The 110,399-nt window shown below is 40.9% G+C and overlaps 1 protein-coding gene across 1 annotated transcript; it reads left to right on the forward strand.

Moving 5' to 3' along the window:
- Positions 1-3,134: 3,134 nt before the first annotated feature.
- Positions 3,135-84,302, forward strand: LOC115047262 (protein shisa-8). The gene is made up of 4 exons (XM_029508070.1): positions 3,135-3,700; positions 39,515-39,630; positions 75,149-75,265; positions 83,806-84,302. The coding sequence occupies exons 1-4, from the start codon at positions 3,135-3,137 to the stop codon at positions 84,300-84,302; spliced, it is 1,296 nt and encodes a 431-aa protein (XP_029363930.1).
- The last annotated feature ends 26,097 nt before the right edge of the window (positions 84,303-110,399 follow it).

Consider the following 110,399-nt stretch of genomic DNA (forward strand, 5'->3'; position numbering starts at 1 on the left):
AATTACGCACACACGCACACACACACACACACAGACAGACACACGCAGATACACATACAAACATGCATCGCACGTTCATTCCTGTTTAGTATTACAACCTGCTGTTCTGTTAGCAGCTCTGAAGTTCTTATTTGCAGGCATCTTGGGGAAGGGAAAGTGGCACAGAAGCGCCAGGGTCAGGAATGAAAAGAGAGGGAATAAGAGCTCAAAAATAATGGTGAAAAGAAGGTACAGAGCAGGGGAGGCAGTCAAAGCAAAGTGAAAAGGTTGGGCAGACAGGAAGTAAATGGAGATGAGGAAAGAGGATAGGGATGAAGGGGACGTGACAGTAAAAGGACAGGGAGAGATAGTCAAGAGCCAAAAAGAAAAGTGAGAGCGTGAGTGAGGAAGGACGGAGGAGGAGAGTGAAAGAAGGAGTCTGCAGGCGCTCATTTGCCCACAAAAGACGAGTATGGGCGAGCGTGTGTGAGAAAGAGAGGGGTGGAGTGAGCAAGAGAGGGAGGAGTGAGTTGGGGGAGGGAGGAGTGAGAGAAAAATAGAGCGAGAGAGAGTGCGTGTGTGAGACGTTGTCATCCAGTCCTGCCGGGGAACGGCAACAACAGCAGCGCAAGCATCACCGGCGGACGGGATCCAGACGCACTGAGCGGACAGAAGCAGCTGGGAAATAAGGGAATACACACTGATGAAGAGGCAGCAACAACAAATGGGAAAGATGGAATAATAATAATAAAAAAGCATTTTGTTGCTTTTCCTTGCTCTTCCCACCAGTGAAAACACATACATATGATATATATATAAAACTCCTATACATATATATCAAATTATGCCTGTTTTCAAAGAAGCTGCAGCCGGACAAGGACCCAATTGACAACAAAGTGCATCCAAATTGGGAGAAAATATGCAGCATTTGCTTCTAAACTGTTCCATATCCATGCTTTGAGATTTTTTTGTCCTTTTTTTTTTTTTGCTGACTAGGAGGAAAAAAAAAAGACAAAAAAATACATTGATGCCCACGGAAAAATTGGGAAAAAACTGGCAACTGAGTTGTTGAGGCAACAACGCTATCAACAACAACAAAGAGCTGCTGCTGCTGCTGCTGCTGCAGACAGTCCAATATTTCCAAAGGGGGCTTCTTTTGAAAACAGGATATTTTTTGGTCTGCCCTCGGTGCCACACTGCTCTTTGGCTGTCGCGTCTCCACTTGTCTGTTCGCCGAGTGGGCTTGGGGAGTTTTATTCCAGCGCCGCTGAAAGTGCAGAGGGGAGTCCACAGGCTCTTTGACCCCCAGGCTGATATTTCCTCAGGGCTTGAGAGGAGAGGGCAAGGTAAGTTGTGGAAGAGAGAGAAAGAGGCAGAAGTATCAAGGAAGAGGAAAGATTGAGATTAAGATCAGTGTAAACAGAAAAGACATAATCATCAAGGCAGAGAAAAACCGCCAAAGAACACTTCGTTATTTGGGACACTCCACAAGTAATTCCAGCACTTTTCTCTCTGTCTCTCTCTGTTGTTGTTGTTTTTTTGTTTTTTTTTTTTGGCAGCACCTATTGGATGTATCCGCATTAAGACATTAAAAATCAGAGATTCAATATCACAACATCAGCCCTCCCCCCTCTCTCTCTCTCTCTCCCTCCTCCTCTTTCCTCTGCTCTTTAGTCTTAGCACTTGTAGGGCAGGACTGAGCAGGCTGATAGACAGAGTACCCAGCTGTTGTCCTGGGTCTGTTAGGGATCCCAGCATCCACAGGGAAAGGAGGGGGGTTCAGTGAGTTCTCACGGAACAGCAGCAACAGGAGCCCGGCACACGGCGAGCACAGAAAGCCATTGGACTCCTTGTGCCAGAGTGACACTGTCACCAGGGGGATGAGCTGCCGTGTGTGTGTGTGAGAGAGACAGACCTGTGTGCGTGTGTTTGTGCATGTGTGCGACAGAGAAAACACACCACAGGTGCGAGAGGGACGCTTCTGGACAAGAGACAAGAGCCTGGAGTAATGTTTTAAAGTACTGAGCAGCTGCTTTTACCTGCTGGGTCTTTGGCTGGAAATAGGAAGGAACTATCCTACATAATCTTTACAAAATAAAAGCTGAACATTTTAATATCACTCATAAAGACAGCAGGGACTGAAAGACTGGAGCTTCACTTCTCAAGGAGGGAGTAACATTGACCAAAGTGGACCAGGGTGGCATTGAAAAGATGCCCACGACAAAAATAAAAAAAACTTCCTTTGAACGGTGACACTGAGAGTAGGAGGATGATAGATGCGAGTTAAAAGGGACAAGTGGACTGTGGTTAGAGATTTTTTTTTTTTTTTTTCTGGACATCAAAACTGATTCAACTCCAGACTTGAGCATTAGAGTTGTTATCCACTCGGGAATATGTGTCCGTCTGTGGAGTGAGAAGCCTTTCATGCGGGAGCCTGTGACTATCTGTGAGTTTGAGAGGAATCTGCTGTCTTTTTCTGCTAGCACCATCAGGAACCCAGTCTTCTCACTTTTGACGGATTATTCATCCACTCTGCAGGGGGGGCTTATTGCTAGAAATGCCAGTGGCAAATTCAGTCATAGGTAATACGCCCTCCTAAACTGGATTTGCTCCAAGCCACCAGATTTGGATTTGTCTACAACCGCCTCTGCTGTCTGCTCATGACATATGGCTTTGTGAAAGGTGACATTTTCATGAATTTTAGAATATTTATTCTCTTTGATAAGCACACACTCACACCTACACTCATACAGTAGACGGCCAGGGACAGTGACGTGTCTGTGCATGGGAGCGCCTGCTCACATGGGACTCATTCACCCCTGTTAGGACCATGTTGAGATGGGAGATTGATTTCTTTCTGTTCCGCTGCCCTTTGATGACAATTAAGTCCCAAAATACTAATTAAATGCTGTTTTATTTTACTTCCAGGCATGAATATAGGCTGAACTCCCTCTAGATGCCTTATCAGTTTTATCAATGTTTTATTTCTTCTATTGTGTTAGCTTAGAGGTTTATTCACTGCAATTTAAAGCTTGTGACAAATTTAACTTCCTATTTCTTTCTTGTTTTTTAAACCCAGGAGCTTTAATTTGGGCCTCTCATTAACAATTACACATCAGCACTGAGCCATCAAAAGACACTGGATTAAGTTCAAAATGGCCACCTCCATGTATCCACTCTTGATAAGCTTCTCGCTGGCCTTTCTTCTGGGTTTGACCCCTCTGGGTGGACTGAACTCACGGCCCTCGGGTCAGGCTTTGGCCCAGGTCTCCTCCAGCAACCAGACAACAGAACCATCTAGGTTGCCGGAGGCTTCCCTGGCTACGCCCACACCGGATACCGAAGACCAAACAGCTCCAAGTGGCGGTAACCGATGCTGGGGTTACTATGATGTCATGGGCCAGTGGGACCCTCCTTTCAACTGCAATGCAGGAATCTACTTGTTCTGTTGCGGTTCCTGCTTCTACCGCTTCTGCTGCCAGTTCAAAATTCACAGTTTGGACCAGACTTCCTGTTCCAACTATGACACACCTGTGTGGGCCAATACTGGGAGACCAGCGGCACCTGTCACGGAGGTCCAGGAGGAGCCAGACCGCGATCGAACCCACATGATCGTGTATATTATCTGTGGAGTGGTGGCCATCATGGTGTTGGTCGGGATTTTCACCAAGTTGGGGCTGGAGAAGAGTCAGGGAGGACAGACTGACATGAGCAACTCCAGGTAAGAAATGAGAGAGAAGAATTGTTGAGTGTGATTGTCACTAATCAAGAATGGCTGTGAGTAAATATACTGTATTTATATATATGATAAAGACGTAAGCATCAGTTAATATTATGCTGACAGATTTCTTTGCTTTTATAAGATTAATTTCCAGAATGTGGATAGAATGTGAAGATGTCTGGATGTATAAGTATCATCTGATCTTTTTAAGTTAAAGTTGCACTTCAATGCTTTGGAAAGCTTTGAGATTTGGATGAGAAGTACTTGTGAAGCTGCGGCCAACAGCCGGTTAGCTTAGCACAAAATAAAGACTATTTTGGAAGCCATTATGGAATAAAAAAAAATGAATGAAAAAATAAACAAATAATAATAAAATCAATAAATAAAAACAAATATTTCAAGTATGTTTAGTTCTACACTTCATGTTTTGGACAAATTTTGATATGACATGATCAGTAGAGTTGGACAGAACCACATCTATCCTACTGATATGAAAGTGAGTTCAGTCTTCTCATTTATATTTCAGACTTACTGAGCAAGTTAACTATTCAGTTGCTTGTGACAAACTGTAATTAGATTACTTCAACAATTATTCAACAGAGTAAATAGTCTGTTCATATCAGCTGGGCCAGCTCCATCTAGAGCGCTTTTAAAGGAGATCTTTGTAAGTTTTGCTATTGCTACATACGCAATGTCAAACATATTTTCCTTATTGCTGTTTCAAGCACTGGAGAACAGGGACAGTTTTCACTGCTTTCTTCCACTGAACTGACATCCTGACATGCTGGCCCCACCCTGTCTTGGTTCGCTGTAGCCTCCAAACTGCCTCAAAAACATTGTGCTGCTCAGAGGGCAGATTATAACCTCTGCTCTTGTAAACACAATGATGGACAAACCGTCCAAAGTCATGAGAAGAAGAAGAATATGAATCTCTATGATTTAACAACCCATGTTTTCACTAAATGATCAACCGCAAGTAAATTAATGTTTGCCCATCTGAGATAAGGTCTGCATTTGTGTCTTTGAGTGTGTAGATGATTAAATGCACTTTTGTTTATCAGTATATGTGTGAGCAAGTCACCAACTGGGTATTAAATCTAGTGTCTGAGTGAGGTGATAATGGATGTGATGTCTGTTCGAAACCATGAGGGAGAGATGGATGTAGTGACAGAGTGGAGGAGAGAGAGCGAGCACCGGATGGAGCTTCTGACAGGGGGATTGAGATTCAAAAGGACAGATGTCAGGTGATAGTAAGGGAGGAGTTTAGGGGCAGAGGGTTTTGCATTGGGGTTGTGTTGTGTTTTGTCCGTATTTGTATAGCCGTTTCACATTGATGGGTGATTGATTGCTGTGACACAACTATGACTGTGGCAATGTATGGCCTCCAGTGAACAATGAGAAGGGTGGTTTTTGGAAGGGTGGGCTATTGAGCGGATGTGACTGGCGTGCAGCCAACAGTTGATTCTAGTACAGCGAGTACAGTGCGTGTGTGTGTGTATGCATGTGCGTGCTCGTGTTTGTGTGAATGGTGAGTCTCCAGTATTAGGAGTTAGGGTTAGAGATGGGCCAATGGGGCTCCTCTAAAATCCTGTCATTACCAGATATCCTCTCAAGCTTCCAAGGCATGGTGAGAAGAGGAAGAGGAGGATGGCAGTGGACATCAGCGCTCATTAATGTTACACTGCACTGAGACTCCACAGCACAATAGAAGCTCTCGACACATTTTCATCCCCTGAACTAAGTGAAAATGTGAATATTTAATACCTGAATCAAGGGATTGCTTCAGAGACATTTCTGACTTAATGTTGGCTATCTTCACAGGTCGGTCATATGCAGGTCATACTGTCAAAAAAATGTTTGTCTTGACGTTTCCAGGAGGTGACATGTGTCTGCCTCCCATTAGCAGGACAGATGTTGGCAAGCATCTGTCCCGCTGAAGTGTCCTGGAGCAAGACACTAAAACTATATTTGTACGACTGCTTGCTTTGACCTTCATGGGTGGAAACTTTTAGCAAAATGTATTATTTAGATCATTATTCTCAGGCAATTAAAATCATACATACAAATCCAAGCCATAGTCCATCAAGTCCTACTTTCTGCTTATTATGAGGTTTAATAATTGCACAAAACTATTGCTCTGTATTTATTTGAAAAACATTGCCATTAGTTGCTTTAAAGGGCAAAATTTTAAATCCAAAAAACATGATCAACTCCGAAAGTATGAGCTGAGTATGAGTACAGTATGAACTCCCAACATCTCTGCTTGTTTGGATTATGTTGTTGAGAGGCAACGCAAGATTTAAGTGTTGCTTGCACGTGGTAATCTATCAGTAATATTATTTATAGTATTTATAAAGATAAATTGTACTCCTGGAAAAGTGCTGAATAATGGCAAGTCACATTTTTTAGGTAATAATAATCTGCTCTTCCAGACAGTTGAAGTGATTTGCTCTGGCTGATTAGACCTCCTTAAAGGGCAGAGGGCTCTTGTCAGGGTGGACTACATAGTGGCATTCTTACTTTTACTCAAAGGATTATCAATGCATGTGGAAATAGGATTTCTTGCAGAGATTGGCATGTTCTGACAGACGGAATTTGTTCAGTCTTCATGACTGAGCATATGGGTTAAAAAAAATCATATGTTTCCTTAGATTTTCTGAATCTGCTTCAAAACACACAGAGAAAAGAGGAACCCCAGGGGAGTAATTTTCTTTTCTTTTTTTAATCTTACTAACAGGATGGGAATTAAAAGTCAGAGAAAAGAAGAAAAGAATTGACTGTGAGGAACACAGAGAAAGGGGACAGAGATGGCTAAATTGGGGAAAGTGACTACTTAGATACTGTCAGATTCATTTTACTTGACATTGGAGCTAAACACTGTGATGTGACCACAGCTCAGTGATAACAGAGGCTGTGGAAGGACAGTCTGCTGGAGCATGAAGTTGTGAGATATGAGGATGAAGGGGGGGAAGTTACATGAGAGAGTAAGAGTTGACGATGAATGAAGGGCTCTGCTGATTGGCCATAAAAAGCTGCGTGGATGGCTGGTTACCTCCGTGAGCGTGGATAATGATGGCCCGAAAAAGTCTTAGGAAAGGTGTTAGCGTCATACCCCAGGGTTTGTGTCAAACTGATGAAACACATGCTGTTGTTACCAACCGGCTGCAACTACAGCCACAAAATGGCTGTACTAGCCTATGTGAATGTCTAAAATTCCAATAAATATATATCTGAGCAAAAAAGCTAATAGGCAATGTTGGACAGAGTTACCTGTGGAATAAAAAAGGCAATTTTGTGTCTCTCTAGATTAGCTGTGGTGAAATTTGTTTATCATATTCATGTGTAGGCATCACATTTTAAAATTCATTTGACAGCAAGACACTTTCACCCCGCTGTGAGTCGATGTCCATGAATGTGTGTTTGTGTGTTTGTGTGCTGTGTGTGTGTGTGTGTGCACTCAACAAATAATTCCAGCCATAAAGCTGTTGAGGTGGTAATGCACAGAAACCTTCAGGTCAGGCAATCGCAACAGGCAGCAGCACAATGAAACACTGTGCAATACACACACAGGCCTCTCATTTTAACTGCATGTGTCCCCTCCATTACGCTGCTCCTCACCTCCCTAGCGACTCTGTGTTTTTGTTTTGCTCTCAGTCTGTCTGCTGCTGCGTCTGTTGTGTGGAAACTGCTGCAAAGCTAAATTAAAAATGAATAGTGTCCTTTGATATATGATTCAGCCTGTGGAATCAATGTACAGGACTGATCAATTAATGACAACACAAAAGGGCCTTTCATGTATAGTGCAATAAACAGGATTATATTACCACAGCAGTTAAAAGCTAAGAGTTTTCAACAATGAGGCAGCAGAAAGTGCAGAAATGACCATACGAAACATATACACGGTTTCAACGTGGCCCTGCGACGCCCTGTTGTCAGACCACTGCGCACATTGCAGTTGTAATAATCACTGCCAGAGATATTAAACCATTGGCCGACAAATCACCTGAAAGTAAACCATCGTGAAATACATCTATAAAAATATAGCTGTGGAGCATAACTGAATACACAGCAATTTAAGGACAATAAAATGATGCTTAGCAGCCAATAGCGTAAACTATCTAAATGTTGGGATGTGAATTAATGACAGTGTTAGCAGGATGAGGATCATGCTAGCACAGAATCAACAAACAGGTAATGCTTACTTTTGTCTGCATTAAAAAAAAGAAAAAATTTGTATATTCTTCCGCACGACTAAATAACTGTTAATATATTGTATTAAAAACATCCAGCACATGCTATGACAACATACAAAACAAAAAAAATCCAGAAATGAGTTTGTCATGAAGATCTTTGATGATGGAAAATAAAGGAAAGTCATGCACTAACAAAGAGGGAGCTGACGCCTCAGCAGTGACCTTCATTAACGCTGCTGATGATGTTTGGAGAATCTGTTCTGCTGAAACATCAGGCAGCTCACATGCTTTTGTGAACGCTTCATACCTAAACCTATCAGTAGTCCCTCTAACACGCACACAACACGGCGCCCACCGTTCCCCTCAACAGCATTGTTCCACTTATCATAAGTTATTCTCCTGAAGAACTGCATGCTCAAGGGCACGGGCGATTGAACGACCCACCGGGGATCTAAACAGCCATTTCCATTGGCCATTCTATTGGTTTACTCCATTGTGTTTCATCAACAGCGCTCTCTATTTCCGTTATTGTTCAGCCACAGCGGCGCTTTTCATCATTGCCCGTGACAAGTGTTTAGAGCCAAGAGATAAACATGCGTGCACCACTTTGCATTTTCTCAAAACGTTTACAGCCGTGGCCAGATGAACATTTCATAGTCAGTTGTGCGGTCCAAATTGTGCTGATGTTTTATGTGCGGGTGTTTCCAGGGTGTCATAACACAACAATGGGAACTGAGCGTCTCCACCTAGAACAAAAGTTATTTCACAGTGCAGAGACACGCTGATTAAAGCTATCAAAGACAAAGTGAAGAGAAAGAGTTCCAAAAAAAAAACAAAACAAAAAAAAAAAAAAAAACCAACAGATCAAACATTTCCTTAAATTGACTCACAAAGAGGCTCGTCAGTGATGAAAACTGTGTCTTCAGCCTTCAGCACTGTTTTCACCTCTATTGGTTGAGCTGTTGCTATTCTCACCTTTAATTAACAAGTGCCTGTGTATTTCAGTCAGGCTCATTTGCCTTGTTAAGTTAACTTCCTCCCTCCATGCTTGATCCAAACCCAAAATAAACTCTTTGATGCTGCAGCAGAATGAAAAAAAAAACAAAAAAACAAAAAACAAAACTAAACTAAAAAAAACTAAACAAAACCCACACACACACTCAGAAGTGTGCAAAGTTAATTTAGAATAGAAAAGAACTAACACATAATACATAAATATATAGTTTTTTCCCATTACTTACCATGCACATTTAGGGAGAGGGTGGTAATTGTGAATATTTTGAAACTGGGACTTATTTTTGTCCCATCACAATGTGTTGAACATTTAATCACTGACTTTACTCTGCCAATAAAAAAGCACTGCAAGGCCGAAGTGATCTCGGGAACCTGGACTTCAAAGAACAGATAATCTGCTCTAAAAAAACATGCATGGTGTAGATAGTTAGCTGAGTGTTACTGAAAGTTTTCTTTCACGCGCTTTACTTGAACACACTTCAAAATGAAAGGTTTAAGAGATTTTAACTAGCACAGCTGCGGAAAGCCCCTCTGAGAAGCTATAAGGTGTCAGATCAGTGTGTTTTATTCTTTCATCTCGTCCAGGCAAAGCAGCTCTAATCTAATCGCAGTTTTATGATGTTCATGTGTGGCGCTGTGGCAGAAGAATGACTGATCATCTTCAAACACGACTGAAACCACGCCGTTTTATGTTTCCGGCGGTATGACAATGAAAAATAATAAGGGAAGACGAGATCAGAAAAAAGTTTATATTCCATTTTCTCGACAACCTCACAACATAATAAGTATCTACGAAATAGAATAGGCTAGAAATGATTGTTATGTACCTATTTCTCCTGGCAAGTGGGACCTTGAGTCTCCGACCAGATCGATATGCTGAGTTGATAAGTGAAGAGCATGGACAGGGCCATTGTGGACCAACTCTTTTGGTGTTGCGATTACAACTATCTGTTCTTGCTGATCTTGCTGGTGACCTGTCACGGTTTCTCTCCCTAAAACTCACTTAGTGGCCTGAATTATTTGTGGATACGTTTAATATACCATGACATCTCCAAATAATGATGTGATGAGTTCTAATGAGTTTGTAGTGCTTGCAAATGAATAGGTTTTACTTGCAACAGTTTGGTTTTACGGTGTAGCTGTATCTACTTCATTCGAATTCATCCAGTACTTCTTCCATCACCAGAAGTGCAGTGGTGTTCAGGCGTCTTTATTTTTATGTACATGTCTCACAGAGGCAGCTGTATCTGGTACAATTGTAACGCCACACCACACCTCAGTGCAGCAGAGCTCGGCGAGAGAGATTGCTGCAGAGCGCTGAAGTTCCTCAGCTCAACTGTTGCTGCAGTGGCTCCACACCAGATCAGCTCATCTCCATATTTTTTTCCTTTCTTCGCCATGTTCCCATGCACCCTATTTATTCCTCCCTTTATCTTTGTCGGTCATTGTCATATTTCTTATTAATTCCTCTCCTGTTTCTTAGCCTCGCCCTATTTCTGTTTCCACTGCCTGTCTCTTTGAATGTGCCAAAAGAAATCAGGCTGAAAAATCTGCATGACAGATGGTCAGATTTAAGAACAAAATGGCTTGATATTTTTCATGTTTATAGCATTTGCAGGGTCCCTTTGGGCACTTTATGCATATTATTAAAGTGGTATGAATTGGCTGGAAAAAAATATGAAATTGCAGTCATTCATTAAAATTATCATCAAAATAATGTCACTACAGAAAGCAGCATAAATGCACTTTATCATGAGTGAATTGCACTCACTTAACCATGCTGCCTTGTGTGAGAAAAAGGTGATTTTTAAGATTAGAATGTCAGTTTTGAAATTCTCAGTTTCTGTATTCTGGTTCCCAGAAAGGTGAAACTCATTTCTACTGTTAAAAGGAAGTGTATTGTATTCTCTAACATTGCCCATGTCTTCTTTTTCTTTCCAGCTTGGATAAAAGTCAGAAATGCAACAGCCCATCTTGTGGTTGCAGTTTCATTTCATCTCCTCTCTTTGACTCTGATTTAATTTCATGCCAAACCAAAGTCATGCCTCCTCGTCATTTTACCGTTTTTGTTTTGAAGGATGTTTGCACTCATGCGCCTAAATTGGTTGGTGTTTACTGCATGTCTGGCAAAGGACAAATGGCCACGCCACCATTTCTCAAGAAGGGGAATTATAGATAAGTGTGATTACTTCATAAAAAGGGGTTTGTTTTGGAGCAGAGCTGTGGGCTGTCAACAGGGATCTGTGTCTTTTTAGACTTTGCAAATTAGACACACTGCAGGAGCTTTGTGGGAGGCACTGTTGTTGTGTACATAAATTGCCATGCCTATAGTCAGTCTAACAAAGCTTTGGAAACTCTGCAGAGCTGGGTAAAGTCTGGTCTAAGTGTTACAGTGTGTGTGTTTGGGTCGCACTCTTGGCTCTGTGTGTATATACAGTCTATATGAAGTTTGGGAACAACGTGGGCTCTTTTCACTCCAGTGATCCTGGTAATGGTCTTGTCCCTTGTAGATTGACGTTGCCTCCAAGTTGCCCTGACAGAAAATCAACTGCTTGCATGTAGCTGTGTGCTGGAGCACACACAGTGGCAAACATCACCACTGTCTGTGTACTGTAGCCCCTATCTATCAAATCTGAAATTATCTAGTCTGCTAATCTAATCATCCCCATCTCACTCTTCTCAGCAATTATGTATCAAATTTCTATTTTATTTTTTTTTGCTACTGCTCTTCAAACTCCTGGTTCCTTTTTATCTTTTCACCTTTCAGGTTTTCAGTCAGTTGAATGAAGAATAGTAAAATATTTCAGCTGGAAGCAAGTACTAAAGTAACCAGCGTTGACAAATGTATGTGTCCATCTCTGTTTTTTCATTGTTAATGTTGTGTTTACTGGTTTCAAATAATTGTTTTTAATTCTTTAAGTAATTCATTTAGTTTTCTATTTTTATTTTAGCAAGCTCATTTACAAGGTGGCTAACAGGACAGTATGTTGTAGCGCTTGTTCAAAACGTACATTTTTACCATTGAGTTCTGCCTCAAATCTTCAACCCAATTTCTGTGGAGCTAAACATGAGCGACAAAAAAAAAAAAGAAAAAAAAAAAGAAGAAGAAACACCAGCAACAACTGTGTCTGGATTCTCTCTCTTCTCACGAATCTCTCCACACTGTGCAGCATCCACAGCATTTATCTCTATATTTTATAAATGTGATGATTACCCCGGTGCGCTGTCAAAAATGATGCATGATAATGATGATGATGACGATTAGTTTCTGAAATCTTAATTTCCTGCTCGCTACTGATAAAGTGCAGAATTAAGGGGCGGCAGGGGCGTGGTGGATGGAGGATGCTGCAGGGTCCTCGTCCAGTTCCAACCGGTGTCACTTGCCATGTCATTCCCAACTCTCTCCCTATCCTATTTCCTTCTGTCTCTTTCCAGTCTCTCTCCCAAAAAATCTATTGAGTTGACTGAGCAGTAAATGTGTAAAAGATGGAGTGATGTTACAGCATGAACATATTAAGAAGACTTGATTCTGGATAGTTCACTCCCAACTTTTTATTACAACCCCAATTTTTATTCCATGGGGATTTTAGAATTATTTCCCTGAGACTCAAAAAGGGAATTTTATTTCTGTGATGCTATCCCTGGTGATTCTGGTATCCAGCTGTTATAACACACCCATGTTTTAGACACAGCCCTATGTTAGCTACCTGCATCAGAGATGGAGAGTGAAGATCAGCCCTGTCTGCACAGATATTAGTCAACAGATGTCAAAAGAAAAATTCTAACCTGAGAATAAATCTGTTCATTTTCTGAATCCATTAGAATGAACAGATTTAGATTTATTTATTAACTGGCGTGACTGCGCTTTGGAACTGATTATTATCAGTTGTGTCAATAAAGCAAGATCTCTCCAAAAATGCACATACACACTGAGGCTGAAAAGTGACTTTAATGCTTTCAGCATTCAATCTACTGACCATAAGTGGACTGACCATCACTGGTTGTGAAAAAATTATTGAGGACTGTATTGAAGGGTATGCGAAAAAGGCCCTGCTATGTATTAGGTCAGTAAAGATTTCCCCAGTCTTGACTGTATGGCCTCAGTCTCTCCTTTCAAGTTCTTTTCAGTACAACATGGTATTCATTTTTAAATGATGGTTCAGTTTAAGGGAAAATACAAGACAAAGAACAATATGATATGAGGCCTGGCTACTCTGATTGACTGTACCACACACGGCAAACAACCAAAGAGTACACACCAGGTGCGCTCCACCCTCACTCCTCTTCAGTTCCACCTTCTCCTCTAAATACACTATCCTCTTGCTCCAAGAAACAGCATGGCGGAAGCCAATTTACAACCTCAAGGCTTCAAAGCTACTTGCCACAGGCCAGGGCGGACAACATCGCTGTGGATTGCCATTCAGTCTCTGCAAGTTAACACTTTTTATCACAGTTGTCATCAGTATATCTGCGCTCTGTTCCAAAAGGAAGTACAGTCCTTACTCATCACAATCATTTCTAATTTAGTGTTGATAACACAAAGTAATTGTTTTTTTTTTCTCCTCACTTTTGTGTTTTACTTTGCAAGGCCAAAACCAAAATGTCGTGTTGCATGTGGATGCAAGGCTGTTTCTGACTGTTGCTCTCACTTGCTTCCCTTCCCATCTTATTTCCTCCCCTTTCTGTTTGCCACATCTGAAAGCCTACAAGTAAATTAAACAAAAGAAGAGACTTTTCTTTGTCTTTCTCTCTTTTTTTGTCTATTCAAACAAATAATTACCAGCTCACTCATATTGCCCCAACCGTTGTGCATATTCAGCATTGTGCAGGAACACAGATGAAAACAGAAGTGTGTTGATAGGAAGAAACTCAGAAGGGAAAACAGGGTGGCACAGTGAGGAGTGAATTCACTTCTTTACACTGTTCTCGACTTTTATCCTTGTTCTTCTCCTGCTTGCTTTTCAGATTTGTATTCTTATGCTTGTCTCATTCCTCATTGGTCTTTTCCTTTGTCTCTGTCTCCCTGCTCGCCCTTTCCTGTCTTTCTTCTCTCTCTCCCGCTCTCTTTTCCCAAACTTTTTGTGGCACAATATGCAGAACATCTAAGTGTGATGCCACACTCTGTCTGCAAAAACTGATCTGCTCTGTCCTGCATTTGAGAGCAACTCCCTATTATTATTTGTTTTTTCAATACTTACCTTTCGTATTGGTTTTCTACAGTGTCCCTGCATGGTCTCTGCATTTTACTGACTGACACACACACACACACACACACACACACACACACACATAAGAAAGTTAGTGTTGGTTAAAAAAATAACAAACAAAATGAAAAATATCATGTTTTTCTGGCTGATTCTCATCCTGTAGTCATGAAAACCACCTAATGTTTACTGCATCACAAACACGTGCGTGTGTGTGCGTGTGCATGTTGTGTGCCTGGCATTACACTGGAATTGAAATACTCTCCAGAAGCTACAACAAGCAGCACTACTTGGCTGTTTGTGATCTTATAGCAGGGTGAGGCACATGTCAGAACAAAAGTAATATATGCTTCTTCGCCAAACTATATAATAAGCGTGGGAATAGATTATAGTTTTTTAATTTACTTAATGATTTCTGAGCAGATTCCCGTGTGAGTAAAACACAATTATCATTACTTCCTGAGATGTGTGCCCATTAAATGTCTACTGTGTTCAGTTAATCAACATTTTACATTTGATAGACCAAGACAAGCTCTGCCCCTCAGTTGAAGAAGCAGACTTGCCATTAGCCCAGCTATTCATCAACATCAAACTTCTCTTTTGCAATCAGGAGGATTGTTCTCCATCATTCTCTCATCAAAGTTGCAGCCAGTAACAACCGCCTTAGTACCAACAGGATTCAAGGTCCTTTAGTATGTGGTGCCCTACACAACTTTCAGACCAACAATTAGGAGGCTGGGTGTTTCACAGCTAACAGTGGGCTGGTTTGCAGTGATTACACTTACACAAAGAAATTTAAAAAAGGTTCCTCATCAATAACTTAATCAGCACCATGATAGTAAATCAAATCAGAGTGCCAAATCATAACAACGTTACATCCAGGCACTTTACACACAGAACAAACTCTTCATGGAGTTGTCAAAGAGACCCAACATATACAGTACAAGCACGTACTGACAGTGGCAAGGAGAAGGCAGAAAGCTCTGCAGAACTGGGCTCAGGGGAGGGCGGCCATCTGCCTCGACTGGTTGGACTGAGAGAGGGAGAAATGGGGGGGCAGCAAGAGAAGCAGAGGCAGAGAGACACAGTGAGAACGAGCCTGAAGGAGAGGAGGGGGGACTTGGCAGAGAGATGGAGGTTACAACGGAAGTGAGTAGCAGTGAGTAATGACAACTAAAGGTAACTACTGCAGCAGCAGCTACTGAGCAGGGCCATGAAGAGGGGACGACTCAGCACCTGTAGGACGGGGACAGGAACAGAGAGGACAGGAGGGACAGTTGCCAAAAAAAATGTTCACCACTGAAAAATCTGCACCATTTCTATGGACAGATTTAGGGCTGCACGACGCATCGTCATCGCGATAGCCATCGCAGGACGTGCGATTTTTTTGAACATGTCAACTTTTGTTTTGCTTCAGAAATGTCGACTGTTCCTTTACGGTGACGCTACTTCCGGTGTACCTGGATGATAATGGATGATTTCTGCCGGTCAGAGGCTAGGCTAGGCTAACAAGCTAATTAGCGTTAGCGCATCCCCCCTCCGGCAGCACGAAGAAGTTACTCAAGTTACTCAAAGGTTACTCGCCAAAATTCGACAGTACAAACCCCGAAGACCAAAGTGCCCAAGGGTGAAGGATGGCTTCAGGACTAGAAATAAAGCCGGAGGAAACCACTGATTTAGAAGATGGATGACGAGTGTGACGAGGCTGGGGGACGTCATTGACGGCCAGTGAGGAAGACGCTGGAAAACAGATAAGAAATGTGAGTTTTGAATGTACGAAGAGAGTAACAGGTTTATAGAAACCAGTATTTCACCGTAGTCTACCAGCTGTAATGCTCTGCACAGTGAAATAATAAGAGACAGACTTGTTCAACATCTCAGTATACATAGAACAGCAACAATATCACAATGCCATTTTTTTTTCCGACCCGGAAACGGAAAAGCGGTCGAAGATGGATGGATGGATGCATATCCGGTAATATTGACAGTAACGTTAAACACAGCTTAACACAGGCTGGACAACTCTTTCCACGTGAAACTATACAGAACTACAGTAGCGTTAAGTCCATTACGTATATTATTTTAGTCAAAGTAAATATATTTATATATTAAATGCATGAAGTGCGGCCACCAGCAGTCTAGGCTCATAGCAGCACAACTAGATATCTCTCGGAGATATGCTGGAGCTTGATCATTAAGAGCTTTGTAGGTTAGGAGAAGGATTTTAAGAAAAGTGGTAGAAGATGGATGGAATAGCAGAAACTATTTTTCAGCAAGAGCCCTCACTGGTTGATTACACATACATGGCATTTTAGACCATTTTTGCTTCATTTGATAGTGACCGAAGGCATAGAAAAAAAGAAGCTTATTAACCAACTTCAGTTTGCTAAATAAAAGACATTAACATTAAATGATGATTTTTTTTTTTTGGTTTTGTTTAAACAGTATGATATTTGTATTCCATGGCACCTAAAGAGGGTTATATGAATAAGCCAGTGGGAGTGCAGTGCCCACAGTCAAAAATATAAACTCACAATAAGAGTTTTTTCCCCAAATCCCTTACCGTTCTCCATGCACACACACGCTCACTCATCCTCACAGAATCCTCAAAACAGCATAAACAGTAACACCAACACAGAGCTGTGCATGCGATTCTCACATTTACAATGCCAAAATAGGAGTTTTCTGTTTTTACAAAAGACTGCCATTAGTTCAAACCAGATTTGCAGGGCTTAGGGTGTTTTCAGGGAGCAGATTTTTTGTGAAATAACAAACATGAGTAATGTACACCCATGCTCTCTCACTTTCCTGTGCATCCACCAAACAACGGGAAACAGCCTTAAAAATTTATTTGTTTGTGTTGGGTTTTCTTTTCGACACAACAAGAATACGCGTGTCCACCAGTTAACTCTGTTACACTTGTCCAGAAACACAACCCAACAACTGGAAGTATGTAATTAACTGTGTTGCTGTTTTCAGTGCCACACTCTGAACTTGTCCTAGTCCTGTACATTGGATTTCATTATGGGATGGGTTGAAACACAATATGTTTACCCTCAGATACCAGCTGATTGCGAAAAACTGATCAGCTTTAGAAAGCATGGCTTTTTTTATACGTTATCATATGAAATCACTATTAGTGCTTATATTTCATGTATTTTGTATATGAAAAGTATTCCTATTTGATTAAATAGGCCACAACTAAGACACGTGGACCGCATGCACACGGTTAAGTTGCAGCTGGTTTCATTGTGTTTGGGATATGACAACAAAAGACAAAACTCCGGCTCAGTAATGCCATGAGTGTAGCAGACTATAATCATCATGATATTAATCTACAGGTGAAGGAAGAGGTTGTATTTGTAATTACTTCATTTACTGAGCTGAAATTAGCAATTGCAAGCATTCAGTCACTGGAGAAGCTGCAGCGTAGGTCGGGGTCAAACTCAGCAATGAAAATGTAGCTAAGCTATCTTTCATTTACAGCAGCTGTCCAAGTGTAACAGGCTGACTTTGTCATGTTTCTGCGTGAATGCATCGCAAATAAAGAACCTGTCAGAGAAGCAAATGATGAAGGAAAGGATGTTTTCTGTTTTTAAGGTGGAATGATTTCTTGCCCTCAATGCCTGACACACGTCAATAGATAACAAAGATCATTTAATTAGTTTTTAATTAGCTGTCTTGCACAACAAGTCCTGTAGAAATTGTATATATATATAAATTAGTACTTTACATGGGTTTGATTGAGCTCCTTCTTGCTCTCAAGGATATAAAATCCAAATTTTACCATAAAATATGCCTTCAGAGAACATGAGGCAGGTTGAACTACTTCTTCCTTTACGTTTACATTTTCCATTGCTTCAGCTACACAGGGGTTGGAGTGCTAAACTCATGGTTCAGAAAATATTATAATCACGCACTGAAAAATATGAATCCTTTCATCTTTAAAATTTCATTTTGAATTTCTAAATAAAATTATATAAACATCAGAAAAAAGAGATGTGATTCCAATCTTTTTTCACACCTATAGACAACACAAAAAAGAATGAAAATAAATAAAAAGACACAAAGGAGCAACAGCGTAAACTGTATCTCTGCTATCTCTTCGGAACCGGACAGTATTTGTTCTTTGCACTCAGGATTAATAACACAGTGTTTGAACTATAGTGAAAATCAATCAGGATTCAGCCCTGCAGTTATGTTGACACTATCATAGTACAGAGGAGCCACTGTGTTGCGGCTGCGCCGTTCGTTGAGCCAACAGCATGTACTACATTCAGTATTTTACCTGAATCATGACTGGGGCAAATTAAGGGTTTTTACTGAAGTGACTGAAATTCAATTTAAAAAGTCAACATACTCAAAATTTTTGCAACAAGATCATGGTCGACACTTGCCCTGAGTCTGAATTTGAATTGTGCTACACAGATGCACACATCAAACATGGGCACACTCACATTTGGCAGCAGTGAAGTAGTCGATATATGTGTTTTAATTATACCGATGCTGTTTCAACATTTCAATGTCAGCATGAAGAAAGAAAGATGGACAAGGAAGTGAGCGACAAATGAGAGAGGAGAAGAGATTTTGATATCTTGCCCTTGAGCTGCAGTGAAAACAATATAAAACTCCCCATGGGTTGCCGTGAAATAACACAGAGCCAATGGAAATTGACGGGGTGAACTGATATTTCTCATCTCTACATGACAGCCATGATGGTCAAAATACAACTCTTCTTATGCATTCCCTCCTACCTCTTTCCAGTCATCTGTTTTTCAATCAATCACCTTGATCCCCATTGTACTCTTCTTCCATGCTCCCCTTTCCTCCTCTCGTTCCCTCCTCCATTACTTTGTCTCCAAACTGGTGTCTGACCACCCATATATATATATATACATATATATATATATATATATATATATGTATATATATATAGACCATCTTGTGCACTTATTTCTTCATCTACAATGCTGCTTGTCCAAAATGAAACTCACAAAGCCGCTATATGCAGCCAATTAAACTGATAACTCAGCTAATTTGAGACACGACTCTTCTAACTGATCATCAGCAGACCTTTGCTTTCGACAGGCTGCTCTAAGGGCTGCAAACAGAGATATTAAATGTGCTGATGCTGCAGGCCTAGGCCTGAAAATATCCAAAAGGCCAACTCTGGAGGACTGAATGGCTGTACAGGGAACATAATCTAAAAAACGCATACATGGAACACAGACTGCACTGTGGTCAGCCATTTCAATTAAATGGAAAATGGAAAGGGAAATGCTCTTCTGAATGGAAAAGATGTTTCTGAAATCATGTGCATGATGGAGCACCATGGAAATGAAACTTGGTAATAACAACATGACCAACGTTGTTGAAGGGTCATTTTTCTGTTTTGCAGCTAGCCTGGATGTTTTTGAACATCAGATGCAAATAGTTGTGCCTTAAAAGCCTCTATGAGGCTTGTGTTATACCCGGTACTGCTGAAGCAACAGCTGTTTGTGTTGGTACGATGAAGCATATAATGATCACCTCCCTGATAGTCCCGACTGTGAAAAACTTGGCAGTGGTAACTGCACTGAGGATATCCGCCCAGGTGTGAGAAACTGTAATATTTAGACTGCTTACCTTTTACTGGGTTGATTTGAGAAAAAAAAAAAAAAAAGCAGTCTGGGTTCAGCTATTACTGCAGGGAACAAAGTCACTTCATGAATACTGTTCATTCTCATCTTCCTACCTTTCACATTGATGGAGTGAGGCCACTGGTTACCACCAATCCTCATTACCAATAGACCCAGCCCTGTTTCCCAGTATTCAGCTGTGTTCAGAGTTCTTACACTCCTTATGAATGTGGAGCACAAAGGCACATGGTTGCATAATGCAGGACAAGGGAAGAGTGAGTGAGAGTGAGCGAGTTTGGGGAAAATCAGTAACAGAGCTCCTCTTTGGGAAGACAGAGGGCACAGAGATAAAGCAAAGAGATGGGTGAGAAGAAAATGTGACAAAGAGTTGGTTAGTGTAAGTGACAGAGAGATAAGCTGAGACACAAAAGGAAAAGAGCAGGAGCTGAACAGGGACAAGAGACAGACTGATAGGTCCATATAAGCAAAGACGCAGGAGATGTTTTTATTTCCAGGCTTTTTCATTATGCATGAAGTTAGAGATAAAGATAGTCCATGCCTTCATTTAGATTCAAGGCAGGAAGTGGTGATGCTGGCTAAAACAGTTTTGCTTTGTTTGCCTGCTAATTTTTAAAAGTAAATCTATTTTTAAATAGGTTGCGATTAACTTAATTTTATTGTTAGAAAAAGTAATTGGACTGAAAATCCATGAGTGCAAATTAATCTGGCATGATGATGAAGAAAAAAAAAACATGCACATGAATTAAAAGATAACAAGAATATTTAATTTACTTATTTATTGCGCTTACATGTATAAATGAAATGCCAAATGCCAAAAAAATGCTATACAAATCATTTAATTATAAAGTTGAAATACAGATACATATTTTTCAATGTAGAATGAAAAAAAGGACAGATGAATGAGAAGATTAATAATGCAATTAGCTCTTAATGCAAAGAGCATCAATGAAATTACTGTACCCATCTTCATCTTCCCAGACAGTAAATAGATCTCGAAATGATGACTGGATTTACGTCTTTGTCTTATTCCTGTCTAAGTCCTTACTCTCATTTCCTCCTGTTTTCTAACTTCTGTTGTTCCTTGTCTGTTCATTCAGTTGTTTTTTCATCAGTGTTCTCCTCTCTCCACCATTTAGTGTGTTTATTGGTGTATAAAGTGTATAAAGACATTTGCATTCCAGCCATGTACTTCCTCCTCCTACTTTTGCACAAACCAGTGTGATAAATCTAAAAAGAGTGGTTGGAGCGCTGTATGTGCTGCATGCATATTGTGGTAGGAAAACACAGTATGACAAAATAGGTGTTACGCAGTTTCTGGAACAGCTGAAATTGTCACCTCACGCACACATTGCATGAAGGTATTAATATTCTGTCAAGACACTACAAGAATAGAAACCTAATATTTAAAAGCCTAATGACAGTGTAGGTTCTTTTCACTCGTGTCTCTTGGCTGGTTTGCTGTTGTTTGCATTGGACTGTTTGGCCTTGGTGGAGATATGCACTCTCCAACGTTATTCGTGTTCATCGTTTGGCAACTGACAGTGAAAAGTGACACAAATGGAGGAAAAAGGGGGGAATGATGTGACAACGAAGGATCAAAGACAGATTTGATCTTTTCTTGAGGTGTGGAAATCAGATGCAAGTAGGTCTTCATGCATTGCCCATGTGTTTTCCTTCTTACGAAACATTTCTTAGTGTTACATTTCGGGGTCAGTCCATTTTTGCCATGCCAGAAGCATGCTTATATAATTGATTGCCAAGACTTTTTTTTCCCAACATTTGTGTTCCCCAGAGGATGAAACTTATTGACTTCTGCTCTATTGTACTAACAGCAGATACACATTTGGGTTAGAAATAAAATATCTGTGAATATATAAAGATGTTAGCATGCTGAAGGTGTCCAGGAATAAATCCCAAATGAAAGGTGTCAGCCCTAGTATATGATAATATGTGTGACATTGTCAGTTAATGCAAAACCAAACTTGGGGCGAGCTTATTAAAAGGCCTCAAGAGAAGAATAACAGACAGGCAGGCAGATATAGCTGCTTCTTTTTAGTCAATAGTAATCATATTTGGAAAATAAGCCAAGAGATATGATGATGTTTTGTCGTGTTTATATGAAAAAGTTTTGGTTAAACCTGTACCTGTTGAGAAATGGAAATATGCAAACTCTTGTTTAGTTGCTGTCTGTATGATGCATAGAAACCTAGCTAAGACTTACTCTGAATGTATTTTCTTCCTGTCCAAAGAATTACCCCCCCTAAAAATTAGTTAGAAATTGATAAAATTAAGTTTCTTTCCACAAAATATAAAATTTGGAAGTGGAAATTAAACTGTAAAAAAACCAAACCAAAACATAAACATCACTTATCAGTATTGTATGTTATTGGTAAAATGCCTTGAAAATGTTCTAGATGTAATAATATAACTGTCATTTCACAAAGCAAATATTTGCATTTAAATATTAAAGCAATAAAATTGCCACCAGTACATCTGTTTCATAGATGAGGACAAGGAACCACTTTTGGCCACTCCTGACGCCCCAAATATATTAATGTCTTCCAGAGCATAGACCGTGTCCCTGTACCCATCACCTGTCCAGCATGTTGCTGTTCAACTGGAAGCACAACAGTGACGCTGGGTTCAGGTCCGACAGTGACAGAAGGAGCCGCAGCCCTGAAATAGGTTTTAAGAACATGCAATCACAGACTGAAGCGACATGGAGGCCTCCACTCTCTCTGCCCTGCCATCTTTATGCCATCGCTTTACTTCCATTTTAAAAAGAGATTTGCTTATACCCACTGACTTTGGTGTGAAAGCACTGAGAGGCTGTGGAGGAGTTCCGTCACTGCCTTCGCCATGTTTTGACTGACACACAGCAAACTCACATCGCTTACCGACATGCGTCTGGGAGACAGTTGCTGGTTGGTGTCATACAGATCCTGATGAGAGTCAAATTAACCAAAGTAATTAACCACACCAATCGAGCAAAGTTAAAGTGATTAGTGATAAGTGATTAAAGTTTAAATGGTAATACTGTCTGACATTTCGACCGTGACATAGCATTTAAAGTGTTTCATCTTTATTTGTAAAAATGCCAAAGTGTGTATGTCCAAAGGGAATAGGCTGTTTACATATCTGACATTATCCAAGAGGAAGATTAGTGTGCACGTAAACATACTGAATAAAAGTGAAACTGCCTCTCCAGCCTCTCTTCCCATCACTCTTCTTTCTTCTATCTATGGGAATGGAAGATATTTTAAAAAAAGAAAGCGAGAGAGAGTTTAAAAGGCATTTCTGCCCTTTTGACAGCCCCCCAACACTTCTGAGAGATAAGAAAGTAAACAAACAGCTAGCATTCTCCATCACACACACACGCACACACACACACACACGCACACTTCAGTGTCAGCAGGAACAAGCTTTTATGGAATGATGGACTGGGAATATATAGTTTTTACCCTGTAATTTAAAGCATAGTGACAAGCTGCTGCTTCCTGGTGCTGTCCCAACCCTCAACTTTGTCATCTCTGTCCTGTGCATGCAGCATGTCCGCGTGTGTAGATGAGAGGTTTTGCATGTTGTATTCAAACTCAACCAAAATCAAAGTTATTGTTTGGTAATACATTACAGTAGATCCATATAGCAGCCAGTTCATTGTGAGAAATAGCAGACAGGCAGTCCTTGATCTACAAAATAGTCTTAATTTCACATGTCTGAGCATTAATCTGTATTATATCATAAACATACAGTGGGCATGGAAAGTATTCAGACCCCGTCACATTTTTATATTGCAGTCATTTGCTAAAATAGTACATTTTTTTCCTCATTAATGTACGCAGAACTCCATATTGACAAAAAAATAAAAATAAAAAACCTCACACAATTGTAGACATTTTTGCAAATTTATTAACAAACAAAAACTGAAACATTGCATGGCCATAAGTATTCATACCCTTGCTCAGTATTGAGTAGGAGCACCCTTTTGACCTAATACAGCTATTCTTCTGGGGAATAATGCAGCAAGTTTTTCACGCCTGGATTTGGGGATCCTCTCCAGTTCTGTCAGGTTGGATGGCAATTGTTGTTGGACAGCCATTTCAAGAACAGACATGGAGTCGTTTTGAAGCCACTCCTTTTTTATTTTAGCTGTGTGCTCAGAGTCGTTGTCCTGTTGGAAGGTGAGCCCAGTGTGAGTTCCTGAGAAAAGGTTTTTGTCCAGGATATGTCTGTACTTGGCTGCATTCATCTCTCCTTCAGTTTCAACCACTGGTCCTGTCCCTGCAGCTGAAAAACACTCCCACAGGATGATGCTGCCACCACCATGCGTCACTGTTGGGACTGTATTGGGCAGGTGATGAGCAGTGCCTGCTTTTCTTCACACACCGCACAGAATTAAGCCCAAAAATTCTCATTAGCACAGAGAATCTTATTTCTCATAGTCTGGGAGTCCTTCATGTGTTATTTGGCAAACTCTATGCAGGGTTTCATGTATCTTGCACTAAGGAGAGGCTTCCATTGGGCCTTCTCCCCTCACTGCAGCTCTTCAGGCAGTTCCTTTGACCTCATGATCCTGATTTGCTCTGACGTGCACTGTGAGCTGTAAGGCCTCATATAGATAGGTGTGTGATGTGATAAACACAGCTGGACTCCAATGAAGGTGTAGAACCATCTCAAGGATGATCCGAAAAAACGGACAGCACCAGTGTCACAGCAAAGCGTCTGAATACTTCGCTCTTTAATAAATTGGCAAAAAGAAGAATTTAAGGGGGTCTGAATACTTTCCGTACCCACTGTATAACAATGCACTGAGCCTGTGGTTTATGTCCCCACTGCCTGTGTGTATATTCCCCTCCATCCATCTCTTAAGTGATGAGCATCCCAGCGGCTTAGCTCATGCTAATATCTCCAGTCATTAAGTGGATTTATGGGCCGTCTTTTCTCCCAGAGCTATAGGAACCTTTCACAGACCACCAATCAATGCTCATTCTCCCTACATACGTCTGCCTGACCTGTTTTGCTGAGAGGGTGGGGGAGAACAACATGTGGTTGAGCGAGCACAGCACAGAAGTGTATCATGGGAATTTGATATCCAAGGAAAAAAAAAAAAGAAATCAGCCAAATGGGAGTGTACTTGTCCAGGAGAACACAAGCAACCTCCGCATCCATGTGTAGTCCTGGCTTTTCATGAAGGGTTCTGCTGTTAAGAGTGTTCACATTATGGGTTGCTCTTCAGAACATGCAGGTGATAAATAATTGCGAACCTTGAAAAGCAACCAATATGACACGATGGAAGAAGTGGGTAGTAGCCAGTAGTGTCTGCAGTCTTCCAACTTCCTCTTGTACTTTTTCACTGAAATCTGTGACACATCACTGCATGTTTGCCGTGCAAAAGAAATGATGCAACTGAACGGGGACATGGCCTGTGACTGTGATAAAAGAAATAATTTCTCTATGTTTGAAAATCATGGGGTCAACTTGGGATAATGAGTTGCATACCATAATTTAAATATGTGCTAACTGTTGGTTTTTGTCAGTCACTCACCAGCAGATCAGTATGTTCTAGTAGGTTGTGCTTATTGCACTTCTATTAATGAGACTTTCAAGGAACGTGTTTTCATCTTATCATAGAAGGTAAAGTGTGAAAAATAAATAGCTTTTCACATTCACATTCTTTTAATTTCAGTCCCTTCCATTCCTAACCAAGAATCCAAAATGATTAGCCACATATCATTTGTTATACCTGGCTTTCAACCATAGATCTGTTGCATGGTATCTCTACAGTCCGCTGTCATTTGCCTTATATTCACTGACTTGATCAAGCCGACACAATGGTGTTTGTTTTCACATCTAATACTGATATGCTGAGCAGGAGGCCATGAACTAGAAACCCAGTATATTCCTCGTATATTCCTTGGAAATGTTTATACAAAGACAAGCCTGTAGGTGACTGCAAGCTACAGCTGTGCCTGTGCATCAACACAAAGCAATAAGCTCTGTGAGCGTAAGTGTGTGGGGGGGGCTGCTACAAGTGTGTGTGTGTGTGTGTGTGTGTGTGTGTAAGTGAATCAGAGGGCAGTTTGTCATGTTGCTGCTCCAGAGCCCTGATCTGAGCTGACAGGTGAAGCTAAGTGCAGCTAAACAGCACACGTAACAGGGAGGATGAGAGAGGGAGAGAGGCAGTCAGTCAGGAGGCAGCAGAGATAAGGAGAGACCAATAGACTAAAAAAAAAATAGAGAATGGGAGATGAAGACAGAATGATGGAGATGAAGTAAGGGTGAGAAATGGAGGGATGGGAAGATAGTTGTCAGAGTTAGAGCCATTAAAAGAGAAACAGGCTGACTAGAGAGTAAAACAGGCAGGATGGAAAGAGAGAAAGAGTGAATTTGAGCAAAAAGGAAAGCTTGTAATTCTGATTAACCGGTGAAAGAGATTTTATCAAAAGAGAGACCTGAGCAAGTTAATTTTTCATACCACTACTCCATTAACCTATCCTTCCGTTTCTTATGTCTCTGATGTTTCCTCCCCACTTCCCTGTTCTTTGTTCATACATGCCAATGTGCTTATGTGTGGGAACTGACTGAATGTTGGATCAGGTGGATTTTTTAAGCAAGAAAGCTAAAGAAGGGAGGCAGATGTTTTAATGCCAGAAACACCGAAGTAAATTTATCAAATAGAAGAAAGGCAATGGCAAAGAAAGCTCTTACATTAAAGTGAAAGTTCATTAAATCGTTTCATGAAATGGGAGAAAAAGAGACTGAGGAAAACCCCCAAGTGTGAAGAAAGATGATGAGGAAGGATACACAGTTTGAAAGACTGAAGAGGTTGCAAGTACAGAGACAGAGGGAAAGGGAAAGGTGCGTGTGTGTGAGTGGAATTAGCAGTAGTCAAGGCAGACAGGTTGATAGATTAGAGTCATTGACGTGACCCACCCTTTAGGTGCCCACTCAGTCAAGTGAGGGGAAAAGATAAAAGCTCAGCCTTTCTATCCATGCGCTTGTGTGTTAGTGTGCGTGCATGTTTGATTTTCATGAAATAAGCAGAACTGTGACTCATTTAATATTATACTGGTAGTCAGTGTCCTCGCGCTCTCTGTAGAGGTGTGTGTGTAAACCCTGTGACACACTACATATTGCACACAGCTTTGATGTCTGTGTTTGTGCTGCACTTTGAGTTGAATGTGGTGTGAATGGAATATCTCTGCATGTATGAATGTGTCATGAGCTAAACACAGGGTGACTCCTGTCCCCACTTCTGTTGCACTGCATTGCAAAAATTGTTGCGTTGTTGCTCTCTGTTCTGTTAGATTGCATTGCATCAAATTCATTGTACTGCGTCAAGAGGTGTTTTGTGAGCAATACAGCAGCCGTGTAAGACGTTTGCTGAATCTTTGGTATTCAGTGAATGCCTCTAGGGGTGTATGTGGTACCTAGTCCAAAACACAATGTTAACTCCACACTGCTGCTACAGCAGCCTCTAGGATAAGCACTTAGGACAGACAACACCAATGTTCTACTCTCTCTATACAAGGGTCTGTTGACTTTTTTGTCTTTGGTTACTCATCAATTTCTTATGGCCACGCAGCCACTATGCTACAAGTGTACATTGTTTTTAATGTTGAGGAGCATTTAGATAAAGCAATGACTGATCCTGATTCAACTCTGTAACAGTGTTATATTCTGTGTTATATCAAGACTCACTTAAATCCGCCTCATCCTCCAACATGTCCATCACTGTGAGCCTCGGCTCGTTGATCAGGAACTGGTTCGCTTAAATCCTTATCTGAATCTGGATGGGAGCACATTGTGACTGCAAAACATTTTGTGGTTATTGGTGTTGCCAGATTGGGCTTCTTTTGATTAAGTAGGCTCAGGGGAACAGCATTGGGTTGGGGCAGATTGAAACTGGGCTGCTTTTGAATACATATGGCAGATTTTGAAAATATTGTGAGAGCAGTTTTACTAAACAAGCTGTTTAGCAGTATAATCAAAAGATCATGGTCAAAATAAACAAATGTTTGACTGACATGAGTTCTATCCAGTGTTGTTAGTGATAAGAGAGGGCTTGACATGGCTGGTTTCACCATTGGTTAAATCACTTTGATGGCCTGCTTCTGCATGTGATGCTATTGTAGAATGACGCTACAAACAAACTCAAGTGACAGTGTGTGAAAAGTTCAAATCAAAGAGAAGAGGATTTTGCGTAAATGTAAAGGAATTTCCATACAGCCTGTTTGCACTGTGACTGATTTATTTAACTGTGGTCAGTTAACTTTATGCTTGACAACTATTAGGATTAAGAATAAAAGTTTAATGACTGAAATTATTAATACATTTTTGAATAATAATTTCAATTTATTGAGTCATGTCATTTTTTATTCATTTTCATTTGTGGCACTTTCGCAGGTACATTATCCCATTCTTTATGAGTAGGATTGATTGGTGCGTTGTATACTCTGTTATTGATGCAGTTAAAAAGCTTTGTAGGCTAAAGGGTTATTTCTTGTTATGTATTTTATGGTTTTACCAGGTTTCTCACCAGACCACAGACCAGCAGTGTGGTGTGAGCTTAAGATTCATTGCTTATTTTTCACTTGTGGAGACCTGCTGGTGCTGACAGTTACTAAAACATAATTTCAGTTCAATGTGTCAGCTGCATCTATATATATATATATATATGTATAATGAAACTTTGAGAACTTAGAGATTATATATATTAATAACCTTCATACGTAGAGAGTGAAAGGGAGAGCTGGCAGTCACACCGACACAGCCGTTGGGTACAGTGTTAGCTCTAGAGCCTTGATAATTGTTTTTGCTTTATACAGAATCCAACAGGGCAACATCAGAACCTTGAATGAGTGGTGTGGTGGATGACGTGTGGTTTGAATATGAATAGATATTTACAGGTGTGGGCTAAAACTTGTTTTGATGACAGCTCTGTAAATGTCCCTGAGGCTACTGATAATGAGGAATCCAGTGTCTGCATATGAGATGATGATGAATGTGAATGGCACGACAGTCAAAACAGAATAACTGGAGGTCATTAGAAGCATACTGGAGATGAGCCTATCCTTCCCAAGAGTAATGTAAAATGTAGAATTCTTGCTGCCACCATGAGCTAATATCCCAAACTGTCCCGACACTGACCAGATGATCTGTTATCCAACAATGACTTTATAATGGCACCTGCTCACCCACATCTGCAATGTTAATATTCACCTTTCTACCCTTGTTTGCTCAGCATCTCCTGCATTTGTAGTCCAATTACTCTCACTCAATTCACTTTTCAGCAATCCCTGAGTTGCTGAGTGGCCATCTCCTTTCAGCAAGTGTGTCACACACAGTAACAGATTTTGGATAATGTGAAAAGAGTCCATTGTGTATATTCTGTCCATCAAGTCTAAAGTATGGATGGTCCAATAGATTACAAGGGTTATTATGTAAACTCAATAATCAGGCAGTATGCAACAAACCTCTGACAATAACAAGTTCAGAGTTCAATGTTGGAGAGGACCCTTACAGCAAAGGAACAACATCTCAAAAACTTTGAACAAGTACCTTAAAAAGTAAAATATAAAATGTAAAAACCTCTCAAAGAGTTTTTCAAGAGGATTGAACATATAAACGACAGTGCACCTTCGCACAGGGGAAAATGATGAAACGTGGCTGTGAAAGGTGAATTTATCTGGACTTAAAAAAGACTGAATGAATATAAAAGTGGCCCAGGAATCATAGACTTTGGGACTTTATGGATGTGCTGTGGTTGAGACTATTTAGTTTACATGTATCGCATTAAATCACTGGCCAAACGGCCATTCCCATGTGGCTGTGACATCCGAAGAAATATGTCAAATTAAGTATATTGGTTGCATCCTCATCTCTCACTCCCACATCTTCAATATCCATTGAAAAGAAATTGAAAATGATCGGAGTGGAATTTTATAATTGCATTCTTGAAAATATTTGAAGTTCAAGTGGGGCATCTCATAGCATGCCCATTGAGGGATGACACTGCTGGCTGACCAGCTGCATCCCCTCAACCACAAATAGCACCCATCTGGGAGATGCAGAGCTGCCACATCCTGGTGTGCATACAAACTGCATCAAGAATGCGCACGGTTTGAAATTTGTCACTCATCCTGTCATGATCTTTGAATTGTGTGCTCTTGAATAGAAACTGCTCCCTGGGTGAATGACAATCACACCAGTACCATGTTGCGGTGCCTGCAGTAGTAATCCAAGGTCACTTCATTTTTTAGTCCATTGCCCGTTAACATTTAGTAGAGCCTGTCATGGTGCACAGATGATTGAATACTTGTATTCAATGAATCATTAATGTCTTGACTAGATTTACACCTATACAGGAAAGGTATTGCAATGCCCTGCTGTTAAAATGATACTGTGTTTCATTTCATTAGCAGCTGTACTGTAAAAGTGGCAGTGTTTTGATTTAAAAGTTCCATTGAGTTGCGGTGATTCAGCACTGTGCAGTTTGTGTGTGTTGTGCCCTGTTTAAACTCTATGCAGCCCAAGTACACAAGCAAACTCTTTGTTTGTTTTTGTGGGGTTTTTTGTCATATGCAAGCTTTAGCTTTTATATTGACAAAAAGAGAGGTGTGGCTACAAATGTGAGCAGTCCTACTGACAGTAACCATGTCAACAAGGCAGCCACACAAAAGAAATGGTATTATTTCACTTAGCTATCAGTCTGAACAGGCTTTAATTAAGCTTTGTCCTATACCAGTGTCCAGACATTTTTTAATTATTTGAATAATGGTATTATGTTATTTGATGTGTGCTGCACAACAAGCTGAAGCAATGAAAGAGGGCTCACTTATTTATTCAGCATAATTCATTTAAAAATATTTAAAAATAAGTATTTTGAGTGTCCTAAAAGCCTGAGGTTTTTGTGTGGTATCAGTCTCCATCAGTAAGCAGACAGTTGGGCAGATATTCTATGTGACTAATTATTATAGATTATCCCATCCATCCATCTTCTACCGCTTTTCCATTTCCGGGTTGTGGGGTGCTGTAGCCAATCCCAGCCAACGTTCCAGGCGAGAGGCGGCCAACACACAAAGACACACACAGACCTACAACCACTCACGCTCGCATTCAGACCTACGGACTAGTTAGAGTCACCAGTTAACCTACACATGCATGTCTTTGGACAGTGGGAGGAAACTGGAGGAAACGTACGCAGACAACAGGGAGAAGAACTCCGCACAGAAACGACCCAGGCCAGGATCCGAACCCGACCTTCTTATTGTGGGGTGACAGCGCTAGCTACTACACCACCGTGCTGCCCCTATTATAGATTATTTTATACATTATTATAAAGCACACTTCCTGACCATAGTGCAAATTTAATTTCATGTCCAAACATGCATATGAAGACAAAGAAGAGCTATCAAAGTCATAATTTTGGTAGCGTGAGGACAAGACCCATATTATAAAGACCTCCCCTACAGACTGTCCCAATAAGTGGCTCATGCACTTTGGACCATAATAAACATCTGATTAAATGGATCAATAACTTCTCATTAATCTCAGTGTAATGATGGATGATGGTTCTGACTACCTTTATGTCATTGATAATGTCAGAATGTGGTCAGGTTGATAGATATCCTGTTGACAAATGTGTGTGAATGTGTGTGCAGGTGTATTCATGCATGGATTATATGTGCGTCACACTGATGAACGTTTGAGAACAAATCCCTTGAGGAGAATGAATCTCTCTGTGCATGTCTGTGTATGTCTGTGTGTGTGTGTGTCTGTTTTGTTGTTTCTAAAATAGAGACGGCCCAAAATAATGAGTGCAGGCAGTGACTCAGAGGTTGACATATGGTATTTTTCTGTGACATCATCCTTAGCAGAGCTACAGCTTCAGTACTGAAATCCTGCCAGGAACTGGTTCAAGCCTCTTCCAGCATTCTAGCCTAGATTTTTTTTTTTTTTTTCATTTAGTTGCCTTATTAGGGCTTTATCCATGTTTTTGTTTTTTATTATTATTATTCTTTTTACATTGCATAATAGCTGAAAGGATACATACAGCAATAGTAAAATAATCAGAAACTTTGATGACTGGGAAATCATATCAGCCTCAGTAGCTGGTTCCCTGCCACCTCTCAGATGTTAGATTGTGAGGGTCTCTGTCCAACTGCCTCTGTAACTTATGATCCAGCTCTGTGCTGGTCTCAAATTAATCAGTGTTTTTCATTTTTTGACACTTGACATTCATTCTTTTTTCATTGAAACAACAAAGTGCAACATACAAATGACTTCCACAGACTGTATTATTATATCCCATTATCCTCATATTTACAATATTATATCTTACCCCAGCTGCCTTTCTATAATCCCTTCAAGCGTAGCCCTTTGAAAGAATTCATTTCCAACATAGTTGGACAGCAGAATATACATACCATCTCAGGAGCATAAAAACCTGGGTTCAAACCTAATATTTCACAAATACAACAGGTCTCAGATAATTTATAAGCATAGGAAGAACACTATTTTAACTGTTGCAAGAGATATTCAAATTCTTTCTAAAATACGTACTTTTCCCAATCAGACATTTTAAACATTATTGTTTAAGTACAAAAATATTACATTGTTGTATTGTTGAATATCTTCAAATTGCATCGCGCACTATTGCATCAATCTGCTGTTGTCTACCGCTTTTATCTACAGTTGACTCAGAATGCTAGAAATACCTTTTGACCCATCTTCACCCAGCAGCTAAAGTCTCTTCCTAGTATTGTTGTTATTCCTAGTATTATATGTGCTTTGCAGCCAAGGTGGAATGATGTGACCTCCTCTGCAAGAAAAATTGACTTTTGCTAAGCCATTTGAACCATTTCAGTGATGTTGTCTGTGACCTTGGTATATTTACTTACCAAAATTAAGACACTATTATGTTCCAAATGATATAAAATCTTTTGGAATTCTTTTTTTCCACTGTGAGTTTATACACATAGAATCACACACAATTTGACTCTATGCATGAAAAAAAAAAAACTGGCCCTGGCATGCCAGGCAGTCAGCCATGCCAAGGGACATTATTTGGCAGCTGTCAGCTCTAATAGGAGCATGGCAGGGTGGGAGACAGATCCAGGCTCTGTACCAAGCCTACAAGGGTGCACTATCTGGCAGCTACAGCATATCTGCATGTCTGCTGTGTGTGTGTGTATGTGCATGTGTTGATGTGTCAGAGGGACTGGTGTATCAGACCCCCTCTGAGACAATACATGCCATCACTTGTGCCTCTACAGTGTCCATTTAGCCTGCTATCAATGTGTGGTGATCTGGCCGTGTGTGTGTGTGTGCGTGTGTGTGTGGCCTCCTTCTGACAGTAGTGGTGGGATGAAATGCAGTGAGTCACTGATCAAGGGAGACTTCCAAATGTTGGCTCTGTCATATCATAGCACCACAAGACAAACAGAAGGAGGGCTAGAAAGATAAATAAACAGACACACACACACACACACACACGCACACACACACAGACACACACATCTCTATCTTCTCTTCTTTACAATGGCTCAAAAAGCTCAGTAGGAGGCAACAGTTCTGAAAAAAACAATAACTGTGAACTTCATCGTAATTTGATTGACACAATGAGCACACACCTCCCAAAAGCTGCTGAACTGCTCATTGCAACCAGCGGGGCTCTTTGGTCATATTTTATTGCTGTTTTTTGTTCTCTTCAATTAATAGCAAAATACGTAGAAAAAAGGGAATGAGAGAAAACAGCCCTTGCATGGTCATAAACTCTCTTACAACCTCCATTCTGCCTTGCTCAGTCTCTCATTTTGTAGTTCACCTCCCCTAACCCATTGTATTTTTTCACTGATCGCAGCACACATACCCCAGCAGTTCCCCACCCACTGTAACCTCTGTAAATTACCACCCATGAGAATAAAAGGGTGAGTCACATCTGCCAGGTATCAATTAATCCCCTCCGGGCACAGCTGTAGGTAGGGGGTCTGGCAGCTGTGTGTGTCGGCCTGAGCAAGATGCTTCGGTAGGATCTGTATTTTTGTGTTGATGTGGGTTGGTCAGGTGGCACAACTGTAGGTGGCAAACCGCAGCACGGACGCATGAATACGCAATCAAGGCTTGAAAACACCAAGGTTGTATGCTCAGGTCCATGCTAAGTTACAGGCCCCGAGAAGCATCTGTGGGGTGCCTTGTAATGTAAACTAACCTGCTGTGACAGCAAAGAGTGATTCAGCTCCAAAATACTGTTATAGACCCAGGGGAGTAAATGTGTTGGCGTATTTGTTCATGTGTGTGTGAATAACAATACTGAATGTCTTATTGCATGACCGTTGGGTGTTTTTCTCGCTCTATTTTTAGCTTGAAACAGTCTTTGACAATTGAAAACAAAAGTGCAGATTTAGTCATACAAGCAGGGCTGCATCACTGCAAGGTTGCGCTACATAAACAAATGCAAACTATGGATGGAGCTGTTTGGTTTCCGTATTTTAAGGCCAAAGTGTCAAATTTTGCCGTTTTGGCCAGGTCTTGCTCGTAAAAGAGATCATCTGATCTCAAGCAACCTGCCTGGCTAAATAAAAGTTAAAGAAAAATAAATAAATAAAAATCTGACACAATCCACTTCCTCAATTAGCATTTCGAAAACTAACTTTCATGTAGAAGACTGAATGCACAAACAAGTTGGCAACTAGCTATGGCAGCAGACATTTTAATTGCTCTCATGATTTTTCCATGTTGTCATGGATAGCAGCTATTTTAGGACAGCTAAATGTTAATGTGTTGGATGTGTTATTTCAGGAACATCTGCAGTTTATCAAACAAATAAAAACCAGTTTCTAATCCAATTATTTCACTTGTTATTTCATCTGGCCATGTTCACAATGACAGAGTACATTAGGAAGAGATGAACTACACAGTAAAGCTAAATTATCAATGAAAAACATACAATAATGACATCATTTACAATTGTGGTTGCTGTGCCGTGATTGGTCAGACATAATCCCAAGTATTAAACACAGAAAACTGTGCTGCACAAATTCCAGGCTCCATTAGCTCAAACTAAATCCGTCAGAGATACAAACTTTCAACTTAGTCTATGCACCTTATCTTCCTGATGGTTTTGCAAAGGACAGTCAGCGAGCATACAAGCAATTCATAAATACACATAAATGTGAGTATATTTATATATTATATGCAACTTTCCCTTCTGCTTTAGTCTGTTTTTATTATTAGAGGGGAAAATAAAGATGAATCCCCCAGATTTTGGGGATACAACAAGTGGCTTGTAGTGTTTTTAGTTTTTCTGGTCTGCAGTGTTTCGCAAGTCTCCTTTGGGATGAAATTGAACATGTGTTACCTTAAGCCTTAAAACTGCCCAGAGATACTTTGTTGAAGTTTTTGAGTCTTCCACCAATCCTCACAGGAATAAAACCCCTTTGTGGTGGATATTTACTGCCTTCAGCTAAGTAGTTTTTGTTTGAGAGCACGGGCTGAACATTAGCTTTTATTCACATCCTGCCTTGCATTACAGGGGATATCCATCTTTTAGTGATCTAACTAGAAATGAGGATTGTCCAATGACCTTATGTGAATGCAAAAGTGAGAGACCAACAGAAGATTTAATAGTGAGGGATTTTCCTGATTTGTCATATTGACAAAGCAAAATGAAATTGTCAGCCAGTAAACAGCACGCCAATAAGTGGCTTGGGCAGCACACTGGAATCATTGTCATACTGGGGTGATGCGATGCAACCAAGTTTGCATTGTGAAGCGGTTGAGGTGGATTAATGGGTCAACACAATCCAGGATTATCATATCACAACATTCTTTCTGGTATAATTTTTTTGTTTCAAAACTGATGAGTCACACTGCTAACCACCAGGGTAACAAACTCCCTCTTCATCATCAGTTTATTTTCTCTGCCTTAATGAAGCTCATCTGAAGACACAATCTTTTCAAAAATGAGCTCTAATTAAAGAGCATATTTTGCGCATATAGACCACGCCATGTGTGTACCATTTCTAGATTTAGATATGACAACATCTGAACCTGATCGCTGATAGACTGTAGTAGGTATCATCACATGTATCGTATCTCTTCTAGTGTCATGCACTTGCTGTCCTCATCCTCTGTTCTGATGTCTTTGCGATTGTGTGTTGTTTGAAGTTCTGCATGCCAACACTCACTGCCTTATCATGAAAGGGCCAGTTATTCCTCAGCATTTAGATGCTATTTTGATCGTGGGTTTACACAGTATTTGAATTTCTCTGCAACTTAAAGTTGTATTTTTTTCATACACGTTAGGCATTGAGCTGTGCCTTCGCTCATGCAGCTCAGTGTGACGGTAGAATATGTTTGATCTACAGCTCTGCAGCAATAATGACAGTTGACCCCAGAAGAATCAGGTGAAAAGCTGGTGAAAGTAATATAGTGTTTGAAATGTATGCCAAAACTACTTTCTCATTTACTTTGTGTGTCAGTGTTTGAATATGTGTTTCTCATCATATGATATCTGTGACATTTTGAGTGCTAATATTGCAATTTGGAATAGTTTTTGTGACAGTTTCCTGACGGAGAGAAAGAAAGAAAGAAAATATTTGGGACAAAGCGTGATAGACTGAGAGACAGACCAGACAAAACGATGGAAGTGCAAGAGAGGCAGAATTACAGGGATGAGAGGAGAAGAGAGTCAGAGTAGCAGGGTTGAAGAGGCGATACAAGCAAAGATAAAAGGCTCATGGCAACGAAAGTGATGCATGGGGGAGAGATAACAGGAGGGGGCATGAGAGGGCGGTGGGGGTCAAGTCAGATGCAGAAAGTTGAGAAGATAAGACAGAGGAGATGAGAAAAGGAAAGAAAGAAAGAAAAATAAATATTTCCAGGAAGATGGAGGTTGCAGAGCACAACAGGTGCTCAATAATAGCATTCATAAGAATTTGAGTGGTGGTTAACAGAAAGAGGCTCAGAGCGGGTGGGAATGAGGCGAGAGAGTGACAGAGATACAGCCTTAGCTTACTTTATTACCATCAGGTGGATGACAAATGAAGAGGTGGGATGGAAATGGACAGATATTAATGAGGTGAAAGAGAGAAAATGGATTGGCTGGCAAGTAGAAAATGCAAAGGTCCATTAAGATACATGCGCAGGTACAGTTTATGTGTTTCTATAGTACATACTGTCCCTGTTATTCAGTTTATGGAAACACTTTAATGCTTATAGTTTCTTCGTGTCCCATTAAAAATGTCATTGCCCTAATTTCCCAGTGGAAATTGTAAAAGTTTCATTTAGTCTGTCAGATCTTTTTGATTTTGCAGTTTTTTGCCAAGAGGGAATGGTTAATCCCAGCAGGAGTCCATATCGAATTAACTTTTTCCCAACATTAATTTATCCAGGAGAGGTTTTGCTGAGCTGAGAGTTTTTCAGCGACACCCAGCTTCACAATCACACCAGGGAGCAGCCTGGTACAACCACAGACAACCGGCATGTGGCTGTGCAGCTCCACTGGAGCAGCTGAAGACTGCCTAATGGCACATTTGCAGTGATACGCATTTCAGGGGATAGGAAAGAAATACCAGTTTCATTTGTCCTCACTGATGCTTTTGACTTCATGCAGTACTGTTCACTCACACAAAAGACTGCTTCATCCCTGATGAATACCCCCATCTTTTAAATTTCACACCTCCAGACTTTAGCTCATTGATTTGACAAAGCTGCTCCAGAGTCACAGAAGACATCATAACAGCTGTTTCAATAATGTAGTTGTAGCCTCCGAGATCAGTAGACTGATTTTGATATGTACAACCTGCGCCCCTTTAAGTAATTGCTTGTTATGCTGTGAGTTATAGGCATTCTAAGGATGAAGTCATAGGCACGAGGCCAAGAGTGAAAAGTCATCATGGCAACGTCAATGATATGCCATTTCCCATTTAGAGCTCATGCTATGCTGCATAAAAAACAAAAATCAAAAACAAAACGTTTACAACACTCACCAAGGTTCAAAATACTTTGTGCCTATTGCAGTGCTACACTGTTGGATTGTATTACATCGTGCTGGCATTCATGCTTTTATGCTTACTGCACTCATGACGACAGGCAATCATTTCACAGCAGGCTAATAAAAAGACAAGTGCTCTGTTGCTTTGTGGAGCCAAGGTTTCAACAGTGAGACTAACAGTGAGTAAATATTCATGGGTCTCTTGATGGCGGCCTTCATGGTCACAGCTGATTTGTTGACGATGTTGCTATAATTTTCACACCAATGGTGACACATAGTGGATAGTGAGCCTATTTTTGTCCTTGTAAATACATTCAGACACAGGAAATGTTACAAAACCAATTAGACACTTGGCAGTGGAAATGAGAGGACGCTTTTAATGAACTTCAGTATACAGAATGTGTTGCTATTTTAGCTTCGGAATTTTATTTTTCTTATTTGGCTTACCTTTATTAAAAAGAAATAGAGGAATGGGGATTTAGTAGCCGACACTCTTAAAGGGCAAATGATATTTACGGGTCACTATCAGTGATATTTACTGGACCAATTAAACTGCCATCGGTCACAGCAGTGATGCAGCTTTGTACAAGACAAATTACATTAACATGGCGGAAAGTACCGCTTAAATGAAAGCCACCTTTGCTTTCTACCACCCTGTAGGTAAGATAAGAGACTTCAACTGAAATATCAACTTAACAGTCTCTGAAAATAAAAGGTCAAACCTGACAATTTCAGTAATGAATGGTACACCACTGAACCACAGAGTCTGAGATGGCACACAAAAAATGAATAAAACAAACCAAAAAAATGTTGGACTCCAGAGTATCAAGTGACAGTCTCAGCCATAGTCCTATCAGTGCCCCATCCTCGTGAATACTGTGACATCTATGGGCCATTACTGTTTGCGTTTTGAAGCTAACAACTTCAGCTGTTTGCCTTTATCTGCGTTATCAGTTATCTTTTAACTGTGTATCCATTACTTTTAGCAAACAGTTTCTCAAATATCTTTAGCTGTAATTTAGCCATTTATCCAACAGCTTTAGTTGACTTTTTTAAATAATGTCTTTTGTTTAACCATGTAGCACTCTCTGCTTGTTTGATAGTTTCAATGACCTTGTACTTTGGCGTTAACCAACTCCAACCACACTGGGCTAAATGTTTTAAAACATTCAAGTAGAATAAAACCGGTTTGGTTACAGCTGCAGGTTTGTAATTCTGAAGAGTTAAATCTACATGCTAAGGGCCATATCCTGCCTGTGTTCCAGTTTTGAAGAGGAATCAGAAGTTGTTCAAAGACATCAAACAATAAGAGATGTGAAAAAGGAGAAGCTGTTTTATTTTTTATAAATGACTGACGTGCCCGGTTCGCAAACACCCAGAGACTCATACCTTTCATCAGGGAGTTTTCAGTCTTGGTTTGTGTTGATAGACAGGAACCGTCTTGTTTTTATGCTCAGGTAAAACTTTTAAGAGGAATTCTGGATATTTTTTAATAATGGTTTTTTCAAATTATACTCACATGAATATGTGCGTCTTTTATCATCTTTCTCACTCTGTCGTCAACTCATCACAACATTTCTAACACTCTCCCTTCAGTCCTCCGTCTTTGAGTTGTTCCTTCTGTCCTTCTGCCTGACACTGCACTCTTCTTCTCATGTGTAGATTCACATGGCTACACTTGTGAGAGCCCTCAGGATTTGAAGTCTTGTCTTTGTCGCAGTTTCTATGCAGGATACTGTAAATATCTTTTTTTCTCCCCCCTCTAGGACTCTGACAGAGCTTTTGAAGCAGCCAGGGGAGGCAGTAGTGGTCGACGGAGCTGGAGTTCATCATCCTATAGGGACAAACGGCATCTCTGCCAGGGCCCTGCGCTCCAACAATGGTCAGTCTGCAGCATGTGTGTCTGTGTGTCGCCAAGCATTGGTTTAAACAAACTAAGGCGGTGTGAAATGGCACAAACATTTGCATTTGCAGTCGTGCCACAAATCAGGAAAAGAGTCATGGTTGCTACAAACATCAAGGTCAAAATGAAAACGCCAAACTTTTTCTACTTTTAAATACTGTATAGTTGCTGTGGTTCAATATATGAAGAGTTAAGGTTAGTGGTGGTTCTAGTTTCAGACGACACAACGTGCTCGAACCATTCTTCCATTTTGTATTATTATTGTTCAATTGTATCTCAGATTGGTCAAACTTTTAATTTGAAGCAAACTCTATTTCAACTGCTTTATTTGCTCATTTTAGGTGAATTAATACTCTTAGCTAATTATATTACAACTGCTAATCTGTTCCTTTGACACAACTGTTTCCGCTATGTGCTCATTATTTACTTATCAATTAGCTTTAGATAACTGTATTTCAACTGTTTATCTGTTCATTTTACCAATTAATCATTTATTCACCACTGCAAGCTTCCCTGCTTGATAACTAGTTTTCCCTTTTCGTTTAATTTTTTTTTTTTGTTTGTTTGTTTTTCAAACATTTTCACAGTTTTTTCCCATGCGCTTGTTCGAGTCACCATCTTGACAGTCTTAACTTTCCAATGCAGAGCTATTTAGACATTAGGATGGTGATTAACTGAAAGGATCAGATAATCCTGCAAACGTATACAGTACGAGCATATAGCTCAAGGAAAAGTGAGGTTTGACCTGCATCCAAAGATATTTTTCATTTATACACCATGCACAGGATACTTTTAATTCACTCCTTGGTGTTGGTATCAAACCATGAAGCCCAAAGTTTCTATACCAGTGCCTTTCCCCTTTCTCTTCTTCTTCCTCTCATTCACACTTTCACTGACACAACTCACAGACTCTCACATGTGTCATCCATGGACGAGGAGGTGAGGGGAGAGACAGGTCATATTTAATTAAGCTGTAATTAGCTGTGTTCCAGCTCCAAATCCACAGGGGGAACACTGAGTGACCCATCTGTCTCCTTTTTTTTCTGAACACACATACATGAACACACAGAAAAAATGACCTTGTGCTTCTGTTGTGGTTTGAGAATGAAATTCATTGACATTTTTCTTGAGGGCTAATTTGTTACACGAGTAATGATGTGTTTTGAAGATTAAAGGTCCCTGTCGCCTTGCAATTTTGTCCTTGTCACAGATGAAAAGATATGTAGACAGGTACACATATTACTGTGTGCTAGATAAATGTCATTATTGTAGACCAACCGGATCTACAACCGCAGATATCCCGTAAGCTGTGTAGCATCAGTTACCATCAAAATATACCAACAGAGATATCACATCTGCACATATAGTTCAGAAATAAATTATTCAGCTGTTGAAGTTTGTCAAACACTACCTCTTGCTCTCTCTCTCAGACACACTCAAACACACAAAATTACATATGCTACATTTATCCACACATTGAGTGGCTAATTGCACTACCCCCCTCAGCCCCTCAGCTTTTTCACATTGCTTTATCTAGGTATTCTCACTGTTACACTTCATTATCTAATCAGCCTTTCTGCAGTGTATAGTTATTATATGCGAGATGATCCTCCTTGAGCTCTAAATCAACAAGAAACATGAACATAACTGCAAACTTGAATTAAAAAAAAAGCAAGACAAGCAAGGAAATAACAGAAGGACCATTGAGAGAGAATAAACAAGGCAGCCATAAAGAGGAGAAAGTGTGTGCGTGTGTTGATCAACAGAAAAAAAGATAGGAATAGATTCTGTATTGTTACAGTTTCAAGCTGCAGTAGAGTGAAGTGGTCTGACTGTGTGGCTGGTAAATTGCTTTGATTAGCCCTAACTCTTGGATGGAAATTTTACAAACACTCAGGTTTTGGAGATTCGTGACTGTTCCTCTTTTGCCACCATGAGATGAATTTTTTTCTTTGGAGTAAAACAGTAATTACTGTGTTGATTGGCATGAAAATTAGTAGGAATATTCATGGTGCTCAGATGTTGAATCCAAAGGACTTCGGTGATTCCTAAAAATTTCAGCTAGCTACACCAGCTGGAGAAAGGTTTAACCTGCTTTGTAATATCTTCACATCCCTTTTGATGGATTTGTTCAAAACTTGATGACGACATTCATAGTTCATTGTGGAAGACACCAGATCACTGTTGTGTTCCCCTGACTCCTATATATATATATATATATATATATATATATATATATAATCTAGGTGCACTGTGACTTGCAATAAGCTGTAGCTGCAAAAGAAGAGGAGCTGTGAGAGGCATGACAGCAGCTGATTAGGACAAAAATACACTGAAAAAATTCTGAACTCTTTCCCTAATGAAGGCAGCAGTCAAATCCTCATGTTGCCTCTCTGAAAAGGGAATGATCAGCCTTAATCTCTTCTTCTTTTCTCCCCTGCCCTTATAAGACATATTATAAATACCATGTAAGAGATGAACTAAGGACTGAAATTGATAAGGTGTAAATCCTGAGACTAGAATATTTGACAGAAAGGCAGAAGAGACTGAAAGAAAAGGGGAAGTAAGGAGGTCATACCACGGTTACAATGGCTTAAACAGTGACAAGGGAAGACAAGAGTTCATTGTGGTTAAAAGAGACAGCTGATACTCTGGAGAGAAAAAAAGAGGAAGAGGGTTTGGCATAGAGCTCTTAAGGAACTACGTCAAAGAACAAGGCGAATGGTGAGCAGAGAGGGAAGAAAATTAAATTGAGATGTGGTTAAAAGAGCCATACCTTTTCAGCAACATTCTGAAAGTGTGGGAGATCGTGAAGGTAGAGATAGAAAAAATCAAAATAGATTGAAAGGTGAAAATGACTATGAGTGGTGGGTGGGTCCTTGCCAAACGAAGCGTGACGGAGCAGAGTAAGGGGGGAGCGGCCGGTGAACAGTGAGGAAAAGAGGGAGAAAGAGAGAGAACAATGTGTGAGAGAGCTGCTGTGTAAGCGAGGGATTGAGCGGGAGAATAAAAGAGTGAGAGGAAGCCGGAGGAAAGGAAAGAAGACAGGACAACATGCTGCTAGCTGCGAGGGGGACAGCTGGTCAGATGCAGCTCCGCTCTGTTCTGGTGTGGAGAGCTGCCCTGAGGACAGTCACCCTGCACCACACACACACACACACACACACACACATATTCACTGGTTACCTACATACTTAGAAAGGGACCAGTCACATGCAAACAACAAAGACAACAAAACAACAAAAAGTGATGAGCATTTGAGAGAAAATGGCTTTAGTGAAGAAGTGGAGGCGATGGTGAGGTAGTAAAGGAAAGATGTGAAAAACAATGGAAGAAATGAAGGGAAAAAAGAAGAGTGGGGAAAAAAATCTCAGAAAAATATAAGGTGCATGTAAGTGAGACAATGAGCAGTTATCAGGAGAGATGGCTGAGAAACAAGCAGATGGTGGTGAAGAAGAGCAGGAGAGAGGGAAGAAGGCTGGAAAGCTGGGAATACACTCCCAGATCACTTATAGTTGAAATCAGCCATGCAAAGGCTGCGTCTAATTGTAACACTGACTGCAGCACAGAGCAGCATTTTCTCTGTTTTGTTAAATTACTGTCAGGTAATCTCAGCAGCACTGAAAGCAGCAGGGGCTCTGGGGCTGGCTTTTCCCTCAGTCAGCTTCACAAGGGTTTTCTTGCAATTAATTACACAAAAAAATGTAATTAATTAAAGGAAAACTTCTCAGGGGAAGCTTGAATTAACAAAAGTGATCATTAAGATTGGAGTAATCAGATGAAAGCTGGTCACAAGAAACATTTTTATGTGTCACAGTGGGGAAGGTGCATTGGAGGGGCTGCTGAAGACTAAGCAGGTCTTCGCCTTCACCAACTATGATGATCGCCTTAGCAAGCCAGGCTCTCAAGTACGCAGAGACTTTGGTTGTGGGCAAAATATAGAGACAAACACCTGTGCTCGCATTCAGGCCTAATTTAGAGTCAGCGATTAACCCAAAGCTGGATTTCCTTGGACTGTGGGAGCAAGCAGGAGCACCAAGAGGAAACCCACCCAGACGCAGGGAGAACATGCAAAATAACCACCACACTTGCCATTTTTTGTGCTGCTGCCTAATAAACACCTCTGCCATATCACAACCTAAATTTAAAACACCTTGAATAATGAGGCCTGGGACTGTCTTGCACATCAAGCAACACCTTGAAGCAAACCATGCTCTCGGTTACACAAGGAAAAGGATCGTGGGGATGGAAAAGGGCGGTTATATCTGTGCTGGGTGGACTCCACTGGCGGTCTCCTCTGATATAGGAAAGGATTTGCATTTGTGGGGCATCATTTGCATGTTGCTGGCCTGCAAGAGAGGGAAAAGAGGGACAAATAAAAACATCTGAGCGAGAGGGGGAGAAAGGGAAGCTGAGAAGAGCAGGAGGAGAAGGAGAGAGGGATGCAGAGAGATGGAATGAATGGGCATTTGATGCAGAGAGGGGAGGAGAGAGAGAGATAGGATCAGTGTGACATTGAAATCAAAACAAGGAAATGAGTATCATGGGAGCCTGCAGGACGGGTGTTAAGTGAAAAGACGTACTATAGGCAGGGGGAGGGGGAGAAATGGAGAGAGATTGAGAGAGGGAGGGGGAGAGAGAGAGAGAGAGAGAGAGAGAGAGAGGGTTTGTTTACATCTGTGTGCCCTTGATTTCTGTGGATCGTCGCTACAGTGCCACATGGGGCCGGTGCCAATTATATCCGCATTGAGCTTGTCAGCGACACTCCACCGGAGACGGAGGGAGGGAGGGAGGGAGAAAGAGAGAGAGAGAGAGAGAGAGAGAGAGAAAGCGCACAGATATCTTAAGTATATGTTTGTACGTGCGTTGGTATGAGTGTATGTTCATACGAGCGCGAAAACAAGCACTCAACCATGAATGTACAGTATAGTCTGTACATCAGGTGGCCAACTTGTCTCATAATCTGGCAGCATCTTCACCTTCAAGCATGGATGACCCTGGATCAGGTCCCTACCAGTTTGAATGTTGCGTTATGGGAGTTTCCATTGAAATTAGCAACAGACAAGATGTGTATGGGAACCAGAAGGGACCCGATCCTGACCTTGTGGATATTGTAGCCTCTGACTGACCCTCACCAGATTTAATGTCGCAGAGTAACACATTTCATGGGATCACAGTAATGTGTTGAACCAGACTAGGCAGCTGCAATACATCAATGCAGATGCCAGCATGTGATACGACACCAGCGTGCATATGTAGTAACCACCCACAAGGAGTGTTGCAGAGGAGCAAACACTATAGCTGCTAAATACACATTCAGAGGCATCTGTTTGTTTGGAAAACTATGCCGTTTATTGCCTGAAGAAATCTTTGTATGAGCCATGTCCTGCACTTAACTTTTTATTCCTCGTAATCGCCACAACTTTGGCCCATTTTCTTTTCATAGTCTACTTCCTCAACTCAACTACCAGTGTATATTCCGTAAAGAGATAAGATAATATATAATTTTTAGTGTTGAAGGTTTGTGTTCTGACCTGTTTTGGTTTTTTTTGTGCTTGACTTGGGATTTTCCTCTCAGTCTGTGTTTCTCTCCTGTGACCTTCATTAATCTATTATTGTCTGACATCAAGAGGAGATATGTGAATCTGCAGTTTCCTCTTCTACATACACCTCACAATTTCTCTTTCTGGCGTACAAAACTCAACATCCAAAACGCCCAGAAGAAAGCAGCTTGTTGTATCTCCGGTAAGCATTTAGAGCATATACTCTCCTAAATTCCTTCTAATGATTTCACGTCGCTGAAAAGTCTCTTTCACTGGCATTAGCTCTCCAATTTGTAGCAGGATGTTTCGAAAAGAAATATTTTTCTGGCTCTGACTCCTCTCGGGTGGTAACGTTTGAATTTCACCCACACCACCATGTCCCAGATGTACCAGATGTTCAGATATCCCCTCATATTTTTTTGGGCGGCTAAATCAGGTGTAAATCTAGTGTAAAATCTCAAAGTGCACCGTCATCTTTCCCATCTTAGTCTTCCCCTTTTCAGTTCTGGCTCATTAACCAACAATCTTCTCTCATCATCTGCACTGTCTTCACTTTGCAACCCCTTTTCCCTTGAGGTCTCTCTCGCCATCACCCTCTGCACTTGTTTTCTATCATTTCTTTCTCCTCTTCTTTCAATCTTCCCTCCCTCCTTTGTCTTTCTTTGGCTCTTTAATTCATAGCATGTGAGTGTCTGTGGTCTGAGTTGCCTGATCCCTCATTTTCTAGCTGAACTCTAAAATCACCCTGAAATGATCGCAGAACCACAGTAAATAGGCCTGATGTTTCTTTTGGTGCTGTTAGGAGTAGAAAAGTTGGGCTGAGCGAAATTGAAAGCTTTTGGGGTGATAGAGAAAATCCAGAAGGCACCCTGAGAGAAGTAAAGTTATGGAAACAAAAGAACATCCATCTTCTACCACTTTTTCTGTTTCCTGGTTGCGGGGGGTGCTGGAGCCAATCCCAGCCAACGTTCCGGACGAGGGCGGGGTCACAGGTTGCCAGTCCATTACAAGGCCAACACACAGAGGCAGACAGAGACCAACAACCACTCGCACTCACACTGAGACCTACAGACAGTTTAGAGTCATCAGTTAACCCAAACATCATGTCTTTGAACGGTGGGAGGAAACTGGAGTACTTGGAAGAAACGCTCACAGACACAAAGAGAACATGCAAACTCCACACAGAAAGGCCCCAGGCCAGGAACTGAACCCGCAACCCTCCTAACATGTGAACACAAAAGGAAAATTAGCTAGAGGAAATAAGCTAAAGTTTGACACCATTTCATATTCCAGACAAAATGGAAACTGAGACAATTCATAGAAGCAATCAATCACATTTTATGTCAGCGCAAAAAAATGTAAAATAAAATAAATATGAACCTTTAAATAAAGGACACCACAGAATTTGAAGAGAGTTCAGAGAGTCCCTCTCTGTTCATCCCAGCTCTGTGAGGATCTCCACTGCTGAATAACAACCAACTCACAAAGGGAAAGTATCCAGAAGAGGTTTATTAATAAGCCAGGGCAACAGCAGATTACAGCTTTAGCCAGCCACCAAAACAATGATAGAGAACAGGACAACACAGTGTGCTGATGGACATGTTGACTGTAGAACCACACCAGAAACAGGAGGCATGAGCACACTGTGTCAATAAGAATGCCATACCCTACTCAAAGAAGTTAAGCTCTTGTTTTTACCCATACTTATTTCACTCTTTCACTTTTTAAACACTAAATACTTTTACTCCATATCCTCATCATTGGGAGTTTTATGAGTTCACTTTGCTCCAAACTTGACAACACCAGGCTCTACAAAAACACAGGCTTTGAGCTAAATGCTGATTTCCTAAAGCTGGCCTGATGTTTGGAAGAAGTCTCTTTTTTTAGCGCCATGTCCAAGCTTCCAGTGGCTTGGGGAGTGTTTGAATCAGCTACCTCAGAATTTTTCATGCTCTAGACTTCTCTTCTATATCTAACCCTGCAAAGCATCCAGAAAGCCCAGGCTTTTTCAGTATCAGTGAAAGTTCCAATCCTGTGAAACAAAATCTGGCAACATTGGTTGATTAAAAGAAAAAGTGTCCATGAACAGGATTAGACAGACTTTCCAACAATTGATCGTATTTCTACTAATGAATGCAAACAGTGTCCAGAATGATCTCCTCTTAATCTCTTTGCTTTTGTCGAGGTGAAATCAATACCTGTACACTGCAGCTGGTGCAGAGGACCTGCGTGTACAGATGTATACAGCACCCATAAGGAGAGCATAGTGTCTTCAGACACATAAATGCTGCGTTTGAGTGTGTCTGCGTGTGGGTGCATTGATCCACTGCGATGCCAGGGATACTTTCTCTCAGTCATTTGAAGGACACCACACCCCACGCTGCAGCCCCAAGCACCAAACCATCTCACATACACACACACATGCGCTCCAACAACCGCTGTGGATAGCTTAGACAGACGATTCATAAATTGCTGCTCAATAGAGACAAATGATGGTGCACATTGGCAAGACATTGTCATTGTGTACTGTCTTAATGTGTGGGAATAGTGTAGTAAACAACAGTGTGCGTGCATGTGTGTGTGTGTGTGCTGGTGATGTCAAGGCAGGCGGTTTGTCACTGCCTCCACCTGCAGCCGTCCTGAGGGTCAACCATAATGGATTAAATCATTTTTACTCATTCAACCTTAAAGATACAACTGTGTGAGTGACTGAGCAGAAATGTGTGCTCCCTCTGACTAAACTGGGTTTTAATGAATAATTTCCTGAGAGTGCTGGTGTTATTTTTCTTCTGTCGTTTCAACTTCCCTTTTGGGCATTTTAACATACCCCAAAACTCATGAGATTTGGACAGTATGTCAGGACTGTGAGAAATTTCGATATTTCATTGGTTGTAGAAATGTACATCGATCGACATAAATGAAAACTGGTAGACATATGTGCCATGACGAGCTGAACAAAAAGTGTGAAGGACCTATACCTTAACTCTGACAGAAAGTCAGCCATTTTTAGATTTTTGACCGATTTCCCTGCCTCGTACTTTAACAAACTCCTCCCACAGTTTTCATCCAAATGTCTTCATATTCATACAGTATCATCTCAAGAGCAGGAAGATGCAAAACTATCAAACTCTTTATGAGTCCCCGCCCAGAACACCTCTATACGTCAATACTGAATGCCACCTTCTAGACCCGGGATATCAGCTTAATACACGACGCAATTTACACAAAATATTATGACACAACATGACGTCAGATAGACGGATGTTCTCTAGCGCCACACTCAAAACAAAAAGTCTGTAAAACTCCGGCATACGTTGCCCAATCCACACATGATAAGACTCCTACCCTGAACACAGAGCACCAGCCCCTGGACACAGGAGGTGTCTCATTGCGCAAACATTGTCTAATTTGTATGATATTTCCTGGACGTGTTCGCCACATTGTATTCTTTCATATGACGTAAAACTGATGGGTGCCTTCTTGTGCCACAGGGTGGACATGCATATGACTCTCCCAACAAAACGTTTCAAATTGTACATGTCTGCGCAGGGGCGAGTCCAGGGGCCTCCCAGTTGCACGGTGTGCGAGGGCCCGTTCATCTCCGCTTGCAGCTTTAATTTTACTTTGTGTCTGTATCGCAGAGATACAGATGAACAAGGCTTTTTATGATTAATGTTAAGGTTTTGGAAGAATATTTAAACCTTAAAGTTAAAGAGATGGCAGGAATGATGTGTTTGAGGGTGCATGCTTGAAAAGGCACTTTGCACTACTTAATACACAAGCAGAGGGTGGCATTTTCATGTGTGTGGAGAAATGAGCAGGGAGGAAGTTCAAAGGGAGAAAGTGGATTTCCATGGATGTGAGAAGTGCGTGGACATGTGTGTATATGTGAGCATTTTCCACGTGTCTGTTGGACGATGATATGAGCCTCGCTGAGCCCCTGAGCGAGGTGCAGTCTGCGGCTATACATTAAATGGCCCAGATTAGCCCCGACCGCTGCAGGCTCACTGATAGTATTACTGTTATGGAGCAACTGGGAGGGGTCGGGCTCCATTTTGGCTCTGTTATTCTGTCATAATGAGGCATAACCCCTCTCACAGAGGACTCAGAGGTTTCCCAGTTAATGCATCAGGCGAAGGGTAGCACTTGTGCTGACTGCCAGGGAGGGAGATGACAGAGGGTGGAGGAGAGAGCGTGTGTGTCTGTGTGTAAAGTACATTTACAGCGAGCAAATGGACTGTTCCTCAATGGGAAAATCCATGTTCAACAACATCTGAGTTTTACTGCCTGCTAAAATCAAATTAATATAATCCAAAATCATTTCAATAGCTTTAACAGACTGCGCTGACACTTAAATCAATGGACCACAAATGAATCTATATGAAGCACAAATACACATGGATAGAAAGGCATCCAAGATGTGCTGGGATCGTGATGTGTTTATCAAGTTACTGTTGGGTTATGAAATGTGGCCATTTTGCCCTAGAGTTAGACACAAGTCCACGTTTTGTCATTAAGGTGCTCCCTGGACTTCCCTGGTAAACTATAAATCTGAGTTTTCTCACCTAATACCGCTGTGTGTATGCTTGTGGTCTAAGAAAGGCGTATTTAAAATCCAATTTTGTTTACATGTTAGTTACATGCAGTTGTCTTCCTCTCTGTCTTTGTTGCCACATTAGATGAATAGCATAGATGTTAACAATCAATTGGACTCCTTTCATAATGTATGGAAAATATTTTACTATTTCAGCTGCCAAAACCATTATTTCATTGTAGCTCCAATTGATTTGTTTGGACTGCAAAATAGCTTGGTAGCTTTAATAGAGTGCAAGGATGCTGTGCTCTCTCTCTCTGTCTGTCTTTGTTGCGCTATTGCACAGCCACTTTATCTACAGACCAGTCTGTCATTGTCAAACAGGCCAAAAAAAAAAAAAAAAAAAAAAAAAAAAAACAAGTCTTTGCAAACAGAAATGATGTCCAAAAGTCTGGTCCCACTTTCTTATTCAAAAATACATATTGAAGTGTATAGAGAGAGGGGAAGTCAGTTCAGACACATTCAGAGATGCATGTTAATGCATTGTGTTACCTGACTGATGGAATTAGAGCTGCCAGATTGCAATCAGATAAGCTGAAATGCATTTTAATAACAGGTCAAAAAAATCTCATTCTTCATGACTGTGACTGCTACTTACTTGCTTGTGAAACCATTTTTTTTTTTTAAACAAAGGAAAGAAGGTGGAGCTGAGGATGAGTGAGGGTGGATATGACCTGCTCTGCACTCTCTGCTCAGGTTTCTGTGTCTGGTATAGGCTGTCAATCAGCCAGTCGAATGCCCTGCATTACAGTCGATTTTGGTCTTGATGGGATCATCACTTAAAAAAAAAAAGGACATTGTTCTTTGTATTGAATAGGGCTTGAAACTAGTGATTGACTATAAAATGATTAGGAAAACCTTTGCTGAGCTAATAAATCAAGTGAGAATTTGGGACATTTTCAAATAGACTTTAGTAAAGTCAAGTTCTTTGGACAGCAAATGGTATGGCCTCCTCATGGTCAGTGGATAAAATGCAGATGGCTTAATTTTCAGCCATAGTGTCCATTTTTCCATTTTTTACAGTCTGTGATTGTTCCTTAGCTTTCTTAAGTATCCTAGAGTATTTATCTTTGTTCTTGCTCGCATTGTAATAGTATGTGACCTCATGAGATATGTGGTAAACGTGTAATATATACAATATAAACAACATATTAATAATAATAACTTTATTCGTATAGCACTTTTCATACAAAAGGAAATGTAGCACCAAGTGCTTTACAATCAAAGATAAAGAAAATAAAGACACCTCCCCCGCCCCCCAACTCTGCCCCGTCCACACACACATACACAAGATCACACAAACTCACAAACTCAACACTCATGTTACATCATGATGAACTAAGTACTGAGGAAACACCATCTTGAGTTAAAAAGAAATACAATTACAAGGTTAAAGATAGTATCCAACTGCCTAACAGAACACAGATTGTTTTCATTTTCTCAAGTTTGGGAAAACACACCATACGCATTTCAGATTAGTCCTGTAGCTGGGAAGCATTTCACCAATGGTGGGAAAGTAACGGAAAGATGAAAGATGCCACGGTTTCACAGGACAGGGCCGATTCATTAGCACAGCTTCAAAATGGAAACCAGTATGAATTAACAGAGGAGGGTGTGCCTTTGATAACGATGTCATCCTCTCACTGCAAAGGTTGCTCCTGCTGTGAGCTGAAATTGATGGTAGTTATCACCAAAGAAACAGTGGCCTAGCTGAGCTCGGCATGGCAGCTGCACGTGTGTGTGCACGCATGTGTATGTGTGTGTCTCTAAGCTAAGCCAAAAGATGGTGTAACATATCTGATTGAAATCAGTCTCACAACGGACAGCCAGAACTCTTGGAAAGCAGCATGGAAGTCCTTGGCAATCCCAAGTAATCACACACACAGATCCAAGGACACACACAAACACACACACACACGTATATACATATATATAAACAAAGAAGAACAAGAAACCGCAATGAGAAGCACACATGAGAGTCACAGACACAGACTCTTGCCATGTGGGCACGGCACATGAAAACGACAACGGACGTAGGTGACGCACATGCACTTCTCTCTCTCTCACTCTTTTCACTCTATTTACCTCTCTATCCAGCACACAAACACATCACATACGCACAAACACACAATGCCACATCACATCAAATCATTTCAGAGAGCGTGTTTAACCTAATCACACTCATCCATGCGTGAGCCTCAGAGGGGGAGTCAGGTCTGTTATGACAGTCGATGTGCCGTGTGACGACCACGGGGGTTTAGAGAGCACCGACCAGCAGTCTGCTCCCAACACACACACACACACACACACATGCTCGCAAACACTCACTGCAGCTTCAAGCACACATGACAGAGCCCTGTGCAGGATGAGAGGAGAGGCGGACATGTGGAGAGACAGGAAGGAAGCCAAAACGACAAGACTGCAAGGCAGATCGGGTGACTAATTGTATGGTTCATTTCCATACTGCTAACCTGTGAGCAGACACACATCAGAGCTACAGCTCCTATGTCCATTCAGATTTGTCCGATTGAACCTCACAGGGGAAATGTTGTGTTTATATGTGTTGCAGTGGTTTCGGTGATTCAGTGTTTACCTGTGGGGAGATGACAGAAGTGAGACGGGAGCCTGCATGAGTGGGCATCACATATTTAACATTTTGAGACTCATATTTAACATTATGAAAAGGGATGCAAGCATTTCTGCAAATATCAAAAAGCAAAATCTGACAGAAAGTCTGGCATCGAACACCACACAAAGCTTATGTTTTCCACATTGTCCACCAGAATTACCCAGAGATTATTGATTACCCTGTACTTTATCCGTTTCCTGAATTTACTGAAATTAAATTCAGTTATGCCATTACTTATTAGTCATTATTATCCAACTGTACACTTGAGTAGGACTCCATAGAGAGTCTGGTCTAGACCTGCTCTATATGTAGAGTCCCTTGATGTAACTCTGTTATAATTTGGCACAGCATAAATAAATTTGATTTGATTTGATTTGACTGTGGCTAAATCTTAATAATAGATAGGACCCACATTTTGCTAAAAGTGAACTAGGCTAGATGTTGCAGTGACTGCCATGTTAGGTTACCTTCATTGACCTTTGTTGGATTTATCCAATTTGATGCAGTTAAACTGCACTCTAAAGTGAAATCTTATCATTTTTTTCATTAAGTAAATAGTCTCAAATCAATCGCTCAAGAACAACAAAGTTTATAACATTATATCAGATTGCTTAATGTGTGTTAAGGTCTTAATAATTAATAAACATTTATCAGATTAAAAAAGTAAAAAAAAAAATGGTGAATTCAGGTCCACTCTCTTTTAGTTCTGTTTTTGGCATCTTCCTGTGAGAATTATGAGACGCTTCAGCAGCTAAATACACCATGTTCAGCAGGTATTTAAAATGTGTTTGTCTGGGTGCTGGCAGTTTAGAGTGGGGTTTGGTGAGAGTCACATACTCAAATGTATTTCATCAAAGATAAATGTACAAAGAAGATGAATGAATGAAAGAAAGGGGCAGCATGGTGGCACAGTGCTGTTGCCAAAAAGGTTGTGGGTTCGGTTCCCAGCCTGGGGCCTTTCTGTGCAGTTTGCGTGTTCTCCCCGTGCCTGTCTGGGTTTCCTCCCACCGTCCAAAGACATCATGTTTGGGTGAATTGCTCACTCTAAATTGTCTGTAGGTCTGAGTGTGAGTGGTTGTTGGTCTCTGTCTGTCTCTGTGTGTTGGCCCTGTGATGGACTGGTGACCTGTCCATCACAGGGCCAACACACAGAGTGAGCTGGGATTGGCTCCAGCACCCCCCGCGACCTGGAAATGGATAAGCGGTTAAAGATGAAAGAATGAATAAAGGTCTTAAATAACATAAAGAAACATGAAGCAGTGAGAAGGCATTTTTTTCTATTTCCCATGCAGATTTTTGCTTCCCCAATCCAAAACTGAAACAGCGTCCGCATTTATTTTTTTAGGTTTTTATTTAAGGTCTGTGGCAATGATCAATATGATGTATTAAAAGGTATAAATTAAGCTTTTAGAAGTCATATATCTACTATACAGTTTTGCCAAGACCCCGTTTCTCTATTTTTCTGCCTTTATAAATCAATATTGAGTTAGGTTCAGTGGAGTCATAGATAGTATACTAGTTACATCAATCACTGCAGCGAACGGAAACAGACCTTCACAGTATGTATGTGTGTGAGAGAGAGACAGAGAGAAGGACAAGTGAAGATTGTCATACAACAAAGTGAAGCCATATACCACTGCCAGTATGCTGCCGTGTACGTGACAGATGTCATTTATCTAACAGCAGCAGAAGAAGGGAAGTGCTTTCCCTCTCTCTGTCACTGTCACACACACACACACACACACACACACACACACAAACACAAATGCATGCACAATGTTATATTTTTTTCAGTATACAAACCAATTTGTCTCTTGAATGAATCACTAATCCACAGACATTAAAATAACCCCACGCTGGATGCCATTCAGACAGGCCCCCTGCCACTGACTGTCATTTTTTTTTTTTTTATGGCTGCTCATCCTCATCTCAAGACTCTCGCCATATGTTGAAACACAATGCTGCGCTCCCACCCTGCCAATTACAGAACAGCAACACAAGGACGAATCCATGCATCAGTCAAATCACACATTAAACCCATCTGCATCTGAGTGCTTTGTGGCTAATTTGAAATTTGAACGTGCGGAAATAATACAAGTCTTGTAATGACATAATTTTTTATAAACACTGTTTATGAAACGAGTAGGGTAAGCGGAAAGTGACTCACTATGACCTGACTTGTTCATGATGAATTCACTTTTCTCCTCACTCATTGCCTCTTTTGAATCTGCTCTGATACACTGTAAACACACAAACTGCTGTCAATCATGAGGCTTCTCTGCCCGCTGGGAGAAGAACTGCTGCATTGTCCTGTGAGTACAGGCAAGATGTTTCCATCTGTGTTAATGACATTTCATAAAACATGCTTTAGAGTTAACCATAAACACACAGAGCACCACGAGTAGCCCCAAAAAGTGTTTAATTTTGAGAAGTTGATTAAAATCAGCAGCAAGGAGGGTTATCTGAATCGTCAGCATTGTTGAACTATTCTTATCATTTATTTTGCGCTGTTTCCCCACAATAAGAAGGTCGTGGGCTCGGTTCCCGGCCTGGGGCCTTTCTGTGCGGAGTTTGCATGTTCTCCCCTTGTCTGCGTGGGTTTCCTCCCACCGCCCAAAGACATGCATGTATAGGTTAACTGGCAACGTTAAATTGACCATAGGTGTAAATGAAGTGTGAGTGGTTGTTCGTCTCTGTTTGTCTTTGTGTGTTGGTCCTGCAATGGACTGGCGACCTGTGCAGGGTGTACCCTGCCCCTCACCTAATGTTAGCTGGGATTGGCTCCAGCAGCCCCGTGACCCGGAAACGGATAAAGCGGACGAAGAACACACTGTTAGTTGTTGTGTTATTATAAACAGTGCTTCTCTATGACGACAAACGTTCCCATCAATTTAATTAAAAATTAAATCAACTAACAATTTAAAACTTGATTTTCATTGTAGGGGGTCTTTAATTCAGTTTTCACATTTGTCTTATAATCAATAAAGACATGAAAGTATCTGTAATGATGACTAACTATTTGAAAGATTAGATGGAAATCCAAGGTTTTTTTTATATTCCTAGGAAGCTAATGAGGGAAAGTGGGGAAAATTGCACTTAGATATTTCTTTCTTGAGTAAATGCATCAGAGCAGTAATGTAAATATCTCAAGTAGAGCGTAGAATTATTATTATATAATAATAATTATTACCAAAAGTTTCAAAGGCAAACATTCCCACTGAATGCTATAATATTGGATACGGTGTAAATACGGTGTAGGAGCTTTGTTTAACGGTTCATTTAATCACTTACATTTTTTCAGCCCAGTGGTTCCCAATCTGCTGGCTGGGCCCCTTCAAAGATTCTCATACCAAATCTAACCCGGTAATCTTTTAATTTTGTAAAATGTTGGACACTTGTTGCCCGCAAACCAATATTTTATGCATTAAAACCACCGGAGCAGTCCATCTTTACAACAATAGACTCTACTACCATTATCTGCCAGAGAAATGTATTGGAGTACAAATGGAAAACAATTAACAGTTTTTTCACAGCTTTTTGTGCATTCATGGGTTTGTTGGTTTGTTTTGTCAGTTGTACACCTTAATCCAGTCTGCGTGCTCTGTCATATCGACTGAAAGTCAAAGGTGTACTTTAAAATTACTGTATGATTTAAAAATATTCTGTTACAACAATGGCCCGTTGTTCTGGCACATTTCCTCTGCAAAAAGTGCTGTTGTGGATGCTGAGAAAATAGGAAACAATCTGTAAGCACACATTGAATGAATCAAATTGAATTCGTCGTACTGACCTCCTGCAGCAAGCGGCAACTGTTGCTGCTGAGATATAGAGGATTTGTTAACTTTTTATAACAGTCATAGTTAATGTGCTCCTTGTGTGTGTGAGGCAGAAAGACTGGGAAGCTGAAAGAAAATGACAATGAATAAATCACGGCGAGACAGATGACGAGATTGTTAGAGACAGCATAGTGTGGGGTGGAAAAGGTTGTAGAAAGTAAAATAACATGGGGGTGGAGCGAAGAAAATGGAATGAGATAATCAGCCACAGAGAGAGAAGGACCAACAAAGGAAATAGTTCCCAGGTGACACGGCGCTATTGATCTTAGCCTGTTGCTCAGAGAGAGTTTCTCTGAGATCAGGGCGAGCTCTGACACAGCCATCACAGTGCATTATGGGTGATCAAAGGAGGGGGCAGCAATGGCCTGAGGGGGGAGGAGGCAAGAAGTGAGGGTGGTTGTGACAAGAGAGGAGAAATGGGGGGAGGAATCCTATATTCCTGAACAAGTTTTGCAATCAAAGCCTGCCATTTGCCGTGGCATCTCAATCGTTCACTATAGCACAGGAGAGACGGAGGGGGAGGGAGGATTCGAGGTGGCGAGGGCGAGAGCACGAGAGAGGAAAGAAGATTAGAGCACGACAAGAGTGACAAAGGAGTGATAGCTAAGATGCCAGAAATGAAGAGATATTTGGTGAGAAAGTGCAACATGGCAACGCAGCACGTTTGTACGCGTGCGTGTCTCTGTACAACAGATGGAAGCAATGGGGTGACGATGAGGAGAGAAACATGGTGGGAATTGGGGAGTGAAACTCATCTCGGGGAAGTGAGAAGGATGGGAGGCAGAGAACATTGCAGTTGTCTCCATCAAAGAATAGTGCGTTTATATAAGTGTGCAGATGTAAAACTCTCCAACAAATCTATCTCCTTTTTCTGCTGCTATTGCACTCATCCCTTCTTGCTTATGTTTTGAGTCCTGTCTCCGCATATCCCTCCATGCAGTATGCGAAATGTCACACGACAGCTTACATGTGCTGGCTGCAGAGTGAGAGAAATGTCAAGCATAGTAAAACTGCTGATCTATCATACTGTGTGTGTGTGTGTGTGTGTGTGGGTGTCTGTACTGTGGGTGACCGTAGGCACGTTAACATCTCAGCTTATATGTGGAAAAACATTGCCATTACAGTGTCATCTGGATGTTTATGCTGTCTTTGCTCGAGCGTACTTCTATTTTGAGCATGAGCTGCAGAGAAGAGAGAGCAGTTAGAACCTATAAGCTTGACATTAAAAAGCAGAACATAAATGAACAGTTTCTCAGATGAGACAATAGTCCTCACAACTACATGCTGTCACGCCTGTGCAATTTTTGTGCTCGCCTGTGTGCGACTGAGCTTTAGCGTGTGTTGTAGCACGTTGCCTGAGGTGATATACTTCACGCAGCCCATCTCCATCAATAACAGGCTGAATCACATGCTACAAAATGTCAGAGTCCTGTCCTTGGCATATGAAGTCACTGCTCTCTCTGATCGACACGCAGGGATATGTTTTGGAAGGTGGGTCTCCTTCATTTTTGGTTTTGTTTGGGACGGGCACTCTGAAGAAAGCAACACGTGTTTAAAGCAGCAACCATCAGAGCAGTGGGGAAAATAAAGGCTATATAACTATACCTGCTCTCACGCTGTTTGTGCTGGGTGGCTCTCAGAGACTCTTCTAAATCTTCTGAATGAAAATGAGGAGAATGCAGGGAAAGATGTTTACAGCTGTCTCGTTGCAGGTATAGGAGGAGCAGATCACCAAGCTCAGTTTGTATCATCTTAGGTTGTGTTGTGATGACATGCTGTGCCTCTCAGGCTAATGCAAGCTTTTGTGCTTTTATAGGCAGTGACTTAAATGTCAGTTTCAAATGCAGCATTGCTTATATATACATACCTTCTCATTCAAATGAATAGTAAGGTGTGTCCAAACTTTTATCCTGTACTGTACTTTTTTTTCCATCTGTAAAGAGACAGATTTACAAAAGGACATTTTCATAGTAGGAACTAGGACTTGCCATGAAATGCAGCTCTTACTGGTAACAGTCTCTGCAATGTTTTATGACCAAATTAAGCCAGTGAGTGCTTCCATCCACCTGCTCTCCTGCACAATTTCCATTTGCACCTTAAAAAAAAAAAAAAAAAGCTGAGTGTTACTGTATCTCTAAAACAAGACACAGCAGAAATGTATTAGTAACAGACGTCCTGTCTGACCCAGATGATGCATGCGACTTATTAGTTATTATTAGTTACTCGAGCTTCTGCTTGACTGAGGAGGTGAAAAATGACGGATCTGACATCAGACATCAGATCTGAGCAGACTTTGTAACGTTCTTCACATGAAGACAGCTAACAAACAAATACCATATTCTCTTATTCTATAATGTTTTCTACTTCATTCCAGGGCTTGACTGACTGCAGCTCATTTAATCACCCCATTATACCCTCCTCTTTTTTTTAATGGTATTATTTACCTCAGTGGATTATTAGCACCACAAAACTGTGTGTCTCAATGTGCCTAACTCATGATGCTGTGGATAAGAATACACATGAAATACTCTGGATTCCTAGAAATTTGGTTAAATGTGTGCTTTTTCCTGAACAATTTGACTCAAAGTCCAAACATTCATTTCTATTATGTTGAAAGACAGCTGGATTATAAAAGACCACAGAACGGAATAATTCAGATGCTCTGCATTTGTACTATTCACCACTAGGAAATGGGAGACACATAAGGTGGAAAGTTAATAATGGTGTCCAGGTGGAACAGTTCAGAAGTGAGGTGGAGAAGGTTGGCGGGCATTTGGGTGCTGTCAGTAAAATTTTAAGAGTTCGTGCACAGTACAGATGCTTTGTTTCACTCCTGGGACTAAACTGGTTCATTGCAATTAATGTGCAATAGACCTATAACATCACACTGACCTCTAAAGGACCGCTTGCCTTTTAATAATCACTCCAGATTGTTTGGTAGACGGTCGGAAACCATCTGGGCCTGGTGAAGACTTCTCTCACATACGCACTGATCCAGAGTTACAGCTGCAGCCAAACTAAGCCATCCACTTCTCAACCCAAATGTAACAATCCACCATACTGTGCAGTAGGTGCTGAAAGACTTTTTTTCATTGAAGCATAAATCAAAGTGTTCCTTCACAGCTTTCATTGTTCAACCTGCTCCTTTTTAAGAATGGAGAAGTCATTCATAAAAGTGAGAGCAAACCATCTCAGCAGTCTGGCTTATTTTTAGTTTGGTGACCTACATTTCACACTACCTAAAGGATGACGGCACACACGGAGAGGGGACATGTAATTATTCGGAGGTGGCTGGACCTTTACGTTCCTCTCTTCCTCTCTCCTCTCTGTCTCTCTCTCGTCTCAGACAGAGGATGCAGCTGCCAGAGTATGACAGAATCCACAAATCACTGCCCTGAGGGAACTAAAAAAAAGGGGGTAGAGAAAGAAAAAACTGATGGGCAGAATAGGTAGCTTTTCCAATGAGGAAGCATTTTCAGTAAGTAATGTGTGGACTGATTTCTAACTTTCTGAAGTGAACATGAATACAACAAGAAAAAGTGGCTGAATGCCTCCCTGCTACTCATGACAGCAGCAGGAAGTCCTCTCTTTTATCACCCCCATGTCAACCATTCGTCTTCTGAACCCATCTGCTCCGTCAGTTTCTTGTCGTGCGCCACCCCCCCCCCCCCCCCCCCCCCGTGCCATCTCACCTCTGTCCCAGTCTACACCCTTATCCCCTCTCTCCATTGTTCACTCCCACATTTTCCTCCATCTTTTCCTCTTTTGTGCCAACCTTTCTGCAGGGTGCATAGCAGCCAATTAGCAGTCTGAGCAGAACAGCCCTCCCCCACCCACCATTCCACCTACTTTACAACTCAGCCTCCCCCCCCAGGTGGCCTGTGTAGCACTGCCACCTTGTTAATCGGTCAGAATATACCAGGAGCGAGGTACAAATAGATTGGAAATTGTTGGTGCTGATAATGGGGGCTGTTTGGATCAGGGGTGATTTGAAGGTCAAACGCAGAAGTGAATTGATACACACCCACACATACGTGCAAGTATATCTAAAAGTGTGTCTGTGGACTGTTAGACATGGTGGGTGGGCAGGCTAGCAAGAGATTCACGCTTTAGGACACTGGCTACTAATGTGAGTATGTGTGTGTCTGTGTGAGATCGTACATGTATGAATGCACATAATGATTGTGAAGTTGTGTTTGCTTGTCTGCAGTCCTTCCAGGCAGTCCACGTGACCAAACTGTTTGTGTTTGGCTTCTAAAGTATGTGGCAGAGTAAAACTGAATACATGAAAACAACTCAAGCTCACTCAAGCACAGAGCGTTTCTCACAACAGTGGCTGTTTAGGTTGTGTTATTGCTGCTACAAGGTTTTGGTTTTCAAAATCCTTCAAATGTTATTCAGGGCACAAATAAAAAAAACACAAACTAGTCCTGCCCTGTTCTAATTTCACTTTTTTTCCTTCCTTCCCTCTATCCCACCTGTATAACCAATACTTTTTTATAACAGTACTTACTTGTGTATTTAATAAATTAGTAAATACAGAACATTTGCAGTCTTAGATAAAATGGCCTGCGCTGATGTGCACTAAATACTTGTGTGCCTGTTGTCAAACATTCGCCCAAAGTATGGAAGTGAGTTACTGACAAGGTTTGTTGACTAAAACAAGCGTTGGCCCGAAGGACAGCATAAAAGGACTTGTTTGATGTGGCTGGGATAAAAGATGAGATGAGAAGATCAATTATAGTAACATCTCTGTGGTAGCCCAAATATAAAGCTGTAGTTATCTTAGCTTTACACAAAGACTGGAAACTGGGGAAAATGGCTGAACCTGGCTTTGTCTACTGGTCAAAATCTCCACCTTCCAGCAATTTCAAAATTCAGTATTTAACACATTTAATGTAATTTTAAAATAATCTAGATCAGAGGTCAGAGGTCGGCGACCTGCGGCTCTTTTAGCCCCTCTGCTGTGGCTCTGGAGGGCCAGCTCCTTTTGGAAAAAAAAAAAAAAACAGTGAACATTTAATGGCCAATTAATTTATTTTATTTTGTATTTTTTTCGTTGTATAATTATTTATTTGGAAATTCAGATGCTCTTGTGACTTTAAAATAAATGTAGTTTTCATAGCTAATAGCTTGCTCAGAAGCACAAATGGAGCGACATTGACAGCCTCCCCAAACCAGAAAAACTTGTGTTCGACACATGGAACACCAAAGACGACACTTATGTGAACATGAAAAAGTACACATTGTCGATCTTTGGATCCACATACCTCTGTGTGTGCAGATTTTTCCCACAATGAACTTTATAAAACGCAAACATCGTTCACGGCTCACGGAGAGCCTTCAGTCCTGCATGAAGCTAAAAGCGACATCTTACAACCCAGATATTGATACACTGTCCAGTGAAGTGCAGGAGCAGAAGTCCCATTAACCAGTGAGAGAAATAGTTTAGTGAGTTATTATTTTGAAAATATATACTTCTATATCGGACCCTGAACGGATGTACTGTATTTGTTGGATATTCAGGTTGGCAGTTGGCTTCTGCACGTCACCTGAGGAAAGAATTACAGCATATGACTTAAACTGGCATTTTTTGTTTGCCCTTATTAATATTATATTATGATTTTACAATGAATCAAACAGGCCTGCATTAGTTGAAAAAGTACAATTGCAAGTTCCTTTTGTTTCTTTCAGAATTCAAAGTAATTTGGCGTTTGGTGTTAATAAATGGAAAATAAAAAAGTAATTTTCTGTTCATACTTTATTTCATAAAGGTAACACACTCTCATAAAGCATTAGTGTAAAGAAACTATATGTAATAGCATCACTGTGTAGCCACCACAGAGCCAGTTCTGGAACATACATGAACATACATGAATGAACATTATGAATCAAATTGAAAATCAATTTTGAATTGAATTGTGAGATAAAATAAAATATTCCCACCCTGAATAATGGCCCTGTTGCCTTAAAAGTATCAAATGATTGGAGACAACAAAATCTGTCCTGTAGTCTGAGATTTCATATCAGTGTTAAGGTCATTGTTCACTACCAGTTCAATCAGTTCATGACAAAGACAAGAAACTTTACCCAAAGCAAAAATACTTTTTAGCTCACTACTGCATCCATGGTGTATTAGACAGGGCAGACATTTCGCAGGTCTTTGAGTCACCTTCTCTAGATAGGTCAAGTCAAGTGTCAGCATGCTTACAGCATGCGTACACACATAAGGAGCTGCACCTTGTATCCTGGCTTTTGGTACCTACACGGGTGTAATTGTGAGAGGTTGTTCGAGTTTTTCCTCCCTCTCTAGGTGTGCCATTAATACTCTTGATTAGTCATCTCTTGCCAAGTGCTGCAGTGGGAGCTGTTGAGTGAAGGTTGGCCCTGGTTGGCTGCTGTGTTTTTATGATGCAGCGGGAAGTCAGTCAGCTGAGTGATTCTGGGTGCTGCGGGGGAAATATGGATGAGATCATTCCCACGCAGACAGTACACACAAAGACAAAACAAGGCAAAGATGCACCTTTTACTTTTTTATAAATGTTTGTGCATACGTCCCAAGAGAAGCAAGAATTTGGCTCTGGCTCCCTCAGATACGTGCAGGGACATTAAAATGATCAAGTGTGTTCCTGTGTGGTGAGCAGCAGTAGTAAGGCCTGTCACCTCTACAAACACATCACAGTGAGGCAGGAAACAGCAGCTCAGCACAGACCAGCAACAGTCTACTATGAGATTTTCAATTTATGGTGCATTTCTTTGATCGACTTATCCCTTCAGCTCTAGCTCAGTTAGGGTGTGTGAAGATAGTGTCCACACACACACACGAACAGCGCACAATTACACAGTTTAGAGTGCAGGTGAACAGACATGCTACTTTACATCTCTTTTTTTCTACTCTTTATTGCCGATCAACCATGAAACCGTCTTTTCCGCACACGTCCGTGCAATTGTGTTTGTGTGTGTTTGTGCCACTGTGGTGCATGTGTGTGAGCACGAGGGAGTACGGATGTGTATGCATGAGGCAGCTATGTGTGTGTTTGTTCTATCGGACTGTTGATCGTTGTTCAGTAAATGAGGAGCATCCCGTTAACAAGTACAGGGTAGCTCAACTCTGGACAAACCGACACCCACACACACAAACACGCACACTCCACTGTGTCACTGTCATCAACAGTTACTCTTCAAATTATATCACATGAGATTGGGCTCACTGGAGGAGCCAAAACTATTAAAGTGACACAGAGCAAAGGCAGCTCTTGTGTAATAATGGGCTTCTAAGATGTACGAGAATCACACACACACACACACACACACACACACACACACACACACACACACACACACACACACACACACACACACACATTCATATATACTCTTTTCTTTCCTCTGTATTACTTCCACTTTACTCTCCAGCTTTCTCTCTGTTTGTTTTTTTGTTTTGTTTTTTTTAGTATCCTTATTTTGTCTCTCTCTAAATTGAGCAGCAAACTTAATAAGACACTCAGTCATATTTCTTTCTGTCTGTCTCTTCTTTCCAAGTTCTCGCTCCTCTCCATCTCCTTTTAAATCATCTTAGCCCCCTCTCTCTTTCTTCCCCTATATCGCCTCTCCTCTTCTTTGTCTTTCATCCTTTATGGCTTTCCTTTGGCTGCATCAAAGGTCTATTCAGTAATATTTCATAGAGAAACTAATATGCAATCCTAATGCCCTTTTCTCCTGTCTGGATGTGTACATAAATAATTAAAATAAAATCTATGCGCCCTTCTTTCGCCCAACCTGGCAGTGAATGGTGTAAGAGAGTGCATGTCCATATTTCTAATTATATTATATGTAGGTGTGTCCTCACTGACCTTGAACTTCTGTTTGGTCCTTTTACACCTCAATTCAAATGATTTTCTGTTTTCATATAACTATGAGAATAACTTATTTCACCGTATACGTATTGACATGAATATACAGTCTAACAAGCTTTTGTAATGTATTTGACAGGTGCTTAAATCAGCGTAGACAGGTCGCTCCCTACAGTGACAGAAAGACAGAAAAAAATTGCTCTGATGGAAAATATGCATCAACTAATTTCTCACCTCTTCTATCTATCAAAAAAAAAAAAAAGGCCCAGGGCAACAACTTTTGTCTCAGTAAAGTAACAATCTGATTAGGCTCTTTTTAAACTACTATGATAATTACTGGTTTCATTATTACATTTCCAAAGGAAAGAAAAATCTGAGATAGTGATCAAGGGCTCAAAGAAAAACAAGATGAGCAGGTGAACTTGTCTAATATCATTACACAGCTCTCAGGACTTAGGAGACCAAGCTAATGGATGGTTGGATTAAAAAGAAGCAAAGCAGAGTGGGCACTGTTGAGCCAGATAGTCGGCAATGAGTGCTGCCTGCATCCCTCCTCTCAGCCACAACAACTTCCAGCAACTTGGTTAAGCAGACTATGTTGGGCCTGAGAGGAAAAACCCAGGAGGGGAGTGGAAAAACTCTCCACAGCACTTTTGTGCACTGCTCACTGTGGCTCATTAAGCTGATAGTTCTGAGTGCACAGTAATAACCGAGGGCCACTCTGTTGAGTGTATCAACATTTTTATCAAGTCAAATCATCTCACATCTGGACTCTGGCAGCTGGACGCTTAAAGGTCACTGTTTACAAAGATTGTAGTGAGGAGTTTGCGCGCATCAGTGCTGGCTTGTGCAACACACAGCAATCCAGCAATCATGCAGCATTTGCAAAGTAAATCCTGCAGTGTTTGGTATTTGAATTCTGAAAGACCCTCATGGTTTGATCTTCTCATAGCACCCCTTTGAATTTCAGACATTTGTGAGCGTGAAGTTAAGCTGTCGTTGCTTGGCCTCTGTGATACAGGCTGAGTTCAACACTCACATTAACTCAATAATTCACTAGTTCTAAGTGCAAGACGAAAGGTTGTACCTGCAAGTACTAACCACCATAGTAATACACACCCACATACATACGTGCATATACACTATAAATAACACAGATTAGCAGAAGGTTATTATCAATTATTATTAATTGAGTTGTTGTGCAATGAAAGGACAATGAAAGGAAAGCATGACTGAAATATCTCTGCTCTTCAGAGAGTGTATTATCTCTAAGAACATGGTGTGGTAAGAAGAGATAAAGGAAAGTAAAACCTATTCTTAATAATCTGTTAGCACGTGTAGAGGAGCAAATCAAACACAGGGATTCTTGTTTTGTCGAGAAGGTGTTTCAGTTGAAATCAACTGTAAATTGCTGTGAAATCACTTCGAAGGAGTGGGTGGGTCCAAACTTGTATAATAATCCTGATTAAATGACACAAAAATGGTTTCAGACAGGTTTTGGAATATGTTTAGTAACTTCAGCAGATCAACCACCAGAAGTAACATCAATGTTGCTTCTGGTGGAAAAGCCCTTTAGTGGCCAGAATAAGTACGGCAGGAGCAACAGTCAGTCAGGTGGCTGAGCGACAAGATGCATCCATTAAAATTGCAGTAAATTAAAAAAAAAACCTAACCAGTGTATCAAACCAGATAAATGATTCATTTTTCAGCAGTGAATTAGTTATTGCTCAGTTCAGCTCTGTAAATTTCTTGGTCCCGAATGTTACTGTTATAAATGATGACAGTAAAGAGTTTAAGGGACAGACAGAGGAAGAATTCAGATTATGTCATGTCCGTCTTCAAGTAGTTAATAGACACATCTGCTGTCATGTAGCTAACCCAGCACTGCAGTCTGAGGAAGTTGTTCTATTTATTTCATTTATTTATTTTTAAATGAAAGATTCATTCTAGTTCTTGAATTCGTTCACCTCAAATTGGGTCTTGTTACATAACGAGGGTTTCTTTACCTCTCCAAATTTCTGCAGCTGTAAAGGGGAGCTGGAGATGATTATGCAGAACATGCAGTTACTTTCAGGCACAGAGTGCCTTGTGAATTAAGACACACACACACACACAGGTAATAGGAAGTACAGATTAAGTAATAAGATTCCTTACAAATATGAGAAGAGAGCTAAAAAACAAAAACAAATAGAGACCCAGAAAACATCAATAAACGTCTATGGGTTAGCTATTGACTTCTTACCTTTGAATAGTTGAATCCTCAGAAGTTAAGAAGCGCCAGCCAAGGGTTTGCTTTGTTGTTCTCTGAAAAATAATTAGGAAGAGAAAGAGGGAGAATGAGTCATGGTGACTTTGAGGAGGACCAGTGGGACTTCAGAAGCCTGTCAGGGTTAAAGCAGCTCTTTTGAGATAATGAAAAAGAAGTCATGGAACAAAGAGACGCACTCACACTTTTAGCTCCGCTATTACAACACACACATGCAACAGCAAATGCACACGCACACACACCCATGGATGCACTGAAAAGCACTACTAATCATTCTAGGAGACATTATGGCTATATCTACAGAAGGTCTATATGTTTGTGTCTTCATTAATGCAAACAGACACACAAACATTAAAGTGCAATGTTGAGATTTTGACATATTATCACCAGTGAGAATAGATTTTTTTTTTTTTTTTTTTTAAATCAAAGAAGCTCTGCAATGCTGTGATTGACAGTGTTTAACATGTTGGGATGATGTGTGTTAAACGGCCTGGATTCAAAAGAGGAGACACTGTAATAAAATCATGGATCTGTCCATGGTGCTGGAAAAAAACCCAAACTGTGGAATATGTTTTGTTTTTTTTTTAATGATGCTGAAAACAGCAAAACTGGTGTACAGTCTGGGTGCGATGCAAATCAAGAGGGACATTCTCAGCCGTCCCTTTATCTGTCTTCCATCTGTTCGTATCTCTCACTCCATCTCCCCTGCCATTTCATCCGATCAGTTTTTATCCGTTCCCATTTTAGCGACACATTAACTTTGTTTACATGGGCTCCAGTTATCTGACTAGTCCACTTTTTTTTTTTTATGAACATATTAAAAGCTTTTTATAATGTAGCTCATCAACATTTTTATGTTGTTTGCTATTATGGATGTCTTTGGGTCACATGAACAGAATCTCTCTAAGCCTTTCTTCTGACTTGCTGACAGTTTTCAGGGTGAGCAAAAATATACTCAACAGATTTGAGCTAAACACTGAAAAGCAAAACCAAATCCTGCTCTGTTAGCTTGAGCCGTTGCTGTTACAACTTTACAAAGATTTTGGCGGGTTGTCTGATACTTCCACATCAACAGCATTAAAGTTAGACACAGCTGTGCCTGTAAGATTCAGGACATTCAGTGCATTAGCTATATGGCATCGAGACCTAGGGCCTCACAGTGACCTCTGACCCGGAGCCAGCTACTCATCAGGTGGACAGAAGAACATTCATTCATTCATCTTCCAGAATCTTACTCCCTTATAAACCTAAAACTTGTCATTTTGCTTATATAATCTTTTTCATTCATTCATTCATCTTTTACCTCTTATCCATTTCTGGGGTGGTTGCTGCGGTCACCCTGGACAGGTCGCCATTCCCACACAGAGACAGACAGAGACCAACAACCACTCACAGTCACTCTCAGACCTATGGACCATTTAGAGTCACCAGTTAAACTAGACTAGGTTAACCTAGTTAACCTGATGTCTTTGGACGGTGGGAGGAAATGGGGAGAACACGCAAGCTTGAATCGAACCCACACACTTGTTATTGCGGAGCAACAGTGCTAACCACTGTGCTGCCCCGACAAGAGAATATTTCCCTCACAATTAGTATAACACCAAGATCTGCCTGATATCACAAAAGAGACATGGCGGCCTATCTCTTTGCATTATGGGACCTTTAAGCATGGTAATATAGATATAAATAGACATGATAAAGTGGTGTTTGTTTCAAGAGTAGTTTACAGTATGCCCTGAAGCAATGCCAGTATTTATTTATCATGTCCGTAGCCTTGCCTTTGCAACCTTGTCTGGATTAAGGCCATCTTAATTCCTGAATAATTTTTACCCTCCTTCACACTTCACTTCTTTTAACAGCCCATCTCCTCCTAGTCTGTCTTCGATATGTGCTCTCCCCATTCAACTGTCCAGTGGGAAAGTTTAAAAGCAAAAGGCTCTCACCACGTCTATGTATTTTATCAGCCGTGTGTGTGTGTGTGTGTGTGTCTGTGCTGATGCATCTGTGTGTAGATATATAGTGGTCCAATGCATTATGTAAAGTGCTGAGCAGACTGGCAGACAAAGTTCAATTCATTCAGTGTGTGGGCTAAAGGCATAAAATAATGGTGTCATCCTGGGATAAGCCCTCATTTACCCTGCAAATAGAGTGTGTGAGAGGGGATAAGAAGGGAGAGAAGGACTTCCACATTGGAATCAGTAAACTAAAATGACTCAATTTAACACACACTAACAAGCGCGACTAGACAAAGCAAGCTAGTGTTCAGCTACTACTTTTTATGTGTCTGACTATGTGTCTATGTCTGACCACATCCAGTTGTTAAATGAATTATTGTTATTGTGTTTTTACATCAAAGATGAAAATGCTTTTACAAAAATGAAAGCTTTATTGAAAGCTTTTTAAACTCACTCGCGCATTTTTTTAGCATTTGTCCACCAAGTTACCACACAAAGCCATTGTGATGCCGTCTTTGTCATGACGAAGGATGCTGATATATGGAATGGCATATATCTATTGTGGAGCAACAGCGCTAACCACTATGCCGCCGTGCTTCAAGCCACAATAGTAAATCAAACAATCCTGCGATATCCGTGCATGAGAGAAAGGTTTTCAAAATCACTGACACAAAAAAAATTGCAATTTAAAAATATGGACATTTTACATGGTCATCTGCATGTGTAGCCACTTTAATAACAGTGAAGGTAGGAAAAAGGAAGACTTGGTGGATTTAAAGGTGGATGAGTGCTTCCCACACATTACTTTCATTGCAGGACAACAGATGGCATGGCTCATAATCACTGAGCGATAACGAACCAGGAGGACAAGGTCTGGTACAGGAAGAAGTAGGTGATTGAGGAAGGAAGGAAGATGGAGAGGTAGCTTCCAAAGCAAGAACAAGGATAAGACGAGAAACTGAACAGAGAGGGAGAGAAGATGAGATACAATAAAGACGAAAAGACACGCCGTGAGAGAAAAGAAAAAGGACAGGAAGAGAACTGTGCTAAGCAGCATCTGTTCATACTCCCAGGATGTGTTGTTTGCGTGATTTAGAGGGACTACAGCATGTTGGACTCTACAACACCTCAAACAAATGTTTGCGTGTTTCCTGAGACTGCTATTAATGAAGAAGGCCCATATGCCACACACATGCCCCCCACTAATGCTTTAACATGCAAAGAGTGTACACTTACCTCACATGCTCCTGCTGAACAACCTATGCCATCTAGATTATAGCAGCAAACAGTAAAATAAAGTGATAAAATCTCAGGCATGTAGTAAAGTTGTTACTACTGATGCCATCGGTTTTTGTGAAATAGGCGACTTCGGAGCTGTGAAGCTTGTTAAAAAAAAAAAAAAAACACCAAACAAGCAAATATAGCTTAGCAAAAAAAGCTGGACCACATAATTTTTCTCCTCTCCTCCTCTTGCCTAATTTATTCATACCCACATGAAATTCCACCTCCATGATGGGTTATTTTCAGGTTCCACGTCATCTCTCCTCTGTAATGCTGACATAATGGCAAATTAATGTAGAGGGAAAAACATCTTAGTGTTCTTTAACAGCACTTGCTCTTCGATCTACATGCACTTATGTAGCACATAGTACGTGCACATACAATCCTTCTTTCAAGTTGCTTTAGGAAATATGTGGAAGGTTTAAGAGCAATCATAGATCAGTTAAGAGAAAACATTTACCTGCCGAGGTCACTGTGACAGGAAATAAGGTATTTATGTTCATTTGTTAGCTTCAGAAGGCCTCATACAGACTTTTGTTTAGGCAGAGCCTGTTTAACACTTTCCTGCTGCTGCCAGTCATTATGCTAAGCTAAGATAACCAGCTGCTAGCTGTGTATGGGCTGTGCGGTGATCTCCTAATTTTGATCTTGACAATAAGGCCAATGTACTTACTCTATCACTATCACTTTGAAACAGCGTGACTAAATTGAATCGCTTCAAATAACTTTTCAGAACACCAGTTAGATGGAGTGAGTGACAGATTTGATTTGGTATCTTATGTTTTATTTGTTTAATCTGCCCATTGGCCGACATAAAGGCTGGTCCATCCTTGTTCTATGCTCTGTAGAAAATGTGCTATCCCCAGGAAAATCAGACGACAGTTTTCCAACATGTGTCATAAAGTAAACTTCTCCCCTGACCTGCCCTGCCCTCTCAGTACTTGTTTTTTTCCTCTCCTCTCCTTCTCTGAAACACTTACATGAAAGGATGTGACATAGACGCCACTTGGCTGTTCATCCAGTGTGCCCTACAGTTCCATAAGTGCACTCGCCTTAGCCTTTGTGGCTAGCAGGACTCAAACTCATATCCCTTCTAGTTGCTCGCTCAGCAACTAGCAGGGATGCCACTTTATACTTTGAGTTATTTAGCGCGTCATGCATTTAACAATGCAGGACTCTCCTCTTGTTCTTCCTCCCTGTTGCCCACGCCATTTTGTCTTCCTCGTATCTGCCTTCTTTTCTTCCTCTTTCCATCTCTCGCTCTCTCACTCTGTGACAGTAGTCATGTCAGAGTAAGGCTGGCTGAAGCCCTTGCAGCAGTCAGCCTCTTTGATGTTGAGCCCCGCTGAATTAGGCCATCACCCAGCGGTGCTCTGCTGCCTGCCAGTACGCACACACATGCGCGTGCACACATGCAGTGCGCTTGCAACACCCACATACAAACAAAAACAAATGCATGCTGGCAGGAAAGCATGCACATGCAGAACAAAGTGTGCATGCTACTATTTGAACTGAAGTAGTGGGCAAACACACAAAAGCCTGTGTCTGAATAATTTGCACAAGGTAACTATCTAGTGCAAAAATATTTCCTATTCACATCTCAGGTTCTGTCCACACACACATATTCTGATTGCATTTATATACTGTAAGTCCTCATTTCCGCCTCTGCTTCTTTAATAAACATAAATTTAAATTCTTATGAGTGAATCTCCTCTGAGGCCTACATGCTAGAGCACATCAAAAAAATGTGCGCACATTGATGAACACGCACACACACACACACACACACACACTCACACACATACATAAAGGCAAAAATGTAGGACATTTGGAGAGAATTTATTCAAGAATAGAAAATAAAAGGGGAAATGTATTCCTTTTCAATTTCCACTCTCTCGTTCTTACAGTATGCTGATAAGAATAGCACCAAAGTGAGTACAACAGAAAGCCTCTTGAATCACACACAGAAACCAGCTGGTGACCTGACATTTCATAAAATGAACATGAAGTCTTAGAATGGAAATATAGACAAAAAGGAGAAAATAGACAAGGAAGGATTTCATTCTTATTGTTCTACAAATTCAGTCACATGTAGAAATATATTTTAACTATATTTTTTACTGGGAGAAGTTTTCATGTCGTAGTTTGATGTAAAGCAAACCAAAACCTTCCCCAAACATGTAGATGCACTTCCAGCATTTTGTAGTAGAAATTGATTTCATTGTAATGCGTAATATGAAAAGGTGGCACACAGACTGAAACTGAAGGTGACACTGGTGAGAATTAGCCTGAACATATAGACTCTAGATCCTATTCAGATCCAAACCATTGTTGGGGTGTGGGTCCTGTTCAGACAGGTACTGAACAGGACACCATCGCTCCCAGAGTGCCACTGTCACTGACGGAGAATCAGTCCTTTCACTCCAATCAGTGACTCCAGGCACGTGTTCATGTACCTTGCGTTTTTATTCACTCTGGGAAAAAAAAAAAGCACCATCAGCGGGTCTTGCATAGCCAGTTCTCCCCATCCCCTCTGATCCCTCCATGACCATGACTCATGAAGAAAAAAAAGACAACCTAAGGTACTAACATCATTACGTTGTATACAGTAATAACCTCTCTCTCTCTCTGTGTTCCATCTCTCTCTCTCTCTCTCCGTGCTCTCTGGTGGCTGGGAACAGCCCTGTGGTCAAACTGGAGACCAGCCAGGGATCTTTCCGTCAATTAGTTGTTTTTTTTCCCCTGTCCATCTCTGCCGTCAACGCTCCCTCTCTCTCTCTATCTATCTATCTTTCTGTATTCCACTCTGTCTCTTGCACTGTCATTATTTCCACTGTTGCTGGCTGGATGACACTTGAGAACATAACATCCCAATGTAGGGCACTTAAAGAGCAAAAGCAGTTCATTAAATATATTTCATAATTGATCACTAAAAATACCCTAAAAGACATTGCATGCCATTTTCAATTTGTTTTCATTTGTTTACTTCTTGGATGAAGGTTAACATACCATGATAACAACTCACATTCTACACATATAAGGATACACACATAAAACGACAACACATAGTTGTGTCTCCCTGCACTCCATGCTACACACAGCGTGTCATCACTGTATATCAATTACACGGGGAAGTGAAGCTCTATTTCTAATTCAATCAGTCAGCGCTGGTGTCATATCCCTCGCTCTGTGGCTTTCTCCCTGCCGCTCTTTCCCCCTTGCCTGAATCTCACTGATGCGTCACAGTCATCACAGGGCTGGTGGACGTGGCTGTCCGGTTTGCATGCCTATTTATGCATGTGTGTGTGTGTGTTTATGTTTTAGTACTTTTATTATCCTCTGAAGGGTTTAAATTTTAGACTTCTGGTGAAGTGAGGTAATCCTGGCCTGACCTTGTTTCTTCACAGCTGGGGGCGTATTTGGAACTTTTTCAAACGTTACTGTTTCAATTCTGAATGAACTTATTGTTCTTGTTTCTGTAACAAAATACAGTTTTAAACAATATTGCTGTTTGGTTGCTCATCTTCTAATAGTTAAGGACATGTAAAGTCTGATGGCAGGGGAATGAATGATTGGCTGTATCTTTCTGTCCCAAAAAGAAAAAAAAGAATATATTTTTTCATTTTTTTATTTTAAACTGTCGCTGCCTGACAAAACCTGCATTATCAGTTTAGCAGTTTCTTATTTGCTGTACAGATCCACCACACCTGATGCAGCATGAGATCACTTTCCTTTTAGCACCACTGTGTTCCCAGTGTAGTCTGTGCTGTGCAGGTGAAAGAAGGGAGATCAAAGTTAAAGGGTCAAGCTGTAAAACTCAAAGAGTTTTGGAGAATTAGACTCAGGGACTTGACTTGACCACTATGATATTCCAAACGGGAGCAAAGTACCAGCTGACATCTTAACTAGTGCTTGCAGCTATTTCTCTGCGTCGCTTTGCCTGATCTCCTTGAACAGATGTTGTGCTTAGTACTTACTAATGCACTGACAGTCCCTACATATTAATTAAATACACTGTTGTTATAGGAACATTCATGAGTGAAGCTTCAAACTCCATCTGGATCAATGTCTAAACACCTTCTAGCATGCATGACCATTTTATTCTGATCCACCAAAATAAGCAAATAAATAAATAAAAACAATTCTATTGGAATTGTCAATATTAACAATATTGAAAAAGTTGTTATGATGTTGTTGTGGGGGAAAAGATTACTGTTTCATAGTCCTATACTTCCTTATTTCCACACACCAGCTTGTCAACTCAGCAGCAGGTGACATATTCAGACACGCATGATCAATGGAAAAATAACTACATTTACCAAGACATTGACTCGTAAATGCAGAACCTCAGAGCTACAAAGCACAGGAATACTAGCATCAATCACTGAGAGCACTATAACTGCACTGTCGTTGTTCACACACTTACAGCAGCAGAAATGCTCCTTTCTCAGCAAGTGCACACATGAGCATTAGATCATTGTTGGTTCAATAGTACCATAGCTACGTGCATTAGGAGAATGGTGCGGTGTTGATGAGTCTACCAGCAGAGTAATTATGATAACAGCAATAGTAATAAGCCCCAGGTTATAACAGCACTTTGCCCTTTCTTGAAAATAATTAGATGTTAAGAATAAGACAGTGGCCAGACAGTCTATCAAATAGCAAATGGCGGTAAAGCATGAATGGGCATACTGATGGCAAATCAGCAAATGCAAGTTACTTTACAAATAAGAAAAGGAAACAATGGAAGGTAGATGTGGAAAATAAAAAGATCAGACTCAATTTAAGAGGCAACAAACCATAGGTGAAAGGATTATGATAAACTGGATATTCCAAGAATCACCTTGTCTTTCTTCTCTATCTCACACCACTTTGTAATGTAATAATGTGGTACCATATGTATTACTTTTCACAAATCCAGCTCTGCGACACATAATATAAAATTATGAGCAGTGGAAAGATATTTATATTTCCAGTTACAGTGATATAATAAGATCTGTGATATGTAGTGTTTAATGTAGTCTGTATTGAGGAGGCATATATATATGTTATGTATATAGTTACAAAATTGTGCGTGTGTGTTTGGGGGGGCTATTATAAGCAGTGTTTGGCTCTGTCCTGGGTAACCTGCACATCTAAAGGTTTTTTGAATATATTTGTTATTTTAAGCAGAAACATTATGTAATGAGGACATAAATGCACAAATGGTTATCGAGCCTCTGTGAATCACTACGCCCATTTTCTCAAACAGGCTTATGTCACATTCTGGGTACAGTGTACAAACAAAGGCTCAAAAACTTCATTCACAAATATGCCAGACTCTGTCAGAGACATAGAGGACTGACTGCTGTTCGTTTATTTGTGTGTTGTTGTTGATACTCCCTCTTGAGGATATTATCACAGACTGATGGAAACGTAGCCCGGCTTAGACTGTCTTTGGCTGACTCGTTAGATATTTGTTTAATATTAGACTGTCTTTGGCTGACTTGTTAGATATTTGTTTAATATTCTCTGCCTCTGTCTGTCTCTCTTTTCCTTAGATCACAACCATCTGAACAATGCAGCCTTGTCTCCCCTGGGTCCAGCCATGGCCTTGTCACACCCTCATAACAACCTGGGAATCGGCTTCAACAAGTACACCTCACTCAAGGCCGTGGGTGAGTATGTTAGTATCACACACACACACACAGAAACGGACATGCACACTTATTGCTGGGATACATATATCTTGACAGCATGACATATAGGAAGTAAATAATGTATAAAACACATGTTTGCTATATAGAGGTCAGGCAGGTCAAACATTGTACAATATAAAGAAATGTGACATTAGTGGGAAACAGAGTGGGAAACTTGGACTTATCCCTGATATCCTGCACCTCAGGATAACTACATTATAGGAAACCTGATGGAAATATTATGGGCAGGCTTTGTTGCTATCAAAAAATGTATCACATTCTCCAGCAGCAGATGTATAGTTTCAAATAGAAGAAACCCTTTATTTATTTATTTTCTTAGCTTTTTTTGCACTAGAGGGAAAGTAAGTTTGCAGAGCTGTTCATGTTGCATGTCGAATAGCATCAGTGTGAATTGTGATTCTACTGCACTCAATTTAAAAGCTGTTATTGTTTAACAACAGACATGCATGTAAGAAAAAACAGCAAGTGGGGAAAACACAGCTCGGGCTGCTCGTCTTCTGTCATAAACCGCCATATTTATCACACATGCCCAGATACTCCAAAAAAACTGTTACAAAAGGATGATTGAATCCAACATGGGGCCTGTACATACAAAGACAAAATCTGAAAATGGAATAAAATTCAAAAAGAAAATCAGCAAATACAAACAGTAATTGTGTGTGTTTTGCATTAAAGATTTGAGCTACATAAAGCAGTAGACATTGTTAGAGGAGATCTTTGAATTACATGAGATTTAAAGTACAATTCAGAATAAGACAATATCTGCCAAAAGCTGCAGAGCAAAATCACAAGCTGGTGTTCGCAGTCAGATCAAACTGCAGAAGTTACACTGGTTTCCTGAACAGTTTCCATCTTAGCTTAGCTGTGTGTGACTCAAAGGAAGATGAATTGTGTTTATGAATTCAGTCAGGGAAAAGTCCAGCAATGGATGAAACCATTAGAGATGTTAGATTTTGGACTATTGTCCCACACCTTGTTTTTCTGCTTTATGTTGGCATCATTTAGAAAAACGAATAACTGGTTCTTATGACACAAATGAAACTGCACGGTGAAATGTACTGGCCGAAGTATTGGGACAGAATCACTGCTGCACACAATGAGAAAAGCTTTCTGTCAGCCGCTGTAATGCTGACAGTTAATGACAGCTGGGCATCATAATCATAACCATGTCCCCCAACCACATAGCCTACAAGAACACACACACACACACACACACACACACACACACATACCCTCTTCTCCCTAATGTACACAATACAAGAGGGGCACAAGTAAAGACTTACATAGACGTGAAGACACTCACACGCAGACACAAACATGCAATCTATCATCTGATCATTACAGACAGACAAGGACACAGTGACAATGATGAAGAGCAACAGCTTACTGCACGTACATAGTGTTCACACAGTATGCAAACGGAGACAGAGCTGGCCCTTCCTGCTGAAGAGCATCAGACAGAATCTATAAGAGCATCCGACATTCAAAGTTTTGAAGGGCAAAAAGCTGTGATTGTTCATTCATTCATTCTTTCATCTTCTACCGCTAATCCGTTTCTGGGGGTGCTGGAGCCACTGCCAGCTCACACTGGGTGAGGGCGGGGTACACCTTGGACAGGTTGCCAGCCCATCACAGGGCCAACACACAGAGACAGACAAAGACCAACAACCGCTCACACTTACAGACAATTTAGAGTCACCAGTTAACCCAAACATGATGTCTTTGGACGGTGGGAGTAAAACCCAGACAGGCACGGGGAGAACACGCAAACTCTGCACAGAAAGGCCCCAGGCTGGGAACCGAACCTGCCACCTTCTTATTGTGGGGCAACAGTGCAGGAGTTGGACCTCTGGAGGTTATTTTTTAACTTCATAAAAGACACTCTCGAGCTCTCACGCACTCACATGCAACAGCACTAAGAAGGAACAAGCACTTCTTAACTTCCTGTGTCAGCAAACGAGGGCGAACCTTTCTCCGACCGCCCTCAGCATGTTCTACAGAGGTGTCAGCATCCTGACAGCCCGAATGTATGACCTCGCAGGGAAGTTGACCATGGCAGAAAAGATCATCTGTGCTCTCCTTGTGCCCAACCCTGACGCCCCCTCCCAACGCACACACACACACACACTGCCATCTGGCAGGTGGTAGGACATCTTCCTCCTTCAAGCTTCAAGCTGTGAGAAATCTCAACAACAGCATCCCAATCCACCGCCAAAATATTCCAGGAGAATTTTGATTAGGCCTCCAGAAATTAAAAAAAGAAAAAAACAAAACAAATTACTAATTTAAACTTGATTAGAGAAATATTTTCATAATTTTCACCACTTATGTTGTTTTCCTCATCTTTGTATGCATGGTTATCAGTTCTCTTGCTGAGCAGTAAACAAGACTTCGGATCCAGTGATCCTGGCTGCATGGGCAAAGTCATGGCTAGGACACGCAACAGCTTGGCTGGCACTGCTGACCATTTGCCAGGTGATACAGCGGGAATCTGGACCAAGACTCCTCCTTATTAAAAACATTGCAGCAGTTAACAGCTCATGCCTGTTTACCAAAAACTCCTTCACGCAGCAAGACAGAAAAAGGGGAAATATATTTTAAAAAAATGAAGACGTAAGCACCAAAGGAATAAGAAAGAATAATAGAGGAAGAATGCAAGGGATCAAAAAGCTGAGGAAACTTTGTGGCGACAAGTGTGACACCAAGATTCGAGGAGCTGTGATGTGTTTGTCTTAAATAAGGTGGTGGAAGGAGTGTAGATGAAGAGCTGTGAGATAAAGATGTTGAAGATTCAAGAGTAAGAAAAAGTGAAACGATAGACAGAGAACAGCACCAAGAAGCAGAAGAAGCAAACTTTTCTTAATCCGGACTGGACCGCAGTGTGTTTTCATTTATTAACCTCATCTTCATTCAGTGCTGAAACTTTGAGCTGTTTTCATTGAAACATAAACAAATACTTAACACGTGATTCATAGGGCCCGACGCATGTTACACAACATAAGACAGAAGGTGGCGGATTTTGTTGAAGCAGGTGTGAAAGGCTCTGAGCCAGGCAGCAAGGACACGGAGATCCGGGCCAAGACAGCCTGAAGTCTTTAATTAAAATCAAACAATCCAATAGTCTGGGAGCTGCTTGCAATAATGTAGAAAAATGGCTGTGAGATAATAATTTACAATATTTTTCAACAATCAAAGAAGCTAATTTAAGTAGTAAAAATATTTAATTTTAAGTAAGCATTTCCCAATAAACATAATTATATAAAAAAATCAGCATGGACAAAATGAAATTTAGTAATAGATCCATGGAAAGGATTTTTTGAAGATTAATTATCAGATACTTCTGCAGTGCAGATTCTACATTTCTGTAACAAGTGCATCGGGTTAACTAATGGGTGAGATGACTTTTGGTAGTTTTACAGACCACATGAATTGGAGTGATCTCAAATTCCCCAAAAGCAGGCTTTGAAGATGAAGGCACACCTCCAACTTTCTCTGGCTCAAAGTTTTCTTCTTCTTCTCCTTTTTTTTTTTTCTTTTTTCCTTTTCACTTCAGGCTAGGGTTTCTTTATAGGCAGTAGGCAGAGAACCTGTAGAGACTAATGAGGCAAAACATGGCAATGTGCTGCTTGAATTTTTATTCACTACACTGAAGTGGAAAAGGAAGTCTTCTTTCGCTGGATGTGATGTTTTATCTATTTTAAACCCCAATATCTGCAATATTCTCCTGCTACATTATTAACAAATATATAATGCAATGTCACGCATTGCTCAGGCACCAGACGTGCAAAATATACTGGTCTGCCTCACAAGTGATGTATGCACCTGATGCAACAGGAACACAGCACCGAGTTGAAAACGACGTATAGCCACAAGGAACTGTTGAACAAGCAGTTTAGCACCACACTGCCATGGAAAAGATGAAAAAACAAAAAGAAGAAATAAAATGGAAAAATTGAATGAAAAATTCTCAAAGGTGCAGATCTAGTGCTATGTGGCCATATATTAGGGAGGCTAGTCTATCGCATGGGCAGTATATTAAGGTTATGAGGATCAGAAATGAATTTATAGAGGATGTGACTCAAATTATGAAATGGACACAAGGGGAACATGAATTATAGACCACATGACACATGGATAGCCTCAAGATTAAGAAAGAAGAAGACATGATTGTGTTTTAGCTCTGGATCCAATTTCAAAATGCATAAGAACTGTGCAATAATTGCTCTAACATAATGAAATGCCTTTTAAAATAGACCAAATAGAAAACATTATGCTGTCCACCTGTGAAATCCTTCAGAGGGCCCAGTTCATGCAGTTTTAATGCAGTGGCTCAGATTGGACACGCGGGCTGTGCTTGAGGCTGCTGCTGGATGGAGAGGCGAAAGGCTGATGTGGATGAGTATGAAACACGAAATACTGGCGGAGAAGATGCAGAAGTAGAGAGAGAGAGAGCAGATGGAGCAACTGTGAAATGGAGAGGAAGGCCATAACACTGACAAAGAGGACTCTGCTGTCAGGTGCTCCTGATGGCGACATGTGTGGAAACACTCAAGTGGACTACAGCGGTTGTTGTGGGAAGGAGGAGTGTGTTTAATTTACTGTTGCTGTGCCGTCCCAGATTTTCCCGCACTGTCCGGAGATTTTGAGCAATTTCACTTCAAATTCTGTCACTGTGATATAACTGTGTTCACAACAGTAAACAAATATCCTCGAAATACTGGAATCTATTTGCAGAACATTTTTCAGAAAAAACTGACTTGCTCTTGGAACCCAGGGCTTGAACTGCATCCTGTGTATTAAGCCTATCTGCAGGAGTACTGCTGACGTGCAGTGAGGGTCACATAATGTCCATGCACTTACTCCCTTTTCAAGCAGAAAAGAATGTGTGGCAACACACAAATTCCTGAATGCACACACATAGAGAAACGCATGACGCAGACACACACTAATCCTGAACTTGGTTCCTAACTTGCAAACTTTCTGTTTAAATGAATAATTTCTTTTATTCGATCCCTCCATCATAGCCAGTATAGAGAGAGTGTTTTTTATTAAAGGAAAATAAGCCTAAGATAAAGGGCCACTTTTCTTGCTCTGCTGTTTGAATGATGAAAGTGATTAATTCCACTCCTCTTCTTCATGGCTCTTACATCCCTTTAGCGTAAAATCACAGAGCAAGGACATGATTTGTTGATGCATTTTGACCACAGATTACGTTTAACCTTGTGACAAATGCATTGCAGTTCCCTTTACTGCTGCTAATACAAATGACTGTAATAACTGAACCAACTAACTAAATATGAATAAATGTCACATATTCAACATGCATTTCTTTCTCCTCCAGACGTATGCAGGGGGAGCAAATGAATGAAATAAAATATTTAACATCTCCAATTAATAAACCAATTGCTACTTTAAAAACCACTAAACTTTTAAGGGCACTTTATTCTGTTTTTCGAGGGGAGGTACCCATTTAGGTTAGCAACAACTGCTCGACTTAATGGCCTTTGTATTATTTAATCGTGCGGTGACAAAACCAGGACAGTATTTAAATCCTTGGACCATCATGGAGGATTTTACAGATGAACTAAGTCTGACTCCTTCTTCAACAGCTGCTGCTAGAGTGCCCTGGAGATACACAATGAACCCAAGTGTTCAATAAGCAATTACCACACAGTGATAGCACTGGACGGCACTCTGACACGTGTGAATGTGAGACTACACCTCCAGGTTTTTTCTAGAAGCCCAAGCATAAAAGGTGCTCTCAGTTATCTCAGTTACTTAAAATTATTAAAAATGATCCAGCAGCAAAAACACCGGATTCTGCAAAAGTTAGATTTTTCATAAATGCATTTGATTAATTACTTTACTTACTTTACAGATGAGATGTGGGTTTTAGTAGCAAAACCCAAAGTCCATTAAATATTACAGCTTCATTCAGCCAACATTTGGTTGCTTACAATACCTCAATTTTAATTCCCTAACAAAATTCAACGCCAATTAAAGAGTCAAACATCCCTCTGAAGTTACACTGACAGCCAGCGGCTGCTGGGCTACTTTGAAAAAAAAGGAAAAAAAAGAGCAATGACTTAATTTAATTTTATGTTTGTAGAAAATGAACTTCACCTGAAAATGTGTCTGCCTCTATTTGGGCATTTGATCCTAACCCACCAAGATGGATGGAGCAATGTGAGGAATGTGACATTCTCCTCTCAGCATGGGTAGCTGCTAATTTTACACTGCATGCGAGCCCCTTCTACCTTGGTGTCATTGGTGTTAATTCACAATGGTGTCCAAAGATTGGGAGAAGGAGAGATGTAGGGATGGAATGATGGATACATAAAAAAAAAATAAATAAAAATCAAGAAAGTCCAGCAAAATTACTTGTTTTGATATCAGTCATTTCCAGCAATGCATTGATTGTAGGAGGAGGGGAAGAATCCCTGCCTCGCATAATTTCAAAGCACCAGCAGGTCGTCCATGGCAACAGCAGGAGCTCATCAAACAAGCACCAATATTGAATGTTAACATTTTGCAAACTCAGTTGAAAAACTGGAATAATAAATGCCAAGTGCAACGTGGTAGGGCTGTGATGTATGTTGAGGCGAGTGGTCACAGTGTTGTCATTTCAGGTAATTTAATGAAAGTAAATGTAGTTTTCACATAACACAGCACACAGGCACCCCATGCAGGAAATGCTGCAGGATGTCCCCTTAAATTAATAGAGAATTACTGCACCACTTATTTCAGAGAGAGTGTTTTTTTTTTTGTTTGTTTGTTTTTTGTTTGTTTGTTATGCTGGATGGGAAAATGAGAGGTTCACTCACCTAAAATGAGCAAAGACACTCGAGTTGTGCTCACTGGAGAAGTCAAGTCAAAACATCATGAAATCCAGCAGTATTACACTGAAAAGAGGTACATCGATATAAATGCATTAATCAAAGTACAAGTTACCGAGAAGGGTGACCAGTAAGAATTTTTGTAAAAAGAAATGGCACAAAATTCCCAAGAAAGGTCTACACATATATATAGTCGCATAATGAAATGATCCAAAATTCAAAGCACCTTCTCTTGAGTGCTGAACATCCCCATAGCGATGGACTTAGCATTAAACCACACCACAGCCATGGACACAAATTTAAGTGCTCTTTCTGTACGTTAGCTGTCCTAAGGAGTGCTGGAGTCAAGCCCTGGCAACATTTTTGAATTTCTTTGGATCTTTTATCAGCTTGTGCAAAGAGGCTCAAACGCAAAAACCAATTTTCTCCGTCACAACATACAGTCGGTGCATTGTGGGTGACGTCAGCAGCGATGACAGCTCAGCCTGTGCCTCGCTGTTGAGCTGAGCAATAATTCAATGTGATGTGCCTAAGAAATAAAACAATCTGATCATAAAAAATGTGCTTATATTACTTTTACAAATAAAAATGGGATCTAAGAAAACAAAAACCCTAAACTAATTTCAAATCAAATATTTTTTGCTGAGTTGGCCACTCACTGCGAGAAACCTCATTATGTAGTCTACAAAATGAAGTGGTTCACATTATTACAAATGAAAACACGCACACACTGAAAAGCTGGAGGGGGGGTTGGCGAGGGCTAAAACTTTATTCACTATAAATTAGGGCTGTCAGTGTTACTCACAATTGATTCGCATTCATTGAATATTTCTTTCTTTCTTTCTTTTTTTTTTATCCGCTGCACCCTGAGCTTGCCAACCAGCCTCAGCAGCTTCCTGATGCTGCATACTGTGTGCCACGGAGGTTGTGGATGTTTTACTGTCTGATGGTTTGTTTTACTTAAAAACAATATATATACATAAAAAATACTCCAGAACATCATTAGACAAGTGAAACATAATTAGCGGCTTATATGAAGCTGAAAAAAAATCTATATTTTACATTTAATCATTAAGGAAAGTTGTATTTCTGAAGTGGACTTTGTGTTCCTTCAGGCCTATTACACTTCTACACAATAAATCTGAAAAGCCAACTTCATTAAGTAATTTTCTTTGATTCCCAATTAAGACATTTTGGTGAGAACGGCCCTAAAAACTGATATGAAGTCACAGTACATTCTCATCTGTGTGTGTGTGTTCTGTCACTGAAATTGTTTACAAAGCCTCGAGAAGTGAACACCGGCCCCTGCTTGGTTTGATCAGCTGCGTGAATCAGAGAGAACAATGAGAGGGTCAGGCCATCTGGAGCAATGCCATGAAGGACGCACAAACACACACACACACACACACACAGAAAAAACATACAGTTTTTTTTTTTATATAATATACAAGAAATGAAGGAGGTGTGAGGTGACAAAAATAAAACTGCTACTTGGCACTGATTAATACATCTGTTTATCATTAGCACACTTTAATTAGGGCTTCATGCACCACTGACTGATTTTATCACAAATTGTCTTGAAGTTTTCATTGCTATAATTAACCGTGACTATGTCTTGTTTTCTCCTCCTTCCCTGTCATTCTGCTCCCACCCATCATTCAGACACAGCTGCAAGAGACTACTACAAGAGCTACCCAATGGTAGATTACACCCATCGCCAGTCCCCTCCCACGTTCCAGCCAATCAACTTCCATCCCAAAGACAAGCCCTTTCTCCCGCCACCCGACATCCACGCACCCCTGGCCATTACCATCAATGCCTCTCAAATCCCCAAGCCTAAGATCTCCAAGACCAACACCCACCCGCTCACCTCCAGCTCAGCCTTCAAAGTATGGGACCCCAGTAAGGCCCATTCCTCGCACCCGGTGGGCTCCCACATGACCCTCCAGGGGCAGCAGCATCACCCCATTCCACAACAGCAGCATCAGCCGCTGCACCAGCAGAACAGCCGCCGCCAGGCCTACTCCAACAGGAGGCAGTTCAGCATCGAGACACTGCCCGAGTTGTTCTCACAGCCGCTGGGCTACGGCCACTCGCCACACATGCACCCCAAGCACAAGGGACTGCCCACCAACAGCAAGACCGAAGTCACTGTCTGAACATGGGGGTGAACGGGTCAATAGACGATAGAAGAGGAGACAAAAGAAACCGAGTATCTTTTATATCCACAGCTGTAATGGCGAGACAAGGGGGCAAGAAATATCGTATCTGGAATTTTTTAACGCCATTTTCCGCATCACTGTTGACAATAACAAATGATGATATGACAGATATCTTTGTGCGTTTAGGGCCACTGGACCATAACAGCAGCCGCAGCAGTTCAGCTGTGAAGGCGGTACATCGGCAGGTGCTGGATTTGACTCTTTGAACCCAACGGCTCTTGTGAATAATTGAGTGGCCTCTCAGTGTGTTGGCACAGCTCTGCTCTCCTTCTCCCCCCCTCACCCCACCCTGCACCTCAATGACACCATGTGCAAATGTTCAAATCCCACGCATAAGACACTGTTTACCACACAAGCTAACCAAGACTCCAAGGCTGTCAGTGAGGCTCGTTTTCCCTAAGACTTCGGCTTCCCATCAGCAGAGACAATGCCATTGTGTTGTCAGCTCACATTGCCCTCCAGCTCTCCAGAGAGGGAGATATCAGCCCGGCAATTTACACCAGGGAGGAGAGTGGTTGGGTGTTCTCCATCACATCTGCCCCTGGAATGAGATGAGATTGACCTGAAGCATGTGCACACACACACACACACACACAAACACACAGACGCACTACTCGCTTGTCAACAACTCCAGTGTCAGCAGTGTCAGAGACCAATGACACACAAGCAGCAACTCTTGTCTCTCCAAATGCTGATCCTCGCATACCGTGGAAATGATTAAGCGAGCTTTCTTGCTTGTGTTGGTTGTGGCTCGCTGAGCAGCTAATTTCAGCAACTGTCTATTGTGTAGGTGCAGATGTTAAATCTGAGGATGTGTGACAGTGCCTATAAAATTTGGAAGCAAAAGAGCCAGGGTATCCAGATAGGCCATTACAAAATGACTGCATTCTTCTCACTTCCACTTTGCTTGAGACAGAGAAACAGCAGCCGGTGCAGCAGGCTGGTACAGGCATTCGGTCTGCCGAGATCCCCCTTCACTCAACGCTGGCAAGAGAAACATTTGCAAAGAAATGATTCCATAATCAGACACTAATGATTAAATCCATGTTGTGTGTCAGGATGTAGAAAGGGAAAGCAGTGATGCGTTACAGGAACACCTTTTCCCAGTACGCCCATGCCTCAACACAGCTGTTTGATGTGTGTGTTTACCACTATAATGCTAACATAATCTGAGTGGATGAATGCCTCAACACCTGGATCCAAACATAGCTCATGTCTTTGGTATTGAAATGGCCAATTTAAAAAAAATAATAATAATAATAATTGCAAAAAAGAAAATGTATTATTCATTTATTGTGTCGGCAGTAACTGATAATCAGAAAAACACACATGACATATAAAACTGGAATAAAAGAAATTGTGACATATAGTCATGTTAAGAGTATTAATAATTAGAAATAGCATGTTTAGCTAGTAGCTGTTCTTCGTTGTGTGTCCGCGGCCTTTATTTATTTTTTTTTTTTTTTGTGGCCTCATCACGAGTCAGGAGATGGACCCAGTGATGGGAGTGTTGGGGCCCATCTCCCAGTCTGCACCTAAAGGAAACAGATGCACCTCCTGCTAACTCCATAGCTGTCTTGTATATATTGTTGTGTCTTCTTGGTCTGCTTGTGGCTGGTAACTCTGCAGGCAGGAATCACGTGGTTTCGTGTAATGCTGTATTGAGTCGTAACAGCAAGATTACAGATTCCGTATCTTCCTGCTAAAATACAGATACTTTCCGTCTGGGTCTAGAGGCTTTGGATCTGTTGAAGGGGAAATTCTGGTGTATTTTTAATAACAAGTGACCAATCGTCACAGGTACATTATCTTTTATGACACTCCTCTGGCTCCACCCTTCATCTTTCCTCCTCCGCTGAATTACTCTTAAAGTGAAATGACTCGTGTTTGGCCCTCTGGTGGTCCACAGGGTCATCCGGTATTGTATGCAGTTTCCTTGGCAAACTGGTAGGTGCGGGGCAGTGGGCCTATGTGGTTCGCTCCGCAGTTAATGGTTGCTCCAGGCAGCTCAGCCTGTTTGTTGTACAGTTGTAGGAGACTTTGAAGGTGCATACAGATGTACATTGTCTTTTCCCAAAAACTCTATAATGGAGGAGGCAAGTGTAAAGTTAGCATGACCCATGTATGGGGAATACACCAGGAGGAAGTTCTTTGCTTTACTTTAAAGGAACCTTTGAATGAGAGTTACCAAAACATTTCAATGAGTTGCCGGCAAAGCAGCTACCTTTGCCAACAAGTAATTAGTATTTTCCTTTTCATTGAGTAAAATACTACACTTGTCAAGAAACTAGTGAAACATTGGTTATTGATGGTTTCAGTTTAGAAATCCAATATTGCACTCAGCCTTCAGAGTCACTTACTTCCACACCACATACTCTCACCTACACTGCACAGAACAGTCTGAGTCACTGATTGGATTTTCCTTCATCTGCTATCATGAGGACACCAGATATGCTGCACTGCATATGTCTGGCACATGCTATAATGCATTAGACAGGTGGTGGAACCTAATCAAACAGCAGCGCTTACCAGAGTCGCACACTGCTTCCCACTCTTTCTTGTGTTCTCACTGTCTAACTGTCTGTCTCTCTTCCTCGGGCTCTCCTTCTTTTTCTGTGATCGACCAACTCTTAGTCCCCTCTGTGCTTCCACATTCACAGAGGGCTGAGCAATGGCTGCTAAACACTAGTCAGATTTTTGGTACCCAGTGTACCCAGCTGCTATAAACCATGATGTCCTCGCTGGGTCCCCTTAGTATATGTGTGTCTGGGGTACGGCGGCAGGGGGGTGGTATAATTAATGGCAATGTCCTTCACAGCACGGCAAGCTCCAGATTTCCTCCCTAGTACACCATCACACTCACACGTGCATGCAATCACTCACACAAACTCCAGCATGATTACGAACCCAAACTGGAATCTACAAAGGCAGGCTGGGACATGACTGGCCAGATGCTTTATGATATATTATTCACATCTGCAGACTTTCAAGTGCTAGCAGGTGACCTTTAAAAATAGGGGGGGGGGGGGGGTTCATGTGAAATTTTTGAGTTCACCATTTATTTTTTTTTTAAATCTGCAAACAGAAGTGTCAATCAGCCTAATTCCCAAATTTGCATCTGAATTTTATGGAGCTGTTCATGTACACAAGCACATAAAATTAGCAACGGAGTAAAACTTTAATGAGAGGAAATAAATTAACAATATAAAGTGGGTTTGTAATGCTGCAATGGCTTCTCCACTTTACCACTCCAAGATGTGAAAAGCCTGTTAGGCAAGCTGTTAGAGTGGTGCTCAGAGCTGCTGGCATGCTTTTGTAATAAGGGATCAGCGGAGAATGGGGATCATGAATACAAAAGCATCAAGGGGATATGCACAATGTGAATATGCATCAAACACATCTGCGCTTATGCTCTCGCCAGCGCTGCTCAGTATGTAATGTATCATGTAGCAGGAGGTTTCTATTCCGTGGCTTCCCAGTGTCTTTGACTTTTATGCCCATGTGGTGCCACACTTTTAATGGGTCACCTCATATGAAAAGCTAAAAGCTCCACCAAAAAATATTCACTGAGGTCCGTGCTCAATCGATGATAATGAATTAGAGGATGAGAGCAATTGAGGATTGACAGCAAGTAAACAAGCAATACGCATCAGCAAAGCAATAAGTGTCCACCGTCTTCGCCCTATCCTCATCTCCCTGTCCATCTATTTATTTGGAGCCCTTCTCTGATTTTTGGGGTGGGTGCTGATGAGGGTGAGGGTGTTGAAACCAAAGGGCGAGCAGATGAAGGAGATGGAGAGAAATGGGGCTACTTGTACACAACTGGTAAATACCATATTGTTTTTCATTCAGATTTGTCTGGGCCAACTAGAAAATATTCATTCTGGGTTTTAGCCCCATTAAACCCTTCAAATGCATTCTGTGACTTTGCTGAAAGATAAAGTTTGTCTTTGAATTGCACAATTTCACCATCAAATAATTGTCCTGCATGGGTCTTGGAGGAAAGGGACCGTTTCCTACTCACGCTCTGGGGTTTTAATGCTACTAGTAACAAATAGCACTAGGGTGTTCAACGCTAATGCAACACTGGCATTAGGAGTCCCAGAGTCCCCGAGGAACAACAGAGCCTGAGGACAGGCTACCAGCCAAAGTTAAAGAGAATGACAACCTTTTCTCAGCTTCCCCTGGCTGACACGGCTTAGCAACACTTGGCTGATTCTTTAATATCCTTTTGCTCTTTGGGACATACACATCGGAGGTGCCACAATCGCACTAAGCGATCACGCTGAAGTGCTGGAAAACAGAGATATCTTTTCATCCTAAATCTTCCCGTGGTCAGAAGCATCCAGGATTTTCAATTTTTTTCTTTCTCCTTCGATGCTCGGTGGACATCCATGCCTCCCTTTCAGACAAAGCAAAGCCTGGAAAAAAACTGTTGGGCAAACTGAATAAATTAGACTGAACAAAACAAAATCTGATAAGCCACAGATATGCCTCTGTCAAGGATGATGTAAATACTTGAACACATGCACAAACACACATGCACATACAACAGGAAACAAGGAGGTGTGCGCGCGAGTTGTAACACCAATTATATCTTCCATACAATGTCCACAAGTTTGTGGTACGAAACAGGACCAAAAGCCTTGAATCAAGAGAAACTGAGTACACCTAACTGATGCAGAAACATCCAAAACAGTGAGAAGGCTGACACTGCTTTGGATCATCAGCTTAGAGTGCATTTTCTAAATATCTCCTGATTATTAACAGACTATGGCATTGCTTTGCTCATCCCAGAGCTGACTGACTGTTGTTTGTAAAACTTCCTCTATCTAAAAGAAATATTGCAAGTATTCTACCGCAGGTTATCTGAATGCAACCTGGTAGACATACTTGTGGCTCCACGATCCTTAGCAATATATAGGTTATGGTGTATGGTTCAATTGTTTTTTTTGTTTTGTTTTTTTTTTTTTTTTTTGGCTTCCTGTCTGTTTGTTTTTTGTAACGTGTTTTTTGAGCTCCTGTCAAAAACAGCAATGACAACTAAGAAGTTCATGTGACAAATGGAAAGTTGACAAACTTTCAGATTTGAAAGTCATGGCACCCTGCGCACACCTTCGGTCCCGGCCCGCTCACCTTCCCTAACCACCAGAGGATGTCATACCTTTGAAGCTTGTGATCTTTTGCGTTACATTGTATGGCATACATGCAGACATGTATTTGATGTTAAAAGATATTGCATTGTATCCAAGTGCTTTGCCAACACATTAGTTGAAAGATGAAAGGAAGATTCAGTGATTTCTTGTACAGCTTTTGCATCTGCGTAAAAAAAAAAAAAAAAAAAAAAAAAATCATGCATTGTTTCATGATAATTTGTAACAGGCAGCAATAGGCTGCCTTGGATTGCTATGTACTTCTTGCGTATATATGTATGCTGTACCACTTGTCTGCTGTGAAATTTGTTGACTACTCAGCTTATATAAGGGCTTTTTATAGATATAAAAGCAGACTGGGCAATCTGACGTCACTCTGTAACTCGAGAAAATTTTCTCTAGAGTTTTTTTTTTTAGGGATGGAGGGATATGAATTGATTATTCATGCAAACAAAATGTCTAGATGTCTATAGGCACTTATGCGACGTTGGCCCATCTGTCCTGTTTGAATAAATCTTTCAAGAAATACAGCATCCATTTGTTAATCGTACCTGTGTGTGATGATGGCTGTTTCTAAATTCTCAAAAAAAAAAAAAAAAAACGAACTAAAAAATATTGAAAAGCCCTTGTTCACTTTACGCCATTCCCATTTCTGAATGAAAAATATGAAACTCCATGCAGTAGTCAGCCAGCTTCAAAAAGTATAAACAACTGGCCTTAATCTTTCCAAAGGTCACAAACTCCATACACATGCACACAACCCTAAAGCTCACAAATTCAGATGTTTACTTTTTAAAATTCTTACACTGTGTAGCCAGATCAGTCTTACATAAAGTATGACATACCCAGTTGAGGTATGGTTAGTGACCTTTATCACATATTATTCTCAATTTTGTTCATTTTGGGCCTTTAACTTCTGTGATCGTTCAAGAAAAGGCACACAATGTCCAAAATCTAAAAAAGAAAAAATGGTTGTTACTTGAGATGTCCCTGTAACACCAAAGACACTCCTGGAAATAGTCAGGAAATAGTCCATGGCCTCCCCTAAAACCACAGCTTGCCTTTGTTCAATTTTTGTAAAATAAAAAAAAGAAAAGAAAAACAAATAATTCAAATAATGATATAGTGTACAACTATTGATATTGTGTTTACACAGAAATGTTTCAATGACATTTTTTATTCACTTCTTAGTTCAAGTCTAACAACATTTCTACAGTTCCAGGTGTCCACAGTCCGGGTTACAGCTCATGTTTTACTCATGTCACTGGCGTTGATATACAGTCCAAGTCTAATTTCACTAAATGTTTGTGACTCCTCCTCACTACTTCATCCTGTGTAGACATGTTGTTGGAAGAGCTGGCAGGCAGATTGTGTTTCCTCCAGACAGGGCCGCCCAAATCCTGATGATAAACTCAGCTAACTTGCAGCTTGATTGCTTCTTGTAGGAGAATTCACTGTTATATAACTATTATATGTAAAACAACAATCACTTGCAATTGAGCTGGTGAGGTTCCATCTAATATCAACTTCAATGAGCTAAAATCTGAGTTTCGATGGTTGCCTAAGCACACTGAAGCTGATACTGTATAAGTGTTTGGAGTTTAAATTGCCCAGCACAGTGTGGCATCATGCTGAGATGTTTTTGGGACATTTCTACGAAAGAGGTTGAAGAAAACATTTCAAAATATCAATACCACACAACAGTTTTTGACATAAGGTGCGTGTTCACCATGCCACTGATGTATAGCAGCTAAACAGAAATAAATCTGAAAGATTGACCTCAACCCAGACACTTCATTGAAAAAACATCATCTGACATTTATCAGCCTGTTGGAGCATGTCCAGTCGAAAAAGTGTCCTTAGATATACAAAAATAAATCCTGAAAACTAAAAAGGGATGGTGAGGGGCGTTCAGCTCTACAGTAGGGTCAGTTACTAAACTTCATCACAAAACAACCCTACAAGTGAAAACTGCAGCAGGGGGGATGACACAAACAAGTATGAAGAACGAAGGTTTGCCCCAAACTGCCTGCTAATGAAATGGCTCTGACAACGTCACTCGTGGCTGCGCCAGCAAGGAAACTACCACCTCAAACTGATCTGCTAGAAGCTTTCATTTAACCCAGATTTAGAGTTTTCAAGCAGAGCAAGCTGTCAGGTCGACTGGTAAGTGACACACATCAAAACGGCCTCTCTCCCACCACATCTCCTGTATTCCGTGTGAAGGTAACGTCTTTCTCTCTTTCTTTCTGTCTGTCTTTCTTTCTCACCCTCCTCCTTTCACGCCTCATCTCTCTGTCATACACAGCCTAAAGTCCGAGTCTCCCGGAGAGGCGTGTTGTCGCTTAATTTGTTCTGACATCATCTTGGATTTCACACAATGTGTTTGCTGTGGGTCATGAGCAAGCTGGCAGTCTGTGTTTTAGAGCCCTTAAGAGTGTGATGTCATCTGTCGGCACGTTGCGCCACCTTATTTCTAGCAGCCCGTCAAAAGGCCAATAACCTCTCTCTCTGCATGTACACACACACGTAGTAGAGGTTAGAGTCCAATGTTAATGTATTAAGAACAGTAAAAAGGCAGTCTAATGTAATGCAGTTTAATAGCAACTTGCAAGAGAGACTATTGAAGTCATTTATTTGATTATAATAAATCTGGCTGCTGGATTTCTGACATGCTGTGATAATTTGTTTCATATTCGACGCCGCAGCATCTTCATGCCTGGATCAATACTTCAATCCAGCTAAGGGTGTCTGACTCGTTTCATTTTCAACCGACAGCTTACATTAAACAAAGATTAAACGGTTAATTGGTTTTGACACTAATCACTAATCTCATCTCCACTGCAAACTAAAGACACAATTTAAATTTGACATTTAACCATTTTTGACCTGGAGAAACGTCAGAGTGCAGACAAAGTCACCTGGCCTCTAACAGAACTGTGTCATCTTCCTATTGACCATGTCTTCATGCAAACATTTAAAATAGTTATCCTTTATGGACATTCCTCAAAGCAGTAGGGCAAAGTAAGTAATAGCTACTGTGCCAAAAGCGAGCAGTGAGTAAAATGGACACAGATGTTGACATGGTGAGATATTGCAGAGCATCAATGTAGAAAAGTGTGTAATGCTTGCTGCGCATGCACGCACATGCTGTCATTCAGCCCAACAGCACATACAAGGTGCTTGGAGCTTCACGGAAAGGCAGAATCTTTTTTTACTGAAGCCAATGATCCCCAAGAAGCCGTTCTGCATAATTTAAATTCAAAGGCTAAAACAAATAAAATGGAACTTGGTGCAGAATAAACCTGGACCATAGTCTTTATGGATTTCATCTACGTGGAAAAAATTGGTTCCCTGTTCATGTTCATCGGAGTAATTTAACCCAGTTAACAACTCCTTGCACCTATTGAGGTGCATAAGCAAATAACAATATGATAATAAACATAAATATCGCAATGTGCAATGGAGGACATAAAGGTGTTCCCCAGAGAGAAGAAGCCTTAAGGACAACATTACATGTTGAATTTATCTTAGCAACTGGAAACAGCTGTCCTGGGAAGTAAAATACTGTTTTGTGTGTGTGTGTGTGTGTGTGTGTTTGTGTGCACAGGGAGGGCAGCGGGCATCATCTCCAGCTGTCATATATGTCACAGTTCATTTGTGTGTCTCAAGGGTTTGGACCAAATCCATCACAAAGAGCAAAAAGCCAAATGCCCCAATCCATGTCTCTCTCTCTCTCTCTCTCTCTCTCTTTCCCTATATCTTGCGTTCTCTCTCGCCCTTGGTGGACATCCTGAGGCAGACTACCAATGTATAAATGTTCTTATTCAGGTCAGAGGACACTGGTCTATTGCATTCCCACATTACCATGACTTATTCAGCCGTTATGCTAAAACCAAAGCTCTGTCTGCTGCAGAGATATTTACAGTCCTCTTTTAACAATATTTTCCTTCCCTGGTGAGAGTAAGCACACGTGTTGCTAATTAACAATGTCAACAATGACTCACTTAGTGATGACAGTGGTGGAGACCAAAGCAGAGCCAAAAGGACATTGAATATTGGACTGAAAATACAATATATTTTATAACATAATATAAGGCCAATCGTGTTTTAAAGAGTTTTCTGCCTGGTATATCTATCCTTGTCTGTTATATGTATTTAAAATAGACTAAAAGAGAAAATAATTATTTTAAGTTCAGTTCAGTTAAGTTCAGGTTCAGTGTTGATCGACTGTCGGTCTGAAGATAAACTGAAAGAAAGAAGAGGACGTCAAGAAACATTTAGTGCAATATGATGTGTCCAGCCAAAAATATTCATCCCAATATGGAGGCAGCACTGGCATTTCAACAGCGCACCTTTGTGCATCCCACCGATGAATGGATTTTAACCAGCACCTGACAGAACCAGATAAGACAGGAACCGCCACACAAAACCACCCTGTGCAGTCGATAATGACAGGACAGAGAACCAAGTGAACAAATGAAAACACACACACACACCAAAAGGGGGAGAGACATCTCCCCTCTCTGAAGGAATATTGTCAAAAGAGAATGAGACCGTGCCAGATAATACCAGGAGAAGAAAGCGAGGACAAAAGAAATCTGTGAAAAAAGGGGGAGATGACATTTCTAGCCACATGGGGAGAAAGTAGGCGAGCAGCAAGCCCGTTTGCCGCAGAACTAAGAGAATAGAATATAAAGCTGTGGAGAGAGAAAGAGTGCATTATTGGCAGAGGCTGGAAGAACCAAGAGGACGGGCTTTTAAGTCTGGTGCTGCAGGAGAGAGAGAGACAACTAGAAGGAGCAGCAGGCGTGTGGAGGTTAATCCAGCTAATGCTCTGGTCCACTGGGGAGTTCACAGCTGGAAACGGGAGCACGGAGAGCTGAGCCCGGTGGTTCCATGGGCTAAGTGACACGGACACCGAAAAGCAACGTGGGTTTTATGTGTTTCATTTCCAACCAGCAGACTAAGCTGCTCCACGACAAAGACGCTACCCCCCCAATCACTTTTTATTTCAGCAAACATTGAACATGGATATTTATCTATTTAGATAATATACCACTTCAGCTGGTAATTGAATATGAATTTATCATTTTTCTTCTTTCCCTTCCTTTGCCCCTTCTGTCCTGTTTTGGTCACTGCTGCTCTATCAGATCAGGTACATTCATGATTGTTATCTTCCAATTAACCCTAACCCTAACCCTAATTATAAATCAGAACGCTGCTATGATGTTGTGCAGAGAGATGATTCATAATCATATGTGTTGTATCATCAGGAGAAGAACCAGACACACAGGTACACACTAACGGGCTTTTTTTCTTTTTGTTTGTTTGCCGTATTCACACATATCCACACAGTGTGTTGTCATTATCATTTTAACAACATGTCTCTCTTTCCAGCTCTCTAATCCTTTCGGACAGTATCTTTTATCTCCTCCAAACACACGCACAGAAACGGCTACATCAATCCGGTCAGCTCCGTCTGCACACTGTGTGTAACAGGCTGACGGGATGTATTTAAGTGCATCTGCAGTGTTGCATGATGGTGTAATTGTGTCATTTGGAACACAACAATTTTGTTGAAAGAGCCACTTCAGAGGAACTACAATTAAACACACAACATGCCTCCTCTGCTGCAAGGTTTCTTTCAGTCCATCCGTCCATTATCCATACCGCTGATCAGAGACGTGTGCAGACTGAGTGGCATAAAGACGTACAATCATTCACAGGCAGTTTAGTGTCCCCAATTAACCTAAACCTGTATATCTTTGCACGGTGGGACAAAGTGGGAGCAGACCCAGAGGGAACCCAAGTGGGCACATGCAAACTCCACTGGGAATCAAACCCAGCAACCTCATACTGCTCCAACCACACCAGTTCTTATATTAGCACTAAAAAGGTTTGTTTTATCAAAGCTGTAAAATCTGTCATTAGAGTAGTTTTTACAAATATTTGGGACACCACTTAAACAAAATAATATGACATAGGTCTGGTTGTTGGGCGAGGAGATGGCAGAGACCAGTGACTGCAGCAGGAAAATAAAAATATACAGTCTTGAGAATGCAAAAGTGGGGAAGGCTGTGAAGGATCTGGCCATATGGAGACTGAGTGCAAAAAGAGAAGACTGCCAAAGAAAGGAGGGGAAAAAAGGAGGAGAGCGAAAGGGAGACAGATGGAGGTAGAACAATAAGTAAAATCAATACAAGAAGAATAAGGGAGAAAAAGGGAGGTACGGTGAAAGATGGAGAGCAAGAAGGAAGGCAGAGTTCCACAGAGATCACGGTGCTATTAGATGGATGTCCTCCATCAATCTGCTCCGTCCACTGCTTCATAAACTCAATTAAACTGGAGGCCTCCTGAGAAAGAACACGCTCTTTTTCCATCTATCTCTCTAAGTCTCGCTCTCCGTCCCCTCCCCCTCTAATCCGGGGGGGATTCTCCCCGTTTGTGGCACTAATTCTCTACCTCTTCAACATCACAACCTGCCCCAATTGTCAGGGACAATATGAGAAAGGAGATTCACAGCTACCCATAGATCATTTACTTCAGCTTTCTGCACTTGTTTTATTCTTGACTCTTAATTTCTCTTCCTGCTTTATGTCAAAAATAAAAGGCCAAATTTTACAGTTTGTTTCGAGGGACCCGGATTTTTACTACTGTAGTAACAAGTCAGATTTCCACTTGCCTTCAGTGCCTGGACAACAGGGATATAAAAGGAAGAAAAATAGAGACAAGCTCTCTGGACTACTTCATAAAACACCGACAAGACCCGATCAATAGATCTGCTTTAAAGGGGAAATGATAGGAGATGGAGCGGTGGGCTGCAGACAGCACATAAAACCTGATGGATGGACAAAGCCAAGATCTACTGTACAAAATTAATTAAATTTAAGGAAATTCATGGTGATTGGACACATCCATAATACTCTGTCAAGGTCTCTGTGTGTGTGTGTGTGTGTGTAGTGTTACCACTGAGTGGACAGGGTTGTGTGTAACTGAGAATTGACTGTAGCGAGTGTTTATTTGTGCTTTTTCTCCCAGCCAGTAAACCAGTCACTCATTAGGTAGCAGACCACTCAGTCCGTCTGGTAGCCACTCACTCTAACCTTAACTGGAAATCAACCACCATGAATCAACGACTGTCTGCTGTGAATGCTTTTTTCCCATCTATGTGCTTTAATTCCTTCCCTGAGGCTTTTGCTGCGTGTGCAGCTGATGCCCACCGACTAACTGGGTGACAGAAGCACACACCTCGGTTCAGTTTTGTGACCTCTGTGGGGACTGAAGCAGTGACCCTGAATTCATCTTACTGATTCAACCTAACCACCATCATTTTCTTTATTTATGTACATATTTTTAGTGAAATATCTAAAAAAGCGTGATGAAATTTGCACAAATATCCATGTAACTGAGACAGAATTATTGTGAGAAGCATATTAACACGCTGATGTTAGTTTTTACCTTAAAGCTATGCCTAAGCACAGTCTCACTGGATGTTGTGGACTGTCAATCATCCTTTTTCAGCAATGAGTCTGCTAACTGGATTGGTAAGATTATCCATTCTTGTAAATGTTATATTATTTATATTCTTCTGTATTCCCAAGTCAGTAGTTGCCTCGAGCAACTGAAGCAACTCAACCACAAGCACGTAGAAACTGATACTTGACTGCTTGGCTGCAGATGCTTCAACACCTTTACAGATAATGACTAATGTTAACAAAACAGGAAAGTAGAAATAAGCTCAGATTCATTCATTCATATTCTACTATCCATTTCCACGTCACGGGGGGTGCTGGAGCCAATCCCAGCTCACATCTGTCGAGGGCGGGGTCACCCTGGACATCACAGGGCCAACACACAGAGACAGACAGAGACCAACAACCACTCACACTCAGACCTACAGACAGTTTAGAGTCACCAGTTAACCCAAACATGATGTCTTTGGACGGTGGGAGGAAACCAGAGTACCTGGAAGAAACACACGCAGGCACAGGGAGAACCTGCTGACCACACAGAAAGGGCCCAGGCCCTTCTTGCTGTGGGGCAACAGCACTAACCATTACACCGCTGTGCTTGACTGAAATTCAGTTTCATTTCATTTGAACCAATTTTCTCTTTTTGGTCTAATGTACAGAGCCATGAATAAAAAATAGATGTAGGATATTAATCATTAGGGAGCAATCAGGCAGTGATTAGGACTGGATCCCATCAGTCTTCATCACTACTCTCTTAATGTCACTTTGAACTAATCTACCACTGCACCCCTAGCAGGGGCCTCAATTTTTCCAATTACCACCGTTGATCTGCCTCATCTTAGGTGTTCCCTCTCCCCTCCTGTCTCCAGCAGTGTGTCAGTCAAACCACTGTTTCATACATCAGAGCTGAACAAATAAACAAAACTGCCATGAACAGAATTATCTGATCTTTTGGTTCAAGGCTTGGTTTTAATAGATAAACAATGTGCCAGATTTGGTAATAATAATACAATTTGAGCCTATACTTCTTACCAGTTAAAGACATATTTCCCTCAGTAGGGCATGTGAATATTAAAGATTGGGCAAGTACATGCCAACCATCAACAATCAGACAGGAAATTGATCATATTGATAAAAGCATGTCAGATTTATACAATGGCAGGATAGAATCGGTAGAAAAAAGAAAATGACACTTTCCTTTACCAGGGCTCATTTGTTGTGGCTCTGCCCATTTAGCTACAGGAAACATTTGTGCTCTCTGTTGGCATCCATCAAATTTGAGGGAAAATGGTTGTAAAGTTGGAGTTGTAGGTGATATGGAGAGTAGCTCCTGTTTTCTTCTGCACAAACAAAGTTTACTTTCCATAAATTACACTGGGTCCAGAACACTGGACACTGAAATAGCTGTTTTTTATTTGTTTACAATTGCCAGCTTTGTCCTAACAAGACAAGGACAGGAAGGCCAGAAGGATTAGTCAATCAGTTTTTACTCCGAATTTTCTGGCATCAGCGATTTATTAATTTTGCTGTCCACAAAAACAGAGATGGAACTGAATGATGCTCAAATTAAGCTGAGTGTGTTTAAGTGCATGATCCAATGAAAAAAATATGAATTCATTCTTCCAAACATTAACGTGTCCACACACTCTATCATCACAAGGACTACTTCTATTGTTGTTTGTCTTCAGTTTTGCTTTTGGATCAAGGCATCACGGCGTTATGACTGTCCTGTTCTCTACTCTTACTCTGTACAAGCATAACGCATGTCAAATGGCATTCTGAGGAATGGAAATGGAAATACAACAACATCAGCTGAATGGATTTGTGGAGAAGGTCAAACCCAACAGTTTGTCAAAAAAAGGTTTGGCTACCGTTACATCTCATAGTGGTTAGCGCTGTTGCCCCACAATAATTCTATTTTGTGTGGAGTTTGCATGTTCTCCCTGTGCCTGCGTGGGTTTCCTCTGGTTACTGTGAGTGTGAGTGGTTGTTGGTCTCTGTCTGTCTCTGTGTGTCGGCCCTGTGATGGACTGGTAGTATGATAGGCTGCCATGGTGAACATTTCTTAACACAAGTTAAAAATAAAACTTTTGCAGGAGTGTCTGCTCATAATAAACTAACTTTTACATTTGTTCAATTAGATTAATGGATGCTGTTTCAAAACTTTAAATGGAGAAGGACACGCATTGGAAGGAGCTTTGTTCCTATCTATCTATATATCCAGTGTCCGTTTCATTTAACATCAAATCACATTGCATCTGCATTTAGATGTTAAAAAGCATTGCTGTTCTGATTCCTCACGCAGCTCCCACCTTTTAATCAGCAGCTCTCACTTAAGACATCTGGCTGACAACTGACTTAATTTATGAGACCCAACTCTGCACTTAGTCGCACTGCCTCTCAAGCTGTGCCACGATGAACGATTCGATCCCGTTTGTTCGAGTTTGAGGTAGTTCAGTCCGGCTCTTTGTGACTGCTGAATGAAGAGCAGTAATGCTGATGCATCAAGTGCATAATCAGCATTGTTTTCGAGAGTGAATGAGTCCCTTCATGGCAGAGGATTGGAAATTAAAGATTGCAGCCATGCAGAATACCATGCAGACACAACGCATCGCTATTTTTAGCTAAATAGAATGCTATTATAAAAACTCGTGTTAAATCATAATTATCAGAGGAAGTACATTTGGACAGTTATTAGAGTCTGTCTGTCTTTGTCAATGCTGTTGTGTCCTTCAGTGTGTTCATTTGCTTTCAATTGTGTGTGTGTTGGGTGAATATCTGTAGTTTCAGGGTCAGGTTGAGAGGATCCAGCTGCTGTGTTGTACTGAGTTTGGCTCCAATTAAGACTACAACACATGACAGCAGCAGACTACAAACTCAGAGAAACTGCAGCTCAGTGCCTTCTATACTCCCTGCTATACAATTCTCCCCTCTGTTTCATCTATATATGTTCAATCTTTCATGATCTGGGTTGGGGGGAAAATGCCACATTGGAGCAGCAAAAAGGCAGAAGAAAACGATTGTTACAATAGTAAGTCGACGAATTTGGGAGAGATAAACGTCCTGTGTGACAAAAATATGGAAGAAAGACGTTGGAATGAGGCAAGCAGCTACAGTTACAGCAAAGGACAAAAGAAATGGAGTGAAATGTTAAAAATGTACCAAAAAGAGGGATCCAGTAAATGCAAGATAAATGGAAATACATATATTGAACACAAAATTTGAATCTGTGCAACAGTGGTTGCATTGAATGTGTGTATGTGTGTGTGTGTGGGGTGTGTGAGCATGGCTGTGTTCCTGCCTTCAGGTCTATTTCTTTATGCGCCTGTATCTAATTCTGTTTGCGTCCCCCTCCTCTCATTCTCTTGACTCAGCTCTGTTTCTTCTGTGTGTCTCCTTATCTTTCGCTGGCTGCGCTGTCACTTGCTTGCTCAGGGCTACTTGTTTCAGCTCATCAGTAAAGTCAACTATACAGCACAGGGCTCGACATCGTGGCACTTTGTTCACATCAAAACCTTCTACGGACCCCGCTGCTATTTTTATCCTCTACAAGCAACTACATCCCGGCTCACATAAAATTTTTCCATCTTTGGCTGCGTGAATTGACTGCCGGCCACACCCATCGTCTGAACAGGGATAGCCCAATCATGGCTTAGCAAATTAAAAACACGCTGCATGGTAGCAGCATTCTGTTTTTTGTTGTTGTTTTTCATTTCTCTAGTTCAGGAGGTTGCTGGTCAGTGTGCTAACTTCAGGTACACTGGCGTTGCTTTTCGCTGCTGGAGAAAGCTTGTACATTTACCGCCTCCATCACCGCCTGGTAGGAGAACTGCTCTGCTGCTGACGGGAGGCGGCAGAGGGGGGAGAAATCTGGCCAGAAGGTCACCAGCAGCAGCCTCCCGTCAGGCAGGAGGCAAGAAGACCAGAACAACAAGGTTCAAACACAGTTTCTACCCAGCGGCTGTTTGACCATCAAACTCCGCTCCCCTTTCACTGAGTATAGGACTGATAATTGTCCATTATTTCATAGATTATTTTTGAGTTATTATATCCTGTGCTTCCTGACCTAAGTACAAACATTGTTTCATGTGCAAACATCCAAGCGAGAATGACTGAACCTTGAAACTTGACAGAATAAAGGGATGTTTTTGTTTGTGGCAGAACAGCTTTGAGATCACTGCTCATTCATAACCACTTGAAGTCGGACTGTGATTCTTGGATAAAGGACTGCGTCGTCTGCCATGGCAAGAAGATTGTGGCTTGGTGAGGAAAAAATGTTTTTGTGACCAGACTTTCAGATGGGGAAATGCCCTCAGTTAAAGTTAAAAGAGTCCAGCGCTCAGGAGATGGTAAACCTTTCAAAAAGGACAGATGTTCTCTAAGGTGGTTTCACATTATAATCAGTTTCATCACTATTTACTATGCTTCTTAGCTCAACTGCAGGAAGTTCTGTACTTTTTTTTTTGTCTTTCTGCTTCTTGTCATCTGGTGACACTTGTTTTACCACATCTTTGAACTTGTGCGCGTATTGAACTTTTTAAACTTGGTATTTATTCACGCACCACTTTCTTCCGACTGCTTTGTAGATGTCTGTCATTGTCCCTCCTCATGATTTGCCTTTGTTCCACTGCCTTTTCAAAGTATTAGTTCAGGTTTTGTTCCAGAGTCTTTAACCTTTTCGACTCGACAGCTAAAGTAACTCCTGGAATATTTTCTAAGAGCTTATAAAACACAACTTGCTTAAATAGTCCAATACCGCACTTTTAATCTTCTGCTGTAAACAGAGAGCGCTATCTGGCATCTCACCATCAAGCTGAAATGGCTGCACAGCATCCTTTTTCTTCTCTGCTGACCTGCTGAAATCTGTCAGAATGTTGTTGGGTGCTGTGCCCTCGTCCTTCAGATGGACAGGCTCCAAAGCACTTGGCTGCCCAATGCCCATGTAGATCATTACCTTTGGTCCCTACTGGACCCGCCTGTACGTGAATTTGATTTGTGTGCGTGTTTGTGTTGTGAGTGTCTATTCAGACATAATCCCTTTCTCAGCTGGTCTTGGTTCGTGCTCCCCAGTCTCTTGGAGTTTTGCAGTTCACCTGTAGCTGCAAAAAGATTGATACCACTCAAAGACTGTCAAGTAATTGTGAAGCTACAGAGCAAATAACTAAGTTAGAGGTTAGATATTGATTTGTGATGTGAAGGTGATGGGAAAATAATCCAATTGCATTGAATGAAGTTGCAACAAAGCATTTTATGCTACTATATACCACCACATTTACAAGTACATTATTGATTGTCTTACAATTGATTTTGTATTTTTACAGACTGAAGGCCTTGAATTCATATCCATGTCTTGTTTTTTGTTCCTCCTGCTCAGTTTCTAAACTTAGGATAGGATCACCATTTGCGAATAAGATAAACTCATAACTTAAAACTAACATGAGAGCTAGATGATAAATAGCCAAATATCTCTCAGTTTGCCTCTATCATTCTGTAGATGGCAACGGAAGTTTCATTGGAATGAAATCTGTCCTGATTGAAATTACGGGTAGCAGACTTGGCAGCATTATAGCATATTTGTAGCCAGTGTTTCTGTCATTGATCAGTCATGTCAAAAGAGGAAAACAGGGCATCATTGTCTATTCTCAATCTATTTTCAGTGACAATTTTATAATTATTGTGATGGTTTTCTCTGAGGGGACATTACAGTTTTGGATCCAGAGAACTGCCTTCACGATTACTGCCAGCTGGCGGAGCTTCTTATCTTTCTGAAAATGCCCCAGAATCAGTTTTCCCTCTCTTCTGCTAGCACAGTACCTAGCTTCCTGTGTCTGGTAGTCTAACAGCTGCTCTCTTAGCCTATCTACGTCAAACCTCGGTTTAGGAAAATGCACGTCAGTCAGTTTATAAATGCTTTCCATTTTTATGTTACAGTTTTTCACTTTCACTTTCACTTTTACTGTACGAGCATTCATTCATTCATCTTCTACCACTTATCTGTTTCCAGGTCTGGAGCCAATCCCAGCTCACACTGGGAGAGAGTGGGGTCACCCTGGACAGGTTGCCAGTCCATCACAGGGCCAACACACAGAGACAGACAGAGACCAACAACCACTCACACTCACACTCAGACCTACAGACAATTTAGAGTCACCAGTTAACCCAAACATGATGTCTTTGAACAGTGGGAGGAAACCCACACAGGCATAAGGAGAACATGCAAAATCCACACAGAAAGTCCCCAGGCCGGGAACCGAACATGCCACCTTCTTATTGCGGAGCGACAGCGCTAACCACTATGCGACCATGCTTCCCAGTCAAGCACCATTACGTACAACTTGACAGCCTTGTGTATTTAGTTATAAAACAATGGTTAATCACTTGACCAACAGCCAGCAAGGCTAAAATACACACACAGTTAAATTAAAATCAATTGGAGGCCCACAATTATTGCCTTGCATCAGGTCAAAGTGGTATCAACTGTGCTTTGATATGTTACTTAAGCTCTCCCTCGAAGCAATAAGACAAAGGCAGGTAGTTTGGAACAAGTGCATTATCACAGTCACCTTTTCTGTTATACCTTCTCCACTTCTTCTTGACACCATATGGACTTTATTATTTATTATTATTTCTCATTAGTACATACATTTTAAGCTGCTGATAGCCTGGCTCGGCCTAATCCTAATAAAAACTTCCTGAAACTTTGTATATAGTTTGTTTTTGGGATATATATAAAAAAAAAAAAAAAGTTAAAATAATGATCTGAGATAACGATGTTACAGCAGAGATAGGAGTTAGTGGTTTCTTCGCTCAGCTGAACATATCAGTAGCTACCAGTAGCTCCGTAATCACAGTGCAGATCTTCTCATCTGTTGGATAAAATAATTTCATCCAAAATGCCTCAGTATTCATTGGAAAGAGAATATGGATCATGCAACACAGTGACAGATGAGTCACTAACTGGAAAGCTATTAAAATACCATTTTGTGAATACATTTTCTGATGTTTAATTTGATTATTTTATCTAAATCTCATCCATACATGAATGAATGGCGGGCTAAATACATCTGTCCTGTTGTAAACACTGCCAATAAATGTGTCGTTAAGCAACTAAAATCCAATGGGAATTTAAAAATAAATACATTTTCAATGATATTAATCATTGATATATATATATTGATGTTTTCTGTAAGTCAGGTTCTGGAGTTGCTATAAGGAATATACAATATAATTGGAACTTGAAAGAGCTGTACAGTGCAGCAATATCTTACGCTAGCAAAAAAGAAAACAAAGGCACTAAAGAGAAGTGACTGTTACAAGAAAGAATCCAATCAGCAGATATCCAGATTTTACGCACTACAAGGAAAGATGCAGTGAAGAGAAAATAGTACATCATTAACACCCCAATCACTTCAAAATATTGTCTATTCTAATGTGAATTTAAAAATGTTCAAATAAGTGTTTTAGGCCTCCCGAACATTATAATAAACATGAATCCACTGTGTTGATGGCTTTCACTGTGCTTTACACTAATAAAATCCTGAAGAAAAGTAAAATCCCTGGGACGAATTCTTCCTTACCAAAAAATACAACCATATTCAACTGCAACAGCTGCACATTCACTCAGTATCTAAGACGTGTAGTCGTGGTGGTTTATTCTGCTCTAAACTGGTGCCATCAAGTGGATAATGTGAGCAATGCAAAATGATAAACTGGTAATCCTGCTGCTAAGGAATTTAAAGCTCCCAGGCTTGTTCTAATTTTAGCAAGCTGTATCACAGTCTGAATCAACAGCCTCTACTATGCTAATATGACTGAGACTGCTTTGATATGATGTCCTGGAGTAACTCGTTTAACTTGTGCAGATAGTATTCGGTAATACGGTGGCCAGGCTAGTAGAGAACCATTTCATCTGAGCAATAAAAAAATTTTGACTCCTTTTGTGTTATCCTCTTCCCTTTTTCCTGCTTGCTTCCTTCTTTTATTAAAGCTCCTTTCTTCCTCCCCATCCATCATCGCTCTCTCTCTTCCTCACTCTTCTGACCTCCTTCTTCCTCTAGAGACCCCAGATCAGGTCCCTGGAGACTCACTTGTCACCAGTCTGCGAGTACACATCTCCTAATGAGAGACAAAATGAGTTTCCTGTTCTGATTCAACTGTAACACTGGCTCCATAGTGAATACACACATCAATTTATGTGTGTGGCCATAGTAAAATTAAAGAGAAGGAGGGCTTTGTTTGACTGTGAGTATTAAGTGTTGACATTTTTTGAAAAATATAAATCAGGAATTCAGCTCTGTTCAAAGGAAGAAAAAAAAAAAAAAAAGCATGTGCATCTCAAGTTCCCCTTTTTATGAGCCATTTAAAACGCGGCTTGTTGTTTCCACCTGTTTACTCCACTGCATGCTTACCAGGTGCTGGCTTTTGCTGAACTCTTCCTTGACGTGATAGCGCGATGATCAAAACTCTGGGTCACTTTTATATACCTCTACTTTGGAATAGTGGAGAGACAGAGAACAGGCACAGATGAATTATCATGTGAACGTAAACACAGGGAGATACACAGATGTACTTCCCAACACACACACACAGATGTCCAGATGGGACAACCCAAGGGCACTCCAGGAAACAGCTGCAAATGGTGACGGATGCAGCAGAAGGTCTCCAGGACAGTCTTTATATATACTTATGCATCTCTGTATTTATGCAAGGACATGGCAGTTATCCTGGCCTTGGCTTGATGGAGACAAGGAGCACACAGCAGCTGTTGACCCAAATGATTCCAAAACAGTGACCTGGCCAGCTGGTCGGCCGTTCCCCAGCTGGTTGCCCGTGGTGGGAGATGACAAGTTAGAGGAGGGAAATAAAGGCAGTGGGCTAGAGGTGGTCTAAAGGAACTGATAGCCAAACAGTAGAAGTTAAAGTTGAAGCTTTGAGCTAATGTGTAATGTGCAATCAAAAACTGTGACATTCAAAAACACAGCAACATGAAGAAACTCTGATTGTTTATATCCTTTGACTTCCCATGAGTGCATTTCTAAAGTTATCTTAGAAACCCAATGGAGTGCTTAATAGCTGCAAAGTCTAAGCCCATTAGAGCTACAAAGCAAAATGGATGATAAAAAATTATAGAAGTTAAGGAACAAGGTCACGAATGTCGGAAGAGAAGGCGAGGAAAGAAATGAGAGGAGGCCTAGAAAGCAGAGGAGATGCAGCCAAGCAAAAACTCCACGGGTAATTAAGGATTTTGAGAAAGAGAAAATAAGGAAAGCATGATTAAAAGGAAGGAAATGGGGATGCAAGAGTACTGCATAAAGAACAGGAAAAGGAGACAGAGGTCTGAGGAGAAACAAGTGGGAAATCAATGAATAGAGAAAAAGAAGGTAGACATGTCTATTAGTGAGAGAGGCCTGCAAACAAGAGGTAAAATGAGGTCAAAGGAAGGAGAGGCTGAGCAGTGATTGAGGTGGTGAGGTGAAAATAAATATGGAGATTGATGGTAGAAAGAAGAAAGGGCAATGAGGAAAAGAGAGAAGAGAGTAAAAGAGTGCAAAGAAGGATGCCCTATTTTCATACATGCTAAAAGTGGTCGCTGTGACATATTGACAATCATTCACACTGACAACCGCAGCAGAGAGGAAACCATGTTCGACTGGACAAGGACAATCACCTCATTTAGCCAGGTCCTATGCGAGCAAAATGATCATGTCAAGACACCAGAAGAAAGTATCTGTGATTTTCAAGCAATACGCGTTTTAACAGATTACTTTAGCTTCACCTAAGGTTTGAACTGCTGCCTGAAAAAGTAGTCTCTGATACCCGACTGTGGCGTTGCTGAAATAGTTTGACTGATTTTGCTGCTTGACCTTAACATCTAGAGAGATTTGAAAATTGAAACTGTGCGTTTTTACAGTACAAGCTTTTGCGGTTCAAGTGTACAAATTCACGCATGCAATTTGGGATTATCCTCCTGCAAAAACTAGGAAACGTGCCAAAGTAGATTCTCGGTTCAGTCAAAACTGAGAACCTGACACTCGCCCACTCTGCGCTGCATACATCAATTATTCCTCGCTCGAAGTGGCAGGGTAACCTTGAAAAATGGTACATGAATCCCTTAATTATGCATATCAGCGCTAAATGAAACATTAAGCAGAGAGGATGCAGTTCTCCCTCCAAAACCTGGGAGAGAGAGAGCGGCGCACAAAGATGCTGCTTTTAGACACCTAGCTTTTAAAAGCACTGCTCTTTTCTCTCTATCGCTCCCCTTTGCTCACACTCACAGTCACAGACACACACACACACACACACACACATTTTGAGAGCACCAGTATGTAGCAAATCAGGAGTTCTTCTGATTGGAAGTACAGTTAATTACATCGCTGTTATACTCACTGTCACTAATCTTTTCTTTGCGACTTTGGTGAGAGTGAAATATCATAACAGGTTTTATTTGTCCAATAGTTGATCTATGACTTATCTACAAAGAATCTGTGATTTTCCCTCCGTTAGCTTTACTTTGTGCCAATTACCAAATGTTAGCATGCAAAATGAACGTGGCGAACCTATACTGCTAAACGCTGGCATTAGAATTTAAAGCTCTGGTTTTCCAACAAGGAGTCCAGGATATTTATAGCCGAGCAGCAAAAAAGTAGTACTGTGAAATTACTTGCTGAGCAAAATTTGTAGGTATGAACTTTTTTTTTTTTTTTTGGTCAGAGACCATATTTTCTGCAATAAGGCAAAAGTCGGTGTAATAGAACTAAGGGCTTTCTGTCAAAGGAGCCAGGTTAACCTCCAGATTGGCTTACAGAAATACATCAATGGCACAGCACTCTATATACATAGAATTGTTTGTATTCAGTCGAGAAGGAAATAATGTCTGAGCTGGGTGAGCACAAGATTCCTGGACTAACAGTGTAAATGTGAGAGAGTTATCAGTCACAAATGCCTCCCTTGGGTTTTGCAGTGCTCCTAGCAGCATGACAGAGACTCACTTTTCCTGCACCTGACACACTGTCATGTCTCTAAGCTTGTTCATGTTTCACTTTTAAGGATTTGTTTCGATGGTGCAATATGTCTGAAGATGCAGATGTGCAAGAACTGGGGGAAAAGCATGTGCAGCACAGAGGATATCACCCCACAAACACACTAGTAGGGGCTTCATGAAGTCTTTCGGTCTAGGGATCTTACAAGAGGAAAGCTTGACTGCTTATTTCATCAGTCTATACAGTCATCCAGCAGAGAGAAAATACTATACTAGATGCTGTGAATGGTCTCGTTTCATGCTTAGATAACAGTGTTGTCCATCTTCCTTGTCAGGTTGTCAAGTCCCGCCTACACATGCAATTTACATTTGAGGGTGATCTGACTAAAGAGGAAGAACTCACTACAGATACTGACATTGCATATTTTTCAGGTGGACTCCATCCACACACTCAGGAACTGCTGAGAGAGGTGGAAAACTTTATGGAACTTGTCTTTGCATGCCTGTTTCCTGCTGCCTCCATCAAGAGCTAGTTCTCCGACGTCTATGCCCATAAAGGGACAATATTGATTTAGTTTGGATATCTAATATTGCTCATTGTCACTGATTGCCCATTGTTTGATTCATTATTAAGTTAATTCACATTCCATTTGATTATGGCAATCAGGTTAGAATGGTGTGGTGAAAGAAAGTGAAAACATATTAGCTACTTGTGATGAAGTGTATGCACATATATGTGTACATGTATTACGTGGTGCCACTCAGCAAAAATGTCCACCCCTGAGCACTAGGTAGTGAAAACACGAGAAGATTTAACAGCTAAAATGGCAGATTTTTCCAGGGGCCGGTGGAGACCATAAAAAGCGCTACAGGGAGATAGTATAGTAGTGTGTAGTATATGGTGGCGTACTTGAAGCCTCAAATATATTGGAAATGCTAATGCTACTCTGTATTTTCAGGATGAGTGAATAGGATTTTTTTTTTTTTTTTTTAAGTTTCTTTTTACTGGATTTTACAACTTGTGAAACACGTATAAACATAACACACAACCCCAAACCCCACTTCCAGGGTTAGAGCCATAATCATAAAAACTACATACACACAAGGTAGGCTCTAAAATTACACTGAAAGTATTACATAAGTGTTATAGAATAATTACAATACAGAAAAAAATGGGGAGAAATTATATGAGTACATAGCACAGTACCTCCTGAACCCACTGAGCAAAAGGATGCCATGTGAAAAGGAATACAGTACTATTCTTTAAGAGTCAGACTTAGACCAGTCTGAAGCTTGGTTGTTTTTTTAAGAACAAATTAGTTACGTTGTAATGCAGCATGCTTCAAGTACTCACATTTCTTTACATTTTTAGGGACCCATCACTAATAAAAGGCCAAAGAACGGTGACCTTTAGAGTCAAACAAGCAGAGCAGCAACAACCAAATCACCCACAAGCACCATGCTCTCTTCGGTTTCATTAAAACTGCCCTCTATTTTTAGCTCTAACTGGTCAAACACTGTTCAATTTGCTTGTCCTGATGGCAAGCAACCGGTGACACGAACTTTGCACCACTACAGGAGACAGAGCCTATAGGAGGAGAAGTCAAGTCACCCCTATATGCCATGGAAGGATTTGTCACCACAGCAGGAAGCCCAACGTGAGTCACTGGGGTTTCTGACAGAGTTACTGCCATGCCAACAACTTTGGCCCACTCTGACAGTAACCTTGACGTTGGAGAGAAGGGGAACGTTTGTCAGATGTCACGCGAGGACTCATAGTTGTGCAACTCACTGAGCTGAATCAGCTGTCCGACCGCGGAGAGCAAGGACAGGGTAGGACTGTGTGCATTTATTATCCACTCTCTCACAAGAAGGGGGGCTGATCTAGGAGCCATGGACCAAGTTTGCTTCACATCTGTTTGCACAACAGTTTTGTTCCACAGACAGATATTCACCATCTGGAACAGCGTTAACTTATTTGACATCATGATTGATACACACAGAAGTTAGCTGACAAAACGATAGCGCAGACAAGACCAGCTCTATTTCCTTCATCAAAGTCAAATGATTAAATGAACTGAAATAAAAAAAAAGGCCAGCTTTAATCACTATTATGAACTCATGCCATATGTGAAATCTATTAATCCATATTAGAAGTTGATTTTAAATTGTGCCAAAGGGGGGAAATAAGATTTATAGCCAAAGAACATCGCCAGCATAAAATTTTTCCATTCTCATTCACCCTCAGCACTAATCAAAGTGGTTGTTTGTCAGGATCAAAGCAGCTTGTTTGATTTTCAATGCTTTTTTCTGTTCAAACGTGTATTTACTTTCTCCAAAAAAAACACACATTAGAGGACCAATGCAATGTCACTTCTTGCTTATTAGTGTCCTACATATTTTCTTGATGGAAATTAACGATTAC

This window comes from Echeneis naucrates, chromosome 8, assembly GCF_900963305.1.
Source record: "Echeneis naucrates chromosome 8, fEcheNa1.1, whole genome shotgun sequence".
Taxonomy (NCBI): Eukaryota; Metazoa; Chordata; class Actinopteri; order Carangiformes; family Echeneidae; genus Echeneis; species Echeneis naucrates.

What these genes read in the sequence shown, in the direction of transcription:
- LOC115047262 (XM_029508070.1), top strand. Translation starts at nt 3,135, where the DNA reads ATGGCCACCTCCATGTATCCACTCTTGATAAGCTTCTCGCTGGCCTTT. An exon ending in ACTGACATGAGCAACTCCAG is followed by an intron (nt 3,701 to 39,514) that starts GTAAGAAATGAG and finishes TCCCCCCTCTAG; the next exon opens with GACTCTGACAGAGCTTTTGA. An exon ending in GGCCCTGCGCTCCAACAATG is followed by an intron (nt 39,631 to 75,148) that starts GTCAGTCTGCAG and finishes TCTTTTCCTTAG; the next exon opens with ATCACAACCATCTGAACAAT.